Below are 137285 nucleotides of genomic sequence, written 5' to 3'. Positions count from 1 at the left end.
TCTGGGGTAACAGCCCTAGGAGAACTTGAGTCCTCTCCCCCTTTCAATAAATCAAAAAGAGAGTCAAGGTCTTTGTTGGTCAGATCTAGCCAGGGCCTTACCCAATTTAAAGACCCACACAACTTTTGGACATCTGCAATGGTCCTGATCCTCGTTTTGGTTTCTAATTTTTGAGGAACAATGGTCCTCTTTCCAATTTCTAAGCTCTTAGAAATACTTCCAAGGTGGCATCTTTTAAATTTTCTTTTTCTGGAGCTCTAACTGTGCAGCAATCAATTTATCGATTAAGTTTGGTCAAGCGCATGGGTGAGTAAATCATCATTGGGGGCACACACAAGGATATCATCTATATAATGACAGATGATGGCATTTTTTGCAGCTGCACGCACCAGGGACAGTAAGGAAGAGTCATACAATTGGCCGATGCAATGGCAAGGCTTTTAGTCCTTCAGGAAGAACTTTCCAATGGTACCTTTTCATCAGGGCTTCCCTGTTGATAGTGGGGACTGAGAACAAGAAACATGGTGCATTGTCAAGGTGTAGGAAAATCTGGAAAAAACAATCTTTTTTATCAATGACAGCTAAATTCCAATTTTTGGGGAGCATTGCTGGGGATGGCATACCAGGTTGGAGAGAGCCATATCTTCAATGACTTAATTAATTTGTCGGAGGTCGTGGAGGAGCTGCCATCTCTTTTTGTCAGCCTTCTGGATGACAAACACTGGAGTGCTCCACGGAGACGTGGTCTCCATGATGTGACCTTTTTTCAGCTGCTCTTTCCCTAGCTCCTCGAACGCCTTCCATTTTTGTTTACTGAGCAAGCACTATTCTACCCAAACTGGTGTGTCTGTCTTCCAATTCAGTTTTTGGGTAGAGTGCTTTTCAGTGACCGCTGGCCAAAAATCCGGTGGAGAGCCTGGAATGTCAATTGTGACTTCTCATTGGGCCATTAGGTCTCTCCCCAAGAAGGATTCTGGATAATCTAACACAAACGAACGTAGCTTTACCAATTGTCCATTTAGCCCCTTGATTTGGATGATGCTCTTAGATTGTCTCACCAATTGCATGCTCCCTATGTCTTGAACGTGACCAGCCATGTTTTGCAAAGGCCAATGTGCTGGCCAACCCTGTGCTGGGATTACTGTGCAGTCCACGCCCATGTCTGCGAGCCTCTCAATGTGTTTTACTTCCCCACTCCCTCTGACATTACACCAGCTTTTGGGTTTGTCCTTCCCAATAGCTTGGACCTGGGAGACTGTGGGCCTTTGTTTATCGGTGCTTTCATGTAGACTCAGCACCGGGATAGCTTGTGGTACAATTTGTCCTTTGGGAAGAAACAGGGTTGGGTGGAAACAGTGCAGTCAGAGAACTAATCGCTCAGGATCTGATGATATCATTCCTGGAGGAATTTTGATCTCTTGTGTGCTGGTTTAACCAGGAAGTGGGAATTCTGGGATGCTGTGGTCAAACCAATGGGTGCTCAGATTTTGATATTGGCACCTGATGTGGCCAGTAGGGTTTGGACACACCTCTGAGAACACACAAGGGTTAAAAGCAGACCTGCATGCCCGGGAGTTTCTCTTGGGACTTCGAGGCAAAGAGGTCAGATCTCCCTCCCCCGTCCAGCTGCTACTGCTGGGCGGGGGAGGGGCAGCCATGTGGTAGGCTGGGGCTGGACAGAGGTGGGGGGGTGAGGAGGCCCTTGAGGATGGAAGGGTGGAAGACCACCAAGAGACATCGGGCAGCCACCCCCCCCCCCACCCCCAGGAGAGAGAGAGGGAGAGCCGGCGACGGAATGTGATAGCAGCCGGCCAAGGAGGAGAAGGGGGGAGTGCGGTGAGAAGGTGCCCGGCAGGGCAGTGTGGGAGTGCCGGAGCTCTGGGACAGGCAGACTGAAATTTTTAACCCTTTCCTTACATGATTGAGACCTTGCAAAAATGCTGATCCTCCTGGAGCTGAATAAGAAGATAGATAAAAGATGAGATAACAAGGGATAGGCCCGAGGGAAGTGGAGAAGCCTGGCTGAGTGGGGGGAGAGATGACGGAGTGGCCTTTTGGCTGGACTTTTCTTGTGTGGCCATAGACTGAACCATTTTTATTTCTGTGACACAGAGACTGCATTTAGGGGGAGGCAGTGCCTCAGAACCAGAAGGGTTCAGTGTGGGTACCCCTCGGCCCCAGGGGGTGAAAAAAATGGGGGGGACAGATGTCCCGAAGGAGAGACTGTGCCTTTTTGGAGTGAGACAAGGCATCCTTGAAAGACAACCCTAGAAGCAGCTCTGGTCCATGCACAGTGGTGAGAGCACTGGGCATGGAAGGAAGATGTCACAATTGCAAAAGGACTTTCCTGGCGGTGCTGAGCGACATGGAAGCACACGAGGTTTCAGCGTGTTTCCAGGGGAAGTCTATGGTGCAAGAAGGACTCCTCTCCTCTTCATGAACTGAAGATTGAATATTCTAAAGGGTGGTGCCGGACTGAGAGTTGGTGATTTGGGGGAATGTATTGGATCAGAAAATTCTGGTGGTGGAGAGGAGGAAAGTGCTTTTTGTAAGGTTTTCATTTTTTTTTCCCTTATAGTTTTTTTCCTCTTTTCTTGTAGTTTAGTTAATAAAGTTTTTTTTATTTCTAAGCTGGAGCCTGCTTTGCTTATTCCTGGTCACATTTCACAGCAGACACCAGGGAGAGGGTATTCTCATGGGGGCACTGGCTCTGTGCCAGGCCTAAACCCTGACATCTTGCGGTGTGTGTTTCTTGTCCCCAGTGATGATGTATTTACAGTGAATTTGGTGCCCAGTACTCTGCTGTTGTGGGTTGATGGAGACAAAATGCCAGTCAGTGTCTTTCGGGTGGAGTGGTTCTGTCAGTTGTAACCTGAAAGGCTCATTGATAGAAGATGAGATTAGAATAGGTTCACCCAAGTCATAGCAAAGATTATTTGTTGTCATGTCAGGTGGTGGACCAGCAGAAGTCGTCCTTGAAGCATCTGCTTCACTTAGAGAAATAGGTGTGCTACTATGTGCTCTGTCTTTCTTGTTTCCCTCATTCCCTTGACCTACTCTCTTTGTGACTGCACGCCTGGCAGGCTGGCACTCGCCATTTAGTTTTTTGTTGTTGTTGACCCCCGGGAGCACTTGTAGTTCTCCTCTCCTGCTATTTTTAAATTCATCAAATTGCTTTTTCATGGGACACTGGTTAGCCCAGTACCCAAGGTTCTTACAAAGCGGGCATGACTTTGTGGGATCCCATTGGTGGTGTTATAAATGATCAAATCGTGATCCAAACTTATAAGAAAATTTAGCAAAGATTTATTAATTTGTCTGATAGATGGAAGTTTGGTCTTCGAAACCACCACAGTCAAAGAAACAGCTTCAAGCCTGGGATCGGTGCTGGGTGAACATGGATATGACCTCCCGAGTGTCAGAGTTTCCCCCTCAGTTCATGCTCGTGGCTCCACGTAGTGAGTTTTTATACAGTTTATTCTGCCTGAGGCAGAGATGAACAAATTTTCTTTGTGTCTCTTCACATGCATCACTGTTGCTTTCCATGTGCAGAGGTAGACAAAAATCCCTTCCAGGTGTCTCAATGTTGTCAATCGACTCCAGAAAAGCCATGTGTCCACACGTATCAGGATGGCACCGTTGGTTATCTTGACAAATGCAATTGCCAGGATGATAATCCCTTTTGGGTGGTCCCGACAAGTTGGGAAACCAGCGATTATCATCCTGGAAGCTTCTATTCTTACATTAAAGCGAAAAAGCTTATCTTAACATGTGTCTGGGAACTAGTTGTATCTGAATAAGACAGCTGCTCCCGGCCAGGATAGTCAAAAGACATGGTTTGGATTTTACAATATTTTATACATTAATAGCATGAATTATCACTACCATATACTACAATCCTCCCCATTTATATCGCTAATTTAATTCATGCTTCCTTTATAACCCAGATTGCTAAATTTCTTTCATTTCTACTCCTACCCACCCCCATTAAGGGTATTTCACAAAACGAGTAACCTTTGTTACACTATCCTGTACTCTCCTTGTGGAACACACTGATATTCTGTATTATTTACATTCGTTTTTGCTTGTTTCTCAAACTTTACCAATATTTCGGCAGTGTTGCTGGCACACTTCCTTTCTCCCAATCTCATGATCTTAGATGTGTTGCCTCTGGAAGCCACCTCCAGGTCCACAGGCACTATTGCCATCTGTATACCCTGGACCACAGAATGGATCAGTCTAATAAAACAAGGGATTAGACAAGGCACGAATAGGATTCCGACTACTGAACAGAGCATGAAAAACATAACTTTGTTCCAGCAGGCCCCATCGAACAATTTGTCCCACCATGAAGATTGTAAAATCGAATTCTATTTTTGAACAGGGACATGGGCCACCTTTTTGATTTCGGCTGCCAAACCTCTTATCTTATAACCATCAATAACCATTTTATAACCATCAATTTCAATACAACATTCTGATTCATTGAACTTTCCACACACTCTCCCTTCTTCGGCCAGCAAGTAGTCTAAAGCTATTCAATTTTGGTACACAAATGCCTGTACCTGGGTGTGCTGCCAAGTAAGTAAATCCAGGGCCTCAGAGGTGTGATTCGATACAATTTCCACCACTGCCTGCAGCTGAATGAATCAGTCTGTTCAGTAGGTAGATCAGAGTCCTATACCCGTAGCTTACATCCTGGGCCCACATGCCCAGTCCATAATAATCAATTATCCTTGCCGCTGGCCACTCTTCCTCCCCCCAGGTTTGTTTACCACTTATCACTGGTATCATCTTTTTCAAGTTTCTCCTCTCCCTTCTCAGGGTCTCGTACAGTGGAGCCTCTAATAGGTTGCTCTTTGTTTGAGGGAGAGTGAAGAACATTGGCTGGATCATACCTAAGGTGCATGATCCCTTCCACCTCGAGGGTAACTCAATGTATGCCTTCTTTCCACAAATCAAATAAATTCCATCCAGGGCTTTCCATCTGATGTTTGTTCTCCCTGGGTCTCCCCAATATTCTCTCAGGCCCTCAAAGGATTGAAAAGGGCTGGCTCCTGGATTTTTGACCCAACATAGTCCTATTCTTTTGTTCCACTCACAATTTGTCTCATTCTTCCGGCTCCAGTACCCCGTAGGGGGTTCTGGCTGCCAGACCTTGCTTTTTGTGTTTGAGTTCACCGTCAGGGTAGACACACACAGAGTGTATCCCACCATTTCTGTGTACTCCTTTCCTTCTCGATTGATGCAGATGGTTCCAATCACTCTCTGGTCCAAAATCCCTCAGGTCTCTGTGCCAATTTTGAGATCCTCAGATTATCCCATTTCAGAAGCTGTTCTGGAGCCAAACCTTCCCCTTTCCAAGGCCATTTCTCTGCTGACTTCAGCCCCCCACAAATCCAACAATTTGACAATCCTAGTTCGGTTGCAATTTCTTGCATTAAGTCAATGAACAGGTTCCTGTCCAGGGAAGGTAGTTCCCCATCACCATATTGTTTCTCCAGCAATTCATACTGTCCTCCCAGTGTTTTCAGTCTCTCCTGTTCAACTCATTTCCTTGCATTTTTGACTCCCTTCAGTTCAGTTCCTGAGTTATTTCTCTTATCTTCCCCTCAGGATCTTCACCATCTTTATTTCTCATGAAGCAGACAACCCGGTCATATTACAGATACACTCTATCATCATTCGTCTGTGCCAAATCCAATATGAGTGGGTCTCTAATCAAGGTAAATTTGCTATCAAACTTTACATTTCTTCCCATCCAATACATTTTCCTGTTCATCATGCATATCCCCAACCTTGCATTGTCATAACACAATGGATTCACTTGGCGATACGCGACAAAGATCGACTCTCTTTCCCCCAACCCACATGATTCGGTTACATTGGTTATAAATGGGGATTGACATTATTTCTGCATTTCTTTTCTGTATCTGGTGTTTGTGCTCATCTGCCTGCCCCTTCCTTAGCCCTGCCTCAGGATCGATACACTAAATCCCTGTTTCCAATTCGCACAATTTGACCCTCTTACCATTCTTCCAACAGTACCTACCAAGTTCCCTGAGACAATCTTCCGGCGCTTGGTATGCTGAGGATCTCCGGTCCGCTTTCACCACTGGGACCACCTGAGTGCAATTTCCACACTCATATGTGGAGCTCTCATTCCCGCCTCTCATTGAGACTTCAATGTGCAGACTCTGCGTCCCGCACACAACTAGGCTCAGGCCAATCAGGATTCCCACCAGGCATACTCCTCTGCCTTTGCCTCTGCCCCCTGGGGTGCCACCAGCGGCGAGAAAGACCATCTTCATGGCAGCAGGAGTATTCTTTGGGGAACACATTCTCAGACCTGGCCGCATACCTCCTTTTAAAAGCACCCCACCATGAAACCCTGATGGCATCAGAGCTGCGCGGTACTATGATGGATTTCTGGCAGTTCACATCCAGAATCTCTGCTTTTGATCTCAGCTTCCCATGCACCCTGTTCTGAAAAATTTGAAACCACTCCTGCGAATCTAATTCAATGATTCCCAAATTTGTGGCTAAGGTTAGGATTCGGTCAGTCAGCTTGAGCTCTTCCTCCAGACACTGGGTGCACAGCCCCTTCGGCCACTGTCCCCTTCTACAGTGAACAACAAAAACCCCTTGACAACATTCACACTTAAAGTGTACAAATGGATAGCATACACAATCAGACAATATACAACTTATCTGCTCGCCATTGGTCATTTACAAGGACGTTGGAGTCTGAGTTTCAGGTCACCTGGGGAAGAAGTGACCATCCAAGTGGAAGCACCACTCGGGCGCTTCCTCCTGATGTTCGATTTTCTTCACCCTAGACGTGTGTGTCCAGCCTTTCTCTGCTGTCCGAATGGCCGTGTGTGTTGTCAGGAGCACAAGAAAGGGACCTTCCCAGTGAGGAGAGAGGGGCACCTCCTTCCACACTTCCACAAGCATTCTGTCACCCGGTTGGATTTTGTGGATAGCAAATCCCAGAGGAGCACTCTGAGCCACTATCTCTTGTTTTCTGAGTTCCTGTAAATTTTGTTGATTGCAACCAGATACGATTGAATCTGACAGTCATCAAACCTGGGGTGTCCCACTGACATTCCATGTCTATATGGCATCCCATGTAGCATTTCAAACGGCGAGAGCCCAGTCTCCGAATGAGGCATTGTTCGGATATTAAGCAGTGCCAAAGGCAGGCATTTCAACCAGGACATCCAAGTTTCTAAAATCAATTTAGATAACTGCGCCTTCAAGGTCTGATTCATCCTTTCCACTTGTCCTGAACTCTGGGGATGACACCAAGTGTGGTATTCCCACCGAATGCCTAGCGCATCAGCCATCTGCTTAATAATCTTCGATGTGAAACATGCCCCTTGATCTGAATCAATGCAATTCACCACCTCATATCGGGGTACAATTTCTTCCAACAATTTTCTGGACACCATCTGAGCCGTTGCCCGTGGGCTGGGAAAAGCCTCCACCCAATGAGTTAAGTTGTCTATGATCAAAAGCACAAATTTGAATCTCCCCACTTTTGGCAACCCTGTGAAATCAACTTGAATTCTTTCAAATGGTCGGTACACCACAGGGCGGCTCCCCAGGGCAGCCTGTTTTGCCCTCGATTTGTTAACTCTCTGACAAATCAGGCATCCTTGTACCTCCTGTTTGGCCAATTCATAAATTCCTTTGCACCCGAAAAAATTTCAGAAATTGTTCTGCCAGGGCCTGTGCCCCCCAATGTGTTTGCTGGTGCATCTTCCGCAAAATCCTCCTGGTAAATCCTTTAGAAACTAGTTCTCTCCCATCAGATAATCTCCACTTACCTTCTTTCAATTCACCTCCAATCTTCTCATAACATTCGATCTCTTTTTGGGAGGGCTGAGGAGGATCATCAGGGACCTCAGTCCCTTCTATCTCACCATCATCAATGCTGCAGTTTTGGCTTCCTGGTCCACCAAATTGTTCCCCCTGGTCCGAAACTGAATTCCTGCCTGGTGTCCCTTCACATGGACCACCACAATTTCCTTCGGCCCCCTTAGAGCTTCTAAGATTTGCCGGATTAATTCTCCATGCATCAGTCACCTTCCCCTAGTGTTTATCAGCCCCCTTTCCTCCCAAGTTTTCCCAAACGTGTGAACCACCCCAAAGACAAACCTAGAATTTGTAAAAATTGTTCCCTTTTCCCCTTTCAGTCCCTTCAAAGCCCTCAGAACTGTGTACAATTTGCATGCCTGTGCCGACCAACTAGCACTCAGGAGACCTGCTTCAATCACCTTTCTCGTCTTTCCATCCATGACTGCGTATCCTGATTTCCTTTTTCCCTTGACTTCTCTGCTTGATCCATCCACAAACCATTTTTCTCCCTCATCCAATTGTTTGTGTCCCAAAAGTGAGTATTGTGGACTTGCTCAGGAGAAAATTGTGGGAAGTGTAGAAAAAGCCAGCATATAAAATGTTTCAATTTTCCCTTACAAAGCAATACATTTCCACTAACTAAAATTTCTATAATCTGATAATATACTCCTTTCTGTGCTGTGCTTAGCTTAGACCCCACTTTAGATGTAAAAGGCACAGCACAACCTCACACCAACCAAACCCGAATCCGCTACTGATTTCCAAAAACCGCAGTTAAGAAGAAAAAACACCCAGATTTTAACCCTGCACAGCACAGCAGCCTGTGCAACTTTTAAAACTGCCACGGGCAGAAGCACAGAATTGGAACTCACCACACCACGGGACAGGCAGAGCCGCCTGCACTGCGGGAAAACCCGAAAGCCGCACCTCGCCACCCCAAGAGGGATCAGAGCCAGCCTGCATGGCGCTGCTGCAAAGGGGAGGGCAGGCAGAGCCCCCCCACTCCCTCTGAGCTGGCACCGTGCCGCTGTCGCTGCCGCGCAGGTTCTAAACATGGCACAGCCGCGCCTCTTGGGGCTATACCCAACGCGCTATCGCTTCTGGCTCCACGGGGCTGCGCAGCCTTTCCGTGCTCTAAATAAGAGCGAAAATGAACAAATCTCTTGTCAGAGACTGGTTTTGAACTTCTCACCTGTTAAGAGTAGAAAAAGCTACCCATTTTTTTAAAAGGTTGCAGAGTTAACGGGTTGGGCCAGTTGCTGCCAGGGTGGAGTTCTAACTGTTTCTTATTGTAATCACCTGTCATTTTCGTTTACTACCTGTTGTTGATGGTTAAGAATTCCCCCATTTGTTGAGTGACACCCTGCTGCTTCCTGGAGGATGGCACCCATATGGTGAAGGGGAAGGGACATCAAGTCTGCATGCAAATGACATCGGATCCAGCATGCAATGGGAGGGACCTCTCACCAAACCTAGCAAAAAACCTCTAAAACAATGAGACATCAAAAAGTTGATGAATCAAAGCAATGTCTAGACATGAAGAACAAAATCTAGTAGCCACCAAGACCCTTTTTACCCCTCACCCTAACCTAAAAAGATGTCAGCTAGACAGAGGATCTTGAATGTTGACCCAAAAGGTAGGGGAATCTCCTGATGCTCTCGTGACGACAGAGCCCCCAGCTCTGTCCACAGACCAGCAGATGAAGCTGCACTCTTCCTCCTCCGAGTCACTCCTGGGATCTGCAGCGGCCTCCAGGCGGACGCGTCAGCTCTCCCCACCTGAGCTGATCACTTTTAATAAGGGCATTAAAAAGGAGAAAGCTCTCCTGCCCTTGTTTATTTCACCACCCCCCTATGGACCAGAGATAATCACCCTCTCAGTGTGGTCGGTGCCCATGTCTGGCAGGGTCTTCTCTTCACCTGAATAGGACTTCTCAGGGCAGGAGGATCTACCCCATTTCCCCTCTCAGAAGGTCTGCAGACCAAAAAGGAGCTGCACTTCCCAGAGGCACAGAATGTCCTCGTGTTTTTTATGGATTAAATCCCAAAGTCTCTCCTGGAAAGCTACGTCAGCCAGAGCTCTGCCAGTAGACACCAAGCTGCCTTAAAGTCTCCCCGTGGTCTTCTGATGCTCTGAGAGCTACGGAGTGTCCCTTCGGGGATGCAGGATTGGAGCAGCCGCACGTTTGGGCGCCAAAATATTTGTATTACCAATATTGCGTATGGGACATGCCTTAGCTTGTCTGGGCCCTGCAGCTGAACCAAATAGTGGCAGCTGTGGTGCTTCACCCCAGAGACACTTTTGGCTAGGTGGATGTTGCAGCTGGGCGTGTGGAGACAAGGCCAGGCATGCAGGAGCTCTGTTGGTGGCTGGATGGAGCTTCCTCTCATGGAGGGGCCACTCCTCACATTTACATCTGGCAGAGAAGCCTTAAGGCAGTAGTGAAGGAAAGAAGTTGGTTCTGATGGAGGGTTTCAATCCAGAGCTTTTATTCTGGCCCTCGGGCCTCTGCAACTACTCCAACAGAACGCCCACACTGTGTGCTTGCTCGGTCTTTTACCCAGGGGAGGGGAGGAGGGAAGGGGTAGGGAGCCCACCAACTAGGTACGGGTGGAGAGGTTTTAAGGGACAAGGGACACCTGGATGGCCCAATGCCCGACCAGGGGAAGAGGGAATCCTTGGAATCTGCCCAATCACTCAATGCCGTTCTGGAATTCCAGGATTGACAGACAGTGCTTGGAGGGGTCAGGGTGGGGAAAGGGAGGGTGATTGACAAATCTGGGAGGAAATCTTAAGGGGAGGACTTGAGGTTCAGAGGTAAACCATGAAATCCCACCACAACATGGCAGCCTCTGGCAAAAGTAGCCACACATGTCCAGGTGCTCTTCTCCAGCCACATGTGGTCATTGCCCCCCCCATATCTGCCCTGGAGCACCCACCACCAGCGAAAGATACAAATATACAAAAAGAACACCCAAAAAAAAAACTTCTACAGTTATCTTCAAACCATAAACAAAAAATCTAAAATGACACATAAAGCAAAACAAAAAGTCACCCAAATCTTCATGCATGCAATTGGCAGTCATACATGGAAGAGCCACTCACCCCCAGGCTTTCCTGAGTACAGAATGTACCACTGGCACCCACGACAATGCCACATGAGCCAAGGTAGCAGCCAGGAACAAGCACCCAGACATGCCAAAGATGGGTACACAAGGTGAACAAACACTGATGGGAACTCAGAGATACTCAATGATAAGCACTTCAGGAAAGGGAACACCTTATCCATGGGCGACTGAGGGGCTGGGGGCAGAGAGTGTCCTGGGGAAGTCACTGCTCAGCGCTGGGGGCAGCAGGGCTGCCCAGCCACTCACTGACAGCATCATGGGCGGGGGGCTGCCCAGGAGGGAGTGACCCTGTGCCCCAGCAGGGACCCTGCCCCTTTCCAGACCAGGGCCAGGTGTCCCCGCCATGTCCCACCATGGTGCCAACACATGAGGGGCAGATGTGGCCATTCCCAGGCAGGACCATGAGTGTGATAAGAGCAGGTGATGGGGCTGAGGAGCCCCTGTGCCCACAGCGTGGGACAGTCCCCACATGTCAGCAGCCAGCAGGGACACTCCAAGGTCCCCAGCAGTCCAGACACTATAAGAGGGGTGAGCAGCCCCACCACTTCTTCTTTCCTCTGCACAACCATGCTGGGAGCCGTCTGTCTCGTCGTGCTGCTGGGCTACGGTAGGTGCAGGGCATGGGGAAGGGTCAGGGCAGGGAGCAGGACCGTGGCACCTGCCCTGGCCCTGGGCACGGTCACAGGCAGCCTCTGATGTCCCTTTGCCGGGTGTCCCACAGCCTACGGATGCGGTCAGCCGGCCGTGCCACCACAGCTGAGCTCCCGCGTGGTGGGTGGTGAAGATGCTGTAGCCCACAGCTGGCCATGGCAGGTGAGGGGCACAGGGACAGCGATGGGGACAGGGATGGGGACAGGGATGGGGACATTCCTGCTCTGACCCTGTGCCTCTGCCCTCACAGATCTCGCTGCAGTACAGTCGCTCTGGATCCTGGAACCACTATTGCGGCGGGACCCTCATTGCCCCCCAGTGGGTGCTGACAGCTGCCCACTGCATCAGGTGCGTATTGGGGTGCTGGGGGCATCTGTGCCATGCAGGTAAGATATCTGTGGGGACTGACACTCCCTCTCTCCCTGGCAGCTCTTCCCTGACCTACCGGGTGGCGCTGGGCAGGCAGGACGTGTCAGAGGCTGACGAACCTGGTTCTGTGGCCGTGGCTGTGGAGAAGATCATCGTCCATGAGGACTGGGATGACTACTACATTCGGTAGGGGTTGGGTGCATCACGGCTGGGTCATGGGTGGTGTGGCCATGGTACCTGGTTCTCCTGCCCAGGGACCCTCTTCCCATGGACAGGGACCACCATGTTTCATGTCTCCTTGCAGCAACGACATTGCCCTGGTCAAGCTGGCAGAGGAGGTGCAGGAGACTGACACCGTCCGTGTCGCCTGCCTGCCGGCTGCTGACAAGATCCTGCCCAACGACTACCCCTGCTATGTCACTGGCTGGGGAAGCATGAGGAGTAAGTGGAGTGTCCCCAGGAGAGTCTCCAGAAAGGGGATGCAGGCAGAGGGTGTGAGATACAAGCTTTGTCTCTCGTTGCAGCCAACGGGCCCCTGGCCACCATCCTGCAGCAGGCTCTGCTGCCCGTGGTGGACTATGAGACCTGCTCCCAGTGGGACTGGTGGGGCAGCACTGTGAAGAAGACCATGGTGTGCGCCGGCGGCGATGGCACCACCTCTGGATGCAATGTGAGTGTGGGCACTGCATGTGGTGGGTGCCACAATGGTGGGGTACTGTGGGCACTGGGAAGAGAGGGAATGGAGCCATGGTGGTGGATGGCCAGGAGGGATGAGGGGAGTGTTGGCAGGGTGCCCAGGAGCAATGGCACAGAGTGTCTCTCTGTCTCTCCGCACAGGGTGATTCTGGGGGCCCCCTGAACTGCCAGCGCGACGATGGGATCTGGGAGGTCGAGGGCATCGTCAGCTTCGGCTCCGCTCGGGGCTGCAACACGAAAAGGAAGCCAACAGTCTTCACCCGGGTGTCCGCCTACATCGACTGGATCAACGAGGTGGGTGCCTCTTCCTCTGCTCCCCACCCCCATACAGGGGCTGTTCTTGCCCCACTGAGGCTCTTACCGTGCCCCCCTGTGTCTTTTTGGCAGAAAATGAGCGCAAACTGAGGACGCGGCACTGTGGAGATACCACTGTTGATCAAAATAAAAGCAAAATATGCTGAGCTGGTCTTGCTGGTTTTTTGGCGGAGGGGATTTGGTGGAGCTGGGGATGCATATACAGGGCTGGCCCCGCTTGTGTGCTGGGGAAAGTGTCCCTGTTGTGCACTGGGGATGGGCAGGACTCTGCAGAGGCTGTTGGGCACATCCTGCAAGATGCTTCCAGTCCTCAAGCTGTGGCTGAGGCAACGGCCTTGAGGGTTGGCAATTACTTAGATGGGAGAGGGTCTGGGCTTTGTCCTGGTTATTCAGGGGAGCTCCAGGGAACCCAGATGTCTTTGGGGACGATCTGGAACACTTGGTAACTCCCAGGGTGTTTTAGGGGACCTCGCTGGCACTGCCTAGATGAGGACTGACTTTCAAATGGGGCTCTTCAAAAGGGAACTGGGTTGGCCTTGGGGAGCTTGAGAGAGTCTGACTGGTTTGGGAGGCGTCAGGGGTGCCTGCAGGAGCTCTCTTGGAGACAGAGCCCTTGGCAGCTGCATGGCACTGCCGGCTCCAACAACAGGACCTGTGACATGGCCCCAGAGCAGAGCATCTTACCATGGATCTCCTTCTGTGGTGGCTGGAGGAACAAGGTGGGTGATGGGCAGCACAGAGAAACCCCAGCTGTGGGGTCTCCAGGAGGAGTCTGGCCCCCCTGGAGGAGACAGGGATGTTTTCCAGGAAGAGGGCAGCGTGTTGGTGGGAGCAGATGTGAAGGAGTTGTCCAGGAGGTGGAGGTGGGTGCCGCACCATCAGCCCCTGAGCAGAGCCATCCATCACACCATCATCCCATCACGGCTGCTGGAGCCCAGCCAGTATCCTCTCAGGATGAGGAGGAGGAGGAGAGCGAGCAGGGATGGACAGCAGCAGCTCAGGCTGGGTGGGGGACGTGGTGGACGGTGCCGGGTTTAGGAGCCATGGTGCCACTGGACCATTGAGTGGCACCTAAACCGGGCCCACAGAGCAGCACTGGCACCTGTTCCGGGGCCCAAGAGCACTGGCATGAGCCCTGGCACCGTCGGAGCCACCTGGGGACTCTCCAGGGACCCCCAGCACTTTTCAGTCTCACAAAAGCTTTAGCAGGTGAAGAGGGATGCAGGGTGGGAAATGGTTTGGATGGACAGGAAATGTACTATGACTAAGGAACTCTACAGATCATCCCAAAGGCAATCAAAGGCCTGCCAGTCAGATGATGTGTGGAGGTGGCTACTCTGCACAGCAGGATGGGGCCAGGTGCTTGGGACACTGGCGTGGCATTGGCAGCATGATCTGCTGGCTTGCATGGAGAGCCCCAAGCTGTCCGTGGAAAGCTGGGTAATGTGGGGCCCCCTGTCCCCTCTGTGTGTACCCACATGTGCCATGCGGACCGTTGTTTGGGTGTGGAGTGCAGGACCCTGGTGTCACAGCCTGTTGTGCATGTTCTTGTGCCTTGTCTCCCATCCTCAGAGAGACTTTGGTGGATGGATGAGCCCTGCACAAGGCCCCAGAGTGACACAAGGCTCTCTGCTGGGGCATCAGCTCTGTCCCTCCCAGCCAGGCATGGCCACCCACCCACAGTGCGTGCCACCTCACCTCAGTGTCGCCCTGCCCAGGATGTGGTGAAGAGTTTTGATCCCTCTCAGTGAAGAACCTTTTTCTAGCATCCAGTCTGTCCTTGGCCACAGCTCCAGCCATTACTTCGGGTCCTGTCCCTGGTCACAGAGAGCAGAGATCAGAGCTGCCCCTCAGGAGGAGCTGCAGCCTCCAGAGAGGTCTGACCTCAGTCTCCTCCAGCTGAACAAATTGACTGACTTCCGCCTCGACTACTTTTAATCTCTATTGCTCCATAGAGTTTAATGAATATTTGTTACACTTACATGTTAATTGTCAATTATTGTTATATTCTGCTCATACAATTTATAACTGACACAGTAAATCTACAGGTTAACCTAAAGAAGTATAAGCTTTATTTTTATTGAATGGCTAACATCTTATGTATACCCTATAGGATGTGTCCATTATTAAGTATTTAACAATATGGGAGAATAAGGGGAAGTTTAAAAGAATACAAATAAACTTTGTGAAGTTCGTTACTTTTACTTCACTGTTGAAATATAAGTACTCATACAATCCCTTACATAAAAATTACATGTTAAAAGTGATCTTTACCTGTAGTGAAACAATCAACTTTAGCCAGGGTCCCTTGGAGAATCTGAATTCTGACACAGCAGCAAAGAAGCTTCCTGAGTCCAGGGACATCCGCCCTATACCCTATCCCTAAAGCCATGTAAGGCAATATCTTGTTAACCCTTCTATTGGGCACTTATGGTCACTGTAACCTCTTGCCATTGGTCAGGATTGGATCCGGGACAAGGGTATAAAAGTAGCATACTGTACCCCTACTAACTCGGAAGAAGAAGTGCTGAGACCCTTCACAAACCCCTACAATAAAGCCATACACGTGGAAGAGCCAGCGTCTTCTCCTTCTCCTCTCTCTACCGTCTGCTGGAGCCTTAAGCCAAGGGAAGCTACCTAGCAAGCAAAGCTGAAATCATAAGAGCTGCCTAATGACTATAAGAGCTGAATATTCCCCGCTTGCTAGGGGCTGACCCGCGGCCTTGGTCTGAGAGTGAGCTGGCCTCTGGCACTCAGTCCCCCCGAGAGCTGAGCTCTGGAGCTATCATAACTTGCTTAGGATAAGACCAAGCAAGGTTCGTTTATTTACCCACTCCTGGGAATGAGAGCTTGGGATGCCCAGAAACACGTGAACAAACTCCCCTGACACTGAGCAGCATCCCAATGCTCAGAGCATAGGGAAGCACTGCCCTGACACATGGTGCCAGTCCACATCCTGGGCTCCCCTCACGGGCATCATCCTAGTTTGGAAATGGGTGGGTGTATTCTATTCCTATCTGTGGAACAGTTCTGTTAAATGGGCAGTTTTCTTTATCTCTTCCACAACTAATCCTCCCTCTGGGGAGATTTCTTCTATTAGTGGGCCAGTGAGTCTCACCACATGATTGATCAAATGACATCATCACATTGTGAGGCACTCTTCCCAGAGGGAGGGGCCAAGCATTCCTACCTGGATAGAATCTGACATTTGGAACACCAGGGCAGCCTTTGCCCACTGCATTCCCAGAGGAGTGGCTGTCTTCTCCACTGGATTACCAGTGCAAGATCAGGCCCATCTCCAGCATCCTGGACCTTCAGAGGAAAACTCCACCCTTCTACAGGATCCCTGCTCCAACAGAACCACCCCTGTAGGAGGGCTGAGCCACCATGGAATGGGACTGCTGCCAACAGCCTGACCCACATGGTGTCAGGGCCTATTCTGACTCTGTGCATAATTTATTTGTTTGTACTATTACATTTCTATTTTCTTAGTTTTCCTAGTAAAGAACTGTTATTCCTATTCCCATATCTTTGCCTTCGAGCCTTTTAATTTCAAAATTATAACAATTCAGAGGGAGGGGATTTACATTTTCCATTCCAGGGGAGGCTCCTGCCTTCCTTAGCAGACACCTGTGTTTTCAATCCAAGACAGGTATCCAGCACTGAAACACGAGGAGGAGGGAGAAGAGCAGTGGGGCCCATGGAGTATGCCCAAAAGAGCATTTCCCCATCTCTCCCTAAACCCCCCTCTCCTCCAGCTCCACCACACACCTCAACATCACAGTTGAGCCACTGCAGTGCTCCGGCTCTGCTCTCACCTCCACCAAGGATGTCCCAGGAAGGGACAAGCCAGCATGGAAGAAGGAAAAGGACAAGGTGGAGGCATCTCTGTCCAAAGTCAAGCACCAGCTCCCTGCAACCCAGCCCATGGGACAGCCCAGTCCCAAGGCTCCATTGGCAAGAGAACTGGGGAAATAAAGAAAGGGGTGTTATGTTTGCCCAATTATCCCATCATAAAAAACCAAACTATATTAAAAGGAGTAACAATTTTAATTGAATATTTTAAATAAAAAAACTATAAAATTCTATACAATATAATTTGATTAAAATAAGGGATAATTTGGTTCCAATAATAGTGCATAAGCAAAAGATAACTGCAGGGTACGGAGTGCAGGGCTCTTGGACCCTTGCCACATCATGTACAAGCTTGCCAAGTGAAAATCACCCCTTATATGCCATGTGTCAATACCATCTCCTCCTATTTTTGGTTTGTCACTTTTCTATCTCTGCTCTCATTCCCACCTTTACCGTGCATGGGCCATCACTCATTTCAGTGGTCGCACAAGTCTTTTGGGGGTCGTCTGGTGAAGAGTTCGTAGTCTTCCTCTGTGTCCTTTAATTGACCTTTGGGTTACACAACATGCACACCAAGCCAATGCAATGTAAGCCAAGACTAACATATCACTAGGTCTACATATCAAAACATTAAATCCCTTATAATTAGCATTTTCTGGGAGCCAACCAGGTTTTGCTTCCTTTCTGCTCATTTTTAGCAACTGTATCTTCAGCTTCTTTCCTCCTGTCCTTGTGAACATCTGCCAGAAGGGGGGATGGTGGAGCCCCTCCTCCTCTTCTTTGGCATTACCACTTTTAACTGTTTTATTATTCTCAAATATTAATTACTGTATCAATATTGATTACTGTTTCAATTTTTATCAGCACGAATCATACCTATTTATCACAGTGGGAGACTGCAGGGTCACCTTTCCCAAAGGAAACAGGTCCAGGGGAGATGGGATCAGTCCCAGCACCACCTGTACACCCATGTGTGGTAGTGCACTAAATAGCTTATGTAGTTGGTGTTTTTCCCTGTTTATTCCCCCTTCCCCATCACATGGTTTGTCCCCATACCCACCTTTTTTCCTTGGTGGTCTGTCCCATGGGTGGCCCCTCCCCTCGCCCCTCCCCAATGGCATCCCATTGGCCATGATCCTCCTCCCCGACCCCTCCCCCTGGGTATAAAACCCCCAGCAGGAAAGGGCCATGCCCTGTTTGCTTCCTGAGTGGTCTCAGCCGCAGAAGTGTCCTGTAATAAACTGGGTACTCATCTCCACATGGCATAGAGCACTTCTTGGTATTTTATCCTCCATCTATGCAAATCCGTGTGGGCTTGAGTCCTGAGCAAGCCGGACTGGACTTATATAAAGCCCAGAGACCCACGGATTCTGCAGGTGGCGTCCAACGTGTCGTGTCCCACAATGGCCACAAAATAGCTGTTATTTCCACGTGTGGATTACATTAGCTTTTGGGCTTCCACTTTCCTCTACCTTCTTCATAGCGTTTTTGACGGTGGGGACGCTTAGAGGATGGGATCAGGACCCCGCCGAGCCCATGGCAGAACCGACCCCTGATGAGGACTTCTTTACAGCTGTTCCAGCTAGCCAGGTCTCCAAAGCGGGATGAGTATTCCCCGTGCAACTTAGGGGGACCCTGGGGGGGCCCTCAGGTGGGGGTGAGCTCCCGGTGCAGGAAGAACTCAGGTCCTGAACGGTTTGCATTCTCCATGCGGCAACGCGGGCAGAGCCGGCTCTGGCACTCCGGCGCTGCCTGCGCACTAGTTCAGAGCCAGCAGCGTCTCGACGGCTTGCGTTTTTGCCGGGAGCGGACATGAGCGGGTAGCGGCAGGCGGCGGAGAGCGGCTCCGAGCCGCCACGTGGCGTAGCGGGGGCTGGCAGCTGCTGCCCACCATTTTAAACACCGCGTGGTCTTACGCAAGCAGTTTCATCTCTCCCGGAGAGGGGGAGGAGCACAGTCTGCCCGGTTTCTTTTTCGCATTTGCCTGAGAACTCAGTGCTTTCAGTTTTGTTTGTACTGGCTGTAAGGAAAGTAGATTGAGTGCTGCAGAGAACAAACATGGGTGCTAAGTTTTCTGTGGCACAGAGAATCATTTATACCCTAATTTTAGAAACCCTAAGTAGTGGAAACGTTATGGTCTCCAAAGCAGTTTTAAACCTTTTTGTTCGCTGGATATCATTTCATTTCCCTCAGCTTACCCAGCAGAATGTTAGTTCTGTCTCTGCCTGGGACAAAATTGATGCCTTGTTAACAGCTAAAGTGGAACAGGGAGATGGGACAGTGTCTCAGTTTTTTTCCTGTGTTCCTGGTAATTCAGAAAGAAGTCCTGAAGAGGGACTTGTAAGGACAGCCAGAGCAAATCTCCCCTCCTGCGGCTTCCCCTACCCCTCCTGCCAAACCCTCTGCCCCTGAACTAAGAGAGAGGAGTGAGACATCCTGGCCATTTCAGGGTACCTGTCACTGCTCCCCTGGCCCCCCGCCTCTCTCCCAGTACCCTGGCCCTGGCAGTTGTGATCCTGCTGACCGCATGGCTGGGGCCCAAAATGGCAGCAGCCACGTGTTTCAGCCCCCCACCTATCCTTCTTCTCCCCACAATCCCTTTTGCCCGCCTGTCCCCTCCCCCAACCCCTTCCGGTCCCACAACCCCTTCCTTCCTTCAGATGCTCCAACCCCTCCCTTTGTGTCCCTGCCCCCCATTACATCATCCTGTAACCCCGCCCCTGCTTCCCACAGTTACCCCGCCCCCCCTGCCAGTTTCCCACGCCCCCTTACCTGGGTCCCAAGGGGGTGGGGCCACATGCTGGGGGGGTGGGCCCCTTTCCAGCTCCCACAGGGGTGGGGCAGGGAGAGGGGATGTCCCCCTCCCAGTTACCAAGGCGCTGGAGTGGGAGGGGCAGAGGCAGGGGTGTGTTCCTTCCCAGCCTTCACAAGGTGGGGTGAAGGGTGTTTTCCCACCTGCTTCCCAAGGCAGTGGGGCTGGGGGAGGGGGTGGTCCTCCCGCTGGCTCCCACAGGGGTGGGGCTGAAGGGAGAAATCCTGAAGTCCAAAACCGAGAGGAAGAAGTCATCCCCTTGGTAGCCCCTGTTCAATACACGGGTGGTAGGACCGGCCCTAGAACCTATCAGCCCTTCTCATGTCACTCAAAGAGTGAATTATGCAAAAGTCAATTAGAATTTGGCAGACATAGTGAAATTTTTAGAAGCATGATGAAAGCTACAGTAACATCCCTTGAATTTGTTCCTGCTGACTTTGTAGATCTTTTCCGGTGCCTGCTTACCCAATCAGAGTTCAATCTGTGGGTAAGCTCCTGGAAGAGATCTCTCAGAGATCTTGTGGAAGAACTTGAACAAACCCCTCAAGGTGCCAAAGATTTAGAAAATAATAGCATTATTTATGAGCATTTGTGCAGTGAAGGGGAGTGGGCTAAGCGTGAGGACCAAGCTCGAGTGTTGTCAAAATTCACTCTAAATAAGATTTCAAATGCTGCAGATAAAGCTTTTAACCAGCTACCAACTGCTGAAGCTAGTGGTAGTTTCCTTGACATAAACAGTCTCCTTCAGAAAGTTTCTTGCAGTTTGTCGACCGATTCCGTGCACAGGTTGAGAGACAAGTACAGGACCCCAAGACACAGATGGAGATAGTGAAAGAGATGGCCAATGAAGTCTGCAGCAGGGTGCTCCTGGGACTGCCTCTCAACCCCCCGCCTACTCTGGCAGAGATGATGGAAGCCTGTGCTAGGAAGGTGGAACTGTTTGCTGCACAGGAAGTGTGGTCAAGGCTGACAAACCCAGAAACTGTGGCAGCTGTATCTCCAGGAGTCAGGAGGCAACAGATGTCACCAGAACAACTTCAACATGTCCTTTGCTTCATATGCAAAAAGCCAGGACACTTTGCCCAGGACTGCCCCCAAAGCCAGCAACTAAAGACACCCTTCACACCAAAAAATCCTGATGCCAGAGCCGACCTGCCCGGCGCCACGACATAAATGCAGCGGGCTTCCCTGAGGGGGAAACCTCCCTTAAAACAGAACAGGGTGAGGAAGGGAAGCAGGATGCAGGAACACAAAATAGCCATTTACAGGATAAAATCTGGTGGTCTCACAAGCGTTTCAAGCTTGTGATCACCAAAGCTTTTGCTTTCAGGTCTACCCAGTGGACGGTCATTGGAGTGGATCTGCCAGAGGACTTGCAGAACTTGATAAAAGATCTCACACGATGGGACAGTGAGTACTTTGTTACTGGGGACACTGCACGCACACCCATGGAGATTGAGTTGGCTCCCATGACCATCAAAGGGGACAACCTAACCTCATTCTCCTGGCGTGCTATCCACAGCCACCCTTCTATTTGGCCAAGGGGCAAATCATCGCCCAGGCCATTCCTGTTCCAGCAGAAATTTCAGTAGATGACAAAGCACCAGGCATATACTGGGCAGAAGTGGTTGATGAGGACAAACCCATTATGGGATGCAACCTAATGTGTGGAACATAAAACCTCCACGTGGAAGGGTTGCTTGACACAGGGGCAGATGTAACAATCATACCTGAAAGTTTGTGACCGTCACATTGGGATTTGCAGCCCGTGGCTGGTCAAATCCAAGGTGTAGGAGGATTCACATTGGCAAAGATATCAAAGAGCATCGTGCAAATTGAGGGACCAGATGGAAAATTGGCCAGTGTCCGTCCATTTGTTACTAATTACAAAGCTCCCTTGTGGGGTAGCGACACCATGTCCCAGTGGGGGGTCAAATTGGTCATCCCAAAGACACCCCAGGATTTTTTAAAGTAGCCACAGTCGAGCGCCCCGCCCACAAGTTAACATGGCTGAAAAATTACCCAGTCTGGGTAAAACAGTGGCCACTAACTAATGAAAAGGTAGCGGCACTCGAGGAGCTTGTAGCAGAACAATATGCTAAAGGACACATTGAAGAGACATCTAGCTGCTGGAATTCCCCAGTCTTTGTAATAAAAAAGCCAGGGAAGGACAAGTGGCTGCTCCTCCATGATTTAAGAGAAATAAACAAGAGAATAATGGACGTGGGGTCTCTCCAACCAGGGATGCCCTCCCTGACGATGCTCCTCCAAAACTGGCAATTGGCTGTCCTAGACATCAAGAACCGTTTCTTCCATATTCCCCTACACCCGGAGGATGCACCACAGTTTGCCTTCTCGGTTCCCACCACCAATCAAAAAGCCCCAATGAAGCGCTACCACTGGAAGGTATTGCCACAGGGGATGAAATGCACAGGGGAAGGTATTGCCACAGGGAATGAAATGCAGTCCATCCATCTGCCAGGGTTACCTGGCTTCATTGCTGTCCCCAGTGCGTGCCCAGAAAAAGGAGGCAATCATCCTACACTACATGGATGATGTGCTTGTGTGTGCCCCCGATGACATAATACTCCAAGACACACTTGACCTAGTGGCTAAAGCTTTAACCTCTGCTGGATTCCAACTGCAGGAAGACAAGGTTCAGAGGATGCCCCCTTGGAATTATCTGGGCTTGCAAATCACTGCGCAGACCATTGTTCTGCAAAAATTGGAAATTAAGACCGATCCCAAAACCCTAGCAGATGTCCATTCCTTATGTGGTTCTTTGAACTGGGTCAGGCCTTGGCTGGGTCTCACCAACAGGGATCTAGCTCCCCTTCTCAATTTACTGAAAGGAAAGAGAGAGCTAGCCTCTCCCAGGGAGCTGACCCCAGAGGCAAAAACCGCCCTTCAAAAAGTGCAGAAGGCTTTGGCTGAGAGGCAGGCTCATCATTATAAGCCCCAGCTACCTTATGAATTCATTGTTTTGGGCAAGTTACCACACATAGACGAGTTGATATTTCAGTGGTTTGAGGTACAAAAGGATCCACTTCTAATCATAGAGTGGGTTTTCCTCTCACATCAGCGATCCAAAACCATCACACAGCCACAGGAGCTAATAGCTCAGCTGATCTGGAAGGCCAGGTTAAGGTTGCGTGAGCTGGCCAGTTGTGACTTTGAGTATATTCACATTCCAGTCCACCTTGCTAAGGAGGGAAAGAGCTCTCCCGAGAGGTTGACCAACAAGAGGTTCAACGACCTGCTCCAGAGCAATGCCAGTCTCCAGCTGTCCCTGGACAGCTACAGTGGACAGGTATCAGTCCAGGCTCTGTCACACAAGCTGTTCAATGAGGAATTCCTCCTCATTGCTCCTGAGAAAAGGAGTCGTAGACCACTCAAGGCACTTACAGTGTACACTGACGCGTCCAGAGCATCCCACAAGTCGATGACTTGCAGAAGTCCACAAACCCAGCATTGGGAAGCTGATGTTGAGTTTGTGGAGAGGTCGCACCAGATTGCTGAACTAGCTGCAGTTGTAAGAGCCTTTGAAAAGTTTTCAGAGCCAATTAATTTGGTTACTGATTCAGCCTATGTGGCGGGAGTAGTGTCCAGGGCAGAGCAGGCAGTTCTCAAAGAGATCGAGGAAGGGCATCTCCACAGGTTGCTCTCAAAACTAATTCATTTGGTTTCGCAGTGGGAGCACCCTTTCTATGTGATGCACGTGAGGTCACACACCGATCTGCCAGGCGAGATCGCAGAAGGGAATCGCAAGGCAGATTCCCTTGCTGCCCTAGCAGAAATGTTATGCCTTCCAGACATCTTTCAACAGGCAAAGCTAAGTCACCAACAATACCATCAAAATGTTCCAGGTCTAATCTGTCAGTTCCAGTTAACATGCAGTCAGGCTCAAGCCATTGTGGCCACCTGTCCCAATTGCCAGCTTCAGGCAGTGCCATCCCCAGGTGTTGGGGTTAACCCTCGAGGCCTTGGGAGCTGCAAAGTGTGGCAGACAGACATCACACACATTCCCAGTTTTGGTCGTATGAAACACATACATGTCAGCATAGACACATACTCAGGTGTGGTTTATGCCTCTGCCTACGCAGGGGAAAGGGCTGTGCATGCCAAACAACACTTGCTGCAAGCCTTTTCAGTATTGGGTTGTCCCTACGGAAATTAAAACTGACAATGGCCCAACATATGCCTCCAAGGAGTTCCTAGAGTTTGTCCAGCAATGGGGAGTGGAGCATAAGACAGGCATTCCCCACTCCCCCACAGGTCAAGCTGTGATCCAGCATGCCCATCCATTCCCCACTCCCCCACAGGTCAAGCTGTGATCCAGCGTGCCCATCATACACTCAAAGTAGTCCTGTCTAGGCAGGGCAATTCCGCAGCATGGATGACTCCACAACAAAAGCTCTGCAAAGCCTTGTTTACCATAAATTTTCTGACTTGTTCATTTGAAAACATGAATCCTCCAGTAATATGTCATTTCAATAATAACAACCAGTTTAAGTTGTCACCGTGTCCACCAGTTCTCATTAGGGACCCAGAAACTTGGGAAACCAAGGGGCCTTATGAGCTTGTCACCTGGGGGTGTGGTTACGCATGTGTATCCGGCCCCTCAGGCCCTCAATGGATACGCCAAAAGTGGGTGAAACCTTTCATCCCCAAAAATCCAGCTCCAGCAGAGGAGGGTAGGAAGCAAGCAGCTGTTGCCTCCAAGAGAAGACGCCGCCGGAAAAAGGACGAATCTTCCTGAGAAAGTTAGCTGCATTCTGGCAGACCCATGAACTTGTATGTGTTTTTTAAAGAAAAAATGTTTGTTAGAACAGAGAATCTACCTCCCACCTAACCTCACGATGAGCCCTGTCCGAGTTGTCATCCTGTTCACCCTGAGCAGTCTGACAGCTGCATGGATCATTCCTCAGCCACGCCAAAACATCTGGACCTTGGCACAGATGCTCCAGCAAGAAAATATATGCCTGTCCACAGCAGCAGCGAAAGACCCAATGTCTACCTGCCTGGTAGGGATTCCATTGCAAGCTGGAGAGTTCACAGACAAATCAGATATGCCTATACCTCTCCCAAGTCCCAAACCAAATCACACACAACCACATAATATCCGTCATCAGCAAGCTGTAGTGATTAAAAACCCCATAGAGGAGTGGCTTCCAAAGCTACCCAGAGCTGCTTAGGAGCCTCAAGAGTTAGAGTTGTTGGGCTCCTCCCCTGCATGATACTGCATATGCTTCTTCATCCTACGTTCCCACACCAAACCTTTTACAACATTAAACAGTATCAAGAGGAATTCACTGCCAAAAGGTGGTGTAAGGTTTTAAGCCATGTTGTAGCAGACAATCCATACCATTCACGTTCCAAAAGCCTCCCAAAAGGTTTGTTTTTAATTTGTGGGGACCGGGCATGGGCAGGAATCCCTTCTTGGCTTTTAGGAGGGCCATGTACCCTTGGGCGGTTGTCCCTGTCAGCACCCAACCAAACCATGATTGGTGAATGGACTCAAAAGAACAATTTGGTTAGGAAAATTAATAAGAGAAGCGTAGACAATTTGGACCCAAATTGTGATGCAGAAATCTTCCATTGGGCCAAGTCAAAAAGAATTGCTGTATCCCTGTTCCTTCCATGGGTTGCAGCAGCCAAAGCTCTAGGTGAATTGGCCACCTAGAGTGCTGGGTAGTCAAACAGGCAAACTTGACATCCACGGCAACCAGCTCCCTCCTAGAGGACAAGGAGATTACTGGGCAGGCCACACCAAAGTCGTGCAGCCATAGAATAGATTTCCTCCTGCTGCTGCGTGGACACAAGTGTCAGGAATTTGAGGGGCTGTGCTGCATGAACCTAACATCAAAAGCACCCAACGTCCACGCAGCTCTCCGAGAAGTGAAAAGCCTGATTGGACGAGTCAAGCAGGAATCTGAGGACTGGTTCAGCAGACTGTTCAAGAACTGGGGACTCTCGGGGTGGTGGACCTCTATTATTAGGACAATTTTGCTGGTTTTTGTTGTTCTTTTCCTAGTCATGTTAGCATTTGGGATTCTACGTCGCATACTTTTAAAGGCTATCAACGGTTTGGTCCCCAGTACCGCTAAAGTAACCTGCTCAGACTTTGTGGAACTAAAGCAAATGGGCAGGCCTGCAAACCATGAGTGGTGGACAAATTCATAATCAGCAGTAGAAATAGTCCAACGCATTTCCTTCTAATTTTCGTTAACAGAAAAGGTGGAGGTATGGTAGGTACTAAATAGCTTATGTAGTTGGTGTTTTTACCCTAGTTTACTCCCCCTTCCCCATCACATGGTTTGTCCCCATACCCACCTCTTTTCCTTGGTGGTCTGTCCCATGGGTGGCCCCTCCCCTCACCCCTCCCCAATGGCATCCCATGGGCCACAGTCCTCCTTCCCCGCCCCCTCCCCCTGGGGTACAAAAACCCAGCAGGTAAGGGCCCCGCCCTCTTTGCTTCCTGGGTGGTCTCGGCCACAGAAGAGTCCTGGAATAAACTGGATACTCATCTCCACATGGCATAGAGCGCTTCTCAGTCCTTTATCCTCCGTCTATGCAATTCCGTGTGGGCTTGAGTCCTGAGCAAGCCGTATTGGACTTATATAAAGCCCAGAGACCCACGGATTCTGACCCCAGGTGCTCTGTGCACTAGCAGCCAACACAGAAGAGGGCAACCCAGATTCTCACACAGCAGGGCCATGGGGAAGGAGACACATGTGCCACTGAGCTCTTGGAAAATCTTGGGCAGAGGCAAGGCCATTCCAGCCACATCCTGACTCCTGCTGGGCCCCCTTGGGGTGCTTGGCTGGCCGTGGCTCGTTCTGGCAGAAGTAGCCACACCTGTCCAGGTGCTCTTCTCCAGCCACATGTGGGCATTGGCCTCCATCACTGTCCTGGGGCAGCCACCACCAACCCAAGATACAAATATACAAAAAGAACACCCAAAAATAAACTTCCACAGTTATCTTCAAACCATAAACAAAAAATCTAAAATGACACATAAATCAAAGCAAAAATCCACCCAAATTGTCACGCACTTGGCAGTCATACATGGCAGAGCCACTCATCCCCAGGCTTTCCTGACTACAGACGTTCCACCAGCACCCACGATGATGCCACATGAGCCAAGGCAGCAGCCAGGAGCAAGCACCCAGACATGCCAAGGATGGGTACAAAAACTGAACAAACCCTGATAGGGACTCAGAGATACCCAGTGATAAGCATTTCAGGACAGGTAACACCTTATCCCTGGGCGACTTAGGGACTGGGGGCAGAGAGTGTCCTGGGGAAGTCACTGCTCAGGGCTGGGGGGCAGCAGGGCTTCCAAGCACCTCACTGACAGCATCATGGGTGGGAGGCTGCCCCAGGAGGGAGTGACCCTGTGCCCCAGCAGGGACCCTGCCCCTTTCCAGAGCAGGGCCAGGTGTCCCCACCATGTCCCAGCATAGTGCCAGCACCATGAGGGGCAGATGTGGCCATTCCCAGGCAGGACCATGAGTGTGATAAGAGCAGGTGATGGGGCTGAGGAGCCCCTGTGCCCACAGCGTGGGACAGTCCCCACATGTCAGCAGCAGGCAGGGACACTCCAAGGTCCCCAGCAGTCCAGACACTATAAGAGGGGTGAGCAGCCCCACCACTTCTTCTTTCCTCTGCACAACCATGCTGGGAGCCGTCTGTCTCGTCGTGCTGCTGGGCTACGGTAGGTGCAGGGCATGGGGAAGGGTCAGGGCAGGGAGCAGGACCGTGGCACCTGCCCTGGCCCTGGGCACGGGCACAGGCAGCCTCTGATGTCCCTTTGCCGGGTGTCCCACAGCCTACGGATGCGGTCAGCCGGCCGTGCCACCACAGCTGAGCTCCCGCGTGGTGGGTGGTGAAGATGCTGTAGCCCACAGCTGGCCATGGCAGGTGAGGGGCACAGGGACAGCGATGGGGACAGGGATGGGGACAGGGATGGGGACATTCCTGCTCTGACCCTGTGCCTCTGCCCTCACAGATCTCGCTGCAGTACAGTCGCTCTGGATCCTGGAACCACTATTGCGGCGGGACCCTCATTGCCCCCCAGTGGGTGCTGACAGCTGCCCACTGCATCAGGTGCGTGTTGGGGTGCTGGGGGGCATCTGTGCCATGCAGGTAAGATATCTGTGGGGACTGACACTCCCTCTCTCCCTGGCAGCTCTTCCCTGACCTACCGGGTGGCGCTGGGCAGGCAGGACGTGTCAGAGGCTGACGAACCTGGTTCTGTGGCCGTGGCTGTGGAGAAGATCATCGTCCATGAGGATTGGGATGACTACTACATTCGGTAGGGGTTGGGTGCATCACGGCTGGGTCATGGGTGGTGTGGCCATGGTACCTGGTTCTCCTGCCCAGGGACCCTCTTCCCATGGACAGGGACCACCATGTTTCATGTCTCCTTGCAGCAACGACATTGCCCTGGTCAAGCTGGCAGAGGAGGTGCAGGAGACTGACACCGTCCGTGTCGCCTGCCTGCCGGCTGCTGACAAGATCCTGCCCAACGACTACCCCTGCTATGTCACTGGCTGGGGAAGCATGAGGAGTAAGTGGAGTGTCCCCAGGAGAGTCTCCAGAAAGGGGATGCAGGCAGAGGGTGTGAGATACAAGCTTTGTCTCTCGTTGCAGCCAACGGGCCCCTGGCCACCATCCTGCAGCAGGCTCTGCTGCCCGTGGTGGACTATGAGACCTGCTCCCAGTGGGACTGGTGGGGCAGCACTGTGAAGAAGACCATGGTGTGCGCCGGCGGCGATGGCACCACCTCTGGATGCAATGTGAGTGTGGGCACTGCATGTGGTGGGTGCCACAATGGTGGGGTACTGTGGGCACTGGAAGGAGAGGGAATGGAGCCATGGTGGTGGATGGCCAGGAGGGATGAGGGGAGTGTTGGCAGGGTGCCCAGGAGCAATGGCATGGAGGGTCTCTCTGTCTCTCCGCACAGGGCGATTCTGGGGGCCCCCTGAACTGCCAGCGCGACGATGGGATCTGGGAGGTCGAGGGCATCGTCAGCTTCGGCTCCGCCCGGGGCTGCAACACGAAAAGGAAGCCAACAGTCTTCACCCGGGTGTCCGCCTACATCGACTGGATCAACGAGGTGGGTGCCTCTTCCTCTGCTCCCCACCCCCATACAGGGGCTGTTCTTGCCCCACTGAGGCTCTTACCGTGCCCCCCTGTGTCTTTTTGGCAGAAAATGAGCGCAAACTGAGGACGCGGCACTGTGGAGATACCACTGTTGATCAAAATAAAAGCAAAATATGCTGAGCTGGTCTTGCTGGTTTTTTGGCGGAGGGGATTTGGTGGAGCTGGGGATGCATATACAGGGCTGGCCCCGCTTGTGTGCTGGGGAAAGTGTCCCTGTTGTGCACTGAGGATGGGCAGGACTCTGCAGAGGCTGTTGGGCACATCCTGCAAGATGCTTCCAGTCCTCAAGCTGTGGCTGAGGCAACGGCCTTGAGGGTTGGCAATTACTTAGATGGGAGAGGGTCTGGGCTTTGTCCTGGTTATTCAGGGGAGCTCCAGGGAACCCAGATGTCTTTGGGGACAATCAGGAACACTTGGCAGCCCCCAGGGTGTTTTAGGGGACCTCGCTGGCACTGCCTAGATGAGGACTGACTTTCAAATGGGGCTCTTCAAAAGGGAACTGGGTTGGCCTTGGGGAGCTTGAGAGAGTCTGACTGGTTTGGGAGGCGTCAGGGGTGCCTGCAGGAGCTCTCTTGGAGACGGAGCCCTTGGCAGCTGCATGGCACTGCCGGCTCCAACAACAGGACCTGTGACATGGCCCCAGAGCAGAGCATCTTACCATGGATCTCCTTCTGTGGTGGCTGGAGGAACAAGGTGGGTGATGGGCAGCATGCAGAAACCCCAGCTGTGAAGTTCCCAGGAGGAGCCCGGGCTGCCCTGGAGGAGACAGGGATGTTTTCCAGGAAGAGGGCAGCGTGTTGCTGGGAGCAGATGTGAAGGAGCTCTTCAGTAAGGGGGAATGGGTGCCGCACCATCAGCCCCTGAGCAGAGCCATCCATCACACCATCATCCCATCACGGCTGCTGCAGCCCAGTCAGGATCCTCACGGGGTGAGGAGGAGTAGCAGAGCGAGCAGGGATGGACGGCAGCAGCTCAGGCTGGGTGGGGGACGTGGTGGACGGTGACGGGTTTAGGAGCCGTGGTGCCACTGGACCATTGAGCAGCACTAGTACCTGTACTGGGGCCCAAGAGCACTGGCACGAGCCCTGGCACCGTGGGAGCCATCTGGGGACTCTCCAGGGACTCCCTGGCACTTGTCAACCTGACCAAAGCTTTAGCAGGTGAAGAGGGATGCAGGGTGGGAAATGGTTTGGATGGACACGAAATGTGCTATGGCAAAGGAACTGTACCAATCATCCCAAAGGCAATCAAAGGCCTGCCAGTCAGATCATGTGTGGAGGTGGCTACTCTGCACAGCAGGATGGGGTCAGGTGCTTGGGACACTGGCGTGGCATTGGCAGCATGATCTGCTGGCTTGCATGGAGATCTGTAGGCTGTCCATGGGAAGCTGGGCAATGTGGGGCCCCCCTGTCCCCTCTGTGTGTACCCACATGTGCCATGCGGACCGTTGTTTGGGTGTGGAGTGCAGGACCCTGGTGTCACAGCCTGTTGTGTCCCATCCTCAGAGAGACTTTGGTGGATGGAGGAGCCCTGCACAAGGCCCCAGAGTTCCACAAGGCTCTCTGCTGGGGCATCAGCTCTGTCCCTCCCAGCCAAGCATGGCCACCCACCCACAGTGCGTGTCACCTCAATAACCAGTGTCGCCCTGCGCGGGAGGTGGTGAAGAGTTGTGATCCCTCTGGGAGAAGAACCTTTTTCTAACATCCAGTCTGTCCTTGGCCACAGCTCCAGCCGTGCCTTCGGGTCCTGTTCCTGGTCACAGAGAGCAGAGATCAGAGCTGCCCCTCGGGAGGAGCTGCAGCCTCCAGAGAGGTCTGACCTCAGTCTCCTCCAGCTGAACAAATTGACTGACTTCAGCCTCAACTACTTTTAATCTCTATGGCTGCATAGAGTTTAATGAATATTTGTTACACTTACATGTTAATTGTCAATTATTGTTATATTCTGCTCATACAATTTATAACTGACACAGTAAATCTACAGGTTAACCTAAAGAAGTGTAAGCTTTATTTTTATTGAATGGCTAACATCCTATGTACACCCTATAGGATGTGTCCATTATTAAGTATTTAACAATATGAGAGAATAAGGGGAAGTTTAAAAGAATACCACAAAACTTTGTGAAGTTCATTACTTTTATTTCACTGTTGAAATATAAGTACTCATACAATCCCTTACATAAAAGTTTCATGTTAATAGTGATCTTTACGCACTCCTGGGAATGAGAGCTCGAGACACCCAGGGACACATGAACAAACTCCCCTGACACTGAGCAGCATCCCAATGCTGATGGCACAGAGCATAGGGAAGCACTGCCCTGACACATGGTGCCAGTCCACATCCTGGGCTCCCCTCAGGGGCATTGTCTTAGGTTGGAAATGGGTGGGTGTATTCTATTCCTATCTGTGGTGCAGTTCTGTTAAATGGGCAGTTTTCTCTATCTCTTCCACAATCAATCCTCCCTCTGGAGAGATTTTTTCTTTAAGTGGGCCTGTAAGTCTCAGCACATGATTGATCAAATGCCATCATCCCACTGTGAGATGCTCTGCCCAGAGGTAGAACCAAGTATTCCTACCTGGATATCATCAGAGATCTGGAACATCAGGGCAGCCTTTTCCCCCTGAATTCCCAGAGGAGTGGCTATTTTGTCCACTGGATTTCCATTGCAAGACCAAGCACATTTATAGGGTCACTGGACCTGAATCCTGCTCTAGGATCTCTGCTCCAACAGACCCACAGATGGCACTTCAGAAGGGCTGCAGCCACCATGGAATGGGACTGCTGCCACCACCCTGACACACACCATGTCGGGCTGTGTTCTGACTCTGTAGTTGATTTGTTTGTACTATTACATTTGTGGGGTTTTTTAGTTCTCCTACTAAAAAACTGGTATTCCTATTCCAATATCTTTGCCTTAGAGCCTTTTAATTTCAAAATTATAACAATTATAACAATTCAGCAGGAGGGAGTTTTACATTTCCATTTCAGGTGAAGCTCCATCCTTTCTTAAACAGACACCTGTCTTTTCAGGCTATTACAGATATTTGGCACCCAACGTGGGGCTCGTCAGCATAGAGAGAAAAAGAGTGAAAATAGGGAATAAGAGTTCTTGAGTAATCTAATTTTTTGTGTGCTAATATGGAGACTCTCTTTAGTATCACCACGTGGTCCAGCTTACCCTAGTTTGGGTGACACATGATCATTGCTGTATTTCTCTCAATCAGGCCATTCAGGCCCTTATCTAAACATAGGTCCTATAGTTATGGCTACTGTGGCTGTTTTCCAGCTTGTTTTATGGGTTAATAAGGTGAGGAATTCATGGATCTTTAAGTTCCTCTGGATGGCAAGCACATGAATTCAGAGCTATCACACACTGACTGTATGTTTTTGGGGTTACTTTAATAATGGTAATTACTGCGAGGAAATGACACCAGGGGAAATTTTCACCTAACCCTTCAACCAGCTCTTTGGGTCTACTCTACTGGTTTTCAAAGGGATCAGGTGCACTCTAAATGCTAATGATATCATACAATCATTGGTGTTACTGATATGCCTGTTCTATATAGCATTTAGAGATCAGGGAAGATTAACCTGACACCTACCTCAAATACTATAGATGTTGCTACTCTACAGCCTGACCCTGCCTCTCAGCCCACCTCAGAAATGAACCACCCAGATTGGGTGGGGGCTCTGGTGAAGGAGATACATGAGATGAGCCAGATGTAAAGGAATACATTTCCCCAGCTGCTGAGAAGACCTCACCCTTCATCAAAGAGGGAGAATCTGATGGTGCAGCAGTGGAACCCACAGATATTACAACCACCCAAGTTCCAGCTGAACCACAAAGGCAGTCACAGCCAGTAGCAGTTGCCCCTGTAGAAACAAGGAGACCTAAGATGAAATCAGAGCACCCAGACAAGGAGAAGAATGGAGGGCCTTCAATATCCACAGCAGAGCCAAAGGTTGCGATCATCACCAAGTCCCTGATGTACACAAGTCTCCATAATCTACATAAAGATATTGTACGATGGGGATGTGAGACTTATACAAACTAGTTACTTCAGGTCTGGGACCTTATGGGTACAGACGTACAACTGGATGGTGGTGAGGCAAGGAATTTGGGACCCTTGACCCAGGACTCAGGTATGAATCAGATTTTTGTAAGGGAGTCGGACACTGTTGAGTCAGGGATGGTAAGAAAGTCTCCAGTCTTCAGGTCAGAAGGCTCAAGAATAATTCCTTTATTAGCAAGAAGTTGCGAGCTTTATAATCTCACTCGCTAAGATGAGATCTGATTGGTCTCAAAGTAGAAACATCTCACATTATTGGTGACTATGAATAGCACCCTGTGGAGAGCCATAACTATAAACGATGGTTCCAGAAAGAGAGATTAAAATTGTTTAAATTTTTTCATCTAAGATTCCCAGGCTCAGTCTGGGAGAAATTGTTTCTGTTCTCTCTTCAACTGAACTGAGAATATGCACAGGAGTCAGAGTCCCTTTCCCTCTGGGAGCAGCTTCTAATGAGTGTCAGAGAGAGGTTTATCCATAGGGAGAGAATGCAGGACCACCACCACAGAATGTGCTGGAAGGCCCTTGAGGAAGGCATACAACCGTTGGCATCATTGGAGGTACTCTTTGGGAGGGATGGACAGCATGGTAATGACCCTGACAAGGTCGAGTGCATGGGGCAAATGTTGTCTGGCAAATCTGGGGCCATCCCAATACACCACCTTCATTGCAATGATTGATGCCAATACTAACTGAGAGACAGTGGGCTCTGTCACCAACAAGCTTAGAAATTATGAGAATATGATCAATGGCCTGATGCAGGCTCATGTCTCTGCTGCAAACAAGGAGTTCAAAGAGGAGATGAGGGAGATGAGGGAGGAGGTGAGGAAGATCAATGCAGCACCCGTGGTAGTCACAGGCCCAAAAGTCAGAGCCCAACATCCCCCAAGTAGAGAGAGAGGGTACACCCCACGGCCTGACCTGTGGTTCTTTCTGGATGGCCATGGGGCAGACATGGAAAGGTGGGATGGGAAACTCACTTCTGTCCTGGCAGCACGGGTGCGTCAAATCAAGGAGAGAAACACTAACCTAGGGAATTCCACTAAAGTGAAAGTAGTCTCAACCATGACTGAGCTGCTGAGTATGATCTGTCAGATCCCCTTGAAGGTACATCTACCATGTATGCCCAGGAAAGAAATAATAACCAGGGTAGGACGGGCCCCGTCTCTAGCCAGGGAGAGGCGCGGGGAAACCAGAACTCCTGGACAGTGTGAATCCGATGGCCTAGGACATCAGAGACACAAAAATACAATGCCTTAGTTGATACTGGTGTGCAGCGTACCCTAATGCTATCGGGACATGTGGGGGCAGAACCTGTTTCCATTGCTGGGGTGACTGGGAGATCAGACAGCAATTGACCCTGTTGGATGCCAGGGTGAGCCTGACTGGGAAGGAGTGACGGAAACATCCCATTGTGACTTGCCCAGAGGCCCTGTGGATTCTGGGCATAGATTTCCTTCAGAATGGCTATTACAAAGACCCTAAGGGACTCAGATGGGCTTTTGGCATAGCTGCTGTAGAGGCAGAGAACATTGAGTAGTTGAACACCTTGCCTGGACTATCAGAAAACCCATCTGCAGTAGGACTCCTGAGGGTGTAAGAGCAAAAGGTGCCAATTGCCACCTCAACAGTGCACCGTCAGCAGTATTGAATGAATTGATATGCCGTGATCTCCATCCACAGAATGATCCTTGAACTGGAGAGCCAAGGGGCGCTCAGCAAAACCCACTCACCCTTCAACAGTCCCATATGGCCTGTGCCCAAGTCTGACAGAGAATGGAAATTGACTGTGGACTATTGTGCCTTGAATGAAGTGACTCCACTGCTGAGCACTGCTATGCCGGACATGCTGGAATTCCAGTACAAGCTGGAGTCCAAGGCAGCAAAGTGATATGCCACTGTTGACATTGGTAACGCGTTTTTCTCCATTTCTCTGGCAGCAGAATGCAGGCCTCAGTTTGCTTTTCCCTGGAGAGGTGTGCAGTACACTGGAACTGACTGCCCCAGAGGTGGAAGCACGTGCCCACCATCTGCCATGTGAAGAGACTATGGAGACTTGTAGTGCAGAAAGCATACAGGCTTGGCTGATAGACAAAGGGCACGGTTATCTGCAAGGAGTGCATAACCAGACCTGAAGGCAGCAGACAATCCTTGAAATGCCCTTGGCCAGGCGATAAAGAGAAGTTGGTCAATTACACAATGCCTCCAGTTCGCTAGCAGACTATCATAAACCGCAAGGCAGAACTATTGCAGAGGTAAGCAGAAGCATGAACAGCTGACTTGCACCAATCATAGCATTAGTAAAGCTGCATGAACAGATATTTGTAACCAATAAAATGAAAGCTAAAGCTGCATGGACAACAATAAAAGAACATATCAAGCAGTAATAAATTGAACAAGATGCATACCTCATATTGAGTCGCGTCTTAATTCCAGACCCCTTTTAGACCCCTTATGTCTACAGCCATGGACTGATCAAGGCTGCTCTGGAAAAGGGTGAAGCTCCAGAACACCTGCAGTACCTCAATGACATCATTGGGTGGGGGAACACAGCAATGCAAGTATATGAGAAAGGAAAGACAAACATCCAGATTCTGCTAGAAGTTGACTTCACCATCAAGAAGAGTAAAATCAACAGACCTGCCCGAGAGATCCAGTTTCTGGGAGCAAAGTTGCAAGATGGACCGCATCAGATTCACACTGAGGTCATCAACAAAATTACCGCAATGTGTCCACCAACCAGCAAGAAGGAAACACAAGCTTTCCTAGGTTCTACAGGTTTTTGGAGAATGCACATACTCGAGTACAGCCAGATTGTGAGCTCTCTCTATCCAGTCACCCACAAGAAGAACAATTTCAACTGGGGCCCTGAAGGGCAACAAGACTTTGCCCAGATCAAGCAGAAGATCGCTCATTTGGTAGCTTTTGGCCCAATCAGGATGTGATCAGAGATGAAGAATGTGCTCTACTCTGTGGCTGGGAACAATGGCTTGTCCTGGAGCCTTTGGCAGAAGGTGCCTGGGGAGACTCAAGGCCAACCACTGGGATTCTGGAGATGAAGTTACAGAGGATCCGAAGCCAACTAAACCCCTACAGAGAAGGAAATCTTGGCTGCCTATGAAGGAGTTCAAGGGGCCTCAGAGGTGATTGGCATGAAAGCACAACTCCTCCTGGCACCCTGACTCCCAGTGCTGGGGTGGATGTTTAAAGGAAAGGTTCCCACTACCCACCACGCCACTGATGTCACATGGAGCAAATGGATTGCCCTCATCACATCCATGTTGGAAACCTGAATTGCCCTGGGATTTTAGAGATAATTACAAACTGGCTGAAAGGTGAAAACTTTGGTCTCACTGAGGAAGAGGAACAAGAGCAAGTGGCACATGCTGAAGAAGCTCCACCATACAACCAACCACCAGCTGAGTAAACACACTACTCTCTTTTCACTGATGACTCCTGTCACGTCATAGGGATGAACCAGAAGGGGAAAGCAGCTGTATGGAGCCCCACAGGACAGGTTGCACAAGCTACCACAGGAGAAGGTGGATCAAGACAACTTGCTGAACTCAAGGCCGTTTAACTGGCCCTGGACATTGCTGAAAGGGAGAAGTGACCAAAGCTCAACCTTTACACTGATTTGTGGATGGTAGCCAATGCTCTGGGGGGCTTGCTGGAAAGGTGAAAAAAAGGCCAACTGGCAGCCTACAGGAAAACCAATCTGGACTGATAATGAGTGAAAAGACATCGTCACTCAGGTAGAGTAGCTACCTGTGAAAGTCCACCACACAGATGCCCATGTCCCCAAGAGTCAGGCTAATGAGGAACACTGGAACAACAAGCCGGTAGATCAGGCTTCAAAGATAGAGGTGTCGAAGATAGATTTAGACAGATTCTTATCTATGACATTGGCTGAGTATGATCATAAGGGCGAGTTCCTAGCTCGATGGGTCCATGATGCCTCGGGTCATCAGGGCAGAGATGCCACCTACAACTGGGCATGGGACCGAGGGGTGGATCTAACCATGGACAGTGTTTCTCAGGTTATCCATGACTGTGAGACGTGTGCTGCCATCAAGCAGGCCAAGCGAGTGAAGCCCCTATGGTAGGGTGGGTGGTGGTTCAAGTACAAGCATGGGGAGGCCTGGCAGATTGACTACATCCCACTGCCCCAGACACCCCAAGGCAAGCACTATGTGCTGACCATGGTGGAAGCCACCACTGGATGGTTGGAAACCTACCCTGTCTCTCATGCTACAGCCCAGAACACCATCTTGGGTCTTGAAAAGCAAGTCCTGTGGAGACATGGCGTCCCTGAGAGAATTGAGTCAGACAACAGAACCCATTTCATGAATGGCCTTATAAACACCTGGGCCAGAGAATGTGGTATTGAATAGATATATCCCTTATCATGCACCAGCTGCCAGGAAAGCTGAACAGAACAATGGACTGCTTAAGACTACCCTGAGGGCACTTGGCTATAACGGCTTGAGGTTTTTGGCGTCTGTCTGACCCCAGCAGTCTTTGGTGTCCTGGATAGAGGAGTACCACTAAGTACATCCTGTCCAGGTGCCTCAGGCAGGCTCCCAGCCACAGGCAATCTTAGCAAGAAGCTCAGCTCTTTGAGTGAGATCAGTTCTTTGATTAATTCAGCTCTTTAAAAATTTCAGCTCTTTGCTTGCTAAGTTCCTCAGCAGATGCAGGAATGAGAGAAAAGTTGTACGAAGTTCCACAGATTTTTATAATAAGCTTTATTGGCAGCTTCTACAAAGGGTGACAGGGACAGCTCTTCTGCCAAACTGGCCAGAGTTAGGGGTTATATGGGGTATGTGGGTTTTGGGAAACAGTCCAACAGAAAGGGTCAAGGTGAATATGACCTATGGTCTTACAGAGAGATAACAAGGGTCCGAAGGTGGAATAGGGGTTTCTTGGTCCACTCATCATGACTAGGCATTTCTTATCTCAGGCAACTGACCACCAGGGAGGCCTTGCAAGCCTGTAGCTGCTACACTTGGGGGAAAAACCTTTAGAAATTGGGAAAAGGACTTAGCAAAAGTGACCTGGATGGTCAATACCCAAGGGTCCATCAATTGAGTTGGTCCTGTCCAGTCTGAACCCTTGCATACAGTGGATGGAGAAAATGTCCCTGTGGTACATATGAAAGGTAATTTAGTAAAGACTGTTTGGAATAATCCCACATCAGGCAAAGACAAACACATCCGTAGGATTTTTTTGCTCAAGGACCTGGTTACAATTGGTGTGTACTGCAGAAAAAATGGAGAAACCCATTGTGTACCACAGGGAAACCTAGTTTTAAGTGAGAACTGTGTGTAAGATTTCATTGAGCAGTGCTTATTTATTTGGGTAAGATGCAGATAGTAATAGAATAAGGAGTGAGTAATGCCTTAGGCTGGAAATGGGTGGGTGTATTCTATTCCTATTTCTGGAGCAGTTCTCTTCTGTTAAATGTGCAGTTTCATTTATCTCTTCCACAACCAATCCTCCTTCTGGGGCGATATCTTCTAGTGGGCCAGTGAGTCTTACCACATGATTGATCAAATGCCATCATCCCATTGTGAGAAGCTCTGCCCAGAGGGAGGAGCCAAGCATTCCTACCTGGATAGAATCTGACATTTGGAACACCAGGGCAGCCTTTGCCCACTGCATTCCCAGAGGAGTGGCTCTCTTTCCTCTGGATTTCCAGTGCAAGGCCAGGCCCATCTCCAGCAGCCCTGGACCTTCAGAGGAAAACTCCACCCTTGTGCAGGATCCCTGCTGCAGCAGAACCACAGCTGGCACTGCAGGAGGGCTGCAGCCACCATGGAATGGGACTGCTGCCAACAGCCTGACCCACAGCGTTTCAGGGCCTGTTCTGACTCTGTCCACAGTTTATTTGTTTGTACTATCACATTTGTATTTTCTTAGTTTTCCTAGTCAAAACGGTAATTCCTATTCCCATATCTTTGCCTGAGAGACTTTTAAATTCAAAATTATAACAATTCAGAGGGAGGGGGTTTACATTTTCCATGCCAGGGGAGGTTGCTGTCTTCCTTAGCAGACACCTGTGTTTTCAGTCCAAGACAGGCATCCAGCACTGAAAAATAAGGAGGAGGAAGAAGAGCAGTGGGGCCCATGGAGTAAGCCTAAAAGAGCATTTCCCCATCTCTCCCTCAGCCCCGACTCTCCTCCAGCTCCACCACACACCTCAACACCACAGCTGAGCCACTGCAATGCTCCTGCTCTGCTCTCACCTCCACCAAGGATGTCCCAGGAAGGGACAAGCCACTGCAGTCCACATCATGGAAGAAGAAAAAGGACAAGATGGAGCCATCTCTGTCCAAACTCAAGCACCAGCTCCCTGCAACCCCAGCCCATGGGACAGCCCAAGGCTCCATTGACAAGAGAACTGGGGACATAAATAGGGAGAAGGGTGCAGGGTCACCTTTCCTAAAGGAAAACAGGTCCAGGGGAGATGGGATCAGCACCAGCACCACCTGTACACCCAGGTGTTCTGTGCAGAAGTAGCAACACAGAACAAGGCAACCCAGATTCTCACACAACCGGGCTGTGGGGAAGGGGACACGTGCCACTGAGCTCTTGGAAAACCTTGGGCAGAGGCAAGGCCATTCCAGCCACATTCTGCCTCCTTATGGACCCCCTTGGAGTGCTTGGCTGGCCCTGGCTCCCTCTGGCAGAAGTAGCCACATATGTCCAGGTGCTCTTCTCCAGTCACCTGTGGGCATTGGCCTCTACTACTGCCCTGGGGCACCCACCACCAGCGAAAGATACAAATATACAAAAACAACCCCAAAAAATAAACTTCTACCATTATCTTCAAACCATAAACACAACAATCTAAAGTGATAACATCAAGGAAAGCAAAAGCCACTCAAATTCCCACGCATGCAATTGGCAGTCACACATGGCACAGCCACTCACCCCCAGGCTTTCCTGAGCACAGAATGTTCCACCAGCACCCACGATGAGGCCACAGACAAGGCAGCAGCCAGGAACAAGCACCCAGACATGCCAAGGATGGGTACCCAAGGTCAACAAGTACTGACAGGGACTCAGAAACCCCCAGTGATGAGCATTTCAGGAAAGGGAGCACCTTATGTCTGGGGTACTGAGCAGATGCTTGTTAGGAAGGATGAAAGTTTGAAAAGAAAGTCTGACAGATATGTACGTGTGGCAGAAAGATTTTTGAATATAGAATCTATAGAAGGAATAGAAATGAAAGGAAGTTTGGATATAGAAGAATAATAGACGTGTAAATTGACAATTACTGATCCAGTTCTGCGGACAACAAAGAAGGCAAAGGTTATGTCGAGATGGAAAGAGGTTTTATGACTTAGACAAAAGGATAAACCCAATTCAAAACAGAAGATGAATTTACCAAACTGAAAGATAGCACAGGCAAACAAATCTGCCAGTCTTGCCAGTAGAAAAAAGGTTTCAGAATTTTCCACTGAAAAAAAACTGAAAAACAAATTCGAGCTTAAACTGTAATGTACTAACTTTTAGTGATTAGAGAATAGTAACATAAATCTGGTAATTTCAGCAATTATGATAGGCTACAGGTAAAAGTAAAGTTATAGATTGGTTCTACTGCAGTAAGACGCACAGCAAAGAAATGTATATAATTAATTGTAACTAAAACCGAATGGTCTCCAGGCCTGCCTGCAGCTGGAGCTGACAGCTGTAGGCACAGCTCTGTCACCCACGACCCTGGACTGCAGTAACTTCTTGGATGTAATAAACATCAATTTGGAGAGCCACCTGGAGTCACGCATCCCTCATTTCAGCTCTTACAGCTAGGGGCAGAGAGTGACCTGGGGAAGTCACTGCTCAGGGCTGGGGGGGCAGCAGGGCTGCCCAGCCCCTCACTGACAGCATCATGGGTGGGAGGCTGGCCTAGGAGGGAGTGAACCTGTGCCCCAGCAGGGACTCTGCCCCTTCCCAGAGCAGAGCCAGGTGTCCCCACCATGTCCCAGCATGGTGCCAACACATGAGGGGCAGATGTGGCCATTCCCAGGCAGGACCATGAGTGTGATAACAGCAAGTGATGGGGCTGAGGAGCCGCTGTGCCCAGAGCGTGGGACAGTCCCCACGTGTCAGCAGCCGGCAGGGACACTCCAAGGTCTCCAGCAGTCCAGACACTATAAGAGGGGTGAGTGGCCCCACCACAGCACCTTTGCTCGACCCAACCATGCTGGGAGCCGTCTGTCTCGTCGTGCTGCTGGGCTACGGTAGGTGCAGGGCATGGGGAAGGGTCAGGGCAGGGAGAACAGGACCGTGGCACCTGCCCTGGCCCTGGGCACGGTCACAGGCAGCCTCTGATGTCCCTTTGTCGGGTGTCCCACAGCCTACGGATGCGGTCAGCCGGCCGTGCCACCACAGCTGAGCTCCCGCGTGGTGGGTGGTGAAGATGCTGTAGCCCACAGCTGGCCATGGCAGGTGAGGGGCACAGGGACAGCGATGGGGACAGGGATGGGGACAGGGATGGGGACAGGGATGGGGACATTCCTGCTCTGACCCTGTGCCTCTGCCCTCGCAGATCTCACTGCAGTACAGTCGCTATGGATCCTGGTACCATACTTGTGGTGGGACCCTCATTGCCCCCCAGTGGGTGCTGACAGCTGCCCACTGCATCAGGTAGGTGGGTGTTGGGGTGCTGGGGGCGATCTGTACAAGCAGGATGAGATATTTCTAGGGATTGACACTCTCTCTTTCCCTGGCAGCTCTTCCCTGACCTATCGTGTAGTGCTGGGAATGCAGGACCTGTCAGAGGATGACGATCCTGGTTCTGTGGCTGTTGGGGTGGAGAAGACCATCGTCCATGAGGATTATGATGACTACCTCATCATGTAAGGGATGGGATGCATCAGGGCTGGATCGCGGGTGTTGTGGCCACGAAGCCATTTTCCCCTGGCCATGGAGCCTTGTTCCCATGGCCAAGGACCATGGTTCATGTACCCCTGTAGCAACGACATTGCCCTGATCAAGCTGGCAGAGGAGGTGCAGGAGACTGACACTGTCCGTGCCGCCTGCCTGCCGGCTGCTGGCAAGATCCTGCCGAACAACTTCCCCTGCTATGTCACCGGCTGGGGACGCATCAGGAGTAAGTGAGATGTACCTGGGAGAGTCTCCAGAAAGGGGATGCAGGCAGCGGGTGTGAGGTACAAGCTTTGTCTCTCGTTGCAGCCAACGGGCCCCTGGCTGATGCCCTGCAACAGGCTCTGCTGCCCGTGGTGGATTATGCGACCTGCTCCAAGTGGGACTGGTGGGGCAGCTATGTGGATGAAAACATGGTATGCGCCGGTGGCGATGGCGTCGTCTCTTCATGCAATGTGAGTGTGGGCACTGCACATGGTGGGAGCCCCTATGATGTGGTACCATGGGCACTGGGAGGAGAGTGGATGGAGACATGGTGGTGGATGGCCAGGAGGGATGAGTGGAGTGTTGGCAGGGTGCCCAGGAGCAATGGCCCTCACTGTCTCTCCGCACAGGGCGATTCTGGGGGCCCCCTGAACTGCCAGCGCGACGATGGGATCTGGGAGGTTGAGGGCATCGTCAGCTTTGGCTCTGCCCTGGGCTGCAACACGAAAAAGAAGCCGTCAGTCTTCACCCGGGTGTCTGCCTACATCGACTGGATCAACGGGGTGGGTAACCCTTCCTCTGCCTCCCTCCTACACAGGGGCTGTTCTTGCCCCACTGAGGCTCTTACCATGCCCCCCTGTGTCTTTTTGGCAGAAAATGAGCTCAAACTGAGGACGCAGCATTGTGGAGATACCACCTTTGAACAAGATAAAAGCAAAAAAAAGCTGAGCTGGTCTCGCTGTTTTTTTCAGGGATGAGATGTAGTGGAGCTGGGGACACACATCCAGGGCTCGGTCTGCTGATGCCAAGGCCCTGCTTGTGTGCTGGGGAAGGTGTCCTTGTTGTGCACTGCGGCTGGGCAGGACTCTGCAGAGGCTGTTGGGCACATCCTGCAAGATGCTTCCAGTCCTCAAGCTGTGGCTGAGGCAACGGCCTTGAGGGTTGGCAATTATTTTGATGGGAGAGGGGCTGGGCTTTGTCCAGGTTATTCAGGAGAACTCCAGGGAACCCAGCTGGCCCTTGGGGATGATCGGGAACACTTGGTAGCTCCCAGGGTGATTTCGGGGACCTCAATGGCACTGCCTAGATGAGGGCTGACTTTCAAATGGGGCTATTGAGGAAACTGGGTTGGTCTTGGGGAGCTTGAGAGAGTCTGACTGGTTTGGGAGGGGTCAGGGGTGCCTGCAGGAGCTCTCTTGGAGACGGAGCCCTTGGTAGCTGCATGGCACTGCCGGCTCCAACAACAGGACCTGTGACATGGCCCAGGAGCAGAGCATCTAATCTCCTTCTGTGTTGGCTGGAGGAACAAGGTGGGTGATGGGCAGAACACAGAAACCCCAGCTGTGGGATTCCCAGGAGGAGCCTGGGCTGCCCTGGAGGAGACTGGGATGTTTTCCAGGAGGAGGGCAGCGTGTTGGTGGGAGCAGATGTGAAGGAGCTGTCCAGGAATTGGAGGTGGGTGTCACACCATCAGTCCCTGAGCAGAGCCATCCATCACACCATCATCCCATCACGGCCGCTGCAGCCCACTCAGGATCCTCACGGTGTGAGGAGGAGGAGCAGAGCGAGCAGGGATGGACGGCAGCAGCTCAGGCTGGGTGGGGGACGTGGTGGACGGTGACGGGTTTAGGTGTCATGGTGCCACTGGACCATTGAGCGGCACCATCACCAGCCCACAGAGCAGCGCTGGCAGATGCACCAAATCCCAAGAGCACTCGCACGAGCACTGGCACCGCGGGATCCACCTGGGGACTCTCCAGAGATCCTTGGCAATTTTCAGCCTGACCAAAGCTTTAGCAGGTGAAGAGGGATGCAGGGTGGGAAATGGTTTGGATGGACAGGAAATGTACTATGACAAAGGAACTGTACCAATCATCCCAAAGGCAATCAAATGCCTGCCAGTCAGATGATGTGTGGAGGTGGCTACTCTGCACAACAGGATGGGGCCAGGTGCTTGGGACACTGGTGTGGCATTGGCAGCATGATCTTCTGGCTCGGCTGAAGAGCGCCAGGCTGTCTGTGGGAAGCTGGGCAATGTGGGCCCCCCCTGTCCCCTCTGTGTGTACCCACATGTGCCATGGGGACCATTGATTGGGCTGGGAGTGCAGGACCCTGGTGTCACAGCCTGTTGTTCATGTCCTTGTGCATTGTGTCCCATCCTCAGAGGGGCTTCGGTGGATGGAGGAGCCCTGGAGAAAGGCCCCAGAGTTCCTCAAGCCTCTCTGCTGGGGCGTCAGCCCTTCCCCTCCCAGCCAGGCATGAGCATCCCCCCATACTGCGTGTCACTCCAATAACCGGTGTCCCCCTGCCCAGGAGGTGGTGAAGAGTTGTGATCCCTCTGGGAGAAGAACCTTTTTCTAACATCCAGTCTGTCCTTGGCCACAGCTCCAGCCGTGCCTTCGGGTCCTGTCTCTGGTCACAGAGAGCAGAGATCAGAGCTGCTCCTCGGGAGGAGCTGCAGCCTCCAGAGAGGTCTGACCTCAGTCTCCTCCAGCTGAACAAATTGACTGACTTCCACCTCAACTACTTTTAATCTCTATGGCTGCATAGAGTTTCATGAATATTTGTTACACTTATATGTTAATTGTCAATTATTGTTATATTCTGCTCATACAATTTATAACTGACACAGTAAATCTACAGGTTAACCTAAAGAAGTGTAAGCTTTATTTTTATTGAATGGCTAACATCTTATGTACACCCTATAGGATGTGTCCATTATTAAGTATTTAACAATATGAGAGAATAAGGGGAAGTTTAAAAGAATACCACAAAACTTTGTGAAGTTCGTTACTTTTACTTCACTGTTGAAATATAAGTACTCATACAATCCCTTACATAAAAGTTTCATGTTATTAGTGATCTTTACGCACTCCTGGGGATGAGAGCTCGGGACGCCCAGGGACACATGAACAAACTCCACTGACACTGAGCAGCATCCCAATGCTGATGGCTCAGAGCATAGGGAAGCACTGCCCTGACACATGGTGCCAGTCCACATCCTGGGCTCCCTGCACAGGCATCATCTTAGGTTGGAAATGGGTGGGTGTATTCTATTCCTATCTGTGGAGCAGTTCTGTTAAATTGGCAAATTTCTTAATCTCTTCCACAACCAATCCTCCCTCTGGAGAGATAGTTTCTTTTAATGGGCCAATGAGTCTCAGCACATGTCTGGTAAAATTCCATCATCCCACTGTGAGATGTTCTGCCCAAAGGGAGAACCAAGTATTCCTACCTGGATATCATCAGAGATCTGGAACACCAGGGCAGCCTTTTCCCCCTGCATTCCCAGAGGAGTGGCTATTTTGTCCACTGGATTTCCAGTGCCAAACCAGCCCTTCTAAACCATCACTGGACCTGCATCCTTCTCTAGGATCTCTGCTCCAACACACAAACAGATGACACTTCAGAAGGGCTGCAGCCACCATGGAATGGCACAGCTACCACCACCCTGACACACACCATGTTGGGCTGTGTTCTGACTCTCTGTAGTTTATTTGGTTGTGCTATTACATTTGTGGGTTTTTTTATTTCTCCTACTAAAAAACTGGTATTCCTATTCCCATATCTTTGCCTGAGAGCCTTTTAATTTCAAAATTATAACAATTATAACAATTCAGCAGGATGAGGTTTTATATTTCCATTTCAGGTAAAGCTCCATCCTTTCTTAAACAGACACGTCTCTTTTCAAGCTATGACAGATTTTAGGCGCCCAACGTGGCGCTCGACAGCATAGAGAGAAAAAGAGTGAAAATAGGGAATAACAGTTCTTGAGTAATTTAATTTTTATGTGCTAATATAGAAACTCTCTTTATTATCACCATGTGGTCCAGCTTACCCTAGTTTGGGTGACACATGATCGTTGCTGCATTTCTCTCATTCAGGCCATTCAGGCCCTTATCTAAACATGAGTCCTATAGTTATGGCTATTGTGGCTGTTTTCCAGCTTGTTTTATGGGATAATAAGGTGAGGAATTCATGTGTTGCAGTGTGTTGTAAACTTCCTTCCCCAGGTGTGCCAACACCTCTCTTCCCCTTCCCCCCTCGCCCCCTGCTGGGCTGTCAATCAGGTTTAACATTCCAGCAAGGCGTCGTGTGGTTGGTCAAGTTCAAAGACCCCTCAGGCCCAGGGGTCATTGGCCTGTCTAGGTGTCATCCCCCCCTGAGACCCTTCCCCTCTCACCTGGTTGGGTGGCTCACCTGTTCCCTCCCCTTCCCCTGTCCCTGAGCTTAAAAAGGTGATCAGACCATGCAGCCGAGATTCTGTTGGAGCAGTTGCTCACGTTCAGACCTCTGTAACCATGGAATAAACCTCTGGATATAAACCCTCCAGCAGAATCCATCTCTTTTTCTCTTCACCATCGCCTGAAACTATTCCTCCTGAGGTACACAGAGTTCCTAACAAGCCTGGACTTGTTCAGTGCCCAGCTGCAATCTCCAGCAAGCCAAGGTATCTCTGGGGTGATTACACCACAGCTGCTGCCTTTGGCCCAGCAGCGAGGGTCAGACTGGCCCAGGCACTATCTAACTGGTAATATTGGGATTCTTATTCCAATATTTTGGCGTTCCTGAGGCGGGCAAAGCGACTCTGCAGCTTGAGAACGGACTCTCACTACCTCGGAGAAGCTTCTGGCAGCCGTGCACCCAGCTGGAAGGGCTTTGGTTGCAACGCCTTCAGCTAGAGACTTTGGGATTATTCCCAGAAGAAGTTTCGTGGACTGTTTGGCACCTCTGGAAAGCCCAGCTCCTTTGTGGTGAGCAGATTTTCCAGAGGGAGAACTGGGTAGCCTCTCTTGCCCATAGAGAGGTCCTGTTCCGGTGAGGAGACCTGCCTTAGACCCCAGCCAGCTACAGCTTCCATTTCAGGTTAATATCTCTGCTCTCGGTGGAGCAGAAGCTCAAAAAAACAGACTCTGCTGTGAGTTCTGTTCCTTTTTTTGCCTTTGCATTTTTGGCTCCGCAGCCCCACAGACAGGAATTCATTGCGTTCTAGCTTTTAGCTTTCTGCTGCGTGTGTTACTCTCTTTTGGAATTCGCGCCAGAGCGGGAGCTCGCAGTATATACAGCTGCATTGTGAAGCTTTTGTCTGTTCCTTATCGCTTTCCTATCTGTGGTTTTTTTAGAAATCAGTAGCTGATTTTGGCTTTGTTTTTGGTCAGGCGGGATTTAGTACTTTGCCTTTTACATCTAACATGGGTTCAAAACTCAGCATTGTACAAAAAGGGATGTATTATAATATTGTTAGCATTTCAGACAGTGGTAATGTTAAGTTCTCAAAGGGAAATTTGAAACAGTTTATAAGATGGCTTTTCCTCCACTTCCCAAAAATCTCCCCTGAAGAAATCCACAATATTCAATTCTGGGATAAAGTTGGAAATGAATTGATAACCTTAGGACAATCTGGCAATGCACCCTCAGCTAAATTTGTGTTCTGGAGTTTACAAATTCGAACAGCATTGCTCAAACAAAAGGAAATGGAGAAAAAGCCAAATGTAAAACCATGTACCTCTGCTCTCCCTGTTTCTCCCTCTCCTAGCTCTAAAACCCCTAAACCTCTTTCCCCAAAACTTGGTATTTTAAAGAGAGCACACTCATTGGGAAGTCGACTCCCAGAGTCTGTTGAAATGCCTGAGTTGCCCTGTCCACAAGGCCCTGGCCAGGCTGCGTGGAACCTTTCCCAATCCCCTGTGTCCCCTCCTCTGAAACCCACAGCACGTGTCAGCTTTCCAGAGAGCAGTGATGCCCAAAATGGCCCCCAGTCCCTAGGTGGTCCACAAGATGGTGGATGCCACGTGGCATCTTCCCAAACCTGGTCTTCTTCTTCCCAAAATCCTCTTAAGCATTCCAAAACTCCAGCCCCATCCCCCTCTCCTCCTGTTCCTCGTGATACCTTCCCCCCTCCCCCTCCCCCTCCCTTTCCTGCAATACCCTCAGCTCCGCCCCTCTACTCCTCCCAGGGGGCGTCTGCCAACGTGATGTCACCAGGTGTCCCCGCCTCCTGCCAGCCCTTTGACCCCGCCCCTTGTTCCCACAGTGTCCCCGCCCCCTGCTTGCCCCTGACCCCGCCCCCTGTTCCCACTGCATCCCCGCCCCCTCCCCGGGTTCCCACGGTGGGGACACACCCACTGCCTGTCCCCAAACCTGTATCTGCGATCCCAATGCTTCTGATTCAAGGGATACAGAGCAGGGAACAGCAGACCCAATGCATAGTCCCATGTTGTCACTGGCTCCGGTTACCTTTCAGCCTGCAGCTCAGGGAGGAGCAAACCCAACTGCTAATTGGAGTTCTTTTGGACGACAATTGATTAAAGAGATCTGTAAATCTCATAAAGAATATGGTCCACACAGTCCATATTTCCATGGCCTTTTAAATTCTGAACTGAGTAGGACTGCAGTGATTATACATGATTTAAAACAGCTTTTTTCCTGTCTCATGACCTCCACAGAGATTAAATTATGGGAAATAGCATGGAAACAAATGCTAAATGATGCTCTCCCAGGCTTGCATGCTGATCCAAACACAGACAAAGACAACAGTGGTAACCCTATCACCATTGAGTACCTCTGTGGTGAGGGCCAATGGTCTTCTCCTTCAATCCAAGCCACTGCAATTCCTTCAGAAACACTCGAGAAAGTAAAAGAAGCAGCTGAAAAAGCGTTCTTTTCCCTACGACCTGAGGGGCCTTTTGAGCCCTATAGTAAAATTAAACAGCTACCATCAGAGCCTTTTTTGAAATTTGTAGAAAGGTTAACTAGAGCCATTGAAATACAAGTTAAAAAAGAGAATGCTAGGGAAGCAATTTTAGAGGAAATGGCATTTACAAATGCAAATGAACAGTGTCAAGCGGCAATCCTGAGCCTTCCTATAGAACCTCCCCCTGTCCTAAAAGATATGCTTCTAGTCTGTAACAGGAAAGTGCCTCTGATGAGTGTGGCTGAAGACACCAGACCAAGGCTGCTGCCAAGACCACCTCAGCGTGTCGCCGTTGCCAGCCCTGCGCCTTTTCCCTCAGCACAGCAGTACCCTGGGCAGCAGCGGAGACCAGCAATGGTTGAGCCCACAAAACCATGCCTGCTTTGTAACAACCTTGGGCACTGGAGTAACCAGTGCCCCCTGAAAAGGGAATTTGATGAATTTAGAAATGGCAGGGGAGGAGAACCAAAAGCCCTCCCTGGGGGTCAACAACAACAAAAAACTGAAAAGGGAGCGCCGGCCTGCCAGGCGTGCAGACACAAAAAGAGCAGGCCAAGGGAATAAGGGTAGCAAAACAAATTAAGCGCGTGATAATATTAATATTTGTGTAAGTGAAGCAAGTGCTTCAAAGACCATGTCTGCTGGTACACTGTTGAAAGTGAAACAAAATAACCTTTGTTATGATTTAGGTGATCCTATGTTAACCACATCTTCTGTCAATGAGCCTTACAGGTTGCAGCTGACAGAGTCACTCCACCTGGAGGACACTGACTGGCACTTTGTCTCTGTCAATCCTGAACAGAAGGGTACTTGGAACCGAATTCGTTGTAAGTACATCGTCATTGGGGACACCAAACACACACCACAAGAGATCAGAATTGCTCCGGGAATGACAACATCAGATCCTGAGCAATTCGTTCTTGGCCTGCACTGTTTCTACCCACCCCTGTTTCTTCCCAAGGGACAAATTGTTGCACAAGCTATCCCTGTGCCATCTTTACCTGAAAACATCGAAAAACAAGGGTCACAGTCGCCCGAGTACAAGTTATTGGGAAAGACAAACCCAAATTATGGTGTAATGTCAGTAGGGGTGGGGAGTCAAAACACATTGAGATTCTTGTAGACACAGGTGCAGACTGCACAGTGATTCCAGTACAAGACTGGCCAGCACACTGGCCTTTGCAAAATGTTGCCAGTCACCTTCGAGGTGTAGGAGGCCTGCAATTGGCAAGACAATCCAAAAGCATTATTCAATTCGAGGGACCAAACGGACAATTAGCAAATATCCGTCCATTTGTGTTGGATTATTCTGAACCTTTGTTAGGGAGAGATTTAATGGCCCAGTGGGGTGTCACAATTGATATTCCAGACTCTCCACAGCATATTTGTGCAGCAGTCATTGAACAACAGCGCCCCACCCAAAAACTGAAGTGGAAAACAGACAAACCAGTTGATGTAAAACAGTGGCCGCTCAGTAAACAAAAAATAAAGGTGCTAGAGGAACTAGTGGAAGAGCAACTAAAAAAGGGCCACATTGTGGAGACCATGTCCCCATGGAACTCTCCAGTGTTTGTCATCCAAAAAGCTGACAAAAAGAGATGGCGACTTCTTCACGACCTACGACAAATTAATAATGTAATTCAAGATATGGGTTCTCCCCAACCTGGTATGCCATCCCCAACAATGCTTCCCCAAGATTGGAAATTAGCTGTTATTGATATTAAAGATTGTTTTTTCCAAATCCCCTTGCACCCTGATGATGCACCGCATTTTGCACTCTCCGTCCCTTCCATTAATATGGAATCACCTATGAAAAGGTACCATTGAACCGTTCTTCCTCAGGGATTAAAGGTATCTCCAGCTATCTGCCAGTGGTATGTCTCTTCCCTGCTTTCCCCAGTACGTGCTGCTGCAGAGAAGGCCATCATCTATATGGATGATATCCTTGTGTGTGCCCCCAGTGATGATTTACTCACACATGCGCTTGACCTAAGGATCAATGCATTGATTGTTGCAGGGTTCAAGCTCCAGGAAAAGAAAATTCAAAAGATGCCACCTTGGAAGTATTTGGGCTTAGAAATTGGAAATAGGACCATTGTTCCTCAAAAACTAGAAATCAATCCAAGGATCAAGACCCTTGCGGATGTCCACAAGTTGTGTGGGTCTTTGAATTGGGTAAGACCATGGCTCGGTCTGACTAATGAAGACCTTGCCCCTCTTTTCAATTTATTGAAAAGGGGAGAGGACCCAGGTGCTCCTAGGTCTATTACCCCAGAGGCACGGAAAGCTCTAGAAAAGGTTCAGATTGCAATGTCCACAAGACAGGCCAACCGATGCCAGCCTGACCTGCCATTCAAATTTATCATTCTAGGTAAGTTGCCACACCTCCATGGAATTATTTTCCAGTGGGAGGAAAAACAAACACCTAAGGCAAAGAACACACCAAAAAAGGACCAGGACCAGAGGGACCCTCTCCTGATCATAGAATGGGTTTTCCTCAGTCACAAAAGGTCCAAGAGACTGACAAAGCCTCAGGAGCTGGTAGCGGAACTGATCCGGAAAGCAAGGACCCGGATCAGGGAGTTAGCAGGATGTGATTTTAAGTGCATTCACATTCCAGTTGAGTTAAAATCAGGTCAAAATACTATGAAAATACTGGAACAATTGTTTCAAGAAAATGAAGTGTTGCAGTTTGCTCTGGATTCCTACTCAGGACAAATTTCGGTAGCGCGGCCCGCTCACAAATTTTTTGAACAAGATGTTCAATTTACTTTAAAATTGAGAAGTGCTCTAAGTAGGAGACCTTTAAAAAAGGCTCTGACTGTCTTTAAGGATGTATGCGGGAGGTCCCACAAGTCCATTATGACTTGGAAGGATCCTCAAACCCAGCAGTGGGAGACAGACATTGCTGAGGTGGAAGGTTCACCTCAGGTTGCTGAATTGGCTGCGGTTGTTAGGGTTTTGAAAGGTTCTCAGAACCATTTCATCTGATTACAGACTCTGCATATGTGGCAGGAGTAGTATCCAGGGCAGATCAAGCAATACTGCAAGATGTGTCTAACATCACACTTTTTGAATTGCTCTCAAAACTGGTAAAGTTAATCACTCACCGAGAGCAACCATTTTATGTGATGCATGTCAGGTCACACACTGACTTGCCAGGGTTTATCGCTGAAGGCAACAGAAGGGCAGATGCTCTTGCTGCACCTGCAGTGATGGCCACTCTCCCAAATGTTTTTGAACAGGCAAAACTCAGCCACCAGCTTTTCCACCAAAATGCACCTGGCCTGGTTCATCAGTTTCACATCACCAGAGAACAGGCCAAAGCGATTGTGGCCACATGCCCAAATTGCCAACAACATGCACTCCCTACAGTGAGTACGGGAGCAAACCCAAGGGGACTGAACAGTTGTGAACTGTGCCAAACAGATGTAACACACATACAGTCTTTTGGATGGCAGAAATATGTTCATGTTAGTGTAGATACCTTTTCTGGCGCGGTCTATGCTTCTGCCCACACAGGAGAATCATCTATTGATGCTATTAAGCACCTCTTACAGGCTTTTTCTTTCATGGGCATCCCCAAGGAGCTGAAAACTGATAATGGGCCTGCTTATAAATCCAAGGAATTCAGGAGCTTCCTGCAGCAACGGGGAGTAGAGCACAAAACTGGCATCCCCTACTCCCCTACAGGTCAAGCCATTGTAGAAAGAACTCACCGTGATATTAAAAGGGTCCTGGACCAGCAACAACAGGTTCTGAAGGTAGAACCTCCCCACATCCGGTTATCCAGGGCGCTATTCACGATCAATTTTCTGAATTGTTCTTTTGACAGCCTGAACCCACCCATCCTACACCACTTTGTGGGGGAGCAGTCATAGGCTGATGAAAGAAAAACCTCCAGTTTTAGTAAAGGACCCTGAGACTTGGAAAATGGTGGGACCTTACAAATTGGTTACTTGGGGACGTGGATACGCCTAACAGGGAGATCAGACAGCAATTGACCCTGTTGGATGCCAGGGTGAGTGTGACTGGGAAGGAGTGGCAGAAACATCCCATTGTGACTTGCCCAGAGGCCCTGTGGATTCTGGGCATAGATTTCCTTCAGAATGGCTATTACAAAGACCCTAAGGGACTCAGATGGGCTTTTGGCATAGCTGCTGTAGAGGCAGAGAACATTGAGTAGTTGAACACCTTGCCTGGACTATCAGAAAACCCATCTGCAGTAGGACTCCTGAGGGTGTAAGAGCAAAAAGTGCCAATTGCCCCCTCGACAGTGCACCGTCAGCACTATTGTATGAATTGAGATGCCGTGATCTCCATCCACAGAATGATCCTTGAACTGGAGAGCCAAGGGGCGCTCAGCAAAACCCACTCACCCTTCAACAGTCCCATCTGGCCTGTGCCCAAGTCTGACAGAGAATGGAGATTGACTGTGGACTATTGTGCCTTGAATGAAGTGACTCCACTGCTGAGCACTGCTATGCCGGACATGCTGGAATTCCAGTACAAGCTGGAGTCGAAGGCAGCAAAGTGATATGCCACTGTTGACATTGGTAACGCGTTTTTCTCCATTTCTCTGGCAGCAGAATGCAGGCCTCAGTTTGCTTTTCCCTGAAGAGGTGTGCAGTACACTGGAACTGACTGCCCCAGGGGTGGAAGCACGTGCCCACCATCTGCCATGTGAAGAGACTATGGAGACTTGTAGTGCAGAAAGCATACAGGCTTGGCTGATAGACAAAGGGCATGGTTATCTGCAAGGAGTGCATAACCAGACCTGAAGGCAGCAGACAATCCTTGAAATGCCCTTGGCCAGGCGATAAAGAGAAGTCAATTACACAATGCCTCTATTCCCGCTGGCAGACTATCATAAACCGCAAGGCAGAACTATTGCAGAGGTAAGCAGAAGCATGAACAGGTGACTTGCACCAATCATAGCATTAGTAAAGCCGCATGAGCAGATATTTGTAACCAATAAAATGTAAGCTAAAGCTGCATGGACAACAATAAAAGAACATATCAAGCAGTAATAAATTGAACAAGATGCATACCTCATATTGAGTCGCGTCTTAATTCCAGACCCCTTTTAGACCCCTTATGTCCACAGCCATGGACTGATCAAGGCTGCTCTGGAAAAGGGTGAAGCTCCAGAACACCTGCAGTACCTCAATGACATCATTGGGTGGGGGAACACAGCAATGGAAGTATTTGAGGAAGAAAAGACAAACATCCAGATTCTGCTAGAAGTTGACTTCACCATCAAGAAGAGTAAAATCAACAGACCTGCCCGAGAGAGCCAGTGCCTGGAAGCAAAGAGGCAAGATAGACGGCATCAGATTCCCATTAACGTCATCAACAAAATTACCGCGATGTCTCCACCAGCCAGCAAGAAGGAAACACAAGCTTTCCTAGGTGCCATAGGTTTTTGGAGAATGCACATCCTCGAGTACAGCCAGATTGTGGGCTCTCTCTAGCCAGTCACCCACAAGAAGAACGATTTCAACTGGGGCCCTGAAGAGCAACAAGCCTTTGCCCAGATAAAGCAGAAGATCGCTCATTTGGTAGCCCTTGGCCCAGTCGCGATGGGACTAGAGATGAAGAATGTGCTCTACTCTGTGGCTGGGAACAATGGCTTGTCCTGGAGCCTTTGGCAGAAGGTGCCTGGGGAGACTCAAGGCCAACCACTGGGATTCTGGAGATGAAGTTACAGAGGATCCGAAGCCAACTAAACCCCTACAGAGAAGGAAATCTTGGCTGCCTATGGAGGAGTTCAAGGGGCCTCAGAGGTGATTGGCATGAAAGCACAACTCCTCCTGGCACCCTGACTCCCAGTGCTGCGGTGGATGTTTAAAGGAAAGGTTCCAACTACCCACCACGTCACTGATGTCACATGGAGCAAATGGATTGCCCTCATCACATCCATGTTGAAAACCTGAATTGCCCTGGGATTTTAGAGATAATTACAAACTGGCTGAAAGGTGAAAACTTTGGTCTCACTGAGGAAGAGGAACAAGAGCAAGTGGCACATGCTGAAGAAGCTCCATCATACAACCAACCGCCAGCTGAGTAAACACACTACACTCTTTTCACTGATGATTCCTGTCACGTCATAGGGATGAACCAGAAGGGGAAAGCAGCTGTATGGAGCCCCACAGGACAGGTTGCACAAGCTACCACAGGAGAAGGTGGATCAAGACAACTTGCTGAACTCAAGGCCGTTTAACTGGCCCTGGACATTGCTGAAAGGGAGAAGTGACCAAAGCTCAACCTTTACACTGATTTGTGGATGGTAGCCAATGCTCTGTGGGGCTTGCTGGAAAGGTGAAAAAAAGGCCAACTGGCAGCCTACAGGAAAACCAATCTGGACTGCTGATGAGTGAAAAGACATCGTCACTCAGGTAGAGTAGCTACCTGTGAAAGTCCACCACACAGATGCCCATGTCCCCAAGAGTCGGGCTAATGAGGAACACTGGAACAACAAGCAGGTAGATCAGGCTTCAAAGATAGAGGTGTCGAAGATAGATTTAGACAGATTCTTGTCTATGACATTGGCTGAGTATGATCATAAGGGCGAGTTCCTAGCTCGATGGGTCCATGATGCCTCGGGTCATCAGGGCAGAGATGCCACCTACAACTGGGCATGGGACCGAGGGGTGGATCTAACCATGGACAGTGTTTCTCAGGTTATCCATGACTGTGAGACGTGTGCTGCCATCAAGCAGGCCAAGCGAGTGAAGCCCCTATGGTAGGGTGGGTGGTGGTTCAAGTACAAGCATGGGGAGGCCTGGCAGATTGACTACATCCCACTGCCCCAGACACCCCAAGGCAAGCACTATGTGCTGACCATGGTGGAAGCCACCACTGGATGGTTGGAAACCTACCCTGTCTCTCATGCTATGGCCCAGAACACCATCTTGGATCCTGAAAAGCAAGTCCTGTGGAGACATGGCATCCCTGAGAGAATTGAGTCAGACAACAGAACCCATTTCATGAATGGCCTTATAAACACCTGGGCCAGAGAATGTGGTATTGAATAGATATATCCCTTATCATGCACCAGCTGCCAGGAAAGCTGAACAGAACAATGGACTGCTTAAGACTACCCTGAGGGCACTTGGCTATAACGGCTTGAGGTTTTTGGCGTCTGTCTGACCCCAGCAGTCTTTGGTGTCCTGGATAGAGGAGTACCACTAAGTACATCCTGTCCAGGTGCCTCAGGCAGGCTCCCAGCCACAGGCAATCTTAGCAAGCAGCTCAGCTCTTTGAGTGAGATCAGTTCTTTGATGAATTCAACTCTTTAATAATTTCAGCTCTTTGCTTGCTAAGTTCCTCAGCAGATGCAGGAATGAGAGAAAAGTTGTATGAAGTTCCACAGATTTTTATAATAAGCTTTATTGGCAGCTTCTGCTAAGGGTGCCAGGGACAGCTCTTCTGCCAAACTGGCCAGAGTTAGGGGTTATATGGGGTATGTGGGCTTGGGAAACAGTCCAACAGAAAGGGTCAAGGTGAATATGACCTATGGTCTTACAGAGAGATAACAAGGGTCCGAAGGTGGAATAGGGGTTTCTTGGTCCACTCATCATGACTAGGCATTTCTTATCTCAGGCAACTGACCACCAGGGAGGCCTTGCAAGCCTGTAGCTGCTACACTTGGGGGAAAAACCTTTAGAAATTGGGAAAAGGACTTAGCAAAAGTGACCTGGATGGTCAATACCCAAGGGTCCATCAATCGAGCTGATCCTGTCCAGTCTGAACCCTTGCATACAGTGGATGGAGAAAATGTCCCTGTGGTACATATGAAAGGTATTTTAGGAAAGACTGATTGGATTTATCCCACCTCAGGCAAAGACAAACACATCCGTAGGATTTTTTTGCTCAAGGACCTGGTTACACTTGGTGGGTAATGCAGAAAAATGGAGAAACCCATTGTGTACCACAGGGAAACCTAGTTTTAAATGAGAACTGTGTGTAAGATTTCATTGAGCAGTGCTTATTTATTTGGGTATGATGCAGATAGTAATAGAATAAGGAGTGAGTAATGCCTTAGGCTGGAAATGGGTGGATGTATTCTATTACTATCTGTGGAGCAGTTCACTTCTGTTAAATGGGAAGTTTGATTTATCTCTTCTACACCACAACCAATCCTCCCTCTGGAGAGATAGCTTCTATTAGTGGGCCATTGAGTCTCACCACATGACTGATAAAATTCCATCATCCCATTGTGAGACGCTCTGCCCAGAGGGAGGAGCCAAGCATTCCTACCTGGATAGAATCTGACATTTGAAACACCAGGACAGCTTTTTCCCACTGCATTCCCAGAGGAGCAGCTGTCTGTCCAGTGCATTCCCTGAAGGAGACCAGGCCCATCTCCAGCAGCCCTGGACCTTCAGAGGAAAACTCCACCCTTGTGCAGGATGCCTGCTCAAACAGAACCACAGCTGTCACTGCAGGAGGGCTGCAGCCACCATGGAATGGGACTGCTGCCAACAGCCTGACCCACAGCGCTTCAGGGCCTGTTCTGACTCTGTGCATAATTTATTTGTTTGTACTATTACATTTCTATTTTCTTATTTTTCCTAGTAAAGAACTATTATTCCTATTCCCATATCTTCGTCTCAGAGCCTTTTAAATATCAGAATTATACAGTTCAGAGGGAGGGGGTTTACATTTTCCATTCCAGGGGAGGCTCCTGCCTTCCTTAGCAGACACCTGTGTTTTCAATCCAAGACAGGCATCCAGCACTGAAAAATAAGGAGGAGGAAGAAGAGTAGTGGGGCCCATGGAGTAAGCCTAAAAGAGCATTTCCCCATCTCTCCCTAAACCCCCCTCTCCTCCAGCTCCACCACACACCTCAACACCACAGCTGAGCCACTGCAATGCTCCTGCTCTGCTCTCACCTCAATCAAGGATGTCGCAGGAAGGGACAAGCCACTGCAGTCCACATCATGGAAGAAGGAAAAGGACAAGGTGGAGCCATCTCTGCCCAAACTCAAGCACCAGCTCCCTGCACCTCCAGCCCATGGGACAGCCCAGTCCCAAGGCTCCATTGGCAAGAGAACTGGGGAAATAAATAAAGAGGGAGAGTGCAGGGTCACCTTTCCCAAAGGAAAACTGGTTCAGGGGAAATGGGACCAGCCCCAGCACCACCTGTACACCCAGGTGCTCTGTGCAGAAGTAGCAACACAGAACAAGACAACCCCGAATCTCACACCACCAGGCTGTGGGGAAGGGAGCGCATGTGCCACTGAGTTCTTGGAAAACCTTGGGCAGAGGCCAGGCCATTCCAGCCACATTCTGCCTCCTTATGGACCCCCTTGGGGTTCTTGGCTGGCCCTGGCTCCCTCTGGCAGAAGTAGCCACACATGTCCAGGTGCTCTTCTCCAGCCACCTGTGGGCATTGGCCTCTACTACTGCCCTGGGGCACCCACCACCAACCAAAGATACAAAAATACAAAAAGAACACCCAAAAATAAACTTCTACCATTATCTTCAAACCATAATTGTAACAATCTAAAATGACAACATAAAGAAAAGCAAAAGCCACCCAAATCCCCATACATGCAATTGGCAGTCATACATGGCACAGCAACTCATGTCCAGGCTTTCCTGAGCACAGAATGCACCACCAGCACCCACGATGAGGCCACAGACAAGGCAGCAGCCAGGAACAAGCACCCAGACATGCCAAGGATGGGTACCCAAGGTCAACAAGCACTGACAGGGACTCAGAAACCCCCAGTGATGAGCATTTCAGGAAAGGGAGCACCTTATCTCTGGGGGACTGAGGAGCTGCGTGTTAGGAAGGATGAAAGTTTGAAAAGAAAGTCTGACGGATATGTATGTGTGGCAGAAAGATTTTTGAAAGTGGAAGCTAAAGAAGGATTAGAAATGAAAGCAAGTTTGGATATAGAAGAATAATAGAGGTGTAAATTGACAATTACTGATCCACTTCTGCTAGACAACAAAGAAGGCAATACTATGTCGAGATGGAAAGAGGTTTTATGACTTAGACAAAAGGATAAGCCAACCTCAAAAAAAAGATGAATTTACCAAGCTGAAAGATAGCACAGGCAAACAAATCTGCCAGTCTTGCCAGTAGAAAAAAGGTTTCAGAATTTTCCACTGAAAGAAAACTGAAAAACAAATTCGAGCTTAAACTGTAACGTACTAACTTTTAGTGATTAGAGAATAGTAACATGAATCTGGTAATTACAGTAGTTATGATAGGCTACAGGTAAAAGTAAAGGTATAGATTGCTTCTACTGCAGTAAGACACACAGCAAAGAAAAGTATATAATTAATTGTAACTAAAACCAAAGGGTCACCAGGCCTGCCTGCAGCTGGAGCTGACAGCTGTAGGCACAGCTCTGTCACCCACGACCCTGGACTGCAGTAACTTCTTGGATGTAATAAACATCAATTTGGAGAGCCACCTGGAGTCACGCATCCCTCATTTCAGCTCTTACAGCTAGGGGCAGAGTGTGACCTGGGGAAGTCACTGCTCAGGGCTGGGGGGGCAACAGAGCTGCCCAGCCCCTCACTGACAGCATCATGGGTGGGAGGCTGGCCCAGGAGTCAGTGACCCTGTGCCCCAGCAGGGACCCTGCCCCTTCCCAGAGCAGGGCCAGGTGTCCCCACCATGTCCCAGCATGGTGCCAACACATGAGGTGCAGATGCGGCCATTCCCAGGCAGGACCATGAGTGTGATAAGAGCAGGTGATGGGGCTGAGGAGCCGCTGTGCCCAGAGCGTGGGACAGTCCCCACGTGTCAGCAGCCAGCAGGGACACTCCAAGGTCCCCAGCAGTCCAGACACTATAAGAGGGGTAAGTGGCCCCACCACAGCACCTTTTCTCCACACAACCATGCTGGGAGCCGTCTGTCTCGTCGTGCTGCTGGGCTACGGTAGGTGCAGGGCATGAGGAAAGGTCAGGGCAGGGAGAACAGGACCATGGCACCTGCCCTGGCCCTGGGCACGGTCACAGGCAGCCTCTGATGTCCCTTTGCCTGGTGTCCCACAGCCTACGGATGCGGTCAGCCGGCCGTGCCACCACAGCTGAGCTCCCGCGTGGTGGGCGGTGAAGACGCTGTAGCCCACAGCTGGCCATGGCAGGTGAGGGGCACAGGGACAGCGATGGGGACAGGGATGGGGACAGGGATGGGGACAGGGATGTGGAGGTTCCTGCTCTGACCCTGTGCCTCTGCCCTCGCAGATCTCACTGCAGTACAGGAGCGCTGGATCCTGGTACCACACTTGTGGTGGGACCCTCATTGCCCCCCAGTGGGTGCTGACAGCTGCCCACTGCATCAGGTAGGTGGGTGTTGGGGTGCTGGGGGCGATCTGTACAAGCAGGATGAGATATTTGTAGGGATTGACACTCTCTCTCTCCCTGGCAGCTCTTACATGACCTATCGTGTAGTGCTGGGCAAGCAGGACCTGTCAGAGGATGACGAGCCTGGTTCTGTGGCTGTTGGTGTGGAGAAGACAATTGTCCATGAGGATTGGGACTCCTACCTCATCATGTAAGGGATGGGATGCATCAGGGGTGGGTCTTGGGTGGTGTGGCCATGGTGCCTTGTTGCCCTGGCCAGGGACCCTGTTCCCATGGCCAGGGACCATGGTTTGTGTCCCCCTGTAGCAACGACATTGCCCTGATCAAGCTGGCAGAGGAGGTGCAGGAGACTGACACTGTCCGTGCCGCCTGCCTGCCGGCTGCTGGCAAGATCCTGCCCAATGACTTCCCCTGCTATGTCACCGGCTGGGGACGCATCAGGAGTAAGTGGGGTGTACCTGGGAGAGTCTCCAGAAAGGAGATGCAGGCAGCGGGTGTGAGGTACAAGCTTTGTCTCTCATTGCAGCCAACGGGCCCCTGGCCACCATCCTTCAGCAGGCTCTGCTGCCCGTGGTGGATTATGAAACCTGCTCCCAGTGGGACTGGTGGGGCAGCTATGTGGATGAAAACATGGTATGCGCCGGCGGTGATGGCATCGTCTCTGGATGCAACGTGAGTGTGTCCACTGCACATGGTGGGAGCCCCAATGATGCGGTACCATGGGCACTGGGAGGAGAGTGGATGGAGACATGGTGGTGGATGGCTGGGAGGGATGAGGGGAGTGTTGACAGGGTGTCCAGGAGCAATGGCACAGAGTGTCTCTCTGTCTCTCCGCACAGGGTGATTCTGGGGGCCCCCTGAACTGCCAGCGCGACGATGGGATCTGGGAGGTCGAGGGCATCGTCAGCTTCGGCTCCGGCCTGGGCTGCAACACGAAAAAGAAGCCAACAGTCTTCACCCGGGTGTCCGCCTACATCGACTGGATCAACGAGGTGGGTGCCTCTTCCTCTGCTCCCCACCCCCACACAGGGGCTGTTCTTGCCCCACTGAGAGTCTTACCATGCCCCCCTGTGTCTTTTTGGCAGAAAATGAGCGCAAACTGAGGACGCGGCATTGTGGAGATACAACTGTTGATCAAGATAAAAGCAAAAAAAGCTGAGCTGGTCTCGCTGGTTTTTTCGGGGAGGAGATGTAGTGGAGCTGGGGACACACATCCAGGGCTGGGTCTGCTGATGCCAAGGCCCTGCTTGTGTGCTGGGGAAGGTGTCCTTGTTGTGCATTGGGGCTGGGCAGGACTCTGCAGAGGCTGTTAGGCACATCCTGCAAGATGCTTCCAGTCCTCAAGCTGTGGCTGAGGCAACGGCCTTGAGGGTTGGCAATTATTTTGATGGGAGAGGGGCTGGGCTTTGTCCAGGTTATTCAGGAGAACTCCAGGGAACTCATCTGGCCCTTGGAGATGATCGGGAACACTTGGTAGCTCCCAGGGTGCTTTCGGGGACCTCACTGGTACTGCCTAGACGAGGACTGACTTTCAAATGGGGCTCTTGAGGAAACTGGGTTGGCCTTGGGGAGCTTGAGAGAGTCTGACTGATTTGAGAGGGGTCAGGGGTGCCTGCAGGAGCTCTCTTGGAGACGGAGCCCTTGGTAGCTGCATGGCACTGCTGGCTCCAACAACAGGACCTGTGACATGGCCCAGGAGCAGAGCATCATACCATGGATCTCCTTCTGTGGTGGCTGGAGGAACAAGGTGGGTGATGGGCAGCATGCAGAAACCCCAGTTGTGGGGTTCCCAGGAGGAGCCCAGGCTGCCCTGGAGGAGACAGGGATGTTTTCCAGGAAGAGGGCAGCGTGTTGGTGGGAGCAGGTGTGAGGGAGCTGTCCAGGAAGTAGAGGTGGGTGCCGCACCATCAGCCCCTGAGCAGAGCCATCCATCACACCATCATCCCATTGCAGTTGCTGGAGCCAGTCGGGATCCTCATGGTGTGAGGAGGAGGAGTAGAACGAGCAGGGATGGACGGCACCAGCTCAGGCTGGGTGGGGGACGTGGTGAATGGTGCCCGGTTTAGGTGCTGCTCAACAATGGAGCGGCACCATCACCAGCCCACAGAGCAGCATTGGCACCTGTTCCGGGGCCCAAGAGCACTCGCACGAGCACTGGCACCGTGGGAACCACCTGGGGACTCTCCAGAGATCCCTGGCACTTGTCAGCCTGACCAAAGCTTTAGCAGGTGAAGAGGGATGCAGGGTGGGAAATGGTTTGGATGGATAGTAAATGTCCTATGACAAAGGAACTGTAGGGATCACCCCAAAGGCGATTAAAGGCCTGCCAGTCAGATGATGTGTGGAGGTGGCTACTCTGCATAGCAGGATGGCGCCAGGTGCTTGGGACACTGGCATGGCATTGGCAGCATAATCTGCTGGCTTGGATGGAGATCTGTAGGCTGTCCATGGGAAGCTGGGCAATGTGGGGCCCCCTGTCCCCTCTGTGTGTACCCACATGTGCCATGAGGACAGTTGTTTGGGCTGGGAGTGCAGGACCCTGGTGTCACAGCCTGTTGTGCCTGTCCTTGTGCATTGTGTCCCATCCTCAGACGGGCTTTGTGGACGAAGGAGTATTGTAGATCAAAGTTAACTCCGATGATGGGGAGAGATTCATGAGGAGGACTCCTAGGATATCAGAAGGCTAATTAATTACTTTATTATACTATTCCATATACATTTCATCTAAACTGAATCTGCCGAGCACTCACTCTGCACACAACGCTCACACTGCCCTGAATCTCCTGACTGTCAGGCAACATTCTTTGTGTGTGTCGGGACTGTGTGTGTTGGCTGACAGTCAGGAGATTCAGTGGCAACACTCACTCACTCACTCACTTCTCACTCACTTCACACCCTCAACACAGACAGTTCCCACACACACACACACTCTTGGCCCTGATAGGCCAAGGAAACAAAACATCCTCACTTTGGATAAGCAATCTCCATATTGCATTCTACTTTGGCACAACACAGGCACTGCAAGTTATAAGAATTGTGTTTTCCCTTTCTCTGAGGCTCAGAGAATATGAATCTCAGAAATTCTTGGGAAGAATTGTGCCTTGCTTGTCTCTGTGAAGAGAAATGTGGCAACACCTCACCCCTCTTCTTATAATAAAAAGAAAAAGGAGCTGTGTTTGTAATTCTTCTGCTGGGCCCTTGGAGAAGAGAGAACAGTCACATCTGGAGAGGCTTATCCATGGCCAATTGAAACCTCAATCAAGTGCTGAAATAGAATGATCAAGGAGATTTGTTGGAGAATTTTGCTCAGACACGGCTTATAGAGTTTTGTTCAGACATGCCATAATCATATACAGCTGATTGAACAGTAAAAGGCAGCTGTAAGCAGCAAATTCTCAAAGCCTGTTCCTGTAAACAACAAAATTCTCAGGCACGTTTCTGTAAACAGCAGAAGTTCTCAGGTTGTTTTTTAATAACAAGTAAATATCTTGTCCTTGGATAAGTATGGGAAAGCAAAATGACAAACATGGAGACCTTGAGAACCGTTCATAACAGAATGAGAAAAACAAGTCTTGGTCTCAATAACAAACCACAGGTATTGAAAACAAAAGGAGGGATTGGTGTGTAATCTGTTAGCAATGATGAGCTCAGGTTTTGCAATATGTATGAACTTGATTAACACGGTTATAAAATGTGCATGTTGGATCAATAAATCAGAGTTTGATGCTGATCAAAGGATGGGTCGTCTCCCTTCGCTTCTACAGAGATTCTTTACCTGTAGAATATTTACTTCTATTATATCACTAACACAAGGTTTACAACATCAGGAACCCAAACCACCATGCACAGAAAGTTCATTGTTTCAAGTCCAAACAGCTCCGTTTCAGGAGATGGTCCATTCCTTCACTGGAGATGTTGCTCTTTGACATTCCTGAAGGTCCTGGTTCTGAAACAGACCTGCTGAATCCTGAAACAGAGAATTACTAAAGAAAATCATTATTAACTTTTAGAAATCCAAAAGTACTAAAAAATCTCTGGAAAACCATGGCCACAGCCTATAATTCAACCACTTGGGCCAAGTCTGACTCATGGCTTTCCAGCACTCTGGACTGAAAATGAGAGGTCAGCCTTTTTCACCTTTCTTTTTTTTTTTTCTTTTTTTCTCAGAAACACCAGCAGCAGCAGAGGGGTTTTGGACCCTGCGTGGCAGAGTGGGGCTGAGCCCCTGGCCCTGGTCCAGGTGGGTGGATCAAGGACCCCAGACCCAGATCATGGGACAGCGGCCCGGGCCCGGTTAGGTGACCCAAAGCCACCAAACCCGGCGGTGGGCTGGGCAGGGTCTCCGGGCCAGGGGGATGGGCCAAGCGGCCCAGACCTTGCCCGTGAGGAGGGGTCTTTGTTCTCACAGCCCGCCCCCACCATGCTGCGAGTGTCTCGGCAACAGGAGTGGCCAAATGCCTTCTCCCTCTCCCCCCAGAACCACTGGTGCCGGCAGCTGGGAAGGAGAAGCTTTCCCGGGGATGGGGCACCCAGATCTCGGGGTCCCGTCTGCCCAGAGCAAACAAGGGCCCTCCACCCCTTGTTGCACCGTTCTCCCCCACAATACAAACAAGTGTTGCCCAGCCCTCTGATCAGTGGCACCATCCCCATCCCCTGGGAGCTTGGGACCAGAAGCAGCACCTCCAGAAACCACACCCTCCACGCTGCTGGTGCACGCGGGGGGAACCAGGCACCCCAAATCCCAGTAACAACCCCCTAACCAACCCAGAGTCAGCCTGTGAAAAATACTGTAGTATATGGTACAGATAATCATGCTATTAATGTATAAAATATTGTAAGATCCAAACTATGTCTTTTGACCACCCTGGCTGGGAGCAGTGTCTTATTCAAATACATCTAGTTCCTGGACTATGTTGAGATAACATCGGGGTCTATAACATAAGAATAGAAGCTTCCAGGGCAATAATCACCGGCTTCCCTGGGTCCCCGGGACCACTCAAGAGTGATTATTGTCTCAATGATTACATCTACCACAGCGCCACCCTGATACATGTGAATGCTGACTTCCCCAAAGTTCTCTGACATCAAGACACCTGGACTGGATCTTTGTCTACCTTTGCACATGTAAAGCCACGGTTATGCATGTGAAGAGACACAAAGAATGTTTGGTCATCTCTGCCTCGGGCAGAATAAACTGTATAAAAACTCGCTGTGTGAAGCAGCATTCATGAACAGGGGGAGATTCTGACATTCGGAGGTCAGATCCATGTGTTCTCCCAGCGCCGAACTCGGGCTCGACACTGCCCCTTGGCTGTGGTGGTTTTTGACGACCGAAATTCGGTCTCGCAGACAAATTAATAAGTCTGCTAAATTTTCTTATAAATTTGGCTCTTGATTTGATAATTTATAACAATACCCTGTCCCAGGAAAACACTGAGTTTCAAAGTGTTCAGCCGAGAGGCGCCGGCTGTGAGCAAACGAGCCGTGCCTCCCCTGGGGGACAGGCTGGCATCCCTTTCCTCAGTCCCAGCTCTCACCACAGGGGCAGCCTCGAGACAGCCTTAAAAACTCAGGGGGGAAGCTGGGCAGGTTTCAGGCGCTGCAGCAGCTGCAGCTGGGCATGGCAGGGGCGGCAGGATCAGCTGCAGGAGCGGCATAAGCGCACAAGGAAGCCCTGCCATGGTCTCTCTTGGTTCCAGGTCGGGTGGTTCCAGCACAGGCTCTTCTGCTGAGGGAGGGGTTGGTGAGCTGTGTGCAGGTACTGAGGCAGCCGCCACTGGAGGTGGAGCTGCGGGAGGCATGTGGGGAAGTTCTGTGGGCTGGTCGCCATCCTCAACCTCTTCCTGAATAGGAGCCGGGCTGGCGGGAGGCAGTGGGAGTAGTTGGAGATCATCTCCAGCTTCAACATTTCCCACCAGCATGGCAGGCAAGGGCGAGGCCACCATGGTTGGAGCCATGATGGACCGTGCTGAAGGTGGGGTGGCAGGTGGGGCTGGCAGGGGCAGCAATGCCACCACTGGAGCAGCAGGCGGCCCCCTCAGCCCTGGGAGGGGCAGAGGAGGTGGCCCCTGCACATGCTCCAGGGAGTCAGATGAAAAACTCTACACCGACACCTTGGGCAGAACCTCCTCTCCCTGCTCTGCGCAGGGGGACAAGCCAGCGGTGGCGACTGTCCTTGAAGAGTCTCTTCTCCCACCAGCCATGGTAGGGTGGGCAGGTGGATCCCCACGCAGGGGGAGACGTCCCCCCACATCCCTGCCTGAGGCCCCCACAAAGTCAGAAATGCTCTTGAAATGAAGGTGGTCCCCTCTCACAAATACGAAAAGCAGCTCCCAGGTCGGCAGCTACCGAGTCCATTGGAAATGCCTCAGAAAATAAGCACCCAGGGCATTCCACACTGGGGGGTCCCAGGAGGAATTCATGCCCATGGGGAGCCCATGGCGTTTGGCCCAGCCAAAAAAACTCATAAATTTCTTGCTGGGGCACAAGAACTCCATGGTCACGAAGCATGACCTCCCAGAATTCCAAAGTGAATCTCTCTCCCCGTGAAAATTGAGTTCTCATGTCCACACACGTCTTCCCAAGTCAAAGCCCACCCAATCGGGCAGTGTCTGCCAGAAGAGTTTCCCCCCACCCCTGCCTCCAAGGCTCGGGGGATAAACATGGTTGGAAAAGACCGGGTCTCCGCCTAGGGAGACTTAGGAAAGGGGTAGTACCTTTCTCTCAGGGGAAAGCAGGCGGCAGCATCCAGCATCGGGGTCCTGCAGGGTCCTAGAGGCTTTTCCCACCCATTCCACGAAGATCTCTGGACACGCTTCCTGGGAAGAATTGGGCCTTGCTTTCCTCTGTGAAGAGAAGTGTGGCAACAAAGGAGCCCTGTAAAAGGCCCCAGAGTGCCACAAGGCTCTCTGCTGGGGCGTCAGCCCTGCCCCAACCAGCCAGGCATGGGCATCCTCCCACAGTGTGTGTCACCCCAATAACCAGTGTTGCCCTGCCCAGGAAGTGGTGAAGAGTTGTGATCCCTCTGGGAGAAGAAGCTTTTTCTAACATCCAGTCTGTCCTTGACCACAACTCCAGCCGTTCCTTTGGGTCCTGTCCCTGGTCACAGAGAGCAGAGATCAGAGCTGCCCCTCGGGAGGAGCTGCAGCCTCCAGAGAGGTCTGACCTCAGTCTCCTCCAGCTGAACAAACCAACTGACTTCAGCCTCAACTACTTTTAGTCTCTATGGCTGCATAGAGTTTAATGAATATTTGTTATATGTTGTCAATTATTGTTATATTCTCTTCATATAATTTATAACTGACACAGTAAATCTACAGGTTAACCTAAAAAAGTGTAAGATTTATTTTTATTAAATGGCTAACATCCTATGTAGACTCTATAGGATGTGTCCATTATTAAGTATTTAACAATATGGGAGAATAAGGGGAAGTTTAAAAGAATAGAACAAACTTTGTGAAATTCATTACTTTTACTTCACTGTTGAATTATAAGTACTCATACAATCCCTTACATAAAAATTTCAAGTTATTCGTGATCTTTACCCACTCCTGGGGATGAGAGCTCGGGACGCCCAGGGACACATGAACAAACTCCCCTGACACTGAGCAGCATCCCAATGCTGATGGCACAGAGCATAGGGAAGCACTGCCCTGACCCATGGAGCCAGTCCACGTCCTGGGCTCCCCTCAGGGGCATCCAGCAAGGAGGAGGGAGAAAAGCAGTGGGGCCCATGTAGTAAGCCAAAAAGAGCATTTCCCCATCTCTCCCTCAGCCCCCACTCTCCTCCAGTTCCACCACACACCCCAACACCACAGCTAAGCCACTGCAGAACTCCTGCTCTTATCTCCCCTCCACCCAGGATGTCCCAAGAAGGGACAAGCCACCGCAGTCCACATCATGGAAGAAGGAAAAGGACAAGACAGAGACATGTGGAGCCCCTGGGGGAGCATTCCCTGGTCTAGGGAGACACAAGAAACTTCCCTCAAAAAGCTGTTAGACCCCATTGGCTCTTTCCCCTGTTCCTATGTCTGTCCCTATGTCCCTGAGCCACTCCTTCCCTATTCCCTGATTGACCCTCATCTTTGTACTGCCTCGAGACCAGGGTCAGCCCCCAGGCTCCTGCAGAAAGAAAGCCGGACCCTCCATGTGTGTGGGTCTGAGACCTGATGATCTCACAGCGTGGCTAAATAAAACATCTGTGGATATTATGCAAAGGTCCTTTTTGCTTCCTTACCCTGGAGTATGCTAGCAGCAATTCAGCCTACTACAAATGGCGCCCGAACAGGGACCTCTTCTCCTAGAAAATATCTGCACTACACCAGCCCAACAATTTTGCTGTCTTACCCCAGTGTGTTGAGTTTGAAATTTTAGTTCCTTCCTCCTTTCACTCTTGGGTGTTGGGAAGAGACTGGGTTAACACTCACTGGAAAAAACACTCACTCACCAGAACAAGAAGCTCACCTCCACCTTAAAAAGTCTTTTCTTCAAGAAGATTTTGGTTTTGCAGAGGGGGAGTTAAAGTGTTTTGTACACTGGTTATTTAAACATTTTACTTATATTTCATGGAACATAATCCTAACCAATGACTTTCTAGAAGTAGTTTGGGAAAAATTAAGACCTGAAGAAGTCCATAAAGAATTCTATCCTTTTTTTAATATGATGATGATATGCATTCAGAATCTTGAGGTACAGTTAAAAAATGGAGAATCCCAGCTGAAAACCCCTTCTCCAAGCTCTTCCATCTTTACTCCTGATGCCCAGGTTTGCTGTCACTGTATGGCCACAGCCATGTGGTTGCATTCACATGCTCAAGATGGCAGAGACCGCACAGCAATGGCCATGGGGTCTCCCCTTCCACCCTCTAGTCCACACACCTCCTCCAACAGCTTCCACAGTCTCAGGAGTGAGGGAGGGGAGATCAAAGGAGTGGCATCTGATTAGCAATGTAAAGCTGCACCAGTTTCTTACAACGAAGGGGAAAGAAACCCCACGGGCACTTGCATTTCTGGAAAGGACAGAAAACAAAGAATGGATGTGTTTAACTCAGTTGCTATAGCACCACAAGATGTAGCATGGGTGGCGAGAGCCATCCCCACTCACACTGAACAGCTGCCTCAGCAGAAAACCCGCAGCCGAGCCCAGGTCACAGCAGCCCACAGCACTGGGGCAGAGGGTGGGTGAGACCAGCAGGCGGGCAGCCCTGCCGGGGGGAGGGCTCAGAACTGCAGACCTGGCAGCGAAACCGCCACCCCCTACCTGCCTGCAGAGCCAGCACCACTGCTGAAGCCCTGTGCCAGCAGCACCCGTGGGCATCAGCTGAGAGAGACCCCTGAGACAAAGCCAGGTCTCAGTGTGGCCACCAGCCCCGGGAGCATGATGAACCCCACACAGCAACGCACCAACCAACCAACGCACCAACATCAGCACATCCAGCACCAGCAACACCAACACAAACCCACTGGCAGAAGTAAAAAGTCCTTGCCATGAATGTTTTGGGGACAGTAAAATGGTTCAATGTAAAAAACACAGTTTCATCACCTGGTATGATAACAAAGAAAATGAGTTTTTTCATCAGACTGCTATAAAAAAGAACAACCACAAGAAATACCTCCAAGTCTAGGAGATGGAGAAATTGTGGAATTTCATATAATACAAGGAAGAAAAGGCCCCCAAGCAGCTGATGTGACAGGACCTGGTGGAATTCCAGTGCAAGGTAATAAACATGCACCAAACTGTAAACCTGTGAAATATTACCCACGCCATGGAAGTCCTCCACACTCCTACCAAGGAAATAAAATCCAAAACCAACAACCAAGCCCCAGCAACAGTCTAAAAGCTGAAAGAGCACAGAACACTGATGAGCCATCCTGCTTCCAAGAGCCCACCTCCACAATGAAAGAACCTTCCAGTTCAGTAAGTCCCACTTCTTCTAATACCTTTCCCCAATTACTGTGGCCTCCCTGCCCTCCTCCCACTTTCCCCTTTGCCTTTCCATTGTCCTATTACCCCTTTTTATGTTCCCACAAATTCCTACCACCTTTTCCCCCTTCCATGGTCTCCCTCCACTAAACCCTTTCCGCCGAGTTCCTTCATAATACCAGAGGGAGGGTGACTGGGAGAGAAAGAAAAGAAAGTTTCCCTAAAGTAACCATCTTTTTCTTAAAGTTAATGATTTCTATTTGGGGTTTCCAGTAGACACTCCACCACCTACACTACCTTGTACAGAGCCAATGACTGCCAACAACACTGCCCCAGGTGGCAGAGAACCAGTCCCTGCTGAAGGAACCTTCTCCTGACTTGGTTTCCTGATAAGCCATACTAAGAAAATCCCGCATCCCTCCTGTCAGCTCTAAGAAAATCTGTTTGGACACTGGGGACTCAGAATTGCTTGCATTTTGAAAATTGTCTTATGAGCACTTTTAATTGTTTTTGTCATTTTGTGTTGATTCAATTGATCCTTCAGAGAAGCTTTCTTAATAATATAAAAAATGGGAAATTGTGGAGACCCTGGGGAGGGGGGCATTCCCTGGTCTAGGGAGACACAAGAAACTTCCCTCAAAAAGCTGTTAGACCCCATTGGCTCTTTCCCCTGTTCCTATGTCCGTCCCTATGTCCCTGAGCCACTCCTTCCCTATTCCCTGATTGGCCCTTATCTTAGTACTGCCCCAAGATCAGGGTCAGCCCCCAGGCTCCTGCAGAAAGAAAGCCAGACCCTCTATGTGCATGTGTCTGGGACCTGATCATCTCACCGCGCAGCTGAATAAAACACCTGTGGATATTACGCAAAGGTCCTTTTTGCTTCCTTACCCTGGATTATGCTGGCAGCAATTCAGCTTGCTACAGAGCCATTTGTGCCCAAAGTCAATCACCAGCTCCCTGCATCCCCAGCCCATGGGACAGCCCAGTCCCAAGACTCCCTTGGTGAGAGAACTGGGGAAATAAAGAAGGGCAAGTGTGAACAATGAAGAGAGATGGGGAAGACTGATTCGGTGATCAGAATCTGATTTTAATAGATACAATTAGTAGCACGTGAAAAATAGAAGGGCAATTTAAAACAATGTGTTACCAATTTCTTAAATATTGTACTATTACTTAGAGTCTGTACTATTTGGCAAGCTTTAGATTTTTAAAGTGAGAGCTTTAAAAATCATTCCCAGGTATGATTTCAAGTTCACTTTAAACGGAGATTTAGCTATTATAGGTCCAAATTCAGCAAGTCAAAATTACTTGAGTATAGTTTTGGTGTAGAAAAATTTCTCTACTAGTTAAAACAAGGACTTGACCAAGTGTCCAGGCTTATAGGTGGAAAAATCTCTTTATTTTAGAAACCTCTTAGTAATAGTAGTTAGAAAAATAATATAGGTCTTATATATAGCTATACAGAGATATATGAAGGTTTGTAAAGTAGCTGGTTTTGTCATTTAGCAGTAGTTAAACAGGTAAACATAGACACATAGCAAATTATTAAAGTAATGCTTGTTATAAAAGTCAGTGAATTGATATCATAAGATTAACAGCATAATCAGAGTTACTAATACATCAGTAGGAACTCAGATAAGAAATTCAGGTTATAATTGAAGTCTTTAAGAAATTGAGGTTATATTTTCCTAGACATATATGACATTAAGGCAAAAAGATAAAAAATAAAGCATTAAATAACCCACAACTAATAGCAATCATAATATGGCGACTCATTTTCCAGTACTACTTATAAAAAAATAAAATAGCAAAAATTGTTCTTATTGCTATAGTAAAAAAGTTGTATCTTGTAATTTAAATGAGCAAATTTTGACAAAAATTCATTCAGGCATTATGTGATTCACTTCTATAGCAAATGTATTAGCAAAAGTAATTCAAACAGGTAAGCTTCAACAAAACTTAAAATCAACTTCACTGAAACTTAACCTTAATAAATATATCTAAAAGAACTTAAAGTTAGCACCACTGAGACTAAACAAAAATTAATCTTAACTAGAATTAACTTACTTAAAATCTATTATTACAAAAAGGTTACTGAAAATTTGTCAAACAGTTAAACATTGTGAAAAATGCATATTATATGATTGGCTCTTTGCAAATATTAAAATGAATACTATATGTGTTATGTTGGAAAGTTATGCTGTATTAATCCCTTTTAAGTAGTGTGGTAAATATAGTTTTTCGGCTATAGCATAATATTAGATAGAAACTCTGTGATGTAAGATACTTTTTGTAACTAGCTCAAAGAATGGAAAAGATAGAGATAGAAGCAAACAGAGAACAAGATCCTAAGAAAATAATTATTGCCTCCTTATCAGGAAGGCCCAGACTTTGAGGAACCAAAGAAGATTGATTTACAAGATGGGGGAGGGAAGCTGAAATTAAGCAGAAACACCCTAGTTTGAAAGGAATTTTTGAATCATGTATGAGATATTTGAATATGCAATAGGCTATTGCTTTTACGGGGTAATCCTTTGTTAGCAAGGTGTGCCTTTTGGCAGAATGCCAGGCACCCAGACATCTGTAGTTCTTTGCTTTTTATTGTCTCTTATTGTCCTAATTTTTATTACTATTTTCATTACTATTTTATTACTATTAAACTTCTAAAATTATAACACAAGAAAATGGCATTTTTCACAACATCAAAGTAAACAACATGCAAGTAAACAACTGTACTGAAATATTTACAATAAAATTATGTTGTTAGAACTATGAAGTAAAAAGCAAGCACTTAATAAAGCTGACAGTGGAGTTAAGTCTGAAGTAATTACTGAAGATTTAGTTCAAAGTTTGTCTTGAATGTCAGCTAAAGATTCTTGAATTTACAATTTATCTAATTACTCTCAGTGAACTATGCAGGTTTGCTATGTTACTAATATGTAAGAAAACACCACCTCCATAAAAGCACCTTTGAATTTTTCTAGTAACAATCCTGTGAAAAACCACAAGTTATTAAAATTAGAAGATAAATCTCAACACTGGCTGGTGCCAGGAAGGGGTGGCTGCACCCCCTGCAGCAGCTCTAAATATTGCTTGTAGGATAGATTTAAGTTTGGCTTATGTGAGAGTCTGTCTGAATTTTCCCTCATCTGCCTCATGATTGTCATTGGGGGACCACTGAAGAGAAGACCCCCCCACCGTCTAGAATCTCTGGCTCTGAAGGAGAAAGTCACTCGCCAAAGGCCCTGAGACCTGAAAGCAGTGTTATTTGTTTTCAGAGGTGTTGTTTGCTCTATGCTAAGAAGGGGGAGCACAGTGCCCCATTTGCAACAATAGCCTTGGAAGCTGTCCCACCTCTCCGCCTGGCTGGACTTCTCCTGAGTTTCAGGTGTGTCCCACAGAAGATCCTCACCTGTTTTACAACCACCGTGACAGACAGACTGAGATGGAAGGAGCCTCTCCATCAAGGACTGAGACATGAAACCCCCATGTGAAAAGGCCCCTCTGCTCCTTCCAAGGACTGGGACTGAAACCCTCAGCCTGCAGGAGGTGTATGGGGGACCAAAGCTAACCAAAGCGAGATGTTTGCCTGCAGGCTGTGACCACTGGACCAGGAAAACAATGGCTCTCATTTACTGTTCAGAACAGACTACCTGTTACATCTATTCCTCATTGTATCTGCTTCCCCCCCCACCCCTCACAATTTTCAATAGAATTATCATAATAAAAACCTCTGAGTTAGCTAAACATTTCGAGATCTCCCCAGCATAACAGGTGGATCCTCGACTGGACTGGACCAAAGGACTTCGTCTCTGCGTTGGTAGCTGTGTCCCCCTCTCCCTCTCTTCTCTCTCTCTCTTTATCTTTTTCTCTCCCTTAATCCCTCTATCACATTTTGCTGTGGTCATTCAATAAAGGTGCATTTGTTTTGATTATTACTGCAAACCCCCTTGTACCGTGTCGGATCTTTTGCACCTTGAGATCACTCCTATGAACCACCACATCATCCATTCACTAGGACGGATTGTGACAGCTTAGTAAGAGTAATGGGATATAAACATTGAAGGCTAAAATAAAAAATATTTAGTTATATAGTATTAAATGGCTGTACCGAAAAATTCATTGTTAAAATGAACAACAAAATACATTGTTAAAAAACCACAAGCAACTGGTAATATACCAGTTTGACCAGGGCTAGGTATCCCTCAGGGCTTTAGATCTGTATGAACTGTGGCTTTTGATACCTGGGTTGCTCCTTCCTGTTGTATTCATATTGTTGTTATCCTATTTCTAGAGTCACATACCTTCTCATACACAGCTCTTCACAGCAGTGTTGTTGTTGCTCCTCAGTCAGGGCTCCTCTCCAGCTCTCCCTGGCTGCCCCACCCCCTTTTATCCCAGCTACCTCCACGGGCTATAGCTGCCACCCAATTAAGGACATCACAGCTGCAGCCCATTTACAATAACTAGAATCGGGGCAGGATCACTTATACAATGCAGAGATCTTTTACTGCAATACATATATTTACTCAGGTCCCTATATTTCCCCCTGTTCTTTTAACAATTTTTCAATTACACAGTTACAATATACATATCTGCCCCAGCTCTCAGGCTGCCGCAGCTCTCAGCTTTCTTGAATACATTGAATACATACATATCCCTTGATCTTTCTGTCCCAGCTCTCAGGCTGCCACAGCTCTCAGCTGTCTTGCATACATACATTTCCCTAGATCTTCTCAGGCTCCTTTCCTCAAAGGCCATGCTTCTCACAGCTCTCTACTGTCACAGCTCCTTGATTCAAAGCTCTTGCTTCTTTCTTCTACATATCTGTCCCAGCTCTCAGGCTGCCACAGCTCTCGGCTGTCTTCTCTGTCCCAGCTCCCAGGCCACCACAGCTCTCAGCTGTCCTATCTTCTATCACAGCTCTTCAGGCTGCGTGTCTCTATCACGTCGGGATCACCAATTGTTGTATTCATATCGTTGCTATCCTATTTCTAGAGTCGCATACCTTCTCACAGCAGTGTTGTTGCTTTTCAGTCAGGGCTCCTCTCCAGCTCTCCCTGGCTGCCTCACCCCCTTTTATCCCAGCTACCTCCACGGGCTACAGCTGCCGCCCAATTAAGGGCATCGCAGCCGCAGCCCATTTACAATAACTAGAATCGGGGCAGGATCACTCATACAATGCAGAGATCTTTTACTGCAATACATATATTTACTCAGGCCCCTATACCTTCCAATGCTTCAAAGTGCCTGGGGTTCTTCAGCCAGGGACCATTATGGGGTTGTGAGTGTCCCCAGTGACTCCTATACAAAATCTGAATGCATGAAGATTCCCCACTGTGTTAACATATCCCTCTCCCATAAAACCAGGGGGACAGGCAGCACAAAATGTTTAACTGTGGCTGTCCACCCATCAGGCCCTGTTATTTGCACTGAGTGTTAGCTTTGCAGGCTTTCACTATTCCCACCCACACAAGAGAGTTAATGGCCACTCACTGGGCCATTGGCTTTTTGAGATAACAGTCACATTGGCTCTTGTATCAATGAATCCTGTTAGGAGTGTCTCTGCCTTTCAGAGTCACTTTGTGTTGGCATGTGGGATGCTGAGAACTGTGGAAGCAAAAAATCTGTGGGAGCCCTGTAGAACCAAAACCCCTCTCCCTCTTTTCAGTTATCAGGGATGCAGATAGCGGTGCTGCCAGGGAAAAGATGAGTTGGGCAATCGTAAATATTTTTTCCCGACATCCAGGAGGAATGGTGAGGAGGACTCCATGTTGTCAGAAGGCTAATTTATTACTTTATTATACTATATTATATTAAAGAATACTATACTGTACTATACTATACTACACTAAAGAATACAAAGATATTTACTGAATGTTAAAAAGATATTGTGACTCTTTCTAGAGTTCCAACACAGCCTGGCCGTAATTGACCATTGAGTCAAGACAACTCACACCAGAGTCTAATCAAGAAATCACCTTGGGTAAACAATCTCCAAACACATTCCACATGAGAACAACACAGGAGAAGCAAATGAGTTAAGTTTCAGGTGGGTGGGGAGACTCAGAGTGAGGAGAGACAGAGTAGGGGAGGGGGCCTGCAGCATCGGGCCGCTCTTGCTTTTTCAACATCTTAAAATGCAATCTCCAGGATGGGAGTAAAAGTGACCGAAGGTCCTGCTTTGCCATGGGGGAGTCATGCCTGCCCAGAAGGGCGAGCATGGTTTCATAGATGTCTCTCTCTTTGGACATTTCCTTTCCCATTTTTAGTTCTTTTTTTAGTTCCCCTGGCTCAGTCGCAGCAGACAGGTGATTGTGGGCCCAGATACAGTTCTCTCACCACCACGATCTCTTGGGTTTCTGTGGTTAAAATGGCTCCCAAGGTATTAGAAAGTCGCTTTTTTCCCAGCCCGTGACCGAAGAAGTCGGGATTCGTCAGTTCTGCTTTTCAAGGTTATTTTCTCTTATCTGTTACATTCCTCTGACCTGCTGAGATCTGTCGAGCAGATCAGTTCGTGCCACACTGACCGCCCTTGGGGTGATGTTAGCTTTTTATACTAAGAACTTTATTTACAATAATTTTCCAATACCTATCACCTATGTTAGACAGTCTGTCTCTATTCTAAACAAATCAAACAGTGTCACCATCACAGCAGAAGATGAAGGACAAGAAGAAGAAGAAGAAGGACAAGACATGCCCAGATCCCTCCATCTTTCCTCCTGAACCCCCATTCTGAATCACCAAAATTCTACTTTTTCACACTGTGACAAATTAACTATCATTCTACTCGAACTCTTGTGGCTTGTAAATCTTCATACAAAGTTGGTAATTGTTTCCATGGTATTGGAAAAAGGCTCCCAATATTACCAGTTAGATTGTGCCTGGGCCAGTCTGACCCTCGCTGCTGGGCCAAAGGCAGCAGCTGTGGTGTATCACCCCAGAGATACCTTGGCTTGCTGGTGGTTGCAGCTGGGCACTGAACAAGTCCAGGCTTGTTAGGAACCCCGTTTACCTCAGGAGGAATAGCTTCAGGCGATGGTGAAGAGAAAAAGGAGAGGATTCTGCTGGAGGGTTTAATGTCCAGAGGTTTATTCCATGGTTACAGAGGTCTGAACATGAGCAACTGCTCCAACAGAACCTGGCCGCATGGTCTGATCACCTTTTTAAGCTCAGGGACAGGGGGAGGGGAGGTACAGGTGAGCCACCAACCAGGTGAGAGGGGCAGAGTCTCAGGGGAAGATGACACCCAGATAGGCCAATGACCTCTGGGCATAGGGGCATCCTTTGAACTTGACCAACCACACGACGCCTTGCTGGAATGTTAAGCCTGATTGACAGGACTCACTCAGCATGGGGGCAAGGGGGAAGGGAGAGAGGTATAGGCACACCTGGGGAAGGGACCTGGAAGGCCAAAATGGGACATTACAGCACACCACAACACCATGGGATAAAATTGAAGCCACAGGTGTTTTTGACTCCGTGCCAATATCTCTAAGCCCCCTGTCAGGGTCTCAAGCCATCCAGGACAGCCATAGGAACATCCTGGGTTCTGACAAAGATCAGTTCAAGGGGCTCACCGACTGCTGCCATTGAGGCCAGTTCATTTCCTCACACGGAGGCACCAATTGTCAGCGATGCAGAGAGACAGGGAGACTGACTCGGTGATCAGAATCCGATTTCATTGTGGCATACAAACACATATACTATTTTAGGGAGACTAGTAATGTGTACTACAATGATTAGGTTAAAATCACATACACTAACTTATATGTGAAAAATGCATATTTTGTGATTGGCTTTTTGTAAATATTGAAATGAATATTATATGTGTTATGTTAGAAAGTTATGCTGTATTAATTTCTTTAAGTAGTGTGTTAAATATAGTTTTAGGTTATAGCATAATGTTAAAATAGAAACTATTATATGTAAGATACTTTTTTTAAGAGAGGACTCACACCAAGATAGCAGCCACAGAACACCTAAATCTTTCAGAGAAAAATAATTCATTGCTCTCTTATCAGAAGAAACAAACTTCTTCCTGCCTCACTCAGTCCTGAAGACACCATTAGGATTAAGAGGAAGAAGTTGAAACTGACCAGACAGAATCCTTTGTTTGAATGGAATTTATGCATCATGTATGAGGTGTATGAATATGCAGTAGTTTATTTCTTTTAAGGGTTAATCCTTTGTTAACAGGTGTCCTTTTTCAGGCTTATTTTGCCCAGAAAGAGGTACCTGGACTGTCTGTAACACTTTGTTTTTATTATCTTGTATTGTCCTAATCCCAATTGTTCAAATTTTTATTACTCTAATTATATTACTATTTTTTTAACCATTTTAATACTATTAAACTTTTAAACTTCTAAAAACAAGTGATTGGTGTTTTTCACATATTAATATAACAGCATCTCTTGCTTGCAGAGTTGAATGGGATTTGCTTTTTCCGGTAAAGCCATCTGATGGAATCCTACTGCAATCTAGGTCTGATTTTCAAAGTTCCTTTTGCTTTTGCCAAGGCATCCTGTAATCAAATCTCTTATGTTAACTAGGTCTGAAAGCCATCTTCTGTCTTGTGTCTCCTAACATCCCGATAGGGAAGAGTGCAGGGTTACCTTTCCTAAAAGAAAACAGGTCCAAGGGAGATGGGATCAGCACCACCTGTACACCCAGGAGCTCTGCGCAGAAGTAGCAACACAGAACAGGGCCATGTGGAAAGGGGCACATGTGCCACTGAGTTCTTGGAAAACCTTGGGCAGAGGCCAGGCCATTCCATCCACATCCTGGCTCCTGCTGGACCCCCTTGGGGTTCTTGGCTGGCCCTGGCTCCCTCTGGCAGAAGTAGCCACACATGTCCAGGTGCTCTTCTCCAGCCACATGTGGGCATTGGCCCCCACCACTGTCCTGGGGCACCCACCACCAACCAAAGATACAAAAATACAAAAAGAACACCCAAAAATAAACTTCTACAGTTATCTTCAAACCATAATCACAACAATCTAAAGTGAAAACATAAAGGAAAGCAAAAACCACCCAAATCGTCACACATTTGGCAGTCATACATGGAACGGCCACTCACCCCCAGGCTTTCCTGAGCACAGAATGTTCCACCAGCACCCACAATGATGCCACAGCCAAGGCAGCAGCGAGGAACAAGCACCCAGACGTGCCAAGGATGGGTACACAAGGTGAACAAACACTGACAGGACTCAGAGATACCCAGCAATAAGCATTTCAGGAAAGGGAGCACCTTATTTCTGGGGGACTGAGGGGCTGGGGACAGAGACTGTCCTGGGGAAGTCACTGCTCAGGGCTGGGGGCCCCTCACTGACAGCATCATGGATGGGGGGCTGGCCCAGGAGGGAGTGACCCTGTGCCCCAGCAGGGACTCTGCCCCTTCCCAGAGCAGTGCCAGGTGTCCCCACCATGTCCCAGCATGGTGCCAGCACATGAGGGGCAGATGTGGCCATTCCCAGGCAGGACCATGAGTGTGATAAGAGGGGGCAATGGGGCTGAGAAGCCCCTGTGTCCACAGCGTGGGACAGTCCCCATGTGTCAGCAGCAGGCAGGGACACTCCAAGGTCCCCAGCAGTCCAGACACTATAAGAGGGGTGAGTGGCCCCACCACAGCACCTTTGCTCGACCCAACCATGCTGGGAGCCATCTGTCTCGTCGTGCTGCTGGGCTACGGTAGGTGCAGGGCATGGGGAAGGGTCAGGGCAGGGAGAACAGGACCGTGGCACCTGCCCTGGCCCTGGGCACGGTCACAGGCAGCCTCTGATGTCCCTTTGCCGGGTGTCCCACAGCCTACGGATGCGGTCAGCCGGCCGTGCCACCACAGCTGAGCTCCCGTGTGGTGGGCGGTGAAGACGCTGTAGCCCACAGCTGGCCATGGCAGGTGAGGGGCACAGGGACAGCGATGGGGACAGGGATGGGGACAGGGATGTGGAGGTTCCTGCCCTGACCCTGTGCCTCTGCCCTCGCAGATCTCACTGCAGTACAGCCGCTCTGGATCCTGGAGCCACACTTGTGGTGGGACCCTCATTGCTCCCCAGTGGGTGCTGACAGCTGCCCACTGCATCAGGTGGGTGGGTGTTGGGGTGCTGGGGGCATCTGTGCCATGCAGGTAAGATATCTGTGGGGACTGACACTCCCTCTCTCCCTGGCAGCTCTTCAAAGACCTATCGTGTGGTGCTGGGCAAGCAGAACCTGTCAGAGGATGACGAGCCTGGTTCTGTGGCCGTGGCTGTGGAGAAGACAATTGTCCACGAGAAATGGAACTCTATCCTTATCATGTAGGGATGGAATATATCCAGGAGTGGGCGGGGGGCAACAAAGCTGGGGACCGCTGTCTCATGGTTGATGTCCCCCTGTAGCAACGACATTGCCCTGGTCAAGCTGGCAGAGGAGGTGCAGGAGACTGACACCGTCCGTGCCGCCTGCCTGCCGGCTGCTGGCAAGATCCTGTCCAACAACTACCCCTGCTATGTCACCGGCTGGGGACGCGTCAGGAGTAAGTGGGATGTCCCTGGATGGTCCCCAGGGGTCCCCGGGCAGGGGGTGTGCAGAGTGTGAAGTGTGACTGTCCTTGCAGCCAACGGGCCCCTGGCTGATGCCCTGCAGCAGGCTCTGCTGCCTGTGGTGGATTATGAGACCTGCTCCAAGTGGGACTGGTGGGGCAGCACTGTAAAGAAGACCATGGTGTGCGCCGGCGGCGACGGCATCGTCTCTGGATGCAACGTGAGTGTGGGCACTGCTGGGTGGCACCTGCCCCCAGGCCAGAGTAGGATTGAGAGTGGTGCTGGAGCAGTGCAGGGCAACAGGTTCCATGAGAAGCACAGGAGGGGAGGGGATGGAGCTGCAGTGGAGTGTTGGAATAAATCAGCCAAGACTCCATTTTCTTCATGCAGAAAGTGAATTCTTTATCCACAAAACTCATATTTATAGGAAATATCAGAAGGCACTGTGTTAAACCTAGTTGGTCAGCAATACAGTGAAATTCAGGTCACTGGCTGGTAAGCACTATTGAATAAGTCTACCAAATTTTCTCTCTCTAGATATGTTTCCATTTTCCCTTTGTGGGTTCTCATGGGACAAATCTTATTGTTTACAGAGGTGCATTTGTTTTTCACCCTCAGAATAAATTGTTGTGTTAAAGGAACTTCTCATTCACAAAATAGCTTAGTTGCACTCAGAAGAAATGACAGGCCAGCTTTGGCAATTTTATAATTCTTCTACCTGTCTATGACAGTGGTTGGTCCTATGTGGGGTGCGCCAACTGGGTGCCCAGGACTGATGGCCCACACTGTCTGTCTGCACAGGGTGATTCTGGGGGCCCCCTGAACTGCCAGCGCGAAGATGGGATCTGGGAGGTCGAGGGCATCGTCAGCTTCGGCTCCGGCCTGAAATGCAACATGAAAAACAAGCCGACAGTCTTCACCCGGGTGTCTGCCTACATTGACTGGATCAACGAGGTGGGTGCCCCTTCCTCCTGCCCTCTGCAGGTTGGCCACACTGCCCCTGCCCTGCCAGAGGTCTCACCATGAGCCTCCCCGTGTCTTTCTTTGGCAGAAAATGAGCGCGAACTGAGGACACATGGAGCATGGAGCACAAGTACTGACTGTGATAAAAGCAATAGTGCTAAGCTGGTCTCGTGTGGTTCTTTCAAGGGGACACGATGGAGCAGAACCAGGGGGCTGCACCTTGTGGTCCTGGGCTTCTGCCTGTGTGCTGGGGACAGCCCCCACGTTGTGCAGTGAGGCTGGGCAGGCTCCTGGGGAGCCTAAAGTGGGCAGAGATTCCCCACAAGTTACTTCCAGCCATGTAGATCCATGGCCATCACCAAGCCAAAGGGTTCAAACCTTGACTGGTGGTTTGATGGGAGAGTGGCTGGAATGTGGCCTGGTGGTCCTGGGGGGGTCTCTAGCGAACTTGGGGAGGGGCTATAGGGCCCCGAGTTGGCCCAAGGAGTTTTTAGGTGTCTTGGCTGGTGCTGGGGTGTTTCAGGGGATCTTGCTGATAACTTGATGGCAGCAGATTTATAATGGGGGTGTTGAGGTAACTGGGTTGGTCCTGGGGGTCATTCCACAGCCCCACCACACTCCCTCCACCACCTGTGCTGCCAGAGTGCTCCACTCTGTTCTCATCTCTGCCGGGGATGCCCTGGGGAAGGAGCAGCCACTGCAGTCCATGTCATGGAAAGGAGAGGGACGAGGCTGAGCCATCTGTACCCAAAGTCACCCCCACCCCAGTCCCAGTGCTTTCTTAGTGAGGGAAGCAGGGAAATAAACAAGGGAAGAGTGGAGGGTCACCTTTCCTGAAGGAGAACAGGTCCAGGGGAGATGGGATCAGCCCTGGGATCACCTGCACACCCAGATGCTCTGTACAAAACTGGGTAACATGGGACAGGACAGCCCAGAGCCCCACTCCCCTGGGGGATGGAGAAAGGGAACAGAGAAGAAGACAACCATGAGTTCTCACAAACACCTGAGCACAGGCAAGGCCACCACAGCCACACTCCAGCTCTAGCTGGACCCTCCTTGGGGTGCTCAGGGCAGCCCTGGCTTCCTCCTGCAGCACCCTCAGGGCACCTGAAATGCTCCCACAGGAGTGTGGAAATACTCAGTGACTGCAAAAGCAGATTGGATATTCCCAGGTTCCAAATCCCCAAGCACCCCTCAGCACAGACCTACCCTAAGGCCTCTGCACCTCCCAAGGGTGGCTCCAAGGATGCTTTTCCCCCTCAAAATCCAACACAGATGCAGGATTTCTGACCCAAGGCCATCATGGTAGCAGCTCCTTAAGAACTTTACCTCAGCACTGGTATTTCAATGAATCCTCAGCAGTTTCCTGTAGTAACTCCCAACTGACTCCTCAAAAGGATCAGGATCATAGGCTGGCACAGCCACATTGGTAATGACCAGACAGAGCAGCACAGACATGAGTGAAGGTTCCTACTCTTCCCACTTCAGAGGAGCCTTCAGGAGGTGCTGAAATGGCAATGAGGAGATGGAACAGACAAGGGAATACAGCTAAAGATTTGCTCTTTAATTGCATTTATTAGAAACACTGACTGCAAAACTCATCCCATTTCACTTGAACATCAGACCCTGGTCCCCTCAATCAGTTACCTGGACAGCACAGGACACAAATACCATGATCAGCAAAGAAAAACCCTCTGAGGCCGAGTGTGGCCGTGTCAGGGTGAGCCGGAAGTGCTCTCCTCTGGCTCTGTTCTCCAGCAAAGGGACTTCCTGCTCCATCCACATTTCCCATTGGAACAGCACAATCTCCCTCTCATCTCCACTGCATGGCAAAGCCAACGCTCGTGGAACACATTTCTCCAGACAAACATCTGGACACACAGACAAAATCCACAGGGAGCACTGACACCAAGTCGTGGTGGGCACAGATTTCATTCAGCCACAGGAAGAATCTCCAGTGCTTGGCAGGGGGCTCGGAGCCCATGTGTCAGCGGCACATGAAGAAGAATTTTTTACGGAGGAAATTGAAACATCCCGGGATCTGCTTGTACCTCCCCTTGGCAGAGACAGCGTGTGCCACCTGGGAACAGAAGAGAGGCTGAGGAATGGGATGCTCTCCCCATCCCTGGGAATCAATGGCTGCCATGCCAAGGTGGCCAAAGATGCACCGCAACAACCAGAAAACAACAACAAGGTGATTCTGTACATCCTCTCTCCCTCCACACTGGACTTTTCTCCTACCCATGGAGAACAGAAAAAGTATCTGGGGCACCTACACTTGTACACAACTTTGGCAATATTGAGTCAACAAGGCAAACAAAGAAAGATGTTTATCAGCCAGACTTATTCCATAGCCCTGTGCACTGTGCTCCTCCAACCCCAGGACAAGCTTACAGGAGCACCCAAATCCCATCAGCTTGGATAGGACAAGCCAAGACATTTTTAGCAAATTCTTCAGAAGGATTAAAGCCTGTATTGCCAAGATTACTTCTCACTGGAGAAGCCTCCAATGATTTTTGGTAGATTGAGGCTAGACACTTTCCTTGTAACTAAACCTCTCTGCAGTACCTCCAATGAGCCCATCCCTAAACTCAACACTCAATATCCTCACTACTTTTTTGAGTATAGGCCTCCATGCCTCAACTGATCACACCCCTGACTATTTCCTTCATCAGCAAAAAGCAGAACAAAAAAGACATTTACCCTCACTAACATGCTGAGCAGGTCTTCCGAATGGGCATACTGCTCCAGCACACTGTCCAGCGTTTCCACATACCACGAGCCACTTGACTTCTCCCTCCAGGAGACAAAACCTTCAAAAAAAGAAGGAGAATGTTATGCCAAAACCCATCTGCTGTTCTCACCCCAACAAGCTCATAGTGCTCCAACAGAGCTCAGTTATCCTGAACTGCCCCTATCTTTGGCCATGAAACTCCAACTGTTTTGCGAATTCCCCCATGCTCAGAAAAGGATTTGCACAGGCTGTTTCACCTGGAAAAGTTGAGTAGGAAACCAAGATGTCACTAGGTGTGGGCAAACTGGCAATGGCATCAGGCTCATCCATGTTATCTGATGAAACCAGAAACGGGGTCGCGTCCGATTCCAAGGAACCCCCAGGAGCTTCCTCTTCAGGGGAATCACAATCCACTACAAAGCCTTGATCCCTTTGTTCTGAAAAAAGCAGCAACGAGACAGCTCCTGACGTCCATTCCACCCAAGAGATTCACAGCTGTACATTAAGAAAAGATGGGGAAAGAAAAGGAAAAAGGCCCTAGAACAAAGTAAGGCTTTTTGGCCATTCGGCAGCACTGGTTGAGTCAAAGTCATTGGTAGTTTATACAAAATTCCTCGCTGTGTGTGAAGAGCTGGAGTGGCCTCTCAACAAATAAAAAAAGAGGTAGCTGGTGTGAGAAGACAGTTGGAGAGAGAGGCAATCAATGAACAGAAAGGGAGCCAAAGCCACAGCCTGACCACATCTCCGCAGCCCAACGCTACCGGAGCCAACACAAAGATTCACCTCCACCACAGGCCTGGATGAAGAACAGTTTGGGTTTTCCTCTCAAACTCGGGCAATTGGACCCATTGAAATAGTTCACAATCTTTTCTATGGGAATGGGTTTTCCATCCGTTCCATAAACGCCTCCAGGAAACTGAATATGGCTCGTCTGCAAGAGGAAAATGCAGGAGCTAGTGACAGGGAAGGCAAGGCCCGTTCCAAGGGGGCCCATTTCCCATCAGGTGCTTCATGGCATAAAGGTACCAGAACAAATCCTGGTGTTTGTGGGAATCCCTGTGGCCAAGTCAGGGTGAGGGGACATCCAGGGACATTTGAAATGCACTAAAACCCAGCAATCCAACTTCTGTTATCCAACTCATATCCCACATCCTCCAGCAAAGGAGTTCTTCATCCTTCGGTACAATGGGCACATACCATACACCATTTTCCTAAGAATGCTTCTCCTCATCCTTTAGGAACTGACTTGGAATAAAGAGGCTTTATTGCTAATAGCATCTCCCAGTCAGAGCTGGAGAATGGGAAGGACTGAATCACCACAACATGAGGCTGACTGAGACCTCCCTGCAGCTCCAAATTATTAGCCCCAACTTCCAAAATGGAAAACACTTGTTCACTGGCACCATTGGATCAGACCACATCAGAGAAGCTCCTGTTTTCTTTAACACAGAATAATGGTGTAACTCTTTGAAATGCACTGCAATGGCAGAACAAAGTTTTGACAGACCACTTCCCTCTCACTCTGTGTGAGACCACAGGATAGGGAATTAACCCTTTCCCACAGCAAAGGAACAAAGGGAGAGATGGGACAAACTCACCTGACAGCCATGGGAAAGGATCACCACAATGCAGCAGGCCAAAGCACTGTGGTCCTGCCGAGACAGCTTCAGCAGCTCCAACACCATTTCCTGTGTAGAAAACATCACAAAGAGAGTCTTTTGAATCATATGTCAGCCACAGGTTACTGCCAGGCCCTGTTCTAACTGCCCTGCCATGGATCCTGTCAATCTCTGCCACAGGATAACATGAGCCCAGAGTACAGCCATTGGCAGAGAGTGAGAGTTTCTGCATCTCTGCCCTCATTTAACACTGGCTGCTTTAATCACACAGATTTCTCACCTCTCTATACTCTTTACAACACAGCACCACAAACCAAAGCACATTTCCACATGATTTATCTGATGAAATCCACTGTTTCTGACCGGGAGCTGGTGGGTGAGCAAAGAACCATATTTATTTTCAGGTGATCAAGTTCCCTCCAACACTCCCAGTAACAGCCAAGGATGGCACAGACAGACATGACACAACTGTTCAAGCTATCCCAAAAACACAGCCTCACCAAATCCCTACAAATTCCAATGAGGATTCAACATTCACACAGAAGGACAAAAATGTGCAAGGTCCTCTCCCCATCTGCAATTGCAGAGCAACAATAAAGTAAGAGGATGCAAGCGGTTCATTGTTTCTTTGTGGGAGGTTTTTGGTGTGCTGCCAACACAAGACACATCCCCTAAAGCATTCCCATTGCTTCCAGGGGCTGACCTCTCATCCCTCGTGTCAGCAGGACACACCCAGGCTCACCTGAGTTTTCAGATCCCGCCGGGTCAGGACGGTGAAGCGCAAGGCCCTGAAGCGCCTCTCCAGCTTCTCACAGTCAATGTCAGAGCCCTCTCGGGTGGACAGACCCGAGTCTCTGGAGAAATTGACGTTATTGAGGATCAGGCAGTGTCCACAGGGATCTGCTTTCATCTCATAATCCTGGCAGAGACAAGTTACAATTAAACTCCTTCTTATTCCAAGTGCTTGCTGGCTAATCCAGCAGGATACAATGTCAGTGAGGAATGGGAGTCCTTAAAGTGGCTCATTTCACAGCTTTTCAATTACTCTGGTCCTAGGGATGGGTAGAAGCACCCTTTCTCCACACACATCTCCTCATCAGCAGCTGGAAACAAGAAACAACCCACTAAACTGGGGAAAGCCTTTGTGGAAAACCAGCTGCTGCTTTATCTGTAGCATGTCCAACAGCAAGTTGAAATTTCTGGGAAAATTTTCTAGGCATCATCATCAAACCTCACCAAAAGGAGCCAAGTATTTGTGTTATCACTGTGGTAATCTTAAGAAGGATCTGGCTAATGACTGATCCACTCTGAAACCATCAGCCCTGTTACAGCCTTGGAGCAATTGCTCAGGTATGACAAAGTGAGAACCAGCTCCTCCAGACATATTTTCTGGAGTCACCCATGAGGCACAGAGCTTTTGCAATTTTAGCCTTCTCAAATACTAACCTGGTCACGCCTCCTCTTGTCAACAGCAGAACCTACAACACAAAACAGGCACAGGATTCAGCTCATCACACTCCACAAGAAGATCACACTCCTAAAGTTTGCATCTTTCCCAACACATATGAATTTCCCCTTCCCACCACACTGGAAATGAGCCTTTGGCATCCTGTAGCTCTAGGAGTGGAATGTGGCTTACCCCGGGCTGGCACAGGAGGCATTCGAGGTCTTTCACTCTCGGCTTGCACTGGGATAGACAAACGTTCATGAGGGGTCACATCTGTAATGGCATGGGATAAAAACACAGATGATGAGTCCAAGCTCAAAAGGTTCCATGGCTGAAAAGCAGGACATACAGGCTGCCCCGAGAGGCTGTGGAGGCCCCACCCTGGCAGTGTTCAAGACCAAGTTGGACAGGGCTTGCAGCAACCTGGGATAGTGGAAGGTGTCTCTGCCCAGGACAGGGGATGGAATGAGATGAGCTTTAGGGTACCTTCCAACTCAAACCATTCTAGGATTCCATTATTCTTCCAACAGTCCCCTCTACCAGCATAATAAAAATCATGACTTCCTAGACTCTTGCCCACAGTGAGAGGGATCCCAGCTGCCACCCCCCATGCTGTTTGCCAAAAACACAGCACACCCTCAGCACTGACTTTTACGCTGTTTTTCCTCCCGCAGCTCCAGCTCCACGGGCCGCAGCTCTGGCAGCTGCGGTGGCACCGGCCGGGATTCGCACTCCTGGATCAGCATCTCAGCGAGGTCGCCCTGCCCGGTGTCCCGCAGGATGGAGAGGAAGGCAGGGAAAGCCTGCTTCCCTCGAGTCTCCAGGTCAATGATCAGCTGCCGGGCTTGCTCCGCTCGGCTGCCAGCGCTCTGCAGAGGAGAAAAACCCCAGAGCAGGGGTTTGTGCAGTGCCTGGGCAGCCCTTCCAACCACTCTGAGCATGGAAATGTGGGATCCACGCCCAGGACAGGGACACGGGGTAAACAACAGCAAAACGAGTGGAAATAGCCAGAGACCCCCACCAGACCCCCAGCCCTGACCTCCCTCCAACAACAATGGTCACCACTGGGACACCCAGCCTGATGAGGGGTCTAGAGGGAATGGGGGAGAGGGAGCACCCCAAATCTGGCCCCTGGGGACAAAAAGGCACCCCTGGGCGGTCACCAGTGTGTAAGATGGGGTAAAAACACTCCCAGACCTGTCACCTGTAACCAAGGGGGGAAACAAGAACACCTTAAGGGTGTCATCAGTTTGGGAAGGGGACACAAAGAGAAACCCCTACACCTGGCACTGGCCAGAGCGGAACAAGTGGCGGGGGGGGGGGGGGGGGGGTGATTCTCAAACATTTGCATAAGGACCAATGCCAGGCCTTGTCATCAGAGTGAGGGGACACAGGGCCATCCCTTTGGGCCTGTCACCAGGACTAAAGGGACATGGAGCTCCCCTATGAGCTTGTCACCAGAGTGAGGGGACCTGGACAGGACAGTCCCTCCCACATCTGTCACTAGAGTGAGGGGACTTGGGGGCCATCCCCCTGACCTGTCACTGGGCTCCGGGGACATGGGTTCCTCCTTTGGGCCCAAGAGGACACAGAGCCACCCCTCTCAGGCCTGTCACCAGGGTTAGGCAACATGGGGGCCACCCTTCAGTCCTGTCATCAGGGCTCAGGGGATGCAGGAGCTACCCCGCCATGCCCGTCCCCGGCTCTCAGGAAACACGGACCCTCCCCGGCCCACCCCCGGTGCTCAGTGTCCCGCTCCCCGGCCCACCTGCAGCTCCTCCAGCATTGGCCGGGTGAAGAGCCCGCGCTGCTCCAGCGGGTCCCAGAGCGGCTCCACCCGCAGCGCCGCCACCAGCCGGGCCCGCCCGCGCCGCAGCGCCCGCCGCTGCTGCTCCTCCATGGCCCCGGAGCCTGGGCTGCCGCAGCCGTGCTCTGCCCGGGACTGCCGCTCAATGCCCGGACACACCGCCGCTCAATGCCCGGACACACCGCCGCTCAATGCCCAGGACAGCTGCTCAATGCACGTATACACCGCCGCTCAATGCCCGGACACACCGCCGCTCAATGCCCGGACACACCGCCGCTCAATGCCCAGGACAGCTGCTCAAGGCCCGGACACACCGCCGCTCAATGCCCGGGACCGCCGTTCAATGCACGAACACACCGCCGCTCAATGCCCGGACACACCGCCGCCGCTCAATGCCCGGACACACCGCCGCCGCTCAATGCCCGGACACACCGCCGCTCAGTGCCCGGAGGCGCCGCTCAGTGCCCGGAGGCGCCGCCGGTCCCTTCCTGACGCCGCCGCTCAATGCCCGGACCCACCGCCGGTCCCTTCTCGGACTTGCTGCTGTGCCCCGGAACCGCAGATCTGCCCCGGAACCGCAGCTCGCTGCCCGGAAGCGCCACCGCCTCCGAGTTCCAGAATCACACACGGACTCAGGCTCAAGAGCCCTGCCGTGGTCCAGAAGGGTCATCCCAGAGCGAACGGAACACGATTCCGTCCTTTTGTGTTTTGGTGTTTTGTTAGGTTTTTTTAAAATATCTCCAGGGATGAACACTCCACGCCCTCTCTAGGCAGTGTGTCACCCGCACAGCAAAGTTCTTCCATCATGTTCAGATGGAACTTCCTGTACATCAGTTCCTGCCAGTTGTTCTTGTGCCATTGCTGGGCCCCCCGGAGAAGAGGCTGAGCCCTCCCTGCAGACAGGGACAGACAGGACGGGGATGAGGACCCATCTCAAGGCAGAATAGCCCCTGCTCCCTCAGCCTTTCCTCAGCAAGGAGATGCCCCCTGCAAGGAGCCCAGGGCTGTACACAGCACTCAGCTGTGCCCCCCAGGGCTGGGCAGAGGGACACAGGGGCAGGGTCACTCCCTGACCTGCTGCCAGTGCTCCTCCCAGTGCACCCCAGGGCCCCCAGGACACTCTGCTGGCCAGGACAGCTCAGTGACCGTGGGACCCCCAGGTCCTCCCTGCAGAGATGCTCCAGCAGGTCACCCCTGCCTGTGCTGGTACTTGGGGCTGTTCCTCCCCAGGGGTAGGACCTGCATTGCCCCTGTTGAGCACCATTAAGTTTCTCTTTGTCCAATTCTCCAGCCTCTCAAAGTCCTGCTGAATGGGAGCACAGCCTTCAGGTGGATCAGCCAGTGCCCCAGGTGTGTCACCCAGCCCCCAACCTTCAGGTGGATCAGCCACTTCCCCAGTTCCATATCATCACCAAACCTGCTGAAGGGTACATTCCATCAGTCTGTCCAGATCGTTGATAAACAAGTTGATTAAGACTGGACTACTGAACCCAGTATAGATCTTTGGGGAAGCCACTGACTGCAGACTTCCAAGTGGATGATACCCTCTGAGCTCTGCCACCCAGACAGCCCTTGATCCACCTCACCACCCATTCATCCAACACACATTCCCTAAGCCAGCTGTGGTGGGTTAAGCTGAGCAGGAAATTAGGCACTACGCAGCTCCTTGCTCAACTCCCCCCTTCTCTTCTCCTCCCACCCTGTGGAATGGGAAGGAGAATCAAAGTAAAACTTGCATGTTGAGAAAATAACAGTTTAATAATTGAAAATAAAGTAAAATACACTAGTAATGGTAGATTATAACAACAACAACAATAATAATAATAATAATAATAACGATAATAAAGGGGAAAACAAGTGGTGCACAATGCAGTTGCTCCCCATCCACTGACTGATGTCAGATCCCCTTCCTGAACCCAGACCAGCTCCTTCCCAGTCACTCCCCCCAGCTGATACACTGGGCATTCTGTGGTGTGGAATATCCCTTTGGCCAGTTCAGGTCACCTGTCCCATCTGTGCTCCCTCCCCGTTTCCTTAGTCAACCTCCTCACTGCCAGAGCATGGGACAAGAAAGAAGTCTTTGACTTTGGATAAGCACAACTTAGCAAAAACCCAAAACAGACTCACAGAACATGCTGAGTTGGAGGGGACTCAGATGGATCATCGAGTCCCAGTCCTGCAGAGGACACCCCAAGAGTCACATCATGTCCTCTGGAGCTCCTTGAACTCAGGCAGGCTCTGTGCTGTGCCCATTCGCTGGGGAGCCTGTTCAGTGCTCGACCACCCTCTGAGGAAGAACCTTTTCCTAACATCCAGCCTAACCCTGCCCTGACAGAGCTCCAGCCATTCCCAGCCATTCCAGCTGTCACTGTCACCAGAGCAGAGATCAGTGTCTGTCTCTCCACCTCCCCTCAGAGGAAGCTGTAACTGGGATGAGTCTCCCCTCAGTCTCCTCCAGCTGAACAGACCAAGTGCCTTCAGCCGCTCCTCCTCCCCTCAAGACCCTTCACCAGCTTCTCTGGACGCCTTCTAACACCTTAATATCCTTCTTATATTGCGGTGCCCACACCTGCCCTCAATATCCCAGGTGAGGCCGCCCCAGCGCAGAGCAGAGCGGGACAATCCCCTCCCCGGCCCGATGCCCCCCAGGACACGGCTGCCACCATGCCCATTCCGAACCCACGGCACGGCACTGCCGCAGCCCCTGAGCCGCCGCGGCCCCTCCGCAGGCCCTCACCTCCGAGCGCGCCGCCGGCAGCCCCGGTCTCCCGGAAGAGCTCGGTCTCCATGGGGACGGCGGGCGGGCGCGCCGGAAGCGGCGGCGCTCGGTGCGGGAGGGCGGCACGTCCGCTCCTCCGCCCGCGGCCCGCCGGACCATGGAGCCGGGACGGGCCGGCTGCCTCCTGCTCCTCCTGCTGCTGCCGGCGCTGGCAGCGGCCGCGCCGGGCGAGTTCGACCCGTACCGCGTGCTAGGGGTCGGCCGGAGCTCCAGCCAGGCCGACATCAAGAAGGCCTACAAGCGGCTCGCCCGGGAATGGTACGTGCTGCCCTTGCACCCCCTCCGCCGGCCCCGGAGCGGATCCCGGCCCCGGCTCGGTGACAGCGGCAGGCCCCGCGGCCCGCGGTGCCGTGAGCCGCCTCGGCTGGCGGCGCGCCCCGGCGTCCTCGCAGGCCGGCCGTCAGCCTGACGCGCACGTAGATGCTGCATGCCGGCGATACTGCTGTAAAACCCTCTGGAGTCCGGCTGCGGGGGCAGAAGTTCGCTCAGAGTCTGCTTACGAGGGGAAAAAGTTGTCCCAGAATCAGGCTACAGGGAGAGAAGTTCTCCCAGAGTCTGGCTAGGGTGGGAAAATTCTCAGAGTTTGGCTACGAGTGGGGGAAAGTTCTCCTGGAACTGGCTACAGAGGGAAAAGTTCTCCTGGAGTGTGGCTGTGGGGTGAAAATTGTCGCAGAGTCTGGCTACAGGAAAAAAGTTCTTCCAGAGTCTGGTTACAAAGGGAAAAAGTTCTCCCAGAATCAGGTGATGGGGGGGAAAAGTTCTCTTGGAGTCTCGCTGTGGGGAGAAAAAATTCTCCCTGGGAACTTCTAATGCACAAGGGTTGAAGTCTCAGCTTGATACCTGGATGTCCAAGGGCCGTTCAGTCACTGTGCTGTGGAAGGGAAATGGGTTGGATGCACAACTGTCACGCCCCTCATGCAGGTGGTGTGTGGTAAGGGGCAGACTTACAGCATAGAAATAAAATTAATAAAGTAGGCTTACCTGCAGCTTTTGGAGCCTATGTTGTTCCGTGTGAGACATCCCTGAGGCCATGGCAGGAGGTGATTCAAGGAAGAACCTGGTGGTTATGTAGAGCAGCAGCCAAGAGAGGCATTGCTAGGAAGGAGACACACTCCATGTCCTGGGCTCAGGCTGCTGGGGATGGAGCAGACAGAGGGACAGGTCCACAGGCACACAGCCCACATCCCAGTGCTGCATTTTGGGATGGGGTTTGGGCAGGAACAGCATGCGCTGGGTATAAATCTGACCTCAGCCTCGGGGATGTCAGTGCACACCCTCACTGCCCATGTCCTCCTCAACAGCTCCCCCACTGACCCCTTTTCCTCTGGTTCTGCCCCACAGGCACCCTGACAAAAACAAGGACCCGGGAGCAGAGGACAAATTCATCCAGATTAGCAAGGCCTATGAGGTAACACGTGCTTCCTGTGAACTCCTGGTATCGTTAACATTAAGTGACCTTAGTTTTCCATACATTGCTTTGTGTTTTTCCAGTGTATGTCTGTGTGGGAAAGGTGCTTGACTCTGTGGAGGTGGAACATTACCCACTCAAATATTTGCTCAGCTTTGTTGACAGAGCCACTGGGGTCACCAGCATGGTTTATGCTGTAAATACTTTGCTACAGGTCTGCCTCGCTCTGCCTAAAAAGCCTCAAAGAAGGAAGGAGTGGGTATTCCCCAAGCCCTGCCCAGCTGACCAGCATGTTGACTGTGTCACATATACATAAAAGCATTTTGGGGTCATGTAAGCAACATTCATCATCACAGGGATTTAGTCACCTCAAATTAGTCTTAGCAGTAGTTATTTGCACGTTCTGGAAATTGGTTGCTCCAGTTTGTGGCAGCCAAGCCCATGGAAATCAAAATAAATCTTTATTTCCCTGGTAAAAAAATGCAGTTTCTCTGCAGGGCATCTGGCTGCTCAGTGAAACTTTTGGCACTTTCTGAACCTTCCAGATTCAAAGAGACACCAGCAAAAGCCACTCCAGAAAAGTGTTTGTGCTCAGAACACAGAATGTTCAGACCTGAGGAGGTGTTGGTTACAGAAGTGGGTATAGCAGTCTGGATTTAGGGGCTCGTTTTCTTTGGTCTTTGAGGGCTTTTTACCCTTATTTACCACAGTGAGCCGAGAAGGATGTGATGCTTCCTTTTTCAAAATATTTATCTGTCTGATGTGCAGCAAAGACTGCACATTGCTTATGTTATTTACTGAGGGATTACAGTCAGGGCAGTTCCCCCTCATGGTTTCAGGCAATCATTTTTCCATCATTTCCTTTCCAGATTCTCTCCAACGAGGAAAAGAGGGCAAACTTTGATCGCTACGGAGATGCTGGGGAAAGCCAGGGCTTCTCTCAGCAGCAGCACCGCCAGTTCCACCGCTTCCACGATGGCTTCTATTTTGATGAGTCCTTCTTCCATTTCCCTTTCAATTCCGAGAGGCGCGACACCTCCGACGAGAAGTATTTGCTCCACTTTTCCCACTACATCAATGAAATCGTGCCAGATAGCTTCAAGAAACCTTACCTCATTAAAATCACCTCAGACTGGTGCTTCAGCTGCATCCACATCGAGCCCGTGTGGAAGGAAGTTGCTCAGGAATTGGAGGCTCTGGGTAAGGATGAGGTTGTTGGCGTTGGGTGTGTGTCCCTCGCCTCGTAAGGCTGCAGTGGTTTGCCTTCAGGTTTGTGTGACCCAGTTTAGACGCGGTGGATTTCCTCAGGGTTTTATCCTAATGCTCTCCCAAACATTCCTAACTCCAAAGCAGGGTGCTGGGCAAAGGAGCAGGTCATCAGTTTTGCACTGGGCATTTGGGTTGTGGGGGATCTTAGAGGTGAACCCGGTGCTCTCCTTTTCCAGGAGCAGGAATCGGCGTCGTTCACGCGGGGTACGAACGGCGCCTCGCCCACCATCTGGGTGCCCACAGCACTCCAACCCTGCTGGGGCTCATTAATGGGAAAATAACCTTCTTCCACAACGCTGTCGTTCGGGAAAACCTGCGGCAGTTCGTGGAGAACCTTCTGCCAGGGAATCTTGTTGAAAAGGTAGGTTCTAGCAGGGGTGTGAGATGCTGCTGTTCCTCTCTGCCTGGAGATCCCTCTCTCCTTGGCTGTTTTGGTGGTTAATCTGTTTAATTCAGGCTCCAAGCTGATCTGTGACACAAAGCTCCAAGCCCTGGAGCTGTCAGAAGCATTCCCACCCCACAGCTCTGTAACACTAGTCCTTGAAAAGAGGATCCTGTTACTGCATGGTCACACCAGTGATTCTAGTGGCAGCTGACCCCAGCTGTGACACCCCACAGCTGCCAGGGCTCTACCCAAGCTACCCCTAGAACAGGAACCTGCTGGATTTCACTTCTCTCCTGCTTTCTTGGCATTTCATCCAGCAAATTAGGGACCACTTGCTACCTCATAGGTCATGTCTGCTAAAACTCACTGACACAGAGTCCCATTTGTTTTGTCCAGTTTTCCTTCAGACCTTTGACATGAACTAGCAGCATGAGCCCTTTCAAAGTCATAAGTAAAATCTCCTAACTGATAAAATATTCCTGTGTTTCAGCCTTCTGGTGATTTTTGACAGAGTCCTAAGACTCCCACCACCCCTGTGATGTGGCTGGGTCAGCCCCCACAGCACTCTCACCTGCCTGGCCTCTGCTCATGGCCTTGTTCACCTCACCTCATTTTCCCTTGGGTCACCTTCCCCAATGGACTTTTCACTTGTCTTCTGGTTATTGGAGTTATTTGATTTCTTGCCCCAAAAATAGGGATAATTTCCCCTTCCACAGTAACTGCAGCCATTTATGTCCTTTCTGAGAGGTAGCACACCTGAAACAGAGCAGGTTTACTGGAGTTCTCAGGCTTCTTTTAACCTTTGGGTTCCCATTTTTATGTACATATAAATAATATGGTCCCAACAAACAGGAGAATAACAGCGATGTTGGCATTGACTTGGAATGGCATCAACAGAGGCTGCAATAACTAAGACGGCTGAGGGAGGTCAAGACTGGTGGTTTTAATTCACTCATTAATCAGGAATATATGTTGGAAAGACCAACCCACTGTTGGTCTGCTTCCTGCAACACCTGGACAGCATTTTCAGACTCAGCCCTTGTTCAGACACCTCATTGCTGGTGTCTGACAGCTCAGAGGTTAAACTGATGTTCTGCTTCTGTCTAAAGATTACAGATAAAAACTACATCCGCTTTCTGTCCCACTGGAGGAAAGACAACAAGCCCCACGTGCTGCTCTTCGATCACATGCCAGTTGTGCCGTTGTTATACAAGGTAATGTCATTTCTCTCACTGCATTGTTGACTTGCTTACAAATCCAGATGTTCCAAATTACAGCACGCCACTGCCATGAGCAGAGGTGGACTGATGCCTCCAGACACCACTGATTGGTCTGAGGAGAGCAAGCTGATTTGTGCAGGTTGTAAATGATGTAGCCAGGTGACCAGCTTTGTAAGGAGTCTTTTTCTTCATCCTGACACAGTTACCCTTCACGGGTGTGAAGGTGCAGGTGTGTTTCAGAGGTAGCAGCAACACAGGTGCACAACCTTTGTTGGGAATGAGAGATGTTTGTGGCATATCTAATTTGGGTTGCTGAAAATCCCATTTCCTAAGAAGCCCCTGCCACCCTACAACATGTCAGGCTGTAAATAAAGCCGTGGATCTGTGAAGACTCCTGGCGCAATGACTAAGAGGATGCAAAATTTGGTTCAGTGAGGGAGAGCAAGAGCTTGTACCTCTCGCAGCACATCTGATGGGATTCAACCAGCAGGATGTGTCCTTGGAGCAAAGTCACCACGGGCACTTGGGGAGCAAATGCTTACACTGTAACATAACTGTGCTGGGGATTTCCTCCTGCCCAGCTGACGGCCTTTGCCTACCGAGATTACCTCTCCTTTGGCTACGTGTACGTCGGACTGCGAGGCACCGAGGAGTTGTCCAGCCAGTACAACATCAACGTCTACACTCCCACCATGATGATCTTCAAGGAGCACATCGACCGGCCCGCTGACGTTGTGCAGGTATCACTCAGAGCCCTCTCCAAGAGCTTAGGGAAAGGGGCACAGAGCTTTTCTGACCGAGCTGGTGATGAGGGTGTGGTCAGTGGTGCAGTTTGGAGGAAGAGTGTTTGTTCTCAGCTTAAACTCAGACTTTGGAGGAGGAGAGAGAGTGTTAGGACAAGAGAAGCTTGGGGCACTCCAGCCTGTTGGGGAGTGGGGACACTTGTAACTTTCCAGTCTTGCGGCCTCAAAACATCTTGGGTGATTGCAGGGATGACCACAAGGGCTGGCAGCCTTCTCCAGGAACATCCAACAGCTTTCCTCTCCTCTTCCTGCTCATTTCCGACTTCTGCTTTCTTGGTCCTTGCCAGGCACGAGAAATGAAGAAGCAGCTCATTGATGACTTCCTTTCCCAGAATAAGTTCCTCATGGTGGCCAGGCTCACCAGCCAGAGGCTGTTCCAGGAGCTGTGTCCTGTGAAAAAGTCTCACCGTCAGCGGAAGTAAGTGAGGGGTTCCCATTTTGTTTCCCAAGGCTCTGGTGCTGCTCCTAGAGTCACTTTTGGTTTGTCACTTTGTTCTTCCAAGAGGAAAGGGGTTGGTCATTCCCTCTCACCTCCAGACTGGCTCTTAATCTGCATCTCATTGTGTCACCCAGGCACTGCGTGGTCTTGCTTACCGAGGAAGGAGAGAAGTTTGCTGAGGCTTATGAGGCATTTTTGACTTTTGCTGTGGCCAACACAAAAGACACACTGAGGTTTGTGCACATCTACAGTGATCGGCAGCCGGAATTCGCAGACGCCTTGCTGATGGATGAGGAGAAGTATCGTGGAAGATCAGCTGTGAGCGTTTTATTATTTTTAATCCCTTCTTCTCTTAGCCTGTCATTTAATTGATGCTGTACCTTGATGTGACACCTGATTCTGGGCAGTGGTTTGAAATGAATCATCTGTCTAGAAGAAAACAAAAGCCCCTTCTTCTCTGATGTGTGCCATGCTCTTGGCTCATCCAGGTGGTCATTCTGGAGAGACGCAATAATGCAGGGAAGATCGCCTATAAAGTCTTAGAGGAGGCCTGGCAAGGCAGCAAAGAGGACAACTTCATCCTCCTGGATCTCCTGGACCAGCTGAGGACAGACCCTGGCCTTCTGTCATCAGAGACCGTTGTGGCAGACCTGAATGATGAGCTCGCTCCTGTAAGTGCACAGCCTTTCCAGATGCCTGACATTCACGTTACCTTTGTGGACAGTCCCATTATGGTTGTTCAGAGGCATTGTTTTTATTTTAAAATAACAAGGCAAAACTCTTGAAAGATTTCTTGCTTACAGAAGGAATCTCATGGCATGCTGTGAACCCGTTGGGGCTCTTTATAGTTTTGTCATTTCATTTTTTGCTTTTCATTCTTTTCAAACAGATGTTCCTTATCCGATGGTTCTACTCCACAGTGGACTACATCTCAGACTGGTGGGACAGTTTGTTTCACAGTAACTGGTATGGATTGGGCATCCATTGTTGGTATTCATAGCTTCCTTGTCACCTTATTTTAAAACAGATCAAATTTTAGCATCCTTTTGGGTGGGAGCAGGACAGCAGTCAAAAATATGATGGCCTTTAAGACCCAAGAAACAAGCTGAGTTTCTGGGGAAGGCACACTGCCTGTGTTATCTGACATAGGCAGGAACTGAAATCAAGGCAGAAAATGTGAACTCACAGATCTTACTGCTGTTTGCACATCTTCCCTCAGGCGAGAAATGATGCCACTCCTGTCCTTGCTCTTCTCTGCGCTCTTCATTCTCTTTGGCACTGTTATTGTTCAGGCTTTCAGGTGAGTGTGCACCAAAACGCCCTCAGGGATAGCTCTTCAGTCCAACCCCAAAGCCTTACACACGCACAAAATGCCTTTCCTCTGCAGTGATTCGAGTGACACAAGGGACACTCCACCCTCAGGGAAAGAAGAAACGGCTGCAAAGACGGAGAAGAACGACGTGAGCTTCAGCAAAGAGAGTAACAGGTTCCCTCTCTAACTTTTCCAGAATGTTTTCTGCAGAAGCATTGCTCAGGGAGCACCTGTGCAAGGAGGGTTAGTAAAGAGCTAAGAAGTGCTGAAGTTGCACACAGTGCAGTTGTGCAGGGCAGTGCAGGCACAGCAAGGAAGGAGGACCAGTGTGCAGCCAGGATCCAGCCAGCAAGGACAAGGGGACACTAATCTGCTTATTAAACAATTCCCACCAAGTTTGCCCAAGAGAGCATCCTCAGGGGAAAGGGAAAGGTCTGACCCACTCATTGAGAGAGGTGCAAACCAAGCCATTGCACCAGTTACATTGGCTTTTGCTACAGGGCACAAGGATGGCTCAGCATAACGGGCTGGCAAATGCGCTCACAGTTTCTCCATCCTCAGTTGCTCCCAGTCCTTTGCCCCCCTTTCACTCGGTGTTTTTGTTGCAGCAGGATTCCCAAAAAGAGCTTTGTGGAGGTGACTGAGCTAACAGACATCAACTACACCAGTAACTTGGTGCGCCTGAGGCCAGGGCACATGAACGTTGTCTTGATCCTGTCCAACTCCACCAAAACCCCCCTGCTCCAGAAGTTTGCCCTGGAAGTCTACATGTTCACAGGGTAGGCTGGGCCCTCTCCCAGGTTTCTGTTGCTGTATTAATCACTTGTGTGATGCTGCTCTGGTGACACGTCAGGAGTGTGGGTGGCTCCATTGCCAGGAGTGAATGCTTCTGTTGATCAAAGCGGCCTCTGCCCTCATCAGTGGCAATGAACCGCCAAAAACCAAGAGGCTGTTCCCAGCCAGTCTTGGTGGTGGTGGCCAGAGGGGTTGGGTGCTGGTGCCACTTTGACTGGAGCCATGATTTGACAAATAGAAAGCATGACAGTGCTCATACACTGAGCTGAAAAAGGAGCTGCAGCAACACAGCACTGCGCTGTCCTTGTTGACAATTCGTTACCTGTCCAGTAGGAATCCAGCCAGACCCAGGACACATGCTAATCCCAGTATCTTCTCTGCTCTTCCCCCAGAAGCAGCTCTCTTCACTTCTCCTTCCTCAGCCTGGACAAGCACCGAGAGTGGCTGGAGTATCTGCTGGAGTTTGCACAGGATGCAGCCCCCATCCCAAACCAGTACGACAAGCATTTCCTCGAGCGTGACTACACGGGCTATGTCCTGGCTCTGAACGGCCACAAGAAATACTTCTGCCTCTTTAAGCCTCACAGATCAGGGGACGAGGGGGGAACCCTGGGATCGTGCGAGGATTACGATGCTTTACAACATGCGGAAGCCAGAGGGAAATCCTCCTGCAGCCCGGGATCTAGATCCATTAAAAACAAATTACACAAATTGTCCTTTTGGATGGAACGCCTTCTAGAGGGTTCCTTACAGAGGTTCTATATCCCCTCGTGGCCTGCACTAGACTGAGGAATTTTACAGAGATTCTAAGGGGACAAACTTTTTATGAAGATGACAAGGGACAGCTCTTTGCAGGAATACTCAAACAAGCTTGATGAATGGACTTTAGGTTTTAGATGAACTTTCCTGGGGCCGGCAATTAGAACACACCTCCCGTGTCTGGAGCCCGGGAGCGCAGCCAAGCGCGCCCGTGTGCCCTCCACCGCCCCGCCGTGCGTTTGGACGCTGTACAACCCCAGAGCCAAGAAGTCCATTGTGCGCCTCTCGTCCTGCCACGTCTGCTTCCCGAGTCGCCCCCATCCCACCTCTTGTTTTACCTCAGTTGAAGAAATCTGTGACCTCCCTGGGTCTGGACCAGCTGTGGCCGGTGGTGCAGGCCAGGTCATGGTACTCCCTCCCCGTCCCCGTGTGCTTAGCCCATGGTGCATGGTGTAACTCTGGCAAGACCCTGCAGACCCTCCAGGCCCTGCCCTTCCGAAAGGCCTCCTCCCACCAGGCAGTGGTACTCTCTCGGCTTTCCCCATGGTAAGTGATGCAGAATCCGGTTAGGAGCATCTCCCTTGTAGCAAACCTTAGCTGGGACCCCCCCATGGTGCAGGCTCGTGGGCGATCTGCATGTTTCATGCTCCTCGTGTCATGGTTCCACCTGCAGCTTCACTGGCTGAACCATAACAGGGAGGGAAAGGGCACGGCCGTAAAATACTGTCAAAGTGTTGAGTCATTTAAATGTCATGTTGATTTTCCAGATGCCTTTTCTGCTTCTGTCGATTTTAGACGATGTATCCTAGAGCCATAATTTTACCTGCGTCCTCAGATTGTAGGCGTGAGCTGCTATGAGCCAGTAGATGTGTAAAAAAGTCTACGTAGCTGCCAGGGAGTCACCTGGGCTCCTTGCAAACACCTTTCCAGCTGTAGTACAAACCAACCTTCCTTTGTATCAAGAAACCTCAACCTTCAATGATTGTATTCTTGAAATGTTGCCCCAGAAGTGCTGTATCATCAGACTGTTGCGTGCGTGTGAAGCTCCTTTGGTTTAGTTGGAGGTTGAGATGTTGGGTTTCAGCCTCTCACCCATTTCCTTCTTACCCCAAACCTCCATTTCTGCCCACTCAGGCTGCTCTCGTGGCTTTGTGTTTGTTTGCTTGGGTATTTCTTTCATCTTTTGGAAGCATTGGGGGTATGTGAGGTTAGAGCAGCTGCACAGCCCTGGGTTTGGACATTGCTTTGCTGTAGCAGTGCCCCAACAGCTGCTTCCAGCACCACAGGGAAAGGGTGCCCCTGGGTAAGGCAGAATGATGATAAACAGCAGCCTGGTGGCTGCTTAACACTCCTTGAGTGACATAGTGAGGCAGCAGGGCTTCTCTTTGTGGCAAGGACTGAAATCCTGTGAGGTTTGTTCTCCCTTCTCACTGCACCAGGGCTGACATTGGCACCCAGGCCTCCTCCTTCCATGGATCTGGAACCCTGGGGCACCATCAGGCTCCAGCATTGCCAAAGCACAGGGATGGGGGCCAGTGGCCTTTGTCACAGGGCTTGGAGCACAGAGCACTCAGTGAACACATGGTGTTAATTCCAGACTCAGCCCTTGCCACTTTAGTTACCATCTTAGCAGAGCAGCCAGTAGGAATAACTGCCAACCCCTGAGCTAGCTGCTGATCCCGCAGAGAAGTTGGGAATGCTCCAGTCATTGCACTCCCTGTGTGCCCTAATTGCTCCCAAAGCCTTGCCTCATTGCATTTCCCCATCCTGGGAGCAGACTGGCATGCTCCAGCCCCCACAGGTACCTCAGATCCCCTGTACAACATGCTTCAAATAAAGGCTGCAATACTACAAACTATCCCTATGTGAGGTTAATTAATGTGAGTTAATTCCAGCCCAGTGCACTCTGGGCCATGGAATGAGGCACTAAAGTAGAGGGAAGGAAGGAAGGAAGGTGAAGTCTTCTCCCTGCCCTGGAGCTCCTGTGAAGGCACACAGGCAGCGCTGATAGAGAGCAGAGAGGGAGTGAAACGCCAGCCTGATGCTTCTAGACTTCATTTCCACCTGGCTGGAGCAATCACTGCAGCACTCCTGCACTTTTCCCACAGCTTGCCATGCAGGATGTGGTTGGAATAGTTTTTACCCCAGCAGAAGGCTCCACATAACATCTTAAACATTTGCAGTAGCAGAAGAATGCTCTCTGTCTCTCTGCTGTTTCTTCAGCTGATTAGAAACAAGGAGAAAACCCTCAACTCATGAAAAAGTGCCTAGTTATGCTACAGTGAGGGAATTCAGCCCAACCCTGAGGAAGGGGGGAGAAGGCTTTATGGCCTTCACATCCATTGTGTGTTGCATGCTGCCAGAATCATTGGGTTTATTTTCTTTTTAACACAGGTAACCTCCCCTTTCAGCCAGGGAGTGTTTGCATCAGTCCACTGGTGCTGGCTGGGGCTGGACAGGAGCACAGCTCCTGGATTTCTATGGAAATTTTGCCTGAGTTGAAGCAAAAGCCAAGCTGCTCTGCCCCCTGGTTAGGGCCAGCATGGCACTCCAGGTGTTTGCTGTCTTGAGACCACAGTCAGAGCTGCTTATCCCGGGATCTGCCCTCTCCCAGCAGCCATGAACCATCACCCCAACATTTTCTGAACACTTGTGATTCTGTTCCACACGCGGTGATTTGTAATCCAAAGATTGAGGAGATTGGGTCCTAGTGCACTTTCCTAGTGAGATTTGAGCGATGGCACAGTGCTCAGAGCTGAGGCAAAGGGATACAGGCCCCAGAGTGGAGATTGTTCCCAAACTCCTCCCTGTCCCTGTCTCTGCCCTTCACCCACAGCAACCAGGAGCCAGGACACGAGCGCAGCCTGACAAGTAGGACTGAGAACTAGGTACCTATTTTGCACTTTTGATACTGGGAGGGGGGAAATTAACTTATTTGGCAAACTTGTCTTTTTTATTTTTGGGGGGTTTTGTTTTGTTTTTGTATTTGTGATCAGGCACTGATGTCATTTTGTTTTAAGACAATTACAGTTTCGCAACCAAAATAAACTATTTTAATGTGTGATGAGGTGGCTCTGTGTCTCCATGTCCAAACTAACCTCACCTCCATGTTCTCTCAGAAATTTCAGGAGTGTTAAACTGCTCCTGCCATAGGCAACTCCTGGTTATTCCACCAGCAGGCAATCTAGACAAATATCTCCCTACTCTCAGCAGGAGGCTCAGGCTCCCTCCATGTCCTCCCCTCTTCCAAATTCATTGTCCTGCTGCAGCATCCTAATGGGGACAAATCTTTCACCAGTGACAGTTTTTCCAGGAGCCCTGTGAGCTGGGTGAATCATTCCAGAGGCAAAATGGCATTAGCCTCATCTGTGCCTTTCCCAGGCCAGCTCCAAAGCTCAAGACCCCAGTTAAATGGGGTGTCTAGCCTGTTCCCTACAGTTTCCCAGCTAAAAAATACATTTTCTAGTAGTAAATGGCATTTATTTCATGCTGCAAAACCCATGCTGGCTGCAGCTTTCTGAAGGGAAGGGGACATGGAAAGCCTGGCTCAGAACACAGAGAAGCGTTGCCCCAGGGCAGGTGGGAAGTGCCCTCACAGTGTCTTCACTCCTGGGAGGACACACAGCATCTCAAACAGTAGGTTTGCCCCCAGGAGGGCTGTATTGCCTAAAAAAACAAGCAAAAAAAAGGAAATCTGTGTATATCCAACAGCTTTCACCCACAGGCACCTGTGCCAGGCACTTGTCTTGCCCTCAGGCATCGTCACTCACCAGAGACATCATACATTGGTGCAACTTCCACAAGGTCACACCCCACTATGTTCAGGCCTTTGCAGCCACGAATAATCTCCAAAGCCTAGGGAAAAAACATGGATTTGGGTTCAAGAAACACATCTGACCAAACAGACCGGTCCAGGCTCCGCTTTCCCCATATTCCAGTAAGGAAACCCAGCCTCTACAGACGAAATCACATCAGTTCCACATTTTCCTTCCTCACCACCATGAGGAAACATTTCCTGGCCTCCCTAACTTGTACTTTGCAGTGCTGGTGAAACGACCTCCTTTAAGGGAGCAAAAGAGCCCTTTCCCCCTGGGCAGGGCAGCGTGTCCCTCACCTGTGCAGGTGTGAGCCCGGCTATCTCGGGGGTGCCGGTGCCCGGGGCGTAGGCGGGGTCCAGCCCGTCGATATCGAAGCTGATGTACATCGGCCTCTCCCCCATCTGCGCCCTCACCTCCCTCATCAGCGGCTCCAGGGACTTCATCCAGCACTGCTCAGCTGGGACCACGCGGAAACCCTGCGGGAGCACAGGGAAAGGGGGGAAGATGAGGAGCATCCCCTGCCCTGCTGGGGAATATCTACCGGGAACAATCCTCATTCCAGGGCCAAGCTGCAGAAATGCACCTGGAAACACCTTCCACTCCCCACACACAAACTCCCCACTCAGCTGACATTCAGCGAGCCGGGAGTGCTTGTCCTGCAGACAAGCCGCTGGCATGGAACAAGAGGCAAAAAATGCATTTATTTCCCGTCTGAAGCCAAGTAAACGTTACTGACGTGGTACTTATGGCAGGGGGAGCACAGAGCTCTGTGTGCGGATCAGTTTACCTGCTCCCGGCAGTACTTGTGGGGATCTGGGTCATAGGAGGAGCCTCGGATGCCGATCTGCACCACGCGGCCGCAGTCCAGCAGCCCTTCCTCCGCGCAGCGCCGGAACGAGCTCCCGTGGTAGATCCGCTGCCCCAGGGCCGTGTCCCCGGTGTCCGTGTGAGCATCCACGTGCACCAGCCCCACGGGACCGTGCCTGCTCGAGACACGGTGGCCACGCTAGTCCTGTCCCGTGCAAGGTGGCCCTGCCAACAGCAGGGACAGCAAACCTGGAGCCTTGCTGAGGCTCCTTCCCAGGTCCTTCCTCTCCATCTCCAGATTAGAAACTTACTTTGCAGCCAGGGCCTGCAGGATTGGGTATGTTATGGTGTGATCTCCACCTGCAAGAAGACACAGGGAAGAGGGGGTATACTCTACAGAAGCTGCTCAGTGCTCATTAGTTTTGCTCCCAAGTAATTTTTTCCCTCTTTGCATTTATTCTGCGCAGGGCTTCATTGCCAAAGGAAAACTAACACTCCCATGTGCAGGTTGCTTCCTCTCCTGGGTCTTCTCTTCTCCTGGTCTTCCTTTTAGGGAGGACCAGATATGCAGGGCACAGCCTTGGAGCAGGATCCTTGATTTGGCTTATAAATAGATATTTGATCAGCTTCTAGGACTCTGTAACTGGTGACTTGCCCCTCGTTACTCCACACACTCACTGCCTTCAGCAGCACTAATGCCAAGCACTAACAGCTGCGAACTTGAACACGCACCCAAATCAGGCCTCGTGCAAAGCCTGGTGCTCACTCAGCTGGAAGGACACAAGGGACAACACCTGCTCTTGCTTTGGGTCCTGCTCAACAGCACACCAAAAACATGTCACTGGTATTATTTGCAGATGGACCCATCCTCCTCATTTTTGACCCAAAGGAAGAGGCATCACAGAACATTCTGTTCAGTGGAGAGCCTGTGAATTTACCCATGATACAGCACAGCAGCCCAGGCAGGGAACAGATTCATCGGTCGCCTTCTGCCAAGGCTGGATTGAATGACAGAAGAAGCAGAGGGAGTTTGGCAGAGCCAGGACGCAGTGGCAGGAAGGGAGACCGGGGCTCCTACCCAAGGTGAGGGGCACACAGCCCGAGGCCACGATCTCCTGGTAGGAGTCCCGGATGAGGCGGCAGCTGTCGGGCAGGTTGTAGAGGTTCACGTTCACGTCCCCGATGTCGGCCACCCGCAGGGAGTCAAAGGGCGCGGCCCCGGTGCTGCCGTTGAACCTCCTCAGCATGGCCGACTCGGCGCGGATCTGACGCGGGCCGAACCTGGGCCGTGACATGGCTGGGAAATGCCACCAGGCATTGTCCCCAGCACCCCTCTCACCACAGGAGAGCCGTGCCCGATGGCCAGAGGGAAGCATGAGCTTCCCTGGCTGGCCCTTACCTGGCTCCCGGCCGGTTGGACGTGCCTGTGTCCAGCGGGACACCCACAAACGCCACGTCCAGTCCCTCCGCAGACGCCTGCACGGGAAGCCTCATCATGGAGCAGATTCCCACAGGCCGGGCCACGAGCAGGGCACTGGGGGGCACGTTGAACTGTGAGCTCCAGCAGCTGGGGGCTCTGCTCCCTGGGAGCAGGGGCTGGAGGAGCCCTGCAGACATACTGGAGGCAGCCAGAAGGGCTGGAGGCCGCAGGCTGTGGTGTGATGCTGTCACCATGGTGGTCACAGCTGGCTTGGGAGCACAGAGCCCAGCTGCCTTGGGCAGCAGCTGGCTGCAGGCAGCCCAGAGCAGAGGCCTCATCCTGACCCACACACTCCCACCCTCTCTCTCACTGGGAACGCAGCAAGGCGTGCTGTGGAGCCCGTTCCCAGCTTGGGTAGAATGCCAGCTGTCTCTGCCAAGCCTCCCTCCAGGGATCAAAGTGCACTGGACACTGCACTGCCCAGGGAAGGGCAGAAATCCAGCCCAGCCTCCACAATCACCCTCCCAACCAACCCCTTTCCCAATGGCATAGTCCTGGCAAACACTGGGAACAAACACAGGGGCAAGAACCTGTGCAGGGATTAGTGGGACAGGGTGGGAGGGTGGGAGGGACATGCTGGGAGATGTCCCAGTTTGCTCCCCTTGGGCATTTGCAGACAGCACAGTAGCATTTGTTGCATTAACAGCCTGTACTTTTAACCTGCACGCCACAAAAGCACCCAGAATGCTGAAAAATCATAAAAATGTCTCGTTAGCGCAAGGCAGAAGGGAAAGAAAACAAAAGGGAAGTCTGACCTCAGCAGAACCACAGGGGGGACAAAATGCAAGCAACAGGGGAAGCATTAACAGGGATTTAAGGACCTGAGGGACAAGCTGCAGGACAAGCATTTTAGGCCATTTTTGAGGACAGAATTGAAACAGTTTTCAGGGAAAGCAAGTTTCCAATGAGTGGAGTTAATCAGTGCAGATAAAACCCTGGTTGGGCAAATACAAACACACTTGATACTGGATGGCCCCAGCCCATAATTCCGCTCCCTATTTTTATAGAGACAGGACCTGGGAGAGAGGAAAAGGCACAGGAATTACATTCATGGCAGGAAGAGGGCTTAGAGATCCACCACACAGCAACAGCATTTACTCCTCAAAAGGCTCCACAGGGCCCAGGGCATGGGACTCACTGCCAGACCCAGGCACACAGAAAGCAAAAGCAGCAGAAACACACTGCAAGAGCTCAGTAATGTAAGAAATAGCAGCAGACACTTTGGGTGGGTCAGATCAGTGTTACAAAGGCCTTTTTTTGCAGCTTTCTCCCCAAGAGCTCATTTCCCCCAATTGCCCAGGCCCTGTGCTCTTTGCTGCACTGGAACAATGTGCAGAACCCTGAGTGCAGGTTACCCTGTGATGATTAGGGGTATCAGCCACTGTCATCCACCTGGAAACTGCAGGAGCAGACAGTGATTTACCACACAGCAGAGTACGAAACACATCCCTAGGGCAAGGTCTGTTCCTCTTTGGGAAATTCCCCGTGGAGTAGAACACCGTGTTCCACAGTTAGCACTGGAAAGAGCTGAATTTGCGTTTAACACACCCCGGAACCAATGCTCCACAGCCCAAATTGGATTGAGAGAACCCACGCAGCCACAGCCACATTAAATCTTTAATTTATTGTGCAACAAGCATAAATAACTTTCTCCCCAAGTTCCTCTAAACACAATTATAGCCATGAAATTGAATGCTGTTTCATAAACATGGCTGTTGTTATTTAAAGATCAATGTCTCTGTCCCCCACACCAAAGGATATTATTTCATTGAAGGAAACACAGACAGGTAAAAGAGCAGAGCATCACACTGAGCTCTTTAAGCAGGGGCTGCTGCCCAGCCTCACTCTGTTTGGAGCATTATCCCTAACTGGAGAGTCTGACTCAGCCTTGGACCCTGGGGCAGCCACCACCACAGAGCTACAACAGTTAAGAACAAGGATAAGCGGGATTTGAGGATGATGTGCTTCCACTATCCTGCGTACAACTGCGAGGTTTTTACTGCTGCTGACGCTCACGTTACCAGGCAGCACCTCATCAGGAAGATTTCAGGCTGTCATTTCACAGCTCAGAAGAAAATGAGTTTCAAACCACCATGGTTACCCCAAGAACAGAGACTGCAGTTCCCTTTGTCAGCTTGGATTTCTGTGTGTTAAATTGTTTCTCTGTAAAATGCAGCCAGATAGTGCCTCCTCCCAGTCACCCCTCTGAAAGGAATCTGCTTCACTCAACACACAAATTACAAGTCAATTAATTCCCAAACGGGAGCAAAACCAACCACAAACCTCTGGACACCTGCAAGGTCCACACTCCTGTCCCCCCAGAGGGTAAGGAAGCAAGAAGGGCATCTCCTCTAGCAGGGACACAAAAGCAGCGTGGTTAACACTTGCTAGAGAGAAACTCAAGCTCCTAAACACAGGCCTGCAGCTTGTTCTCTAAAGCACTACAGGACTGCAGACAGACAGAAAGGACAGGTTCCTAAGTGCCTTTAGAAAGTGCCATTTATGTGGGATGCTCGTGTTCCAGGTGGTTCCTTCACCCAGAGTTGCTTCTCCATGCCAGCAAAAGGAATATTGCTGCCCAGAGGTCTTCGAACTCGAGGTTTGCCAAGAAGCACATCTTCATTTTGGTTTCTACCTGGCTCTTGTCTGCCAGCCTGTTGGTGAGCAGGGTGGCTGCAGACTGGCAGAGCAGCCAGGCGATCATCTGGTCAGGTTTCAGGGTCCTGGATGCCACAACACTGTCACCCCAGAGGCTCAGGTGCAGCACGTTCGCAGCCACCCTCGCAGACAACCTCTGCAAGAGGAAGGGGAGGGAAGGGGAGGGAGATTAGCTGATCCTGCTACACTCGGCCACATCACCAGCACGGAGCATTGGCACCTCCAAAACTCCCTGAAGCCCCCCCAAAGGCAACACCCTGTGAATCAGAAAGCTCTTTCAGACTACTACTGTACATATATAATGTTGTGTGGAACCCTCCAGTGTGAGGTCTGGTCCTGACACAAACATCTGAAATAATTCAGCACCACTCAGTGAAGACTTTTTTGGTTTTGATCCTTATATGTCATCCTTTGATCCTGCAGTGAGATCTGGCCTAACCCCTGTAACCACAGCCCTCCAGGGTAAAAAGATCTGCCAGGGGTACTCCCAAAGAGGATATCTTGAAGGCAACAGCTTCTTACCTTGTTGGGATCTCTCTGAAGCAGCATCTTTATCACCTGCCTCACCTCGAAGGGCACGTGGTCGGGCAGGCTTGGCAGCTGGTCCTCCTGGTAACTTCTGCTTTCCAGACTGGAGTCCCCGTGGCCATAGAAAGGATTGGCCAGGCCCAGGATCTCGTAGGCAATCGCTCCAACAGCCCAAGCATCAGCTTTGCTGTAGTTGATCACCGTGCCTGGACCAGGTGATGCTGTGATCACCTGCCACAGAGAGGGGGCTACTCAAATAAACAGCTCGAGTGCTGAAATTCAATTTTTAATGCTCAAACCTGTATTTTCCCTGTAATAAACTTAGACACTGAACCCAAAGGTGAGTTGCATCTGAACCTGTGCTGTAAATATTCCCTATTGGCATGCTCTAAGCCTCTGGCACTGCTCAGCCCACTGGGATGCTGGGAGGAGTCTGAACATTGCACTGAGGCTTTAGCTGTTGTCCCTGACCACCACTCCCAGAGTTCCAAGGGCTATCTCCTGCTGGAATTATGGAGACAGGAGACCTGCAGATGAACAACCAACACCACAGCAAGGTGCTCCAGGTCCAGCAGACAGTTAAGGGTGTCTTGGCTTTTATTATTTCTTATCATCAAAGAAATAAAAAGGAACTGTAAATAATTTCACAACAGTCTTGAACTTTAGCCAAAAGCTACTGTTGCAACTGCTGCATAAAATTCTTAATAGGCACATGGAAAGGAGCCTGAATAAATATTACAAAGTAAATTTGGGGGAGGGAAGGAAAAGCTGATTCTGCCTCTTAACACCAACTGATTACATTTCACCTGTTAGAGCTCACAGTGTCTATTTGACATAGTTCAGCAGAGATGTTTACCAAGCCTAACTCAAGGTAGGACACAAACCTTCTATGCCACCAAAACTTTTAGCCCCAACAACAGGACAAGCAGAAAACCAGCACCACAAAGCACTGCTACAGAGGGATTTACCTCAGGTGCCATAAGGCAGCCGTTGCCACCCCGATCCACGTAGGAGCTGGTGAAGGGCAGCCTCAGGCCGATGTTTTCATCCGCCAAACAGCAGCCAAAGTCAGTGATGACCAGCCAGGGACAGCCAGCTGTGAACAACACAGAGCTGCCAGAGTTAGGGCTCAGTTTGGGAGGACCTGGCAGCACCAAACAACACATCACATCAACACCCAGCTTGGTGTCCTCTGCAAACTGACTGAGGGGGAATAATAATAACCGTTCAAATAACCGTTCCAGATGGATTTCCTTTAAATAATTCACAAGAGTGAATTCCCCTCATTAGATTGTGGGCAAAGACATTCAGCAGAGTGACCTGGTCTAGTGGGAGGTGTCCCTGTGCATGGCAGGGGGCTGGAATGAGAAGAGCTTTAAGGTCCCTTCCAGCCCAGGCCATTCCATCATTTTAGGATTCTAAATCCTGAGCTCTGGGGAACAGAGAATCCTCTGTCAGCTCTTGGGCTGGTCTCCAGGAAGGCAGGGTGGATTCCAGTGGTCTCTCTGTGTCTCTCTCTCCATGATACTCTTCAACCAAATTCTTCCACTCCTAATCACACAGATCTGCCTGCCTCCTATTGCTCCTGCCAATTTGAATCTCAATCACACCCAAAAAGAGCTCAGGTAATTAAAACTGCTGTTAGAGGCTGACAGGAGAACACGTAGAAGAAAATGCTGGATCCCTTCCCTCCCAACCCATGTTTCATCATCCCAGGGTGCAAGCACCATTAACCTGGCCATGAGGTGGGATTTTAAGAGGCTCTCTGTACTCTCTGGCTTGGGAAAGATGACAGAACCAAGAGCCTGAAGCAAAGGCTCCTGCAGCATCCCAAATGTGGCGTTCCCGGATGCTCCAGTCAATGCTGGCTGTGCTCATGCAATCCATCATCTCAGCAATACACTGTGTCCATGCTAATGATCCAAAACCTCAGGCACAGACAGGATCAATGACTTGCTGCACTCACAGCAAATACTAAGCTAAAAACTAAACCTGAGATTATTCAAAAGGTTTGATGCTTCTTCCCCCAAACACGCAGCCGGGTGAGACTTCCCCAAATACAAATGTGATCAAATCACTTCTGTGAATTAACTGGCATTTATCCTCAGGGATCTACGTACCAGAATCAAATTCAACCAGGATGTTGTCAGACTTGAGGTCTCTGTGTGCTATTCCATGTCGAACAAGGTGGTCCACGCCTTCCAGGAGCTGCAAAATCATCACTGTGGAGAGGCGAACATCCGGAGTGTTCTCCTGCAGATACTGGCGCAGTGTGAAGGGGTAGCTAGGCAGAACAGGGAAAAAATGGGAATTAGCATCCTGGAGGCTTATCACTGGCAGCTCAACCTCACTGTTGGCTCATCTCATTACTGATTCTACTCCATCTCTAGCAGTGTGCTCAGACTAGGGGTGAAGTTCAGGCTTAGAAGGGCAGACAAATGGGGACAAACTCCACATTTCTCACTTTAATTTGGGGCAATTATCACAAAGAACGGTTTGTCTTCATTGTGGAAGCACAGTCAGAACCTCAAGAACTTGGAACAGGTCCTGGGAGGCGTTTCCAAGAGCATACTCTGCTCTTTGGCAGCAGCCCAGACCCAAGCTTTGCAGGGACAGAGTGCCCAAGTCACATTAACCAGCTGCTTTCTCTCCACTTACTTCTTCATCACCAAGAAGAGCGTGCGGCTGTGACCGATCCCTCTGGGGTTCAGGCTCAATGGAAGCACGTCAGGGTAGTCAGCAAAGGCTCCAGGCAGCAAAGGGACAGAGGACGTGAACGCTCGGATCACCTGGATTATATTCGGATGAGGCTGCAGCTTCTTCCTCCCAAGGACAGGATTTCTGTGCAGAGGAATGACACCACAGATTGCACCAACGCCTCAGTCGGTTCTGATGGATCCCAGGCACATTGCTGCTATTGCTGGAGCTATTTTTCATTATTATGGCCTGTCCCCCACACCAAAGGGTTCCCCAGCAGAGAGCAAACATGTTTTCTCAGCACTGGAAGCCTCATCAGAGAGAGATTAAAGCTGCACAGGGTGGATTACAGGACTGCACATTAAGCAAACAGTCAGACACTCACATCCTGGAATCTATTCACTGAGCAAGAGCATGGGCAGCACTTTCATGGCCCATTTCCCAACCAGCACCTCAGCCCAGCACTTCCCAGGTGAATGCAGAGCACCCACAGCCTGTATGGACCCACTGCACCCACAGGCATCTCCCAGCACCTTCTCCAGAGCTCAGAATCCATCCCAGTGCCTCCCAGAGCAAACTGAGCCAACCAAGGTGTCACAGAGGCTCTTCAGTAACTGGATTTCCCTATTCACAATGGCCAAATAGGAAATAAGGTGCTTTACCTGCACTACAAACAGAGATTTGATAAAAACCCTCAAACACAACATGCAGCCTTCATTTCACTCAAGCCCCACGAGCCCTTCTATGCTGCTAACAAAGGCAGAGCCAGGCACAGGCTGCTTCTCCATTCAAAAACAGCTACAGCAGCTCTAGAGAGTAACACCCAAACGCAATTACTTTGTTAGACATAATAAAGGTCAGCTTCACGCTGGGAGTATCAATTTAGAACCTCTATTTTATGGCAGAAGCAGGAAGCTCTCCCTACCCTGAAAAGCAGGTTACCTATTTGTCTGCAACACAGATCTCTCATCCCCTGAATGTCAAATATCCCTTTGGCTGCTCTGCTGCATTCCCAGCCAGCCACGGGCACAGCATTTATTATTCATTTGTATTGGCAGACGGGATGGATTTGAAATTTAAATCAGACAATCTGGGCTGTGGACTCCATTGTTTCAAATGGAAAAAAAAAAGATGCATTTCTGAACAAAATGATAGCTAACTTGAGGTAATTTAGAAGTTTCCATGAGATTTTCCACCTTCATGCTGTTTGCTCACTTCCCACTCAGGTCAAAGAGTACACACTAATCATTTCCATTTCCCTTCTCACCAGTTTTCCTGCACTAAAACAGTTTCAACCTCCCTGTCCAGCAGCCATCTTATCCCAAACCAGTTCTCAAACCTCACAGTCAAATTGTATTACAGTGAAATCATTTGATGTTTAATACACTCAAACTGTTACCGATTGCAGCGGTGCAATAAAAAAGCATCACAATACGAATTTAAATGGTGTTTACCCAGTGGCTCCTCCAGCCCTTACCTCAGCAAATGCCAACACATTTCAACACAGGGAAGCTAAGACACAGCCACTAGACCCTGGTGGGACCCCAAATGCTCCCAAATTCTTGGTGCACCCTTTCAACCCCTCTTAGACCACATACTTTAGCAATACAATTCCCTGCATGCCAACAAAACTTAACAATCCCCAGGTTTACCTGCTTTCAGCAGCTATTCTAGAAAGCCCCGTCCACCTCCTTAACAGTACAAATTGCTGCAAAATTAATCAAGGGATAAGACCAGCACCTTGGCACCTCCATACCTGCGGCCAGAGACAGCTCCGTATTCCCCGGACAAGGCCAGGCCTGTGGCTGGGACGAGCTCTCGGCCCATGGCGTCCAGGATGGCTTCACTCGAGGAACCAGCCTGCAACAACAACCACACCCATGTGGGCTCCAGCTCTGAAATCACCCCGTCCCAAAGCAAGCTGAGAGCAGATCATCCTGATGCTGGCACCACGTCTGGAGCTGGGTGACTGAGATCAGATTCCAGGACTTCCCTCCCTTGAAAACCAAGGAAGGCAATTAACCACTTAAAGATCTCACTAAGGGAGGCCACAAGGCCTTTATTTGCAGAAAGAAATCTATTTGTCACTTCAAATGCACCCTTGACTGTCAGCAATCCAAACTACACCTTAGCACGCACTTTCACCTTCCAAACCCAAGTGGAAGAGCCCACAGCTAAATGCCAGGCTACATCTGGAGACTAAGGGATTCCAGATGTTCGTATTTTGGAAGATTCTCTTGAAATATTCACTTGTCACATCAATGGGGAAAGCCAGGTAGATTTTTTTAAACATGGAAGAGCCACATTGAGGAACTGGATCTCCAGTCACCCAGGCTGGGAAGCACTGGAGCAGATCTTGGACAGTCACTGCACAGCAAGGGGACACAGCAGACAGGTTACTGTGCACCCTGAAACTACTGACTCTTCAGGAAGAAAACCCATCTCTGTCCTGACACTGACAGGACACCAACTCCTAAATCACTGGCAGTAGTGACTTTCCCCTTCTTAGACTTTTCCAATGGAGCCAGCCTCAGAAAACCTTTTCTTCCCAAAACATCACCCCCATACCCAAGAGCTCCAGCAGCAGCTCTCAGTGCTGATTCCAGAGGATGACGAATGCCAACTACCTCGCTCTGGGGCTCTGCACTAACACTCGACATCTCCAGTCTCACCTACCAACAGCTTTGTTGTGACACACTCATCCTGCAATCCATAATTAGTGCTTTCAACACTTCAGTATTAAACATTCCAGCCAGAATTCCCCAGCTACAGACACGGGGGATTCAGCGCCGACTCCTTACCGAAATGTTCCACATCATTTTGATGGCTAAGGGAAAAGCCCCCTGCGGTTGGTGCTTCACCACAGGCTCCTCTCCAGCGCCCTGGGAAGCTGAGGCAGGCTGCTGCTGCAGGGCTGGGAGAGGGCTGCTCTGAGCAGGATCCTGAGGAGCAGGGCAGAAGGGAATGGCTGCCTCGTACACAGCGGCGCTGCAGCCCTTCCCGATGGGCTGCCCGATGAGATACTCCTCCAGCTTGAAGCCCTGCCAGCGCAAGGAGCTCAGGGGATCTTTCTGCGGCTTGTTCTTCCCAACAAACACGGTCTGAAAGGAACACGAACAGGAAAACCTGCTCAGTTAGCCCAGACTTCCCAGTGAAGGAGAACTTGGTGTGTGTCAGTGGTATTACACGTCCTGGTGGGATGGTCCAACCTGAAAGTTTCAATCAGACTCTAAGCACTGGGCTCAAATCACTGTAACCACACGAAAGATCATCTGCAGGCCATATATTTTGTATGATAAAATTTACCCCTAAACCAGTCTTTTCTAAAGGTGCCCTTTTTAAGGGAAGAAGAGGAACCAGGAGGGGGAGTCATCTGCCAATCTAGAATATATTTTCCCAGGGAAGCTGTGGCTGCTACATCCCTGTAATTGTCCAAGTCCAGGTTGGACAGGGCTTGGAGCAAGCTGGGAGAGTGGAAGGTGTCCTTGCCCTGGCAGAGGTGGAAAGAGATGGGCCTTAAAGTCCCTTCCAGGCCAAACCATTCCATGATTCCATGGTTGTGTAAAGAGAAGTTTAACTGAACACTTCTGAAATCAGATGCATTATTACACTTTTCTCCCTCTCCATAAACAAACCAGTCAAACAGCATTTTAAAGAAAATTGAATTAAAAGCAGCAACAGAAAAAACAGTGGCCTTTTTGTGGCAGTCAGCTGTGAGGGCTGATTAGTGTGAGGAAGAGTGAATCTATGATGGGAGGGAGCTGGGGCAGAAAATCAAGAGATGTGGAAAAACAGCACACAGGAGGCTGTTCTGGAGTTTCATCACAGTTCATGATCCTACAGGTCTGGTGCTGCCCCACCTGTCACCATACCAATACAAACAAGTGGCCTTCTCCGTGAGCTGCAGCCCCAAAGCAGTGGTGACACCCTAGGGATGTGTCACTGGACACAGACCAGGGACAGCAAATGGAACAACCCAGCAAGGACAGAGGAGAGAAAGCATCCTCTTCAGAAGAAACTTCAGGAATGTGTCTGCTGGTCGGTGGAGCAGGTGACAGCTGGCTCTGAGCACCAGAGGTCTATTTTTACCCAGGAAATAAGTTCAGTACCATCCATGCCCCATGCCCTGCCAGCACGGCCTGTCCCAGCGCCACAGGGTCCCCATGGGCATCAACATCAGTGTCCTGGGACATGAAACCCCCCCAGCCAGGGCCCTGACCCCCTCCCTCTGTGGAGGGACAGGGAGTGAGGGTCCCTTGCTTTTGAAAGTACCTGCTTTAGGGTGATGAGGGGCTGCTGAGTGAGAGGCTCCCCCATTACCCTATTTTTGGGGAGAAAGAGGTGCCTGTGGGGCTGCTCCCAGCACCCCTCCTTTGGGGAGGTGCCTGAGGGCTGCTCATTGCAGCCCTCCCAACCTTCCTTGGGGGGAGATGGGGAGGTGTCAGTGTGCCCTTCACAGGGGCTCTCGGGGGGCTCCCCACAGCAGTGACCCCCCTTCCCTTCATGAGGGGTGTCTGAGGGGCTCCATCAAACACGGCTCTGCCCTTCAGCAAGGGAGTCTGGAGAGCTCCCCAGAGCAGTGACCACCCCCGTCCCCTTCCGAGGGGACATCTGAGGGGTTCCTCACAAGAATCCCCCTTCCCTTTACGGATGATGTCTGACAGCTTCTCCAGAGCAATGAGCACTACCCTTAGTGGGGGTGTCTGAGGGACTCCCCAAAGCAAGGACCCCCCTACCCTTCATGGGAGGGCGTGTCTATGCGGCTCCCCCCAGCACTGACACTCTGTGCCGCTCATGGGGCGGTTCAAAGGGCTCCACACATCGAGGATCACTCTCTCTCATGAAGGATGTCTGGAGGCCTGCGACTCCCCGAGCCGTTCTGGGGAGGTGACTGAACGCCTCCCCCCCGGCAAGGCCCTCCCTCCCCCTCACGGAGTGCCCAGCGGGACCCCCGGGCCGCTTCCCACCTGGATGTGGCGACACGCCGCCTCAGCCCGGCGCTGCTCCTCCAGGCGCGGCTCCACCAGGCCCAGCGCCATGGCCAGCGCCAGGCAGACGCCGCCGCGGCCCCGCCGCGCAACGGCCGCCAGCCCGCCCGCCGGGCCGCGCAGGAAGAGGCGGCGGGCGGCCGGCAGCCAGGCCAGCCAGGGCCGCCATGGGGCGGGCGGCGCGGCGGGCGCGGGCCCGGGGCGGGGGTCGGGGCGGGGGGCGCGGGGTGCGCAGGGCGGGCGGCACCGCGGGAGGAGCCGCAGGGCCCGGGCCAGCAGCAGCCGCACCGCCATGGCCAGCGCGTCACCGCGGGGGGCGGGGCCAGCGCGGGCCAATGGCCACAGGCCTCGCCCGGAAACCACGCCCACCGGGGCGCGAAACCACGCCCCCGGCACGGGACGGGGACGGTGAGGGAACGGGCGGGGAACGGAATGGGACAGGGAATGGGCATGGAATGGGGCAGGGAGTGGGCAGGGAATGGGCATGGAATGGGCATGGAATGGGGCAGGGAGTGGGACAGGGAATGGGCATGGAATGGGCATGGAATGGGGCAGGGAATAGGCATGGAATGGGGCAGGGAGTGGGACAGGGAATGGGCATGGAATGGGGCAGGGAGTGGGCAGGGAATGGGCATGGAATGGGGCAGGGAGTGGGCAGGGAGTGGGCAGGGAATGGGGCAGGGAGTGGGCAGGGAATGGGCATGGAATGGGGCAGGGAGTGGGTAGGGAATGGGCATGGAATGGGGCAGGGAGTGGGCAGGGAATGGGACAGTGAATGGAGCAGAGAATGGGTACAGAATGGGGCAGGGAATGGGACAGGGAATGGGGCAGGTAGTGGGGAATGGGACAGGGAACAGGGCATGTAATAGGACAGGGAATGGGCACGGAATGGGGCATGGAGTGGGACAGGGAATGGGGCATGGAGTGAAGTGTGGAAACGGGCATGGAATGGGGCATGGAGACAGGCAGGGAGCAGGGCATGGGAGTGGGACATGGAATGGGGCATAGAGCAAGACACGGAGAGTGGAGTGTGGTACTGAACAGGGCATGGAAGGGGACATGTAGCAAGGCATAAAGCAGGATATGGAAGGGGAGATGAAATGGGGCATCAAGCAGGGCATGGAATGGGTCATGGAACAGGGCACAGAGCAGGGTGCAACCAAGGTAAAGCCTTGTGCAATGCAGGTCACGGATGCCACTGCTGGGAGTGCCTTGGCATGGATGACAGCACTGCCCTGGAAACAGCCAGAGCACAGCCCAGTGTGTGGAATCGTCAAATCACAGAATCACAGACTGATTTGGGCTGGAGGGGACCTCAAAGCCCATCCAGTCCCACCCTTGCCATGGCAGGGACACCTTCCACTGTCCCAGCTTGCTCCAAGCCCCGTCCATCCTGGCCTTGGACTCTTGCAGGGATCCAGGGGCAGCCACAGCTGCTCTGGGCGCCCTGTGCCAGAATCCCTCCCTGCTGCCCGTGCTGTGGGATCAGCCCCACAGCCGAGGCACATCCAGCCTCTCATCCACCAGCCTCTCCAAGTCCTTCCCAGCAGGAGTGTTCTCCTTGCCCCAGCCGGTACAGACACTGAGGGGTTCCCCTGAGCCAGGGGCAGCGCCCTGCACTCGGCTCTGCTGAACCTCATGAGGCTCCCAGGGCACATCCAGCACCCCCAGCCCTGCCAGGACAGCCCCAGGACCCCACTCCCTGTGTTTCATCACTTGCTACAGCTGCAGGAGATAAACCAGAACTGCTTTTATTTCACTTGGCCATGGCAGAAATGCTCAACCCAGCTCTGGTTGGGAAATGTAATGAATTCATTTATCATGGTATTACAAATCAATATTCAATCAAGAAATGGCATTATCCTGGAGGCACAAAACCCTCCAGAAAACCCCAAAAACTTGTCCTCTTCTTCACCCCAAACAGAATAAAAGCAAGGAAAACAAGCTGGAAAGAAAGGAGCAAAGGACATGGTCAGTGCAATAACCATCCTGCAATCCACGTAATCTGGATTGGGTCACTAATTACTGCTGGGGTTGATGGACCTTTTCCCTCTTGCTTTCACTTCTTTTTACAGCTGAAGGATCCAGCACTTTCCCAAGCAATGATTTTGCATTATTCAGGAGTAGTTTCTGTACCAAAGCCTGTTTGAGTTCTGCACCAAAGCCATGTCCTCCCTTGCCTACAGGGATGTCTGGACGCATTTTTTACTAATAACAGGGAATTTCTATGATTTGATTTTGCCATTTCCTCGGGGCAAGGTGGAGCTGGAGCCTGCAAATCAACACTGAATTAGAAGATGAGACAGAGGAGCAGGCAACTTAACAGTATAAACAAATTTCCCACTGTGTTGTCCCCAAAAAGTTGCTTACAGGCTGAGAAAATCAGGGAAAACCATTGTCCCCTGTGCCTAAGGGCAAAGGCTGGTGGTGGCCGCACTGCTCAGACCTTCTTCAGGTCCTCAGGACCAAAGGAGGTAGGCAGCAGCTCCTCCAGCTTCTTGACAATGTAGGTGCCATCTCCTTTGGTCAGGTAGACATCCCAGTCTGTGCCAAACTAGAGGAGGAGAAAGAAGAGCCAGATGAGGGAGAAGAAGGGAAGAACCTGCATTTCTTCCCCAAATTACTCATATACCCCATTTTCTCAGGTCCACAGGGAGCATCCCCCTCTATTACATGTATTTTGGTTGGCTTATTAGCATTACCTCCCCCAGAGGATATTTTGGGCTCAGATCCTGTGTTTTTACCCCAACACTGTGAGCCCCAGTGCCTCTGAACCTGCTGAATCTGACCCTCGAGCAGAGCCCCACGACCCATTAAATATTAACAACCCCAAAACAAAGTGTGGGTGCTGGGATTCCCGTGCAGAAAGGAGACAAGAGCTGGACAGGATCTGTGGGAAGCTCAGCTTTTGCAGGAAAACCCCCATTTCCAGGCTTGCCAGAGCAAGGACTCAAGGGCAAATCCCTGCACCTGGAAGGTGAGCTAAGGAATTCCCACTGAACACCCACCCAGGGCTGGAATAACCCTTTGCCAGGAGATAATGAAATTTGAGGAGCCTGGGGCTGAGGATGGGGGGCTTGCACCCTCCTTGGAACCTCCAGGTGTTTTAGGGGCAGATGCCTGGGGTCAGGGGATGGTGGCTGGGGTCAGGGAATGAGCCATGGAGCCCCACACGAGCTGTCACCTCTCTCATCACTTGTCTGCAGGCGCCACAGGGTGTGATGAAGTCGTCCCCCATGTCACTGCCAAAGGAGAAGGGCACAGAGTCCTGAGGTCAGAGGAGGGGAGAACACCTGCAGAAGACCTTCATGCCTCGATAAATACAGAGCTGCAACAGCTTTGCCCCCCAATTCCTCCAAAAACACCATGCAAAAACTTCCTTTCCCTCCCCAAACCATGGAGCTGCTGCAAAAGAAGCTGTCCCAGGGGTTGTCTGCTGGTTCCCCACCCCATCCCTCAGCACTGCAGCTCTCAGAGCACCCTCACCTGGCGATGGCCATGGCCTTGAAGCTGGTGTGCCCCTCAGAGATGGCTTTTTGGATGGCACCGCGCTCGGCACACATCCCCAGGCTGTAGCAGGCGTTCTCCACGTTGCACCCTGCAGGCACAATCCCGGCATCAGCCACCCCAAACCCCACCAGCTCCTTTCTCCCCAGGGAATTGACAAAGAAAAGCCATTTTCCCTGCTTCCCTTATTTATTTTCCCATCAGCTGTGATCTTTGGCTCAGTCCGGGATGGCGGCTGCCAGCAGGCAGCGGGGGAGGACACACAACACCAGCACCCCGGCGTGACCCCGCTACACCCTCACAAGTGACCCAAGGCCGGCTGGGGGCTCCCCAAAATCCCGGGAGGGGGTGTCAGATCCCATCTTACCCGAGAAGATCTCCCCTCCGGCGGTGAGCAGCGCAGCTCCCACCGGGAAGCGGCTATAGGGGCAATAGGCGCAGCTTTTGGCCTCGCGGCTGCGGCGCAGCAGGAGCTGGAGATGGTCACCCTGGGGCTGGCCCGGGGGGACAGCAGGGAGCGGGTGCTGCCCGCTTCTCTCCATGGCCGCAGCTGCCTGCCCTGCCCGCTGACGCCGCGGTTAAATATTTCCTCGCCTGGAAAATAGGCTGGCCGGGACGCCGGGATAACGCCCCGGCACGCAGCTGTCCCCACTGCTCCTCAGGGACGGCTGCTTTTGCAGCAGCTCCATGGTTTGGGGAGGGAAAGGAAGTTTTTGCATGGTGTTTTTGGAGGAACTGGGGGGCAAAGCTGTTGCAGCTCTGTATTTATCGAGACATGAAGGTCTTCTGCAGGTGTTCTCCCCTCCTCTGACCTCAGGACTCTGTGCCCTTCTCCTTTGGCAGTGACATGGGGGACGACTTCATCACACCCTGTGGCGCCTGCAGACAAGTGATGAGAGAGGTGACAGCTCGTGTGGGGCCCCATGGCTCATTCCCTGACCCCAGCCACCATCCCCTGACCCCAGGCATCTGCCCCCAAAACACCTGGAGGTTCCAAGGAGGGTGCAAGCCCCCCATCCTCAGTCCCAGGCTCCTCAAATTTCATTATCTCCTGGCAAAGGGTTATTCCAGCCCTGGGTGGGTGTTCAGTGGGAATTCCTTATCTCACCTTCCAGGTGCAGGGATTTGCCCTTGAGTCCTTGCTCTGGCAAGCCTGGAAATGGGGGTTTTCCTGCAAAAGCTGAGCTGAACTCTGGGAAGCATCCTCAGGGGCAGCCCTGGCCCCCACAGCACCGTGTGCAGGGATTCCTACATCCTCTCCCTGCCTGCTGCCTCATTTTCTCCATTTTCTCCTGGTTTTTATTTACTTCCTCCTTTCTCTGTCCCAGCAGAACATTTTTCCGCCGCCATCCTGGAGGTTTTTTCCTCCTCAGTTCAAAACTGGTTCTGTGGCTCCAAAGGAAAATGTCCTTAAATCATTCCTGATGGGAAGGAACAACAGGTCCTGATCAGTGAGATCAAAGGAAATAAATTAATAAGATTAAAAGCATTAAAAAATTATCATAAAAATTATATTTTCCCAGGTCTTCTAACTACAAGCAGCAGGGGAATCTGGCTGAAGACACAGGTCAAAAGCCAATTTCAGATGCTCTCATGCTGGAGTCCAAATTCAGTTTGGCTGGTGCTTCCATGGGAATCAGCCCACACAAGGTAAAGGGCTCCCAGGTGATCATCAAATTGCTTTTTAATTAAAGATTTCTCTATTTTTCCCCTTGCCCAAGGAGCTTCCTGCCCCATTTTCTAGCTGCAAGGACAGTTGTCACAGGTCCCAGGGATTTATCACTGGGATTTTTGTCCAGTTTGTTTGATTTTGGGAGGATTTTGACCTCACCTACTGGTTTTGCCATCAAATCTTGCTGCTGGGTCACTGAGGAGCCACAACAGGCTGGGAAGCAGCATCCAAATTGGGAGTGGCTTCTGATAGGGCTGAAACTCTAGGAGCTGAAACTGAGTATGGGACAGTGAGACCACCACAGGCACCCCAAGAAGCCAAATCTGGGATGCTGAGATCTGTATTGTCCAAGGGATAACCAGGAAATCCATCTCCCACACACTGCCAGGGTGCTTGTTCCCTCTGGAATCCAGCAATGACAGTTCACTACCTGTCAGGGCAGGATGCTGAGATCCCTATTGTCCAAGGGATAACGAGGAAATCCATTCTCCCACCCACTGCCAGGTTGCTTGGTCACTCTGGAGCCCAGCAATGACAGTTCACTATTTGCCAGGACAGTGAGTGAGAGGAGGGATTGGCAGCCCTGAACCAGCCCACAACTCTTTTTCTCAGCTTTCAAGTGCAAATCCAGGTTGTTTTCTCCTATATACAGTGTGGTGCAGAGCCTCCCTTGCCCCCCAAAATCTGGGAGAAAATAGGAAAACCTATTTTCTAGAAAATAGGAAAACCAGTCCTAGGGCAGCTTGTGGGTGGCACTGTGGGATCAAACCAGGGTAGAGGGACACCACAGCCCCCCCGACCCCAATAATGTGGGATCTCTAAATAAAGAAGCTTCCAGGGTGGGTGCACATCTGCCCACTCAATATGAACACTGAGCAAGTAAACACAGCCCTCACCTCAGTCAACAAGAATAGAAATTCTGAAAGACAGAGGCTTGCATGGATAGAAATCTCCCTCATTAACACTAATTCCCTAATTGCCATCTCCCCAAAACCATCCTTGCACTGGGAGCAAACCATACAGCCCATGTTTGCATCAGAAAAGCTGAAAAACAGACAAATTCATGCATTTTTTATTATTTTGGCTGCAAAATCCTACAAGGCTGTCAAGGCCGCGGCAGTGAGAGAGTGGGGCTGGTGCTGTCTGCCTGTGAAGCTGCTATTTTAAGGTTGTATTTGCTTCACTCAAACTGCAGAAAATCTGGGAAGCTGCTGGGAAATGGCTTCCCCTTCCCTGCAACACCCCACTCTGATTTTCTTCCCCAAGCAGACTGAAAGTGGGGGAACATGGTGTTATTCTACCCCTTTCTCCTCTCCGTTTTTTTAATCCCAAGGCAAACAGAGCATCCCCAAGCCCAGGGGTCTCCCTGCTTTATGTCCAGATGGCAAAAAAAAAAAAAAAAAAAAGAAAAAAAAAAAAAAAAGGTGGAAATCAGGGTTTGAGCCAAAGACACTGAATCCTGAGCAGCCTCAGACTCCACTGCAGGGCTGAAACCTTGCAGTGCTCCCCAAAAAATTCCCCCCAAGCTGTGCCATGGGGAAATAAAATAACATTCCATTTCTCCTGGAGAGAAGCTGTCCTAGGGCCTTGGCCAGAGATAAAAGCAACAGGTTAAAAGCCAGCTCAGCCCAAAAGGAGAGGAGAAGCAAGGAGATCTGACTGGCTTGGAAATAACAGGAGCAAATGGGAGGTTTGGAGGAAAAAACGCCAGCAAACCTGCAGGATCTGCAAATCCTGGCACACACCCTTGTGACACGTATTGATTTGGGGGGGAAGCCCCCACCTTTTTGTCGTTCCCGTGTTAGAAGCCATCATCTGACCCTCCCCAAATCACCCCCCCCCCCAACCGGGTGGGAAATGAGGGAATTTCCCCTGACGCCGGTGGGTTCGGCGCTGGGGGTCTGGCTGCTGCACGGGGATGGGGGGCTGGGTTCCCCCCGGCTTCCTCTCCCTCCGGGGCACGGAGCGGGCGCGCACGGGGCCGCTCACCGGCGGGGGCCGCTCACCGGCGGCTCCCCGCGTGCTCGGGGAGGTGGAGCAGCCCACGGAGGAGCCGCGTCCCCGCAGCCGCCGCCGCCGCTCCCGCAGCATCAGGCGCAGGCGGCACCCGGAACGCGGCGGCTCCTCGGCTCCGCATCCTCCTCCGTGGGCAGCCGGATCGGACACGGGGCCGCGTCCCGCTGCCGGGGTAGGGCACGACACCCCCTGCGCGGGGGGCGCGGGGACACCCCCCAGACCGGCTCCGGGGCTTGGGGGGGTGGTCCCGCTGCTTGCGAGCGAGGCCGGCGGTAGCGGAGCGGAGCCGAGATGCTGCCCTGGCGCCGGAGCAAGTTCGTGCTGGTGGAAAATGAACGTAAGTGCAAAGGCAAGAGCCTGGGGCCGGGGCTGAGCTACGCGGCGCTGCTGGCCGGCTTCCTCCGCTCCTGCCCGGACCTGCTGCCCGAGTGCCCGCTGGAGCGCCTGGGCAGCGTCTTCCGCGGGAAGCGCCAGAAAGTGGAGCTGAACAAGGAGGACCCGACGTACACGGTGAGGTACCTGGGCAACGCCGTCACCCTGCACGCCAAGGGCGAGGGCTGCACCGAGGAGGCGGTGGGCAAGATCTGGGCCAAGAGCGAGGCGGGCGCCGGCGGGGCCAAGATGACGCTGACGCTGGGCCCTCATGGCATCCGCATGACGCCCTGCGAGAAGGGGGCCCGCCGGCCGGGCCACGCGTACCTGCTGCACCGCATCACCTACTGCGCCGCCGACCGCCGGCACCCCAAGGTGTTCGCCTGGGTGTACCGGCACCAGGTGAAGAACAAGGCGGTGGTGCTGCGCTGCCACGCCGTGCTGGTCTCCAAGGCCGACAAGGCGCGCGCCATGGCCCTGCTCCTCTACCAGACCTCGGCCTCCGCCTTCAACGAGTTCAAGCGCCTCAAGAGACAGAGCGATTTCCGCCACGTGCAGCAGCAGCTCCTGGGCGACGCCATCGTGCCCTTGGTGCCGCTCCGCAGGCTGCTCAACGCCAAGTGTCCCTACCGGCCGCCGGCCGAGCGGGCCCGCTGCGCCCCAAGGCTCAGCTCCATCCTGGAGGAGGAGGAGGATGAGGCCTTCGGCGCCGGGCCGCCCCTGGGGGACCCCGAGCGAGCGGCCGTGCTGCGGCTGGCCAGCGACATGAGGGGCTGCAGCCTGCGCGGGCCCCGCGCCGCCGTGTGCTGAGCGCCGGCGGGACACGAGGTGCCCTCGGTGCGCCCCGAGCCGGTGCCGGACCCTCCCCGGGGAGCAATCTGGACAAGACGGCGCCTCCGTCTGCAGGAAGACCCATGGTGGGGGTGGGTTTGCACCCCAGGGACCCCCCCGGCCCCGCACATGAACCTCCTCTCGTGCCTCCTCCACAGCGGCCATAATAATAAAATGAATGTGTGTTTTCTGCGGTGTGACGGCGCCTGTGTCTCGCCCGGACCCCGGCGGACGACAGAGTAAAGCTCGGCTCTGAGGCAGTCTGGGGGGTTTATATTGCTTTTACCCCTCGAAAGGCAAGCCAAGGAGGGGGGGCTGCGGGGTCCACGGTGCTTTCCTGCGGCACCGAGGGCGGGGGAGAGCTGATCTGTGTAGTCATGGCAACTTGAATTTTTAAATATAGAGCTGGGGGGGAGGCGCTGCCGCCCACGTCGGGGGAGCAGTGATGGGGGTTTGGCCCCTTGGACCCCGCTGGAGAGCACAACTTGCCTACACCCCCCCCTCCCACTCCAGATTAGCACCTAGGGCCTGAAGATCAATAATTTACCAAAAAATTGCTATTTTTTTCCTTCCCCTTTTGCTGCTTTCCCAGAATAAGCGATGGTAAGGAGATACGGGGTTGGGGGTGTGGGTGTGTTTGTGTCCTCCCCGGCAGGGACCTGCCATGGCCCTTTGTAGGGTGGGAGAAGGGACTCTGCAAAGTGGGGCTGGGGGCTGCGTCCTGAGGCTGAGCCCCCGCAATGGGGCCACGTGGTGCTGCTGCCCCACAGCCCAGCAAGGGGTTGTAAGCCTTTCCCCAAGGTGTTATAGGGCTGGGATTTGGAGAGATAAACCCTCCCAGCCACGGGGGACAGGCGCTGGTCTGACCACTGTCCCCCAAACTTAGCAGAAGGTGAGATTTGGATTGCCCCCCCAGTCCCAAGGTGGCAGTGGGGGTACGGGGGATGCTTCCCCCAAACACCCAGGAGCATTAGGATTTGGGGCCAGCTGCCAAGATCCTGATTTGGGCTAATCTCCCTCAGACACAGGGAGGCTGGAGTTTGATGTCCTCCCCAAGACCGCAGGGTGGAGGTGGCGGTAAAGGCGTGGGGAGGCTGCCACCTGTCCCACCCCGCAAACTCCAAGGATGGCGTTTGTCCCCCTAAAGCTCCGAGGGGCTCTGAGCCGCCTCCCCTGACTAACAGCCTGTGTGGGGGGACAGTGTGTGTGACCCCGCACCCCAGCAGGGCTCTGCGGAGCCCCCGCGCCCCGCCCGGCCTTGGCGGACCCCTCGTCTCGATGGCGGCGCTGCGGCGGCCAGAGCGTCTCTCGTGACGTCATCGCCGGGCGCCGGCGCGGCGCGCGGTTGCCGTGGTAACGGCGTGCCTGGCCGCCATGGAGGGCGGCGGGCGGCCCTCGGCCGCACAGGCCGTGCTCTTGGCCGCCAGCACCGCCATCACCGCCCTGCTCTACTCCATCTACCGGCAGAAGGCTCGCGTGGCCCGCGGGCTCGAGGTGGGTGTGAGGGGTGCGACGGGGCAATGTATGTGCCCGGCCCCCGAGCCGCGGCCTGGTCGCGCCGGCTGAGCCGCGGCCTCTGTTTGCTCCCGCAGGGCGCCAGGAAGGTCCGGCTGGACGGGGACCTGCGGGCCGTGCTGCTGGAGGCACCCGGACGCTGCGTGCCCTATGCGGTCATAGAAGGTAAGGTCGTGTATAAACACCGGAGATTTATGTCCAAAGAGGAAACAGAGAAGTCCTATAACTTTATTCGAACTAAGGGAGGGGTCATAGGCATTTCCCATGGGGTCTCTCAGATTAATAGAGGGTGCAGCCTCCTTTTTATTCTCGCTTCCCGGCCGCATTTCCCTCTCTCTTTCCCTATTGGCTGAGGCACTTGAGAGGTGCAGACTGCCCGAAATGCCTGATACCTATGGCTCCCTTCTAATGTCCTTCCCTTCCCTTCCCTTCCCTTCCCTTCCCTTCCCTTCCCTTCCCTTCCCTTCCCTTCCCTTCCCTTTCCTGAACCTTCCCTTTCCTGAACCTTCCCTTCCCTTTCACTTTTGCTTTTACTTTCGCTTTCCCTCCCTTGTGTCAGTCAGTGGAAATCCTGTGGAATTTGTGGTTCTTCCCATTGTTTCTTTTATCTCTCAACATCTAGTTTTATCTACCAACAGACCCACAGTTTGTTTGTAGAGAAAAATCCCTCATTCCTTTCAAACACGTCCTGAAGTGGTGCCCCAGCTGGGGGTGGGGGGGGCACCTCCTGCCCCACAGCTGCTCCTCACTGGGCGATTTCATCCCCAGCTCCTCTTCCTGTGCCCATCAGGTCATTTCCCCCACACCAAGCAGCCACAGACTCCTAACAGCACAAAACACAGGCTCTTGGCCCTTTTGCCCTCATCTTAGAATTCTAGAGTGGTTTTGGTAGAAAGAGACCTTAAAGCTCATCCACTTCCACTCCTTCCACTGTCCCAGGGTGCTCCAAGCCCCATCTAACCTGGAGTTGGACACTTCCAGGGATGAGGCAGCCACAGCTGCTCTGGATACCCTCAGCAGCCTCACAGGAAGGAAGGGATTTCTTCCTAGCAGCCCAGTGAAGCCATTCCCCATGGTGCAGGGTTTGTTTCATGAGCCCTCACGTGGCCCCTGGTTCCTGTTTCAGGTGTGGTGCGCTCGGTGAAGGACACCCTGAGCAGTCAGTTCGTGGAGAACTGCAAGGGGGTGGTTCAGAGGCTGACACTGCAGGAGCACAAGATGGTGTGGAACAGAACCACCCACCTCTGGTATGTGCCTGGCACCCTCAAACTCCTGTGGTACCCTTGGGGGGGTCTGACAGCCTGAAGTGGCCTCAGGCATGGCCAGAGTGACCAAGTGCCTCAAAGCTGGGTGCCAAAGTAGCCTCCACAGTGACAGCTGCCATAATGGAGGGTTTGGCTGATTTTAGGGCTTTCACAGAGGGGCTGGAGGAGAAGAGAGCATCGAGTAACCCAACATGGGCTGAAGATTGATCAGCCCCATCTTGTTACCCCACCAGAGGATAGCATTTCAGAAAAAACCCACTTGCAGGAAAGAAATTAATTGCATTTGGGTGATCCCCACACCCAGGGGTCCCAGAACTGCTGAAACAGAGCCCAGTGATGCTGTTTGATAAGCATTTGGTAACACCAAACTGGGATGTGTGGCACGTGGTGCTTCCCCTCGCGGGATGGTTTGTGCCAGCTGGGAATGCCACAGGCAGCGAGGAGGTGGGGATGGGGGGAGCCCCCACTTCTTGTGGAGCACTGAGTGAGGGTGGAGTGGCCTCGTGCACCCCTGACAGTGCCATGAGGGGAAAGGTGTTCTCCAGTGCAGCAGCGAGTGGCTACAGTGACAATCGTGTCCAGGGAGGCCACAGCCAACAGCAAACAGACAGACAAGTCTCTTCCTTGTTTAGCACGAGAGTCCCTTTTATTTCCCCCCCTCCACCCCGTGCCATGGGGGAGAGCCCAAACAAAGCCCAGAGAGGGGGACACAGACCTGGGCAGGGGTTTTATCAGATGTCCCGTGGGAGGAGTCTTAGGATCAGATTACAGCCTCCTCATAACAGAAAGGCTCCACAATCCAGAGACCCCCATCAACGAAACTGCACTCAGGGCATGTCCCATCTGGCAGTCCCCAAGACCAGCAGGCCATCCCAGGCTGTGTTTCCCATCAGGGGCAGTCAGTTCCCTTCCCCCCTCCTCCCTCCCCAGGAATGACTACGAGAAGATCATCCACCAGAGAACCAGCACCACCCCCTTCGACCTGGTCCCCGCCGAGGACGGCGCCGGCGTCACCGTGCGGGTGATGAAGCCTCTGGACGCTGCCGAGCTCGGCCTGGAGACGGTGTATGAGAAATTCCACCCCTCTGTCCAGTCCTTCACGGACGTCATCGGCCACTACATCAGCGGGGAGCGTCCCAAGGGCATCCAGGAGACGGAGCAGATGCTGAAGGTGGGCACGGCCCTGACTGGGGTGGGAGAGCTGGTTCTGGACAACGCCACCATCAAGCTGCAGCCCCCTAAGCAGGGCATGCCCTACTACCTGAGCTCCCTGGATTTCGAGTCCTTGCTGCAGAAACAGGAGTCCAGCGTGCGCTTTTGGAAACTGCTGACGGTGGTTTTTGGCTTTGCCACGTGCGCCGTGCTGTTCTTCCTGCTGCGCAAGCAGTACCGGCACCACCGCGAGCGGCAGCACCTGCGGCAGATGCAGGAGGAGTTCCGGCAGGCCCAGGAGCGCCTCACCGGCACCGAGGGCGGCGAGGCTCTCAAAAACGCCTGCGTGGTCTGCTTGAGCAGCACCAAATCCTGCGTCTTCCTGGAGTGTGGCCACGTCTGCTCCTGCCACGAGTGCTACCAGGCTCTTCCCACGCCCAAAAAGTGCCCAATCTGCAGGCAGGGCATCACCAGGGTGGTTCCTTTGTACAACAGTTAGTTCTTCGTGGTTCTCGGGGGGGAGACTTTGGATGTAAAGCTGCCACTGGCAAAGGGGTTTTGTCGCCTCGCTGCTTGGGTGGTGGGTTTTGGGGAAGGGGAGGGAGCTTGAGGGAGCAGGTGCTTCACCAAGGGGGCAGAGCAGAATCTGGAAAGGTGACTCTGCAGCTGATCAGGGCTCACGCTGTGCTATGGAGGTGTTTTTGAGAGAGATGATTCTTTGCAAAGGGTGAGGTGCTTGGGGGAGGATGCAACTTGAAGCTCTTCTGTTCAGGTTTGGACTCGCAGGGTTTGTGTCATGGTTACAGAGCCTGCAGCCCCTTACCCAGCTGATAAAAACACGGGGAAAACCATAATAAAATGTATTAAGGGTTCTGGGAGGCTCCAGAATTCCTGTGAGGCTGCCAGAGGGCTGCAAGGCCTAATGGAGCAGGAGGGGCTGTCGGAGAGCTCCTACCAGCGGGTGTGAACACAGCTAATTCTGTGATCCCCCCAAAATGGCTTTGTCACACCAGGGTGTGAGGATGGGGATGTGAAAGTGCTGTGACTGATGGCTGTGCTTGGCTTGGCTTGGCTTGGGATAGCAATTGAGGTGTGAAGTAATAAAATAGGATGAAAAGTGTGTCTGTGTCGGATTATTCCAGGAGAGTGGTGAGGTTTATCCTCCCTGAGGTGGACATGGTGAGCCTGGATCATCCCAAGCCATGATGGAGGTTGGCTGAGGGGGAAACCTGTCCCCCCTGCACTGGACTTGACAGTCACTGCTGTCTCCTCATGACACAGGTGGTGCCAAACCCCCAAACTGACACAAAAAAGGAAAATTCCCTTCCCTGACACTCCTATTTTGCCATAAATCCCATAAGCACCCAAGAGGGTTGATGGACCCAAAGTGCTGCTGCAGTGAACATTTGCTGGGGAGGACAATTAGAGAAACATTCCAGGGAAATGAGGGAGTCTCAAGTAGGAGCAGTTGAAAACCCCAAGACTGAGGCAGCCCCTGGGTAGCCCTGCTCCAGGCAGAGCTGTCCACATCCCCCAGGCACATTTAAAAAGAAACATTCTCATCGACTGGCATTTTAAACCCCCTGAATTTACAGTGAAAATGATGAGCTGTTTCTCATTAAACATTAACCAGAGCAGCCAGGCAGTGTCCGAAGGCCGTTCTGGCTGTGGGGCACAAATCCACGGCTGGATTTTGAGGAGGAGCCGGTCCCTGGTTATTGCAGTGCTGGATTTTGAGGAGGAGCAGGTCCCTGGTTATTGCAGTGCTGGATTTTGAGGAGGAGCAGCTCCCTGGTTATTCCAGTGCTGGATTTTGAGGAGGAGCAGCTCCCTGGTTATTCCCGTGCTGGATTTTGAGGAGGAGCAGGTCCCTGGTTATTGCAGTGTTGGATTTTGAGGAGGAGCTGGTCCCTGGTTATCCCAGGGCTGGATTTTGAGGAGGAGCAGCTCCCTGGTTATTCCAGGGCTGGGAAAGGGCCGTGTCCCACCAGCTGTAGATGGCGGTGGCTGCCTGCAGGGCGAGGCAGCCCGCGGAACAGAATCCCAGAGGGAACAGCAGAACAGAGCTCAAAAAGCCACACTGCAGCCCCAAAACCCAGCAGACAGATTGAAAGGGCAGAATCCCATCTGCTGGAAGAGGTGTCCCTCCTCTTCAGGGGAACGAGCACCCCAAAAAGCCTCATCCCCTCACTGGGGACAGGGGGGAGGTCAATCCCCCTCAGACCAGTGCAGGGCACGCCCTCAAGCCTCGGTGTTTTGCCCAGGAATGGAGCATCAGGCAAAGCCTAAAAATACTCCTTGGAGGGGCTGTGCTTCCCCATTACCCCTCGCCTCCTGTTTCCAAGCTTTCCCTGTGATTTCTCGGGCGTAGCCGCAACCTTATGTAAGGAGCTGACAGCTCGGGGGCGGGCAGGAGTGCAGGGGAGAGGGGCTTGTGCAGCTCTGGGGGCTGAGGATTTCAGCAAACGAGGGCTTTGGAGATGGGAGCAGCCCCAGGACAGCTCACCCCAGCCCTGGCACCACCAGGCACCCTGTCCTTCCATTCTGCTCAGCCCCAAATGAGCCAGGCTCCGATTCCAGAGAAACCCTCTAACTCAGGTTCTTTGCTGCTGTTGCTACTGTCCTCCTGCTCCCTTTTGTAGGAGATGCACCACAGATGCCTCAACACCCCAACACAGCTGTGGCCTGTCCCAAGATGTTCTCCCCAACCTTCCCATCACTCGCTTTGCCAGGCAATAACCCCAGTGACCCACGCTGCTGTGGGGACTCTGCATAGAAAACCCCACGGAAAGCTCACAGTGACTCAGGAGTGCTCCTGCAGTGCCCCGGGAAAGGCTCGTGCAGGGAGGGGTCCTGGGGGCCCCTAGCCACGCACACCCAGTCCCCCCCACCCTGCAGCCCCCCACACAGTGCCAGAGGCCCCCAGATGGCTCTGCAGGGCACGTGAGGCTGTGCCCAGGGCTCCTGGGAACGGGCGCTGGGCTCCCCAGGGCTGTGGAGGGTCAGTTCCAAACTTTCCAGGAGTGGCTGGGGAGGCTCACTCTGAACTCCCTAAACGTGGCTGTGGGGTGGTCTGGGCTCCCCTGGTGTGGCTGTGGGGCAGCTCTGGGCTCCCCAAAAGTGCTGTGGGGCCACCTAAGCTCTCCGAGGGTCCTTTCAGGGCAGCTCTGGACTCCCCAGGGAAGCTGAGGGGCAGGTTGGGGAATCCAGAGCCCGAAGCCGTAGAGTGTGTCAGCCAGGCAGCTCTGGGATCTCCGGGAATGCTGTGGGACACCCCGAGGATGCTCCGGGACAGCTCCGTGCTCCGCGGGGAGCCGGCGGGGCAGGCCCGGGCTCCTTGAGACGCTCCGCGCTCCCCGGGGACGCTGCGGGGCAGGCGGCGGGGCAGTCCCGGGGATCCCCGGGGTGCGGGATCAGCCCGCGGGGCGGCGCCGCCGCCGGTGCCGGGGGCCGAGCCGGCCCCGCCCCGCCCCGCCCGGTCCCGCCTCCCGCTCCTCTATCGCCGCCGCCGCCGGAGCCGCCGCCGCAGCCGCGGAGCCGCGAGCAGCGCCGGCCGGGCCGGGATGTGACGGGGCGGCCGCCCCGCGCCCGCTGCGCCGCTGCCCCGGGCCCGCGGGCCCCGCGCCCCGGGAGGCTGTCGGGGGGCGGCGGCGGCGGCGGGTCCCCCCCCGCCGCCCCCATGTCGGAGGGGCCGCCCTACGGCGAGGGGCAGCTGGCGGGGGACGCGGCCGTGGGGCAGCTGCCCTTCCCCGTTCGCCTCCGCGGCGGCGACGGGCTCCTGGCCGGCGGGCAGGGCAAGCGGCCGCCCAAGCTGGGGCAGATCGGCCGCAGCAAGAGAGGTGGGTGCCGGAGGGACCGGGGCGCGCCGGGAGCCGCCCGGGATGCGGGACACGGGATGCGGCGGGTATCCCGCGGGGTGTTGGGCATGTGCACCGGGAACCTTCCCCGGGCATGCGGGACACCGGGGACCGTCCTCAGGGACCGGGCACGATGACCGCCCTCCCTGGGGATGTCGGGCATCGCGTGCCGAGGACCTTCTCCAGGCATGCAGGGCGTTGGGGACCGTCCCCAGGGACAGGGTATGGTGCACCGGGCTCCCTGAGCGATGCTGGGCATCGTGCTCCGTGGATCTTCCCCAGGGATGGGGCACCGAGCACCTTTCGGGGATGCAGGGCACCGGGAAGCGTCCCCGGGGACAGGGCACGATGCAGCAGGCTCCCCGCAGGATGTCAGGCAGCACGTCCCAAGGACTGTCACCGCGGTGTTGGGTAGCCGGGACCTTCCCTGGGGACAGAACATTGTGCCCTGGGCACTTCACCGCCTATAGGGCAGCAGGGACCCTCCTCAGGGACAGGGGACATTCCTTGGGGACCATCCGCAGGGCACAGGGGTGAGGGGACCCTCCTTGGGGACGTGTCCTTTGCCAAGTGGCCCCAGGGACGGGGCGCCAGTGCCGGGGCGGGCGGTGCTGGGGACGCTCCCTGGGGACGGGATACGGTGCCCGGTGCCCCGCAGCGTGTCGGGGCCGTGTCGCTTTGCCAGCAGCCACACCAGGGATGTGGGACCCCTCCAAGCCCCCCAGGGTGACCTTGTGCGGGGGGAGAAAATTCACCGCTCTTCTGTTTCTTTCTGCTTTCTAGTGGTTATTGAAGATGATAGAATTGATGATGTGCTGCAAAACCTCTCCGAAAAGGCCCCTCCCGGTGTTTAAAGCCTCCCTGGGGACGCTGGGCCGAGGCCCGGGCTGGGGTCGGTTTACAATGGCCCAGGTGACCGGCAGAGAATGACCCCAGCCCCGCAGCCAGCGCCGGGAACGCCGCCCGCAGCCCCGCGGCCCGTCCTGCCCTCCGGAGACGCGCGGAGGGGAGGGCGGCGAGCGAGCCAGAGCCCGGCCGTGAATTCAAACATGATCATAAATTCAAATATAGCTGTGTAATCGGGAAAATAGTCACCTGCTTCAAACCCCCCGCCCCGAGGGACGGACGGAGGAGGCACGCCGCGGCTCTGAATTACTCGGGATGGCTTTTCTCGGGCTGATGAACCTTGTGCCGCGCTAGATCGGGGGGTAAGAGGGAAGGGGGCAGCGGGAGATGGGGGGAGCGGGGGGAACAGCCCCTGGAGTCTCCCTCCGGCCAGGCTTGTTCCCAGCGGGCACCTTGTTTACATGATTTAATCTTGCAAAAATGAATCCGTGCACTTGGATGTACCACGCTATCCCCTTCTGTATGACTTTCTTTTTTTTTTTTTATGTTGATGTCTTTGGATGTTGGGAAATTATATAAAATAGATATATATATATATATATTTAATTTTAGTCATGTTTTAAGGTTCTCGAGGGGGAAAACCAAAACTTTTATAAAGGAAAGGCCTGAAGGAAGAATTGCTGGTTTATTTTTTAAAGCTTGTACTTCTTGGTTGCTGTGAGCAAAGGGACAGATTTTATATGTATGGGGGGGCGGGGGGTTCGCTCAGCTTTTCTAACTACCATGCAGTCTGTAGTGTGGGTGATCTTGGTTTTCTTTTTTTTTTTTCCTTATATTGTGGCAGTTTCCTCTCTTTAATAGACTGTATTAAAACATATATATAAAAGAAATTATTTAATGTAATCACAAGAGTGCCAAACACTTGGAGATGCTGGAGGGCAGCGATTCCCTCCCCGAGACGAGCAGCACTCGGAGCTTTCTGCTCTTTCCAGGGCTCGGTCGATCTCTCGTGGGGTTTTCTCTGACTTCTCTTTTCTAATCTTTCTTTTTAACTATTTTGCATGACGTGCATAAAAACAAAAGGGGAAAAAAAAAAAGTGGGGGGGGGGGACAAAAAGCGCCTCTGGTGCCCGGGCTTGGTTCTTGTTTCTGTTTGCGATTGACTGACAGACCTCAAGGCAGGTTTTTCTTTCCTCCTTTTCTTAAATATTGTGTATGTTGCACTTTTATCCACTACACAGGGCTATTTCTGCAATGTCCAAATAAAAAGGAAAATGAAACAAAATGGAAAAAAAAATTATAAATGCGGATCTGCCGTGTCTTCCCGTGGGCTGCCAGGGCCAAGCAGCATGAGCATCCGTCCCTGTCCCCCCAAATAATCCCAAAATAACTGAGGAAAACCTCCCCACTCTCTAGCACAGACCCCTGTTAATCTGAATAACTAATTGTGATTAATATTTATTTGTGGGATTTTTTTCTTTGATAGGAAAACACTTCAGGGGCACAAATTTAATGGAAAAATTCAACGTTGGGTCCTGAGAGTGGCTGTTGGGAATGGGGAATAAAAGGTGACTTCCCCTTCACTGGTGGGAAAGGTGTGGAAAATGGGCATTTCCCTTGCAGTGTTGCCTCCCTTCCCCCCAAACCCCAAATCCTGGTGTTAAAAAAGGCCATTATCCCTTCTGCCCACACCACCGGGGGCACGAGCCAACCTTCGTGCCCGGGGAACAAGAATATAATCACAGATGGGAAACAGGTCCAGGGGTGGGATTTTATTGCAAAGAAAATCATATATTGCAATAAAAGCAGGATGTTGCTGAGCTGGGATTTGTACAGGATAACCTGGGGGGAAACAGATTAATTTGGGGTGGCACAGGGAGCTGGGGTGTGAAGGCTGCACAATGCTCCTGTCCCCACCACCTTTGCTATTTATTGCTCCATTTTAAGCCCACACAGGCTCTCCCACATCCAGGATATGATGAGGAGCTTTGTTAAATTGCTCCCTTGAAAAATCCCCAATTAGTTTCAATTTTTCCCCAGCGAGTTCAGCTCTGAGGTCGTGGCTGTGTGGGTTGGATGCAGCACACACAGTGTTGGCCCCCGGATTTTCTGTGCTGGGGGACCTGCTGCGCCTCCAAACCACGAGATGGCCCCCAGAAGGGAGTGTTTTCTCCCAGACTAATGGGTTTTGCCCCAGTCAACATCTGGGGATGAGCCCAGGGCACTGGGAGAGCAGACACAGCCAGAGAGGAGCAAAGCATCCCACATGTGCCAAGGACACAGCGCTCGGGAGCTCTTAGACACAAAACCATGGGCTGGATGCAGCACTGGGGTAATTGAGTTCACCCCAACCCCCTCCTTTTTACAAAAACCTGATCTATGGGTCTGCCAAACCCCATTTCCCACTTCATCCCATACATCAAAAGACCTCTGAGCACTTAAACCTCCCTGAAACCCAGACCCGTCTATGGGTCCTCTGAGGATGGGGCGCAGGCACAGCCCCAGATCCCCCCAGAAACACCTGGAGGCCTGGGAGGGGCTGGAAATGCTCCAGAGAAAGCCTGGAGCCAGAGGGGGAAGGGAGGCTGAAAGAAGAGGAGATTCTGCTAAATTATGAACCGCTCTTTTATATGCATCTTTCATGCACGGCGCATAAATAATGGAGCAGGAGAGCCCTGCGCGATCGCGTACGGGAGGATGCGGGATGGAGGGGCGAGGAGAGAGCGATTCACGGGGGATGGTGGGGAAAGATGCTCCCAAGAGACCGAGCCGGGCATCCCGCACGGCCGGGAGATGGTGTTCTGAAGGAGGATTTAAGGATTAAGCTGGCCCCGGGGCAGGAGTTTATTGCATACATTATTTAACAGATGGCCCAACGCAGGCGGCGGCTGCCTACGGTCTCCCCGGTGACCTTGGCTGGGAGATGCCGGAGCCGGGAAGGGAGCCCGGTGCCATCACCACGCTCCGGTTACAGGGATCAGAGGGAAAAAAAAAAAAAAAAAACCAGAACCAAACCCCAGAAGCCAGCACCCAGCAGCTCCAGAGCC

General features: G+C 51.4%; 12 protein-coding genes and 1 pseudogene across 15 annotated transcripts; 9 read left to right on the top strand and 4 right to left on the bottom strand.

Annotated features, from left to right (window-relative positions):
• The first annotated feature begins 11559 nt into the window (after positions 1–11559).
• Positions 11560–13167, top strand: LOC134429520 (chymotrypsin-C-like). Its single transcript, XM_063176718.1, has 7 exons — positions 11560–11599; positions 11690–11805; positions 11894–12198; positions 12317–12453; positions 12537–12682; positions 12850–13002; positions 13096–13167. The coding sequence occupies exons 1-7, from the start codon at positions 11560–11562 to the stop codon at positions 13111–13113; spliced, it is 915 nt and encodes a 304-aa protein (XP_063032788.1). The 3' UTR covers positions 13114–13167.
• Positions 13168–27367: 14200 nt separating this feature from the next.
• Positions 27368–28978, top strand: LOC134429519 (chymotrypsin-C-like). Its single transcript, XM_063176717.1, has 8 exons — positions 27368–27407; positions 27510–27613; positions 27702–27799; positions 27882–28007; positions 28126–28262; positions 28346–28491; positions 28659–28811; positions 28905–28978. The coding sequence occupies exons 1-8, from the start codon at positions 27368–27370 to the stop codon at positions 28920–28922; spliced, it is 822 nt and encodes a 273-aa protein (XP_063032787.1). The 3' UTR covers positions 28923–28978.
• Positions 28979–41121: 12143 nt separating this feature from the next.
• Positions 41122–42748, top strand: LOC134429759 (chymotrypsin-C-like). Its single transcript, XM_063177075.1, has 8 exons — positions 41122–41174; positions 41291–41382; positions 41483–41580; positions 41667–41792; positions 41910–42046; positions 42130–42275; positions 42435–42587; positions 42679–42748. Exons 1-8 carry the CDS (start codon positions 41135–41137, stop codon positions 42694–42696), a joined length of 810 nt encoding a protein of 269 aa, XP_063033145.1. The 5' UTR covers positions 41122–41134; the 3' UTR covers positions 42697–42748.
• A 16820-nt stretch (positions 42749–59568) lies between these two features.
• On the top strand, positions 59569–61099 carry LOC134429758 (chymotrypsin-C-like; annotated as a pseudogene).
• Positions 61100–66553: 5454 nt separating this feature from the next.
• On the bottom strand, positions 66554–91839 carry CASP9 (caspase 9). Of its 4 annotated transcripts, none has more exons than XR_010030621.1 (12): positions 89022–91712; positions 87903–88122; positions 87446–87526; positions 87253–87284; positions 86549–86725; positions 85786–85875; positions 84971–85118; positions 84445–84624; positions 84157–84266; positions 83101–83533; positions 82783–82959; positions 66554–66894 (listed from the first exon to the last, which is right to left on the bottom strand). XR_010030621.1 is itself a non-coding variant. In XM_063176827.1 (11 exons), exons 2-11 carry the CDS (start codon positions 89151–89153, stop codon positions 83441–83443), a joined length of 1263 nt encoding a protein of 420 aa, XP_063032897.1. In that variant the 5' UTR covers positions 89154–89953; positions 91798–91839; the 3' UTR covers positions 83003–83440. The 4 variants fall into 4 exon arrangements, 2 of the variants coding, with proteins under 2 accessions (XP_063032897.1, XP_063032896.1); XR_010030620.1 differs by lacking the exon at positions 66554–66894 and adding an exon at positions 81243–81372; XM_063176827.1 differs by lacking the exons at positions 66554–66894; positions 82783–82959 and adding an exon at positions 91798–91839 and having other exon boundaries at positions 83003–83533; positions 89022–89953.
• On the top strand, positions 79608–81614 carry LOC134429595 (chymotrypsin-C-like). Its single transcript, XM_063176828.1, has 8 exons — positions 79608–79660; positions 79777–79868; positions 79957–80054; positions 80140–80264; positions 80340–80483; positions 80565–80710; positions 81292–81444; positions 81542–81614. The coding sequence occupies exons 1-8, from the start codon at positions 79621–79623 to the stop codon at positions 81557–81559; spliced, it is 816 nt and encodes a 271-aa protein (XP_063032898.1). The 5' UTR covers positions 79608–79620; the 3' UTR covers positions 81560–81614.
• A 68-nt stretch (positions 91840–91907) lies between the features above and the next one.
• Positions 91908–103293, top strand: DNAJC16 (DnaJ heat shock protein family (Hsp40) member C16). The gene is made up of 14 exons (XM_063176961.1): positions 91908–92097; positions 93181–93247; positions 94117–94447; positions 94693–94877; positions 96011–96115; positions 96703–96861; positions 97212–97342; positions 97498–97681; positions 97852–98034; positions 98253–98329; positions 98583–98663; positions 98751–98849; positions 99284–99454; positions 99863–103293. The coding sequence occupies exons 1-14, from the start codon at positions 91937–91939 to the stop codon at positions 100257–100259; spliced, it is 2331 nt and encodes a 776-aa protein (XP_063033031.1). The 5' UTR covers positions 91908–91936; the 3' UTR covers positions 100260–103293.
• A 394-nt stretch (positions 103294–103687) lies between these two features.
• Positions 103688–106855, bottom strand: AGMAT (agmatinase). Its single transcript, XM_063176963.1, has 7 exons — positions 106254–106855; positions 105933–106135; positions 105166–105214; positions 104835–105030; positions 104344–104523; positions 104000–104084; positions 103688–103895 (listed from the first exon to the last, which is right to left on the bottom strand). The coding sequence occupies exons 1-7, from the start codon at positions 106610–106612 to the stop codon at positions 103822–103824; spliced, it is 1146 nt and encodes a 381-aa protein (XP_063033033.1). The 5' UTR covers positions 106613–106855; the 3' UTR covers positions 103688–103821.
• A 1084-nt stretch (positions 106856–107939) lies between these two features.
• Positions 107940–117499, bottom strand: PINK1 (PTEN induced kinase 1). The gene is made up of 8 exons (XM_063176962.1): positions 117185–117499; positions 115019–115318; positions 113974–114077; positions 112179–112361; positions 111641–111804; positions 110489–110616; positions 109515–109751; positions 107940–109128 (listed from the first exon to the last, which is right to left on the bottom strand). The coding sequence occupies exons 1-8, from the start codon at positions 117497–117499 to the stop codon at positions 108868–108870; spliced, it is 1692 nt and encodes a 563-aa protein (XP_063033032.1). The 3' UTR covers positions 107940–108867.
• A 1441-nt stretch (positions 117500–118940) lies between these two features.
• CDA (cytidine deaminase) lies at positions 118941–121274 on the bottom strand. The gene is made up of 4 exons (XM_063176997.1): positions 121080–121274; positions 120692–120803; positions 120390–120447; positions 118941–119759 (listed from the first exon to the last, which is right to left on the bottom strand). Exons 1-4 carry the CDS (start codon positions 121252–121254, stop codon positions 119646–119648), a joined length of 459 nt encoding a protein of 152 aa, XP_063033067.1. The 5' UTR covers positions 121255–121274; the 3' UTR covers positions 118941–119645.
• A 3119-nt stretch (positions 121275–124393) lies between these two features.
• Positions 124394–125793, top strand: FAM43B (family with sequence similarity 43 member B). Its single transcript, XM_063176794.1, has one exon. It carries the CDS (start codon positions 124692–124694, stop codon positions 125580–125582), a length of 891 nt encoding a protein of 296 aa, XP_063032864.1. The 5' UTR covers positions 124394–124691; the 3' UTR covers positions 125583–125793.
• Positions 125794–126966: 1173 nt separating this feature from the next.
• On the top strand, positions 126967–130655 carry MUL1 (mitochondrial E3 ubiquitin protein ligase 1). The gene is made up of 4 exons (XM_063176944.1): positions 126967–127097; positions 127196–127283; positions 128245–128365; positions 129314–130655. The coding sequence occupies exons 1-4, from the start codon at positions 126978–126980 to the stop codon at positions 130032–130034; spliced, it is 1050 nt and encodes a 349-aa protein (XP_063033014.1). The 5' UTR covers positions 126967–126977; the 3' UTR covers positions 130035–130655.
• Positions 130656–133196: 2541 nt separating this feature from the next.
• CAMK2N1 (calcium/calmodulin dependent protein kinase II inhibitor 1) lies at positions 133197–135542 on the top strand. Its single transcript, XM_063176929.1, has 2 exons — positions 133197–133374; positions 134176–135542. The coding sequence occupies exons 1-2, from the start codon at positions 133215–133217 to the stop codon at positions 134244–134246; spliced, it is 231 nt and encodes a 76-aa protein (XP_063032999.1). The 5' UTR covers positions 133197–133214; the 3' UTR covers positions 134247–135542.
• Positions 135543–137285: the final 1743 nt, after the last annotated feature.

Source organism: Melospiza melodia, chromosome 26 (assembly GCF_035770615.1).
Source record: "Melospiza melodia melodia isolate bMelMel2 chromosome 26, bMelMel2.pri, whole genome shotgun sequence".
Classification (NCBI taxonomy): Eukaryota; Metazoa; Chordata; class Aves; order Passeriformes; family Passerellidae; genus Melospiza; species Melospiza melodia.
This window is presented reverse-complemented; position numbering and strand designations above follow the sequence as displayed.

Bases quoted from the DNA above. Each gene is read 5' to 3' on its own strand.
- LOC134429520 (XM_063176718.1), top strand. From the start codon at position 11,560: ATGCTGGGAGCCGTCTGTCTCGTCGTGCTGCTGGGCTACG. The intron at 11,806-11,893 runs GTGAGGGGCACA...CTGCCCTCACAG, and splicing joins CCCACAGCTGGCCATGGCAG to ATCTCGCTGCAGTACAGTCG. The intron at 12,454-12,536 runs GTAAGTGGAGTG...CTCTCGTTGCAG, and splicing joins TGGCTGGGGAAGCATGAGGA to CCAACGGGCCCCTGGCCACC.
- LOC134429519 (XM_063176717.1), top strand. From the start codon at position 27,368: ATGCTGGGAGCCGTCTGTCTCGTCGTGCTGCTGGGCTACG. The intron at 27,614-27,701 runs GTGAGGGGCACA...CTGCCCTCACAG, and splicing joins CCCACAGCTGGCCATGGCAG to ATCTCGCTGCAGTACAGTCG. The intron at 27,800-27,881 runs GTGCGTGTTGGG...TCTCCCTGGCAG, and splicing joins ACAGCTGCCCACTGCATCAG to CTCTTCCCTGACCTACCGGG.
- LOC134429759 (XM_063177075.1), top strand. From the start codon at position 41,135: ATGCTGGGAGCCGTCTGTCTCGTCGTGCTGCTGGGCTACG. The intron at 41,581-41,666 runs GTAGGTGGGTGT...TTTCCCTGGCAG, and splicing joins ACAGCTGCCCACTGCATCAG to CTCTTCCCTGACCTATCGTG. The intron at 42,047-42,129 runs GTAAGTGAGATG...CTCTCGTTGCAG, and splicing joins CGGCTGGGGACGCATCAGGA to CCAACGGGCCCCTGGCTGAT.
- LOC134429595 (XM_063176828.1), top strand. From the start codon at position 79,621: ATGCTGGGAGCCATCTGTCTCGTCGTGCTGCTGGGCTACG. The intron at 80,055-80,139 runs GTGGGTGGGTGT...TCTCCCTGGCAG, and splicing joins ACAGCTGCCCACTGCATCAG to CTCTTCAAAGACCTATCGTG. The intron at 80,711-81,291 runs GTGAGTGTGGGC...CTGTCTGCACAG, and splicing joins GCATCGTCTCTGGATGCAAC to GGTGATTCTGGGGGCCCCCT.
- CASP9 (XM_063176827.1), bottom strand. From the start codon at position 89,153: ATGGAGGAGCAGCAGCGGCGGGCGCTGCGGCGCGGGCGGGCCCGGCTG. The intron at 87,285-87,445 runs GTAAGCCACATT...TTTGTGTTGTAG, and splicing joins GCCTCCTGTGCCAGCCCGGG to GTTCTGCTGTTGACAAGAGG. The intron at 84,267-84,444 runs GTGAAACAGCCT...CTTTTTTTGAAG, and splicing joins TTCCTACTCAACTTTTCCAG to GTTTTGTCTCCTGGAGGGAG.
- DNAJC16 (XM_063176961.1), top strand. From the start codon at position 91,937: ATGGAGCCGGGACGGGCCGGCTGCCTCCTGCTCCTCCTGCTGCTGCCG. The intron at 92,098-93,180 runs GTACGTGCTGCC...TCTGCCCCACAG, and splicing joins AAGCGGCTCGCCCGGGAATG to GCACCCTGACAAAAACAAGG. The intron at 98,330-98,582 runs GTATGGATTGGG...ATCTTCCCTCAG, and splicing joins AGTTTGTTTCACAGTAACTG to GCGAGAAATGATGCCACTCC.
- AGMAT (XM_063176963.1), bottom strand. From the start codon at position 106,612: ATGAGGCCTCTGCTCTGGGCTGCCTGCAGCCAGCTGCTGCCCAAGGCA. The intron at 106,136-106,253 runs GTAAGGGCCAGC...GTCACGGCCCAG, and splicing joins TCCAACCGGCCGGGAGCCAG to GTTCGGCCCGCGTCAGATCC. The intron at 104,085-104,343 runs GTGAGGGACACG...TTTTTTCCCTAG, and splicing joins CCGGGCTCACACCTGCACAG to GCTTTGGAGATTATTCGTGG.
- PINK1 (XM_063176962.1), bottom strand. From the start codon at position 117,499: ATGGCGGTGCGGCTGCTGCTGGCCCGGGCCCTGCGGCTCCTCCCGCGG. The intron at 115,319-117,184 runs GTGGGAAGCGGC...TGTTCCTTTCAG, and splicing joins CGGCGTGTCGCCACATCCAG to ACCGTGTTTGTTGGGAAGAA. The intron at 109,129-109,514 runs GTAAGAAGCTGT...TTCCTCTTGCAG, and splicing joins TTCAGAGAGATCCCAACAAG to AGGTTGTCTGCGAGGGTGGC.
- CDA (XM_063176997.1), bottom strand. From the start codon at position 121,254: ATGGAGAGAAGCGGGCAGCACCCGCTCCCTGCTGTCCCCCCGGGCCAG. The intron at 120,448-120,691 runs GTGAGGGTGCTC...CTCCTTTGGCAG, and splicing joins AAGGCCATGGCCATCGCCAG to TGACATGGGGGACGACTTCA. The intron at 119,760-120,389 runs GTGACAGCTCGT...CTCCTCCTCTAG, and splicing joins GCAGACAAGTGATGAGAGAG to TTTGGCACAGACTGGGATGT.
- FAM43B (XM_063176794.1), top strand. From the start codon at position 124,692: ATGCTGCCCTGGCGCCGGAGCAAGTTCGTGCTGGTGGAAAATGAACGT.
- MUL1 (XM_063176944.1), top strand. From the start codon at position 126,978: ATGGAGGGCGGCGGGCGGCCCTCGGCCGCACAGGCCGTGCTCTTGGCC. The intron at 127,098-127,195 runs GTGGGTGTGAGG...TTGCTCCCGCAG, and splicing joins GCGTGGCCCGCGGGCTCGAG to GGCGCCAGGAAGGTCCGGCT. The intron at 127,284-128,244 runs GTAAGGTCGTGT...TTCCTGTTTCAG, and splicing joins GCCCTATGCGGTCATAGAAG to GTGTGGTGCGCTCGGTGAAG.
- CAMK2N1 (XM_063176929.1), top strand. From the start codon at position 133,215: ATGTCGGAGGGGCCGCCCTACGGCGAGGGGCAGCTGGCGGGGGACGCG. The intron at 133,375-134,175 runs GTGGGTGCCGGA...TCTGCTTTCTAG, and splicing joins GATCGGCCGCAGCAAGAGAG to TGGTTATTGAAGATGATAGA.